At 42.2% G+C, this 139,328-nt stretch overlaps 12 protein-coding genes, 1 long non-coding RNA gene, 1 other non-coding gene and 1 pseudogene across 27 annotated transcripts in view; 6 read left to right on the top strand and 9 right to left on the bottom strand.

The window, feature by feature from the left end:
- The window catches only part of slc7a3a (solute carrier family 7 member 3a), a 14,230-nt gene extending 11,958 nt beyond the window's left edge, over positions 1–2,272 (top strand). For all 3 annotated transcript variants that reach the window (XM_035178094.2, XM_035178096.2, XM_035178095.2), the window contains exon 12: positions 1–2,272. This exon is cut by the window's left edge and continues 127 nt beyond it. In XM_035178094.2, coding sequence (XP_035033985.1) covers positions 1–28 — 28 coding nt within the window. In that variant the 3' untranslated portion in view covers positions 29–2,272.
- Positions 2,273–3,087: 815 nt separating this feature from the next.
- Positions 3,088–8,474, bottom strand: LOC118121879 (ras-related protein Rab-39B). The gene is made up of 4 exons (XM_035178101.2): positions 8,153–8,474; positions 7,032–7,265; positions 6,561–6,831; positions 3,088–6,149 (listed from the first exon to the last, which is right to left on the bottom strand). Exons 2-4 carry the CDS (start codon positions 7,244–7,246, stop codon positions 5,994–5,996), a joined length of 642 nt encoding a protein of 213 aa, XP_035033992.2. The 5' UTR covers positions 7,247–7,265; positions 8,153–8,474; the 3' UTR covers positions 3,088–5,993.
- Positions 8,370–15,376, top strand: LOC118121881 (ras-related protein Rab-38). Its single transcript, XM_047343581.1, has 5 exons — positions 8,370–8,482; positions 9,953–10,155; positions 11,067–11,197; positions 12,875–13,012; positions 14,719–15,376. The coding sequence occupies exons 1-5, from the start codon at positions 8,370–8,372 to the stop codon at positions 14,878–14,880; spliced, it is 747 nt and encodes a 248-aa protein (XP_047199537.1). The 3' UTR covers positions 14,881–15,376.
- Positions 15,377–18,200: 2,824 nt separating this feature from the next.
- LOC118121878 (phosphatidylinositol-binding clathrin assembly protein) lies at positions 18,201–42,103 on the top strand. 2 transcript variants are annotated; one of them, XM_035178098.2, is made up of 19 exons: positions 18,201–19,104; positions 26,208–26,350; positions 27,818–27,893; positions 28,316–28,418; positions 29,273–29,366; positions 29,793–29,904; positions 30,386–30,492; positions 31,848–31,889; positions 33,692–33,777; positions 34,451–34,553; positions 35,016–35,149; positions 35,792–35,889; positions 36,108–36,221; positions 36,349–36,379; positions 36,537–36,678; positions 37,466–37,489; positions 38,072–38,128; positions 38,285–38,404; positions 39,392–42,103. In XM_035178098.2, the coding sequence occupies exons 1-19, from the start codon at positions 18,975–18,977 to the stop codon at positions 39,404–39,406; spliced, it is 1,731 nt and encodes a 576-aa protein (XP_035033989.1). In that variant the 5' UTR covers positions 18,201–18,974; the 3' UTR covers positions 39,407–42,103. The 2 variants fall into 2 exon arrangements, with proteins under 2 accessions (XP_035033989.1, XP_035033991.1); XM_035178100.2 differs by lacking the exon at positions 31,848–31,889 and having other exon boundaries at positions 18,202–19,104.
- A 4,782-nt stretch (positions 42,104–46,885) lies between these two features.
- rbm14a (RNA binding motif protein 14a) lies at positions 46,886–52,170 on the bottom strand. 2 transcript variants are annotated; one of them, XM_035178543.2, is made up of 8 exons: positions 52,099–52,170; positions 51,342–51,518; positions 50,700–50,884; positions 50,243–50,422; positions 50,035–50,144; positions 48,625–48,903; positions 48,302–48,522; positions 46,886–48,150 (listed from the first exon to the last, which is right to left on the bottom strand). In XM_035178543.2, exons 2-8 carry the CDS (start codon positions 51,497–51,499, stop codon positions 47,706–47,708), a joined length of 1,578 nt encoding a protein of 525 aa, XP_035034434.1. In that variant the 5' UTR covers positions 51,500–51,518; positions 52,099–52,170; the 3' UTR covers positions 46,886–47,705. The 2 variants fall into 2 exon arrangements, with proteins under 2 accessions (XP_035034434.1, XP_035034433.1); XM_035178542.2 differs by lacking the exon at positions 52,099–52,170 and adding an exon at positions 51,868–52,092.
- LOC118122087 (ras and Rab interactor 1) lies at positions 52,147–58,093 on the top strand. Its single transcript, XM_035178540.2, has 7 exons — positions 52,147–52,193; positions 52,972–53,256; positions 53,730–53,933; positions 54,543–54,657; positions 55,612–55,684; positions 55,819–55,910; positions 56,542–58,093. The coding sequence occupies exons 3-7, from the start codon at positions 53,730–53,732 to the stop codon at positions 57,774–57,776; spliced, it is 1,719 nt and encodes a 572-aa protein (XP_035034431.1). The 5' UTR covers positions 52,147–52,193; positions 52,972–53,256; the 3' UTR covers positions 57,777–58,093.
- A 164-nt stretch (positions 58,094–58,257) lies between these two features.
- On the bottom strand, positions 58,258–68,690 carry dpp3 (dipeptidyl-peptidase 3). Of its 3 annotated transcripts, none has more exons than XM_035178282.1 (19): positions 68,550–68,690; positions 66,831–66,989; positions 66,554–66,698; positions 66,324–66,413; positions 65,966–66,103; positions 65,523–65,597; positions 65,204–65,294; positions 64,831–64,961; positions 64,502–64,632; positions 63,545–63,603; positions 62,882–63,076; positions 62,644–62,756; positions 62,468–62,560; positions 61,960–62,022; positions 61,712–61,836; positions 60,925–61,045; positions 59,768–59,947; positions 59,180–59,342; positions 58,258–59,050 (listed from the first exon to the last, which is right to left on the bottom strand). In XM_035178282.1, the coding sequence occupies exons 2-19, from the start codon at positions 66,953–66,955 to the stop codon at positions 58,908–58,910; spliced, it is 2,181 nt and encodes a 726-aa protein (XP_035034173.1). In that variant the 5' UTR covers positions 66,956–66,989; positions 68,550–68,690; the 3' UTR covers positions 58,258–58,907. The 3 variants fall into 3 exon arrangements, with proteins under 3 accessions (XP_035034173.1, XP_035034172.1, XP_035034170.1); XM_035178281.1 differs by lacking the exon at positions 68,550–68,690 and adding an exon at positions 68,400–68,540; XM_035178279.1 differs by lacking the exon at positions 68,550–68,690 and adding an exon at positions 68,116–68,265.
- trnas-gcu lies at positions 68,427–68,508 on the top strand. The gene has a single exon. It is a non-coding gene; the product is annotated as a tRNA-Ser (tRNA).
- A 1,283-nt stretch (positions 68,691–69,973) lies between the features above and the next one.
- On the bottom strand, positions 69,974–74,350 carry LOC118121955 (endosialin-like). Its single transcript, XM_035178283.1, has 2 exons — positions 73,314–74,350; positions 69,974–71,960 (listed from the first exon to the last, which is right to left on the bottom strand). The coding sequence occupies exons 1-2, from the start codon at positions 73,741–73,743 to the stop codon at positions 70,219–70,221; spliced, it is 2,172 nt and encodes a 723-aa protein (XP_035034174.1). The 5' UTR covers positions 73,744–74,350; the 3' UTR covers positions 69,974–70,218.
- A 7,273-nt stretch (positions 74,351–81,623) lies between these two features.
- LOC118122234 lies at positions 81,624–89,508 on the bottom strand (annotated as a pseudogene).
- Positions 89,509–90,982: 1,474 nt separating this feature from the next.
- On the bottom strand, positions 90,983–92,118 carry LOC118122236. The gene is made up of 3 exons (XR_004698437.2): positions 91,909–92,118; positions 91,327–91,357; positions 90,983–91,076 (listed from the first exon to the last, which is right to left on the bottom strand). It is a non-coding gene; the product is annotated as an uncharacterized LOC118122236 (long non-coding RNA).
- Positions 92,119–92,993: 875 nt separating this feature from the next.
- On the bottom strand, positions 92,994–121,112 carry LOC118121823 (EH domain-binding protein 1). 6 transcript variants are annotated; one of them, XM_047343385.1, is made up of 26 exons: positions 120,573–121,112; positions 117,152–117,209; positions 116,884–116,979; positions 116,289–116,342; positions 116,007–116,185; positions 115,250–115,368; positions 115,032–115,118; positions 113,266–113,997; positions 112,459–112,524; positions 112,193–112,330; positions 111,700–111,942; positions 111,366–111,528; positions 105,769–106,287; positions 99,687–100,349; positions 98,591–98,753; positions 98,339–98,484; positions 98,139–98,187; positions 97,037–97,361; positions 96,403–96,473; positions 96,215–96,263; positions 96,064–96,116; positions 95,620–95,740; positions 95,158–95,257; positions 94,985–95,058; positions 94,173–94,287; positions 92,994–94,056 (listed from the first exon to the last, which is right to left on the bottom strand). In XM_047343385.1, the coding sequence occupies exons 1-26, from the start codon at positions 120,674–120,676 to the stop codon at positions 93,969–93,971; spliced, it is 4,575 nt and encodes a 1,524-aa protein (XP_047199341.1). In that variant the 5' UTR covers positions 120,677–121,112; the 3' UTR covers positions 92,994–93,968. The 6 variants fall into 6 exon arrangements, with proteins under 6 accessions (XP_047199341.1, XP_047199340.1, XP_047199342.1 ...); XM_047343384.1 differs by having other exon boundaries at positions 98,339–98,487; positions 120,573–121,111; XM_047343386.1 differs by having other exon boundaries at positions 95,620–95,731; positions 98,339–98,487; positions 120,573–121,111.
- A 2,786-nt stretch (positions 121,113–123,898) lies between these two features.
- On the bottom strand, positions 123,899–126,321 carry znrd2 (zinc ribbon domain containing 2). 2 transcript variants are annotated; one of them, XM_035179131.2, is made up of 4 exons: positions 126,219–126,321; positions 125,652–125,803; positions 125,480–125,564; positions 123,899–125,354 (listed from the first exon to the last, which is right to left on the bottom strand). In XM_035179131.2, exons 1-4 carry the CDS (start codon positions 126,232–126,234, stop codon positions 124,918–124,920), a joined length of 690 nt encoding a protein of 229 aa, XP_035035022.1. In that variant the 5' UTR covers positions 126,235–126,321; the 3' UTR covers positions 123,899–124,917. The 2 variants fall into 2 exon arrangements, with proteins under 2 accessions (XP_035035022.1, XP_035035021.1); XM_035179130.2 differs by having other exon boundaries at positions 126,117–126,236.
- Positions 126,322–128,101: 1,780 nt separating this feature from the next.
- LOC118121678 (arrestin-C) lies at positions 128,102–135,926 on the bottom strand. The gene is made up of 17 exons (XM_035177723.2): positions 135,831–135,926; positions 133,759–133,793; positions 132,546–132,576; positions 132,345–132,405; positions 132,120–132,164; positions 131,804–131,994; positions 131,376–131,435; positions 131,188–131,264; positions 130,907–131,042; positions 130,256–130,340; positions 130,093–130,165; positions 129,852–129,989; positions 129,490–129,573; positions 129,379–129,402; positions 129,232–129,281; positions 128,981–129,011; positions 128,102–128,623 (listed from the first exon to the last, which is right to left on the bottom strand). The coding sequence occupies exons 2-16, from the start codon at positions 133,764–133,766 to the stop codon at positions 129,004–129,006; spliced, it is 1,071 nt and encodes a 356-aa protein (XP_035033614.1). The 5' UTR covers positions 133,767–133,793; positions 135,831–135,926; the 3' UTR covers positions 128,102–128,623; positions 128,981–129,003.
- A 2,296-nt stretch (positions 135,927–138,222) lies between these two features.
- Positions 138,223–139,328, top strand: part of LOC118122012 (proto-oncogene DBL) — a 16,816-nt gene continuing 15,710 nt past the window's right edge. Inside the window, exon 1 of one of the 2 annotated variants that reach the window (XM_035178393.2) lies at positions 138,223–138,773. In XM_035178393.2, coding sequence (XP_035034284.2) covers positions 138,723–138,773 — 51 coding nt within the window. In that variant the 5' untranslated portion in view covers positions 138,223–138,722. The remainder of the gene's footprint in view (positions 138,774–139,328) is intronic. The other variant, XM_035178395.2, reaches the window with a different exon arrangement.

Genomic DNA, 139,328 nt, shown 5'->3' with positions numbered 1-139,328 from the left:
TGACATGGAAGCGGGCGACAGCCCCTGATACAGACTGACATAGACCTGGGAAGCGTTGCAGAGCATCTACACTCATTTTGGCAGTGTAGGCAGCCTGGAACACACACCCGGGTTTAAAGGGAGGAGAGGCAAGAAAAACGCCACACACATCTTACCTCTGACTCGGAGGCTGAATAACTTGATGGCTTGACACTGTGATAGAGCCACTTTCTGACCCATGTGTCTGTTCTTAATCTTTTGTTGGTAGTTAGCCTTAGCCCTCTTGAGATATGTACCTGCCTATAACTCATGCTTCGAACGGACCGAACTAACAGAGTACTCGGTACTCCTCGTGTTTTTCATTATTTGTTTCCCCTCCATACGATGGTGCTGTGGCTGTGAGGAGCCACATGGCCACTAGGGGTGAATTAGTACTACTGTGTACATTACTAAAAGAATCCCAGCGGAAACCAGTGAGTTTATGATCGTCATGACTCGTGGCTAAACTTCATACTGTTTAGGAAACCTGATGTCACGTAGACCGCACGCACAAAAAGAGGATGAAAATCGTCTTGTAGTTGTGAAAAGCTTTGAGTAGAGTCGACATATCTGGTTTGTTGCACCAGCCTATTTGTTTGTGTGTTAACAGGGTAGTGCTGAGGCTGTGACGTTTACAGTGTCAGGTCAGGGCCTCGCTAGGTCAAAAACACACGGTCGATGATGTTGATGTTACTTTGTCGAGGCTGAAGTCCACGCTCTACGCGTTGGATGACGTTCTTAAACATACCATTGCTGCTGTGCCCCCTGCTCACAAAGAACAGATATAGTGAATTATCCGTTTTTTTATTATTTTTGTTTCACATGTAGACGTAAAATGGAAGTCGAGGCCTTTGTTTCAGCAGAAACCAGGTAACTTAAATTATTTTAATTCGACTAAACATCCAAAAGGCAACAAACAAACCTTGAAGTACAGAAAAATTGAATCTCTACCATTCGTTCTGGTATTTGCTGTTTTGTAAACCCCATCGATCAGTTGTACATGGAACGATGTGTCCGAAATTTAAATCCTCCATGTTGTCAATTTCCAGACTTCAGCCACGCACTTGCATTTAAACCCCTTGAATGTCTGTACCCAGATATTCTTACATCAACACTAAAGTATCAACCTTTTTTGTTTTTACTTCCTTGTGAAAAGACTTTTTTTCACAAAAGTTCTCGTTTAGTTTCAATTGAAACGTGTTCTTGGCAGCTTTGTCTGTTGAGCTTCAATCACCTTTATTTTATTTTTACTACTGTATTTACTTATTCTTCTTATAGAACTGTTAATATTTAAATGTTAATAATATTGTTTGTTTAGGATAGCTTTCTTTTTATTTTTGTTTCGAGCTTTAATATCAACCTCAGTCGTAGATGTTCACATGATTTTGATTTTCAAATGCAGCTTTTTTTTTTCTAGTCTTTTTTTCACCAAGTGATTTAATTTTAATATTTTTCTTTCCTTTGCGAATAAATCAACATGTTTTGGGATATTAGCTGAGCTGTTCGAAACAAGTAATGACCACTGAAAGTTGGTCTCTAAATTGTGACTTTTATTATGTTTTACTTTTTTCTCCTCATCCTCTGAATATGTTAAGTTATTGTTAATAGTATTTTTTTGTTGTAGTAAAGTGTTTTACTGTAGAATGTACAGTATCTGTTACGCATCTTTATTTGTATTATGCTGTTAATTATACAAACCTCTTTTCTTTAAAATATGGCCTTTAGTGTAAGTTTGTAAAAGTTGGTTATAATAAATTACACAAAGGCCTTTCATTTAACACGATGCTGCTGTTCGAGGCAAAACTAAAGCATTTCTGCAGACTTAAACAGGATTTCTCTTGTGTTCAGTGTTTGCTGACATATCAGAACGTGACAGATTTTTGATTTTGATTCGGACAGTGTTTCTAGATGTTGTGAGTCTATAATCTTGTGCCTAAAGAACCATCTTTCTGCCTGAGAAAGGCACCGGGGCTGAAAGCAAAGGAGTCGTGTGTGTGTGTGTATCAGACACAATGTGAGACAGATGAAGTGTAAACCTCTGTCAGTGATGGACTCCTGTCACGCAGAGCTCTTCACACGCAGCCCTCGTTGCCTTTCAAAAATCCACTCGATCATCTCCCTTCTAGATGCTGTCTTATTAACCGCAATGATCTATCATTGTCTTTCTGTTTTGTATCCTGTACAAATGGCTGTCATGTATAAAGCAAGCTGTATTTTCAACATTTTTTTAAAAATAAAACATGGTTCATGCGTATGTCAGATTGAAAGCGTCTCTTTTTCATTTAAAGAACACATTATGTTGGTATGAGCTGCATTTCACAGTCTGTTGAATCCGGCTTTACCGGTTTTGTAATGAGTCATCGGTGACACACCCCTTAGACTTCATTCACAATGTCAAATATCCAAGTTACAACATGACTCAGACCTCAAGCTCACCAACTGCTCAAGTTCCTACATGAATCTTACAAACACTAAAACCTTGCTTCTATTAATATACAGGAATTGACCACACGTTCTACGCCTAAAACACTACTCCATATAGGTATATTAAGATCTGATACATATACCATGTACACAGAAATGTACATGGTACTACTGCTTACCATTTCACCTGTTCATAGATGTCAACACTCAGCTCTCTGCATTATTTGTTGAGAAATTCCCCAAAATTACGTAATGTTGTGTAATGCAAAACATTAGAAAAGAAACCTGGAAGTAGTTTTGAACATTACACGGTTATTTGTAATTTACGGTATGTTGAGAATCGAGACTTTCATCCGATAAAGCTTAAAAAACCAATTTCTTTAATTAAAAAAAAAAAACTGTGCATTAGGACCCATTCTCTATTTATTCTGTCAATATTTGGGTTCCCACTTTATTCAAAAGTAATGTCTAATTTATTTTCTATATTTTTATTTGTGTTTAGTTGAAAGAATTTTCCCTTTTCCCCTCCCTCCCCTCTTTCACGACACACTGACGCCCTCTAGTGGTTACAAACAGCATTACACCAACAGTTATTGAGTTATCCAACTCAAAGTAAATTTAATGATTAAAAAAAAAGAAGCAAGGTTTGCACAAATTTATATTTATGTTTCCAGACGTTAATTATTGAGGATACTTGATGTCACAACAACATGGAACAGTCGACTTTGTCAGGTTTGGTTTTAGATCAATTATTTACAGTCGTGTGATGTGATCTCCACACGTTTCCTGCCTCCATTCAGTTTATATTCACAAGATTAACACACAGTTGTATGTTTGGATGTGTGGACAGGAAGTTAAGTGTGTGTGCTTTGGCATCGTTCCTCCAAAAGGCACTCGAAAGACTTGTCCACTTCAAAGTGTTTCTCATCCCTAAGCAACAGATGGAGGGACATTGTTCCTTCTGCTCTTTCTGCCTAGAGTGAAATGGTTATTTATATTATATCAAAAATAAAAATTCTTTTGTGTCTTTGGAAAATTTCAGTTAAAACGGAGACATGCACTGATTATAAACATGGACACATTGACTTTATATAAATGGACTGTAGGCATAAGAGAGAAAGTGTTGTGTTCAGACTCATTAAATATAGGTGGGGTCACAGGAATAATATTGTGCAAACTGTATAAATCAAACAAAAACTGTTTTCTTTCTATTGTTAGTTCATTTGTTTATAAAGCCACTTCTTATGTTGTCACAGGATAAAAGTTAAGTCTTAAGTTTTTCTTCATTAGTCCATTAGACATGTTTTGTTATTATTATTGTATTATTCACAATTTATTCTCATGTTTATGAATGTATTTTATGTTCATTTTAACCGAGCACACCGGGCTTCCATACGAAAAGCTTTAAGGTTATTATACCGTACCTGTTCTCACCATAGACTTTATATAAAGACGGACAACATATGTGTGTGCTCCCCAAAAGTGAAGCTAAAGTGTCTCGATCGCTCTCTGGTGTGTGGATGCAGGGTAGGTCATAAATCCCACCTCCTCCATGTTAGCAGATGTGACATGTACCAAATTAATAAGTTAAAGTTCACTTAAAAAAAAATGTTTTTGTGTGATTTTAGGTAGTTCTTATCACACTGATGTTTTGGTCAAGTGTTCAGCATTCCAGTAAATTTGGTTTGAATTTATTTAATGCAATAAAAATGGGGTGAAACATCGTAATTGACAGTTGAGACTGACTCGGCGAAATCTTGACACTGAAGTTCTATCTCTAGATCGTCACTGCTCAGAGTCTGATGGTGGCGTTCGCATCCAGGATATTTTAGCTGCATTTCTGGATAGTGAGAGGAGGTGAACACGCGTCGTCCATCTTTACAAACAGTCTATGGTTCTCACCACCACAGACCAGTCAACATGTATTTGGTATTAACCTCTAAATTCTTCCCCCGTGGTCCAGTAGTTATCAGTATAAGCAGCTACAGTGTCGATTCCTTTTCAGCGAACAGAACAATTCTCACAGTGGAAAACTCGTTCTCCAGCATTCACACAAACAGTCATGACAACATCTCAAACTTTGGTTCGATTTGATTTCACTTTCCTTATCGCATTAAGCCACTTGGATTTGTAGTGCAGCACAATCGGTGAAGATCTCTTCCTGTCTCCTCTGTCCCACTGGACACAGCCTGTACAAGTTCTGAGTGTTCTGTACGAAAGTGGACTTGAAGTGTCGGTAAGAGCTGAGGGTTAAAGCAACACTATGTACGTCTTCTGAGCAACAGCGCCCCCTGCAGCCATGAGTGGTGATTAATTCTGGTGTGTCCGAGCTATGAAGTGGTTTTCAAGATAAAAAAGTCAGTCTGTCAGTCTGTTGAGCGCAGCACTGAATGTGTAGCCCTACTCACTGCACTGAAACACAAGTGAACAGTGTATATTACCCATGATCCCCGTCTTCCTGACCCAGAAGAGCTGCGGCTGTAACAAATCCACCCAACTCTGTTCAGAATTCTTCATATTTTGAGTTTCCTCACTGAATATTGGAGGAACGCTGGTTTTTAATGACGTCCAAAGGCTCCTTTATGCCGCGTGATACAAACGATGTAAACATCATAGCCCATATTCCACATGTGCTTTACGTTGGCATGGTTATTAAGCAATATATCCACTAGAGGGCAGCGCAAAGGCAAGAGAATATCTAACGGAAACACACACGGCGACAGTGGAGGAGGTTGTGATAATGTACCTCTTCAGAAACGGGGAAAAGCGGCTGACTTGTAAAGTTTATCCTTATAACCGGGTGAAGTAACATCAGCCTGTAGTGTCGCAAAGTGTCTCCTCAAAAAGTTGTTGCTGAAATGTCCTCCTTGTGTCCTATAGTCGTCTTGCTTGAGCCATTGGCTGCACTGCCCCCCTGAGGATTCCCGGTGGTACTTCTCTGTCGTCTGTTTCGTACACTTTCAAAAGACGCGCGTAAATACAGACCAAATTAACGCAGATTACGGAGAGAAGGCTCTTTACGTTTCCGTATACGTACCTAACATTGAGCATAAACGAGCCTTATGTCTTTTTAACCAATCTACAGTTCAGGCTCACTGTTGAACTTGCTGTATCTGATTCCTGTAATTAAAGCTGCAGCTATCAGTCAGTTCCACGCTTCTCACAGGAAGTCGTACCCACTCGCCAAAGTTACATAGAGCAGGAACAGACAAGATTAGGAGTGAGAATGAAAGAGGCTCAATTCTCCATATTTAAAAGTCAGTGAACCATCAAACTCATTTTGAAGCTGCTATTTTAAGGTTTAAAAGTGACGTAATGTCCCCCCCACCACACACACACACACACACATATGCACACAGATCAGTGAGGGGGCGGAGGATGTCTCCTGTGCTTCTCCACCTGTTCGGAGGATCAAAAAAAGGTCCCACGTTCGCCACAAACAGGCACTGACAGTCAAAACGATGTCTTGTGTGTAGAAGGAACATGTTGACACCGCCCACATGAAGTATTCACCCCCCCCCCGTCACCCCCTCATGCTGCAGCCAGGTAGATCAGCAGAGGCACTGCCGGCTGCGTTTGGTGACCTCCTCAGAGGAGTGGACGGTGTTGGGAACGATGCCGCTCTTGACGCCCTCCCAGCCGTCCTGGATCTTGATGTCCCCGCTCCGCACCAGGTCAAAGATGTCCCTCGTCAGATCCACGAAGGCCTGAAGTAAAGACCAGAAGCAAAATGACACCTGGATAATTCATCAATACAAACACGTGGAGCTGAGACGAGGAGTCAATTGACAAGACAATGAATTGATAACATTTCCAATATATAAATATGTTTTTAAAGCAGATTTTTGAAATGACTTTTTTCTTTTGATATTTTTTGATATTTCATTAAACTAATAATTAAATGAGAATTTAAATGAGAATAATCAGCAGATTAATTCACTGATGATTAAAATGGTTGATTGTTGCACTACAGAACTATTTGTTTGGCCTTTATCCTTGACTGTTAAAGTTGTTTTAGTTTATGTTGCATTGAATTCAAATAATACAAATCTCCTTCTTTCTTGTGTAGAAAACCTGTGACATCTGATCCAGTGGTGAGTTAGAGGTGCATGTGTCACCTTCTCCACGTTGATGGCGTCCCGCGCTGACGTCTCCACGTAGCACAGCCCGAAGGCTGCTGCCAGCTTCTCCGCCTCCTGCCGGGTGACCTGACGCTGGGCATCCAGGTCACACTTGTGACCCACCAGCAGGAAGACGATGCTGTGAGGCTGCACGTGGCTCTGAGCCTCCTCCAGCCAGCTGTGGACATTTTGGAAGGATCTGCGGTTTGTGATGTCAAAGAGCAAGAGACCACCCACTGAATTGCGGTAGTAGGCTCTGGTGATAGACCTGGAGGAATAAATGAATTAATAGATAGATAGATAGATAGATAGATAGATAGATAGATAGATACTATGGATAGATAGATAGATAGTTTTGTAAGAAAAAAACAACTACCAATAAATAAATAAGGTGAAGAGCAGCAGAGAGCTATGTGAGTTTAGTTTATAGGTCACGATGCAGTTTAGTGTTTAGAGTTTCATCTTTACCTGAACCTCTCCTGTCCGGCAGTGTCCCAGATCTGAAGTTTGATCCGTTTGCCCGGCTCGATCTCCACCAGCCGGGAGAAGAAGTCCACCCCCACAGTGGGGTCTGACACCTGGGCGAAGCGGCCCTCGGTGAACCTACGGATCAGACACGACTTGCCGACTGTGGAGTCTCCGATGACGATCAGGCGAAACTGATAAAGCCATATCGTCTCCATGTCTCATGGGAAATAAGATCTGTAGCAAAATTCAGAAAGAATCACTCAGTTACTATATTTTTCATACTGGGGCATCAAAATGTTGAATAGATGTAAAGTTTACCATAATATAAAGGATCAGATTTTCAGAAAAAAATCACTGCAGAAATGGCCTTGAGGAAATATACAACGTAAACATGGTCTTCACCTTTAACTGCAGTTTTCCCTTTGTCACAATATTAAGCTGTGAAAAAATATACTGTTTTATTTGTAGGTCTTTTTACGTACATGAAACAGCAGGAAACCATGTGTCCATGTCATTGTTAAATATTAAAGTAATGATTGTGACACAGTCAAACATTATTATAAGACCAAAAAGTATAGAAAATTGAAACATATGAATTAAATCAGCTCTGATTTAACTCACTTTAAAGCTTCTACTCAGAGTTAAAGCAACAAGGAAAAAGGGATGTGTTTAATCCCCGTTTTCTTTTTCGGATGACTCACAGATCAATGTGCAGTTAATCCACAGACTGTGTTGACCACATGTTATGATACTGAGATTATCACAGGAAGAGAATAACAGGCTCAGCTCATCTCAGCCGTGTGCATGTGATTCACAGTAGTGATCTAATCTGAGGGGACGGACGGGAGGAGGAGGGAGGCCACTCCTCTACTACTCAGTAAACACACTGCCACAGTCATCCCCCAGGTGGCTCGCAGACAGGTTGCTAAAAAGCAAATGAGGCCCTGAAGGTAGAAAAGTGGTTCGATATGAGATTCACAGAAGGCCTCCAGCTGCAGCCATAACAACATATAAGTTTACAGCAAATCATGGGGCCCTGCCCTGTTAGTCTAATGTCAGTTTATGAGTTTATTATTTACTTGAATAATTCATAATAATAAAAACAGCAGGTGATGACTTACCTTAAAGTTATCGGCTCAGTATGTGTAAAAAACAAAACCCATAGCGATGGTTGTGTTTTCAGGAGATGATGGTCCGGACTGGCTGCTTCATAAATTACATCATATTTATAAACGTCCCTCTCGTCTGTCGTCAGTATTTTAAGGTGGAATCGTCCGGCTGTGTGGTGGTGATGGTTAAAGGAAGCAGAGCGGCTGCTGTGTCCGTGAAGATGTGCTGATGAAATGGCAGCAGGACACAAACAGCAGCATCACACATCTCCCCCTCGCCCTCATCAGCACCATTACCGTAACTGTACACACAGAGGCGCAGCAGCATCAGCAGAGCTCACAGTGAGGCCTTCACTGACTGTGGGAACAAAAACACATGAACATGGGTTTAGTTTTGATGCGTGAGATGACAGACAGTTTTCTTTGTTGCTGTCATTTAAAAAAAATATTTTGTTCTTAGCTTTATTTAACCAGTAGCAGGCAACAACCAAGCTCCTCTAACCTCAAACTTTAAAGAAACAAACAATGAATTCTAGATAAAAGGATAAAAACAAATGTAAATGCAGTAAAAAAAAATACTCATTCTATTTTACATTATTATTTGACAAACAACTTTAGATTTTAATTAAAAAAAATTCTCTTAAGAATATCTACTGTATACTATTGTATTGCTCGACCTTAAAGAACCTTGGTGAACATATGTTGTGATTTGGTCCCATAGAAATAACATTGAATTGAAATGTTTGAAAATGAAAATTAATGTTGATATTAGTGTTAATGTCTTAAAGTTCATCCAACATTCATAAAAGAAAAAACATACAGTGCTGTGCACTAATATAGGCTACAAAAAACTGACACCTTTTGGTGTATTACATTCACTCTGAATTACAGTCAGGGGTCGGTCAAATAAAAGAAATTAAAAGTCACAACTTGACAGCTTTTATGGATCTAAACATACAATTATTTGAAATACGTTTGTGATTAAATGGCAACCCAATGGTGAAAAAAATATTTAAGGCCTAATAGAGCAGTCGAATCAGTGCTGGAAAAGATATGAAGATTACAATATGATATTTTGTTTTAGCCTTAGTATTTAAAGTTTAGACATTAGAGATGACGAATTTCAAATAATTTTATGTGATTTTAATATTTTATTTTCATTGGCCTTTGAATAATTTGTGATTTAATGCTTATTGATATTTCAATGCTTTTCATGTATTTTCCACAGGTTGCAGATCGTAGTGTGTTCTAATTTTATATTTTTTTATTTGTAATAAGAATATGCTTCATCCTTGATCATTAACTGGTAACCAAACTATTATAATCTAATTCCAACCATATTTAAAGTTAATGGTTTGATAAGCGCAGCCTCCAACAAATTTGATAGTTAAATACTGATTACACATCAATGTATATGTAATAATTGTGTCATTGTGTGATATACAACAGGGTAGTAAATTTAACATAAAGAATATTTTTACTTTAGTTCATTTTTGAATACTGGACTGTAACTGTTTGTGGTATAGGTCCTGAGAACATCTTTCTGCCTGAATCTCTTGTTTACGATGAGTACTTGAACGCACCAGCTGCTATGAACAGCTGTATTGAAGTTGCTTGCAGAGTGAACTGCTTCAGACTGAGAAGAGAGGAGGACTTCAGAGATCACTGCATTATATTTTAGAAGAAAGGAAATGTCCTATTTATAATATTTTTCTACTTTCAAGGACTTTACTTTAACTAGTTCAGTCGTGTTTTTTTGGACTCAGTAACTAAGTTTTCTTCATTATACTGAGGAGGCTGTTCTTCCTGCAGGGCTGCAGCCATGCAGCAGGAGCTGTTGTTCAAAGTGTTGGTCATTGGGGACCTGGGGGTCGGGAAGACGTCCATCATCAAGCGGTACGTCCATCAGATCTTCTCCCAGCACTACAGAGCCACCATCGGGGTGGACTTCGCCCTGAAGGTGCTGCAGTGGGACCACGACACAGTGATCCGGCTGCAGCTGTGGGACATAGCAGGTCGGTCACACTTTGTCACAGGTTTATTACACATCAGGTGACTGTTACAACTGTGTGTGTGTGTGTGTGTGTGTGTGTGTGTGTGTGTGTGTACTCATTTCCAGCATAAACACTGACCTCAAGCTTGATCCTAATGAGGCTAAACCTCATTTCTGAGGTCCTGGCTAAAGTTAGGCGTAGGCCTGAATTAGTCATGGTTAAGGTTAGAAATAAGGTTTTGGTTAGGGTGTCCACAATGAATGAAAGTCAATGCAAAGTCATAAAGGACAGCTGTGCAAACACATGTGTGGGTGTGTTTGTGCTTCAGCAGCTTTTAAAACAGGTCAGATGTAAAAGCTACTTCTATATGGGTTTAAGAGCCTTTTTAGGAGAGGAAGCACATGTAACTTAATAACATAAGTACTAACTGGACAGTGCCGGTAGATGTCTCAGTTTATCATGCAATTCCCTGAAAGTTGTGTTGTCTTGAAAGTGATTTCCAGTGCAATCACCTCAGCATCTGGAAACAGTACAGGATAAATGGAATTGAGCCTCTAACACAAGCTAAATGTGAGAAGATGAAGTGAGCGACGTGAACTCCCAGTGAAAGAGTGTGACAGTGGACTCGTGCACTGGTCCCTCCCTGTCATTTTCGTGTCTAGTTGAGGAATGTAGATCTTGTGGCTGGCCGTGACTCAATTGACCCCATGGTCATAATATCACTCACATGACAGCGACTAATGTAGAATATACACACACACACACCTACTCTTATACCTGTCAGTAATGAACGTGTTGTGAGTTGATTCCATTTTCCTGAACTTTAAGGTAGCTTCACATCCAGCATTACTTGTGTGTGTGTGTGTGTGTGTGTGTGTGTGTGTGTGTGTGTGTGTGTGTGTGTGTGTGTGTGTGTGTGTGATGCCTCCCAGGACAGGAGCGGTACGGGAACATGACTCGTGTCTATTACCGGGAGGCGGTGGGAGCACTTGTGGTGTTTGACGTATCGAGGGCCTCTACGTTCGAAGCTGTGCTGAAGTGGAAAGACGACCTGGACTCAAAGGTCAGATCACAGCTCCGTGAGCTCCACAAAGAAGTCGACCCACCGGTGGTCCACATCTGGCAGAGAGACTCAAACTCTCCCTGTCTCTCTGCACCTTTTTTAAAGGTGTAAATAAAAACCATAATGAACATACCTGCACATGCTGGGCCACGACCACACACTACAACAATTCATGTCAAGGTTATGTTCAAAGTAAGCATAATGTTCATGGTTGTATAAGATTTAGTTCTACTGAAAAGGAAAGCACAGTAGAAATGTTTTTCTTCAAGCACTGGCATTGAAAGCAGTTGGTGATGCATCATCCACTTTACAGTTTAGTCCCATTCACGGGCTGCATCCCAAGGACTCAGTCTACAAAGGCCACATCTTCATTTACTCCTCCGTCTTAGTAGACTGCAAATTCAGAACCGAAATGAGACGGCAGATTTGGACGATTTTCTATTTGTGTCACCAGCTTGTCCGCCCCTTGCCGGCTGCACTTTCATACATAGCTTGTTACCTTTGTCATCACAATGAATCCTGGATGGACTGAAAGGGGTTCCACTTGTTGGATCTTTTGTTGCTCTGGAATTGAAGGCCAGATTTCTCTGCCACGTTTGAAGGAGCCTTTGAAAAGGGACAGACTATAGATGTGATGCAATCAATCTTCAAATGCAGCCATCGAAGGATGCAGCCCTTGAATTGGGAAAAGGCTCAAATCTGAGCCTCCCCTCATACAAACCTTGGAAAAATGAAAGAGAATTAGTTTTGCTTAATTCCTGGATTCCAATGTGTTTAAAATCATCATTTCCGTTTGCGATAAACAATACTTTCATAAAGCACAAGTTTAGACGAGCGGTTATTCGACAAATGAAAATCTAGCCACATGCAACACAGACGTAGGATCCATATTTTACTACAGTGATTTGTATATCTCTTAATACTGTCACTAAATGGTGAAAGTATCATATGTCGTCAGAATTTCCGAATTTCTGATTGTATATTGTACAGAGGGAAAAATTTAAGTACAAATATGACAATTATAGTACTTTTGGTAATGCTGAGGGGGATCTGGTACAGATTGATGAACAATTCCTCTGTTTCTGAAAAGAGAGATGTTAATGCTGTGCCAACTAAATCTATTTTTGATTCTTATTTTGTTTATTTATTTATTGGTAATTTGGATGACCTGAAGTTTTTTATTAAGATTGAGAAGTGTTTGCAGAGGAGGTTATAATTTCACTGTGTCTCTTGTGTTGGTTTGTTTGGCCTTGGCAGAGGCATGCACTCTACTGAATGCAACTCTAGTTATTTATGATTCATATTAAGAATTTAGAGGAATATAGTTCACCTCTGTGAATCACTGTAGCTCTCATGGCGGTGTTGCTATAGCTGCAGCGAAAGCAAATAACACGTCAATGTTGATTTCACATCTTGGCTCTGCGTGCTGCCTCCAAGTTACTGAAGGTTTACCTTTCTGAAACTGGAAATTCAGCACAATTAGGGACCAATGTTCCTGTTGAATAAGTCAAACAATTATTTATTTCATTTTCTAAGCGTACAATGACACAAATCCCTTCAAGTAAAGATAGATAAGACAAGGGTCATTTACATACATTTAATGGTTAAACCTTTGGCCTGTAAGGAAGTTGCACTTTTCCACAACCATCACGTAACCCATCTCTCTTCTTTCATAAGGTGACTCTAAACAATGGGAGGCCAGTTCCCGCTGTGCTCCTGGCCAACAAGTCCGACCAGCTGGGTTCCCAGCAGCCCAAACTCGACTCCTTCTGCAGGGAAAATGGCTTCGTCAGCTGGTTCGAGACCTCTGCAAAGGTACAAGAGGGGAGACGTGGGACGTAGGAGGCAGTTACTGAGGGGAGAGGGGAGATGTGTGACCAAGGAGGTAGTTACTGAGGGGAGAGGGGAGACGTAGAAGGTAGTTACTGAAGGGAGAGGGGAGATGTGTGACCAAGGAGGTAGTTACTGAGGGGAGAGGGGAGACATAGAAGGTAGTTACTGAGGGGAGATGTGTGACCAAGGAGGTAGTTACTGAGGGGAGATGTGGGACGTAGGAGGCAGTTACTGAGGGAGAGGGGAGATGTGTGACCAAGGAGGTAGTTACTGAGGGGAGAGGGGAGATGTGTGACCAAGGAGGTAGTTACTGAGGGGAGAGGGAACAGGTGTCAGTTACTGCAGCTGAATTTCTGTCCAGGTGTTTTGACTTGTTCCAAAAAGTCAAATCCCAAGGGAAAGAAATTCAGAGTTAAATCAATGCCATAGTGGTATTTTGCATTGACTTTGATATAATAGATTTGTTGGGTTTCTCTTTAATATTGTACGGGCTCGACCTTATTATGTTAAGTGCCTAAAAGGGATAGTTCACCCAGAAAGGAAAATTCACTCATTATCTACTCACCACTAAGCCCTAAAAGTCCACCAGAAGTGGCTAAGCTGGCGGACGTTAGCATGTCCGATGGTCCCTAAACGCACCTCCTCAGAAGATATCAGTGGACTTTAAGGCTAAAAACACGATGTAAATGACCTCGTTTCGAGTCGGATATGAACGTCGGTGCTTGCGGACACTTGGATGACACCACACGAGCAGTATGGAGGCATGTTATGTTTTTTCTGTTGTTTTATTACGTCTGAAGCTTTGGTCACCATTGACTTCACTTGTATTGGATTCTGCTCTAACACTGTTTACCCCTGAGACTCCTAAAGTGTTTTGTGGACTAAAACACTTGCCTGTGGGGTTTTTCACTGCTGACACTAAAAGCAAGAGAACACTATTTGAGAACTAGAGGAGCTTCTGCAGTCTGGTGTGAATTATTCCTCCGTTTCTTTCCCTCTCGTGTGGGACCTGTCTAATGAGTTACGCACCAGAGTGCAAGTCAGAGACGGCAGCGTTGGTTGGTGAACATGAGAGAGCTCAGCACACAGGTCAGACAGATTAGCATACAGAACAGTGTGTGACATCCCGGCTTCTAATTAGTTTTGTGGGCAGTGTCCAAATGAAAAAAAGAAAGAAGAAATGACCAAAAATAACCACAGAAAAAAAGAACAGTTTTATTATCGGAGCTACAGTACGTGTGAACGTTTTTGGATTCTCATAGAGCAGAGAAATCCTGTAATGCTAAGATAAGAAACTAAGATAAACCATCAATTCTCTGATGTTCTGGTGTTAAAGCTAAAATACTTTTGGAAAAGGAAATAACTCAATGATCCTCTTAGAATATATGATTCTGAAGCAATAAATCATTGGTGCAACAGCTTCACTTGGTCTAAAATGACCAGGAGCTTGTGGATAATGGGACTTTTTTCAGAAGACATGATGTGCTTCTGGTAAATACATTTATAATTGCAAATCCTTTAAATCATTTGGGGTCTGTGTTCCTGAATTAAAGCGAGTGGAGAGTGTAGAGTGTAGAGGCAACAGTTTGGACTAAAACACTGGACTGATGAGCTCAATTTAGTTGCCCACTATAGTAGCAAAAAAGTACATGATCTTTTTACATGTGTTTTTTTTTTTCCTGTCACAGGAAAACACAAACATCGAGGAGGCGGCCCGCTGCTTGATCAAGCACATCCTGGACATTGAGGAGAGTACGATGATAGAGCGAGACCCCGGCTCTCTCGTCCTGTCCGGATACGCCAACGCCACAAAGGATCACCTCAAATGCTCGTCCTGTTCGAAATGGTGACGAGTTTCCGCCCAAACCAAGGAGTTAACAGCTGTGAGGCCACGGCCACAGAGATGGGTTCAGCTCAGGGACTGTGTTCACTCTGCAAGCCAATGTGTTATCTGTCACACAAAAGAATGGGTGTTGAAGAAATTACTGACATTTTTTCCAAAATATTCTAAAAAATGTGTTGTTATTTAATATTGTGTTGGAACTATTGGAAATACTCAACTTTATATTCTTTATATTTTTTGTCATAAACCAAAACATATATTTCACAGCCATGGAAAAAAAAAACAATTTGTTTGCCTTCCTTTTCCACCACAGAATTTTACAGAGTCTTATTTTATTTATATTTATATAATATTATAAATAGGCTATATATCCTAATGTTTAATAAATCACTACATTGGTAGAATAAATTCTAGTACACATTGTGTTTGATATGCTCAGTTTCCGCATCCTTCTTTTCTTGCTTTGACCATATCTGACACTGCAACTCTGACATTTGGCTGAAGTGACAGCTCCCGGTGATGTTGTTTCTGTAGCTCTTACATAACTTGGACAAAAAAGAAAAATCCACATTTTGACATTTTGATCTGTGGTGTGCACACAGAAATATTCAGCCTTCTTGTTTTCTTTGACCTTTACCTCAGCCCACCTTAATGCCATCTTTATCAAGTCAGGGTGAGAGAAATTAAATCTTTAAAATCACGAACAAGGACATAACTACAAGTCTGACCATGTAGAGTGGGGTTTATCTGGACTAAAACACACAGATCAAAGTGTGAGGGTTGTACTCAGCAAACACCTGAGATGTTTTCACCAGTTTAATCATAACTTCAGCAGTGATGATGTCATGAGAAGCTGAATTTGTAAAGACGGACGACACCCGCTATCCAGAAATGAAGCCAAAATATTCTGGATATGAACGCTGCCATCTTGCACTGATTTTATTACCTTTACCTTTTGAACATTCATTACGTTATAGCTTAATTTATAAATTGATAAAACTCAATGCCCCTTTTTTTGCTCATCAGTCTACACAAGTAAGTAAAATGATCCAGAGAGGAGCACATGGCCCAGCGCAGCCCCCAAACATGAAATATCATTGCCTTCTACCTGAGGGAAAAGATGATAGATAACTGTTAATATCAAAACGTCTGTATGAAGTGATTGATTCCCCAACAATTACATAAGATGAATAAGAAATGACAAACAAAGACGCAAAAAACGACAACAGACAGATAAAACGTCCCCCGAAGTGACGCAGCATGATCACAAAGAGACATAATCAGGGCTTCAAATTTGCCTTGACACATTTTTTCCAATCCGTGCTCCCTTCCTCTTCTGAGTCTGTGCCCCAGTTTGCATATTTGCTCCCCTCGTGCTTTGAATTATTTGGCGTGTTCCTAATCTTGGCTTAACCGGTTCCTCTGGGTATTAACCCAGCAGGGTTTGGGCAAAAGTATGTTGTCTAATGACTTGGGGACTATGTGTGGACTCAGAAAGTTAACTAGCCCCCCAGTCTGTCGCCACAAAGGTCATAGTATCGATCTGCTGAAGATCACAGACGTATTGTACCACCTGAGTAAAGAGCATGCATCCTGTGCATTAACAACTGGCCTGTAAATATGTGAAGACATTTTCATTCACGCTGATCATAAACTGATGGGCTGGAAAATCTGTTTTTGCACGCTGCAGAGGAAGAAAACTCACAGGACTCCTTTACAGTCGGAAACAAACATGTGGAGATAACGGAGGAGAAGCAATTTAGCAGATATGTCCATTAAATTAACAACATAATTAGCTGATAAAAGCTAAACGCTATTAGCAAATTGAGAATTCCTTTAATTAGAACAGCCCTGATGAAGTATCAAGCCCTTCACCAAGTCTCTTGGTTCACCCAGCGCTGCTCAGTCCTCTCATGATATAGCATTGTATGGGTTTCACTCAGTGGTCGTCCTCTAAATTCCAAAATGAAAGTAAACATTGTTAAAATGACTTTACAGCAAACCTGATAAACTGTTGAATGTTTTCTCGGTATGAGGCGTCGTCTTCCTTTTTCATTTCCAGTCAAGAACCTGATCTGTGGCGCTCAGAGACCACAGCACAGCCTTTGTGGAGTCGGCCTCGAGTGTCATTTCATATTCCATGTTTTCAAATTAGGCATCTGCTTTATGTTTTATTTCGCTCCCTTTGATGTGTAATAGCCCGGCCTTGTAATGCAACACATTGGAAACGGCGTTCTCTGCGGATCCAGACGCCATGCAATAAAAATGCATGTGTGGTTATATAACACTGCACCATACATATTCAAAGTACATATATCTGTATATTTGTAAAATATGTGGTCATTCACACTCATGGGAATTTTGTGATGCAATCAAATAAATCTTAAGGCCAAGGGGCCCCTATTGTCTCTGGGGCCCTGGGCACATTCCCATTTTGTCTGTGCTATAATCGATCATTGTGAGAATCAAAATGAGTAAAGGTATTTTTTTTTTTACCATTTTACATTTTGAGAATGAAGTAGAAATGCTGAGATAATCATTTTTGACTTTATTCTCGACATTTTGATCTAATTCTTGACATTTCGACTATATTTTTGATATTTAATTAAAAGAATTTGACATTTCAATTTATTTTTCACAACTTTTCGATGTTATTCATGGCATTCTGACTTTAATGTCGACATTTAAAAATAATATTTGAAATGCCAAAAAATATCATCTTCTGATTTAGTTTGACTTTAATCTCAACATTTCAAATATATGTTTGACATTTCGACTTTATTCTCAACGTTTCATTCTTTTTCTCAACATTTCACCTTTATTCTTGAAATTTTGACTTTATGCTCGACATTTGGCTAAATTCTCGACATTTCGACTTTATTTCAAACGTTTCAAACTTCGACCTCAGGACAATTGTCGTCATTTCAAAAAATCTGCATTTCAATATTCTTTAAATGCAAAAGGGAAAAAACAATCCTCCTCCTCTCATTTGTCTCCTGCCTGCATTTCACATACAACCCGGTATATTTCCATTAATAATCAAGGGGCAGATATGAATGCACCTTGCGATGACACGGATTACCCTCAGTGTGTCAACATGTCATTGGCCAGCAGGTACTCAGGGAGAGTTTGCAGCGGGGTGATGAACCAGCTGATGCACCCCCCCCCCTTCGCCTTGAAAACCCGGGGCAGCCTTCTGCTTTAAGATGCCCTCCCCCGGACCCGAGAAGTGGCCCAATCGCCCTCCTTTCCCAGTCACCTGATTCCATGTACTGCCATTTTACGCACAAGTTTGACTGATGAAAAAAAAAAACCCCGCTGTCGGCCTATCGGCAACCTGAACACAGAAATACACCCTTTTGTAAGAAGATGAGAAGGACCGGATAGAAAGAAGAAAAAAATAAAAAAAAAACCCGGCGGAGGTTGTGTGCAACCAGCGCGGGGAGCTGTGAGGATCAGACTTGGGGGGTTTGCGCTGCGATCTGTGCGCACATTCAGAGGAGGAACCGGGTGAAGAAGAAGAGGAAGAAGAAGAAGAAACGAAAGGGGGGGGGGAAGGACAATACTGGCTTTTTTTTTTAATCGTCTGTGAGAAATGACGCTTCACTCGTAGGGGATGCCGCATAGATTTGATGATAGTCACCGGTAGTCGGCTGCGATTATTTCGGATTCAACCCTCGTTCGGGCGCATCCTCCGGCACCTCACCCTCTGCCAGCGGCTATTTCAGGGACTCCACATTGTCTTATATGCAGGATCACCAGATCGGACATTGATTTATTCAGGGGTTACATTTGATTTCTGCAGCCGGACCCTCCTCATGCCTTCGACTGAATTTTAAATCGCTTCCCTGGATGTGACCGTCTCACGTTGAATTTTGGCCGCCGCATGAATTCTCCCACCGGATCCTGGTCTGTGTTCTCTCCGCTGTCCTCCTCCTCCGACACCCCCCCAATCCTCGCAGAGGGCACTACCCTCCTCCCTGCCGCTAAAGACATTTTGATCGTCCTCCCCGCTTCCCCCCCAGCCGGACTCGACCATCATCACTCCTCCTCCTCCTCCTCCTCCTCCTCCTCCTCTTCCTCCTCCACCTCCTCTGGAACATGTCGGGACAGTCTTTGACGGACCGGATCGCCGCCGCGCAGCACAGCATGACCGGGTCTGCCATCAGCAAAGCCGTCTGCAAGGCCACGACGCACGAAGTCAGCGGACCCAAGAAGAAGCACCTTGACTGTAGGTTAAACATGCCATCACTAGCCTTGCATGCATTGCTTTCCCTCACAAAGGGCAGCTTGTATAAACAGCATCTTATTATCCCCCCCTCACCCCCCCCCTCCTCTTTCATCCGGCCCAGTTATGTTTGCAGCCTCTTTAATTAGCCACCGTTAGATTAAAAATGGGTTTTTTTTACGCACGGAAAGCGAAACCCTCCTCAGTGTATCCAAGCAGTAAACGTGAAATCCAGGCGGGGGCACAGGCGGCCACTATCTGTGCATGTCATTCAGGGGAAATAGGCCACTCACTCTGGTACAGGCTAATCATATTGCAACCAGCCGCTTTACAGTGTATAGGCCCATCCATTATTAACGCCACTATCTTCAGCAGCACTATTATCCTCTGGAGACACCTCATGCAGAATGGGCTTTTATTCCTGCAGTAACATTTTTTCCGCTCATTTCCAGAAATCCAAGTTCACTGCCACGTCCTCTGCTGCATTATTATCATTAATGAATGTGTCAGTCCTGAGGTGCAGAGAGTCGGCGTGTCTGTACTGTGTCTGTACTTTGTGTGTACTGTGTGTACTGTAGCCGTGATGGTGGGTGTTACAATGGGGGCTTTTCTGTTTTTCCTCTCGGTGTCACCACAGATTCTCTTATCTTCCCATCCTGCTAATTACCTGCAGCAATTATACACACATGGGAGCGAGAGGATTCCTCACATGTAGATTTTGCCAGTGATTATTAGGTTACGTGGCTTCTCTGCCTCACCATAATTACTTGACATGATCGATAGAGAGCACGGGCAATCGATGGTGCTGCCAGTCAGACTCACATGGCAGGGGGGGTGCAGACAGACAGACAGATGGGCAAAAAGCAAGACGGCTGATCAAGGGGGGGAAAAAATGTGGATGCATCAGTCGGGGAGAAACAACGAGGCAGGTAGCCAGACAGCCTGAGAGTCAGTCATCCAGCTACACACCCAGCTAGTCAGCCGGCAAGTTTGGCACCGGATTAGTCAGTTGTGTCCACAGCAGAGGTGACACTGGGAATTCTGGGCCCCCATACCAGATTTGCCAGCGGGTGCTTCAACGCTATACATTTAAATTAGGGGCTGTATCACTTTGCAGGACTAGAAAGGCCCTAAAAGGTCCAGAGAGCTAAGTTTATATCTGCATTTATGAGAAAATAAGCCATTTAGTGACTAGAATTTCAACACATGGGTAATTACTGCTGCTTTGATGTCACACAAATCTGCTTATCATGACGTTGACCACCACCAAAGGGCTAATTAATGTGGTTTACAGAGGTACGGCTGCCATTTGTGAGGCTCGTGTTCTAGATTTTGTTGCGCCATTCTCAACAGGAGCAGCGTGGAAACCCCCGCTAGCACAGAAACTGGAGGATTTCTACAGAGAGCGCTGACTACTGACCTAATTTCTGCAGAAAATCGAGCCAGTTGATGATTCCAAATGAAGTATTGTGTGTAAAAGGCATATAATCAGATGAAGTGCACGGTTATTGGTTTACTACTGCTTATTACCAAGCCGCAGTTTGAGAAGACCTTGTTACGAGTGCAGATATTAAATGCCAGAAGGTCGTCCACCTTTGTCACCCGCCATGAGTCAGAGATTCTCGGAATCCATAGCGATTGTCTCTCAGATATTCTGAAAATAGCAGAGGGCATTTATGTGACAAATTGTCATCTAACAAAGTGGTGATAAAATGGTTTGTACCACCACTCTGGAGAATGACGGCGTTTCTCTCACAATGAGTCAGGTTGTCCTGGTCGAGGCGGTTACATCAGGCGTGTGTTGTTCTGATCCCAATCTTATTCTGATCATTTGTAGAATAAAACGCTCCGAAGCAGAAACTGCTGGCTTGGCTGCGTTCACCCCTCCTGGAAGCTCGAATTGAGTTTTTAGTTGAATGAGTGTTTTGTTGTATAGCCATTCAAATGCAGCTGTTCTAATATCCACGGCTAGCTTCCACAATGTATATTTCCTGTAAGAGTTCCTCTCCTCTCTACACAGGAAATGATATACAGTTTTCTATCCGTCTTTTATTGAGAGGTGAAACTGCACTTTATGGTTAAAGAAGGGCGCAGGAAGACGGTTTGTTTGTTATCAGGAAGACGCTAATGGCACTAATCCCTCCACTGTCTGGGAGGACCAATTGGAGTCGAAGTGAATAAAGATCGGAAAGAAAAAAAAAGATATAAACTCCACAGCTCCCGGGAGATCCTGGTGAGGCGGCTGTACAACACTGTGGGTCAATGTCAGGTCTGAGAGCTCAGATATGTGTGACCCACATTGTCTCGGTGCAACTCACCCGAACCACCACTGGATTTGAGGATTTTCTTATTGTTGTAAAATAGGATTTAGTATTATTGAGTAAAAGGAAGGGTGGAAGGATCCTCGGCAGGAATTCAAATCAGTTTGGGGTTTTGTCCCAGAAGTGGCAGAAAACATAAAAATCTCACTGACATTTGTAATAACTATTCTAGTAACATTAATAATTTAAAATACAGCTTTGGAAGTAAGCCTTTTATGAGGGAGTGGTTCAGTTCATATATTTAGATCAGGGAGGACATTTTCTTTTAATTGTCTTAGTTTATTTCCTATTTCTGAGATGAGCAACAGTTAATAAACACCATTACCCACAATACCTAGGTTTGACAGAGCCCACAAGTTAAGGGGCCGGGTGAGGTGAACAGGTTTGTAGACAGCAGAGATTACAGATTCCAAAAAATTAAGCATGCCACGCAATTGAAAAGTTTCATACGAGCTGTTTTTGTTTAACATGCTCACAAATTAATTGTTTTACTTTAATCTGTTTAATTCTGTATTCAATGTGTAGTATGATTTTTCCAGGAATGTGAAAAATAAACCCCGGCAACATGCCTCATTTTCTCAGTAGGACATCTATAATGTAACTCCCATGAAAAAGTACTGCAGCTCCTTATGTCATTGCATCCTTGTTTTATATCCAAAACATTTCAGAACAACTCATCTTTTTGAATCTTTCCCCTGCGACCCCTCAACTTGCTCCAGGACTCTCTTCTGTCATTAAACCCACAAACGTATATGGTTTCTGGGCAATGTTACATGTCGATAAAAGCCATAAATATCAAATAAACACTGAAATTAAATACAAACTAGTGTCTTTATGTAAAAACATGAAGTGAGCCATACTCTTCAGAAGAAAGGCTGTGTTCTAGGGCTTTGCTAAACTGTCAAATGCCAACATGACAAACAATAAATGAACGTTTTTTTCTTCCTGCTGGAACAGAACTCAAAGGTTCCACTTTCATAATGATAATGAAACAGATGCTACTGACAGAGTTGCCTGTCAGTAGCATTTAAAGTCTTCCTCCTTTGGTGAAAACCAGAGAAAAAATTATCTTTAGAGAGATTTGTTTTATACATCAAATGCACCTGGGCAGAGATTCTGGACTGGATGACCTCATCGGAGAGGTTTGATGAATACAGACAACATTTCAATTACATTTAAAATTTACTCGACATGTTATCGATCCATTCTTTCTGAGGCACTGTGGGAAGAAAAGATAAATGGCTGTACCACTCCTCCGAATACAAAACATGATAAATCAAAAGCAACGCTGGTCATTGAAGCTAGTCAGAGGGTCGTGACCTTGACAGACTGGTCGGTGACATAAACGGCCAGGGTTGATTATTCACTACCCACAGCAAATGACCAGCACGACACACAGAGTTATGGGATTTCACTCTCACTGGACAATATTCTGCATGGCTGAGATAGTCGAGCGCGGCAATAGAAAACCAGATTTATCTGCCGTGGAATAGTAATCAGGCCAAAAATGACCTCCTTCCCTGAAAGCACAGTCATCTGTGTTATTCGGCATTTGATTTCTGTGGTCGTGTGTCATGGCCGCAGCAGATATGTATTCTACACGTTTGCCAAAGAAAATACAATGTGTTGATAAGAAGTGCGAACCCTCTGCACCGCAACAGGCACATTTATGGCATATTAGTCAAATGAAGAAGCTGAAATGACTCATGTGTGGTCTGCCTTGACGTAAACACACAAAATGAGTGAATGAATAATCCTCCTCATTTACTCCCACATCCATGTGTGTCATTACAACAACCTGTTCTTCTGTTTCAGGTCCCGCAAATTACTCATTCTATCTGACGCCAAGGTCTTAAAGGATATCGAATAGAGTTTTTATTACATTTTACAGGGAGTCTCTTTACGAGGGGGGAAATCTCTCCAGCCACACATACTTTAAAACACTGGTCTTTTATTTTATCCTAACTAGCTTGACAAAAATCCTAAATTTTAATTTGATGATGCTTCATATCATCATCAGTCTTTGCATAAATGTTTACAGCACTGATATCCCAGCGCTTATTTGTAATTGTGTTATTGACGTGGACTGCAGCTTATCAATAATCCCAGCCGGCAATCATACCGTCAATACTTCATTACATCCCTGCACCGAATAAATCCTAGATGATGTATTATCACATCGAGGCGGACACAGCATGGGCAGCTCTATTATTTAGGTGTAATTGTGTTTAAGTAGAGGCATACTTGTTTTGCAGTTATTCGCCTGAAAGTAAACGATATCTTTAAATCTGTAACAAATGATTTTGATTGTGTCCCCAACAGTTGATGCAGCGAACTCGTTGACATTCTCATTTTTTCTTAAGTTCCTGTATCAGACCAGACAGAGAGCGGAGCGGGATCCAGTAAATCCCAGAATTGTTTTAACACTCTGTTGAATTTCTTCTGGTCTAAATAAACGAACAAGAGTAAAACAGTAGAAATCTGTAGGAAATATGCCACAAAATGTAACCATGTCTCCACGGAAACAAACAATATAACAATTTTGTGAGCATTTAAACAGACAATAAATAGCCTCAAATATTGTGAGGCTGCCAATTTACCCGACATGTTTGATCCTAATTAGCTTAACCAAAGCATTCCACTGTTGTTTATAACAATCAAAACGGCAATAACCACTGGAGCAAAAGTTAGAGGACCATTAAAGTCTTTAGGATCCAGACTGGACCAAAGTGGTGGAGCAACACTGTCACTAGCGCGGCGAAAAATAGCGTGCGGCACGTCCAGCTCACTAAAGTGTGTGTTGACTTTTGACAGGAAACATTAATTAGTTGGAATCAATATGGTCCCAGTAATTATTGAGCCAGAAGGAAATTCACAAACAGGCCATTAGCGATGTGTAAAGCATGACTGAACGCCACCATTAGCATGTGCGATTGTGATATTAATGCCCTGAGATCTAATTAGGTGAGGGGACTTTGAAAAACACAAATTCCTCCGAGCAAAAATTAGACACATAATGTGGTGACTCCAGGGTGTGGTCATTTAAATGTACAGTCAAAGATCTACAATGACCAGGTGTAAATATATGCATTGTTTTCTAGGTGTTACAGACACTAACTGAGTGCTGGTCTGACAGCCGATGCAGAGTTCAATCAATATCTCCACAGAACCTGCTGCTTGTGTCGTTGTCACTGAGCTTTTCACACTTAAATACAACAAAGTGAAGATGAACAGTATTCGAAACTTTAGCTGCAGTGAATTGCTGGTGCTTCAGATGCCATTGACATTCATTAAACTTTAACCAACTGGGACTCAGAGTTCTTCTCCACTCCTTCCCTCAGTGGTTTCACTGGCTGCACCACAGCATTTTGCTTTACTTTGTTCGTTTGTCATCTTTTGTCAAATTCAAGTAAAATTGTTTCTCATCTTGAATGTTTCTTTACAATATTCACTTGTTTTTTTATCTGATCTGATCAAATTTAAGATTGATCCTTTTATCCCTTTGTTCCAATGGTCATATATGTGGTTTACAGCAAAATGAGCTGAGTTTTAAATAACCTTAGTTTTGATGTATAACAACATTGCATTTTTTTTTTATAGCAGAATAGTGAGATTAATGTAATTTGTTTATTCAGGAGAAGACCATAAACTCACTGAACCTGACATTTTACAACCACTCACATAAGAAGCTTGTTTGTGCCATTTAAAGTCTGGCCCCTCAGTACTTTTTTGTTTAAGATTAAACAGATGCCAAACATACTTCACATTTTGTTCTCGAGCCAAAATCCTCAAGGAATTTAGGGCATTGTTTTACAATCTGGCCCAGTTTTACATATACTGCTGAAATCTTAATCCCCTCTCATCTGCATTTCACTGTTAAGAGGACATTGTAAAAAACATTATTGGAAACTTTATTCCTCTGCTTTTAAAAGAAATTATCTGTGTTCATTCTTTAATAACACATGGCACAGCCACACACACACACACACACACTCAGCCTGCCATTTGCCGTACCTTTGGATCCGACACGCACAGCAGACCACTGAGCTATTCTCCCTTTAGAAATCTGTTCCACGTTTGCTTTGAAAAGGCAATTTACACTCACGATGTGAATCTCAGAGGGTAAACGCTGGGGTCAAGTCGGTGTTGGTCCATTACCAGTCACAAAGATGCTCTGGATGGAAATTCAGTCTCAATATTCATCATCGGCCTATTCATTTGACATCGGTCTATTCGTTTTGGTTTGTAAATTATGCAGCCTCTCAGTTGATTGTGCTGCAATGGAATTGACCTTGTGATGTAACTTTCCATCTTGCGAGTTGATATTTTGTTGACATGTTGGTGGAGTGGGTAGTTAGCAGCGTTGAATCACAGCCAGGAAATAGATTTTTCGATACAGCAGCTCCGTGTATATAGCGTCTGCCATTAAATGATCATTTGGTCATTGAACGTGCGCTGATATAGAGTGAGTCAAAATTAATGTACCAGTCGATGTGGCTTCATTCATTGATTGATAATTAACTCAACCCGTGAGGTCTCTAAGGTTTTAAATGGTGACTTTTGGCTGCTGCTTTTATTCACAAGGACGCACCATTAGTGAACAGGCAGAGATTGAGTTTGAGGACACTGCGGAAAAAACGGCCACTTTACACATGGTCTCTCCCCTGCTGGTCCCAAATCTTCATCTATATTCCATGCTCTACTAATCAGTTGTTTATTTATGTGCCTCTTGTCCCTACTTGTCCAGATTCGTTCATTCAGGCTGTTTTTTTTTCTGTCCTGCAGACCTGATCCACTGCACCAATGAGATGAACGTCAGCATCCCCCACCTGGCGGACACACTGCTGGAGCGCACAGCCAGTAACAGCTGGATAGTGGTTTTTAAAGCGCTCATCACCACACACCACCTCATGATGTACGGCAACGAGGTGAGTCCAAACCACAGAGGTATGGAAGCCCAGAAAGGATAAAGATGATTTTTCAAAATATATTTTCACAATCGTGAGAAAATAGTTTTCATCTGGTTTCTTTTAATGACTAACACAACAACAATAGTGACATTTCTCTAGTAGTTATTCACAATATAGGAATATTTTTACATATTTGCTCATATTTGTATATGGTTTATTTTGAATATGCATACACACTTATAAAGCCACAAGTACCTTACCCTCCTATTTTAAGTCTTAATGTAGACAGGGATAAACATCTATAACTAGATTACATTGTTTGGTTATGAATTACTATTAAATAGTCACTTGACAGAAAACTTATCAGCAACATTTTAGATTAACTATTAATCAATCAAGGCATTTATCAGGAAAGAAATGCCAAATATTTGACTGAACTCTTAAATTTGCTAAAATAATTGTTAATTTTATATCTTTAGATATTTTTTAATTATTTTATAACCCCAATAATTGTTTTATTCATAGTGACAATAATCCGCACATTGATCCATGACTTATCTGCCTTCCCCAACCCACCCACCCACAAATATGACAGGGAGCGGCGTTTGCCAGTTGTCCAGGGCGAGTTATCAATCTGTCCAGACGCTGACATTTTGCTCACCTGGTCATCGTAATTTCTCTCCAGCTCTTGCAGTGAGTTTCTTTGAAGCCTTATCTTCCACGTGTCCAACAAGGAACGATGAAGTGTCCAGCTGACATTTCAATGGCCACTGAGGCAAATTGCCTGACTCCGCCGCTCGCTCCTACAAGAGCAACAACCAAAACATCAAACGAGTTAAACTATGAGCGTCTCAGTCTGGGAAGAGGAGCGAGTGCAACGATTACTGCGCGGCCATGACAGCCCACCCAAAGTACAGGAACAACAAAGGGTTTAGTGACATGAGTAGTGACATGTTATTCTTTTTTACAATATGTCAGGGATAAACTGACTGTGCCTGATCTGAAAAATGGTTTCGTTTAAAGCAGCATGATTTGGCATCTTTATTTATTTGAGTAAGAAAAGTTACAGAAATAAAGGCTTGATAAACAAAAAAAGGGGCATGTGGTAGTTTATCATTGGTTAGAATAAAACACGTTTTGGTTTTGTGCTTTCAGTAAAGGATTGTTTTTGTTTTGTGCATTTGATTCACTGTAAGCTCCTGGTTTTTGTGGACCATGTGGTTTTCGGTTTTTGCAGCCAACTCCACTTACACTGCCTGTGTCAAGTCCAGTTTTCTCTAAGGTCAAAATGTCAATTTCATTACTTTAAGTCAACAAACTCTGCCTCTGTGAGCTCTTATAAAGCTGCCACTCTTCAAATGAACTCTTCACTCACACACACACACACTGCTGATGTGTCTGCGTGGACATTACCTTGATATTGTCAGGGAGCAGTACCAGATAAAACACTAACTCTTCCCTCTATTCTCCTCTTTTCTCCATCAGAGATTGATGCAGTACCTTGCCTCCAGAAACACGCTCTTCAACCTCAACAACTTTCTAGATAAGGCTGCACTACAAGGTGATTTAATGCCATTTGGCTGTTTGTAAACTCAGCAGTGCTGTTCGTCTCACAAAATGACTTTATGTCACACTCCCCCTGGCTCTGTAACACCATCAATAAGCCTATTTCAGAGGAAAAAACACATCCCGGGATTGCAAAGCTACAAAAGTGCTTTGACTTTGTTAAAATGAGCTGTTTATGGAAAACAAACATGCAGTGTCTTTTTAATTGAATATGTTCAAAAGAGGAAAATGAATAAAGTAGTAAATACATCTCAAGGTGAAATGGTGCCAGAGCAAGTTGAAACATTGGGGGAACAGGTTTTTCATTAGGAAGTTAGCACACTTCAGATGAAAAGGATTATGGTTTTATAATCTGATTTGTCAACCAGGCAAAAAGTAATCAGTCTCTAACTGCAGCGCCCCCTCTCCCCTCCCCAGGTTACAACATGTCAACTTTCATCAGACGGTACAGCCGCTACCTGAATGAAAAAGCCATGTCTTACAGAATAGCAGCGGTGGACTTCACTAAGATGAAGAGAGGGTAACAAACACGCACGACTGACATGTCACTCATACATAAAGACATTATGGATTAGTTTGGTCAAAAAACATGTGAACGTTACTTTACACTCTTCAACTTAAAATGATGGGCTGACTGTATTTTGACTTGGAAGCTCGACTTTGTAAAAAAACTGATTTGATATTTTCCTGCTTTTAAAAAGCATCAGCTATGATGGCGTCAAGTGTTATGGGATAATGGTGAATGCTAAAACATGTAGTTTTACAGTAGCACAAGTAGAAAAAAGTCATTAAGTACGTGAACTGAACCTGTAGTAGCTATAAAGTTGGTTCACATTAGCTAGCATGAGCTACAATAAGCTACTGGTCATACTCATAGACTGTAAATAAAGTCTCCACTTTATCCCGTTGTACCAAAATGAAGCTAAAATATCCTGGTACCATCATTTTACACTTTGACGTTACGTAGTGCAAGAGTCTGGGCAATAGTGATCGCGGTGTAGAGTCAAGGTATTGAGGTCCTGCCGATACACGCGCTAGACCGCTCATGAGTCAGTCTCAGCTGTCAATCATATTGTTTCAGAAAAATCTGACTCTTTAGTTTGGTCCATGTCTTACCTGCTAACATGGAGGAGGTGGGATTTATAACCTATACTGCAGCCAGCCACCAGGGGATGATCAAAAATAATCTCATATCTCTCATCTTTATATACAGATAATGGGTCATACCAAACTAAATAAGGATCCAGTGGCAAAACCATCTGTTTTGAACTGAACATGTTATTATTACCTTCTTCTTTAATTGTGTGCATTTCTTCATCATTAATTCCTGTGTGTTTGCTGTATTTGTTCTCCTGTGCTCTTGTGTGTTACCAGAGCCGAGGGTGTGATGCGCACCATGAACACAGAGAAGCTGATTAAGACTCTGCCTGTCATTCAGAACCAGCTGGATGCACTGCTGGATTTCCAGGTAAACATGTCTCTGCATCTTAACAACTGCAGCCGTGTCTGTTCATACCGGGTATAAACATCCGTCCTGAGCGATGCGATCACAAATGGTCAGCGCTACGTTGCACACACACACCGACACACATGCAAACATTGCCATTGTACACATCTGTAAACTCAGACTGGGTAAAAACATCATATATTGCTCTTAGCGAACACAAATAATGGTGGTTGTGATTATTTGGATATGGAGCAGGAAGTGAGATCTGAGCACAAGTGGTCCCAGGAGACACATTCAGGACATTTAAATGCCAGGTGTGAACACACAGACTTTGCGCTGTCCACTTCTGACGGGATCTGTCGGGACAGATGTCAACACCGGGTGTGAACAGGGCCTGAAATATCTTGATCTGATCTTCTCCTCCTCCTCCTCTTCCTCCTCCTCTAGCCCAACTCCAACGAGCTGACCAACGGAGTCATCAACACAGCTTTCATGTTGCTCTTTAAAGATTCCATACGGTTGTTCGCTGCTTATAACGAAGGGGTCATCAACATGCTGGGTAAAGCACACACGCCACAGTTCACACACATACACTGTATATATGGAGTAATGTCCCTGTAAGAGTCGAGATCACAAGACCGTGACTCCACTCAATCTTTCTTCGGGGGGGGGAATCGATTTGTCCTGCTACTGTCTCTCAAAGTTCAATTAAAGGCGATAAAGATCATCTTCTTATCTCCAATTAATTAAAATCCAGTGAAGGGGAGAAGACCATTGCACGCCTTGCAGCAAAGTTCATTAAATGACTCATTACTTAATTGACCCGATCCTTATAGTAAAATAATTTATTTAATCACTGGATGATCAGGGACATCAGGACAAATCCAAAACAGAAAACACCCAAAATACTTATACCACACACTCATTAACATTATCATGAAACATCTCAGGGACCTAGAATACATAACAAAAAAGTATTTGTTGCATGTTTTCCTGTTTTTTGGGGAATAATGCTATTAATATGGTCTTATTATCCACAGAGAAATACTTTGACATGAAGAAGAATCAATGCAAAGAAGCCCTGGAGATCTACAAGACCTTCCTCAACAGGATGACCAAACTGTCCGAGTTTCTCAAAGTGGCTGAGGTAACGTCTGTTCGTCCTCCTCTGAGGAGGGAACGCAGAGTTAAACACCACAGGAGAGGGCGGGAATATCCGTCTGGAGCAAAAACTCAACGGTCTCCTCTCTTCTCGTTCTCACACTAAATATCCTTCTCTGATTTTTCTGATTCTAACCTGCAGCAAAAAATGCACTTTGACCTGTTGAGATTTGCTCCAGACTTCTGTTTCCCTTTGGGCTCTGATTTACGGTCGATATTTTCCAACCCGAATCGACCGCAGATCAGCGTCCAGGGTCTTCTTCTTCTCCCTTTCTTCTTCTCCCTAACCTTCCAAGTCTTCTTTTTGCATCTAGATTTTCTGTCCTTCTCTTGCCCTGACCTGGGGAGGGGGTTATACTCCGAGACAGCGATTAATGGCTGAGTTTTTAGCCAATCAGAGAGCCACTCATGTAGAGCTTCCAGCTGAGGGACCCCCTCGCGTGCTGCCTTGTTACATGCCTGCACTGCATGCCCAAGCAAGCTCCTCTATCACTCTCTCTGTCTCCTCTTTCTTTATTTTAATTCCTCCCTTTTCTTCAGAATATATATTTCTTCATAATGGCTGTTATTGTTAGCAGTTGCAGTCGTCGCTAGGCTTCACAGTGACTATCAACAGTTTTATCCTCTGCGTAGCATTTATCCCGTGCGCCATCTCCAAAGGCTTTCTCACTGCTTGGTTTGGTTCCCATTTGGAAGAAGGTTTGGGGTGCGGCCGCTCGATCCAAAGAAACTAAAAACAACAGCAGACTAACGTTGACTTTAAGGACCCATTCATTTTACCTGTCTAACAAAATGTGTGTTTGTCTGTTTGTGTGTCATCTGTGTCCCTCCCTCCTCTTTCTGTTCAAAGTCAACATTAGTTGAGTGTCTTCCTTTTGGATGTGTCTTTACCTCACGCAGTCATGTGACCTGTTGTCTGCCCTCTCCGCCCCTGCCTGTTCAGTCAGTCGGTGTGTGCTCGGCATTCATTTCAAACCCGTCTCCAGATCTCAGTGTGCGTACGCGTGTGTGTACTTATAAGTGTGCGTGCGTGCACATGTACTGTATTTATAGGTGTTTGTACGTGTGTGCATGTGCCCTCCTCCCCTCCTCCTCTGTTGTCTTTTGTTTGTTTTCCTTTCCAGCCACTGCATGAAGTAATGAATGCTTGGGTTTGATTCTTCTTTCTCCCTCCTCCTCCTCCTCTTCCTCCTTCACATGCCTCTTCCCTTTTTTTACTCTGTTGGGTTTTTTCTTTTTGGTTTACTCCTTGTTTTATTATTACATTGGGTTTATTTTTATTTTGCCTCCCTCCTCCCTCCCCTATCCCCCCCTCCCTCCTCCTCCTTTTTTGTGACACAGCGAGTTGGGATAGATCAGGGCGACAGCCCCGATCTCACACAGGTCAGTCCACATCTCATCTCAATCAGTCAATCAACCAGTCAGTCAACCAGTATTTAAATCCGTCAAGTCAATCCCATAATGCTTCATTCTAAACGCTCCCGTTCCCTACTCACCCTACAGACCTGCCTACACTGCAGCTGCCCCGTTCTCCTCCTCTCTTCTTCACTCTCCTTAACTCCTTCGCTTTTTTTCTCCTCTTCTGTCTGAACAGTCTAGAATAGAGAGGAAACAATAAATGAAGACCTGCAAACAGCCTTGAAGCACCTTTCACAATATTTAAGCCTAAGTGCAGGAATTTCATTTTTTTCCTCCTATTTGAATCTTTGCAGAACAAATTTGACTCCGAGGTAAGATTTTTTTTATGACTTTAAAAGCAGCGTTTATGCAGCTGCCTCTTTTTTTTCTATTTTAGATGTCCACGACTATGGCTTAGTATCTGTCTGAATTTTTCTCCAGCAGTCATTGTGGCATTTTCCCAGTCTAAATAATCAAGGCTTGTTTCTCATCATGCAAAATAAGTCAGCACAACTTCCTGAAATATAGTCCAACATGAGCAGTGTTCAGACCAATTTCCTGAAAAGATTACATCCCGTTGCATTAGCTGTGGGGAGAGCAGCGAATGGTTTTTTATTAAGTAGGTTTCTGCAAATATGACTTGGATAGGTGTACATAACGCCATCATAAGCACTGCACATCATGCAAAAGGCCTTAAATTCAACCTATTCTTCATAATTGGAATTTCAGCTCAAATCAGGTCAAAACAATGAGAAAGTGTGACTTTATTTAAATTAGCGTCATGTTTGCAGTGCTCATGAAGACCTTATATGCCCTTATTCAACAACATAATGACCCATGCCTATACTGAGCCCTAGATATGTGTCTGTTTTACTTTTAAACTCTTTAGCATATTCTAGATTTCTCTGAAGAAGGATATCAAGAATTCGCATTTTACTCTCTTTTCCCCCTTAAAATAAGTATATGAGAAATCTTTTCTTTGCTTGTTGTGTTTGCACTGTGTTCTCTTGGCGCTGAAATGTGAGACTCTGGGGGTGAAAACCGTGGTATCACATGATGTCAAAATGAACCCATCCATCCCTTTTGTTTATCAATGAAAAGTGGCTGGCCAGCTGCTCAATGTGTATACCTGGTTTTTCACCAGATGTTTACATTTCACCGAGTTAACTTCCTTGGTTTCCAGTCGGAGAAAAATGACGGCCTCTTGGTTACGTTGCTGCCTCATCTCCAAACTGAATCAAAAGAATGCTGCGTTAAATCTGACTCTTAACCTTAAATGGAATCCACGGGTTAACTCCTAATTTTTTGGACTGTGATTTACTTTCTGTGCGTAAGTGTGTTGTTACGAGAGCGTCTGTGCGCTGCTGGCGTCTGCATGGGCTGGTTAAACGGTTCAGAGATGTGTGTTTGTTGTGTTTCTCCTCTGGAGCCCCCGCAGCAACGATGCTCTAATCTGTCCTGACCCGTCAGTCCCGCTGCGGACTCGCTTGCATGATCCAGGGCTGACGTGTGCATGCTGGTCAACCAAACCTGATGAAACCAAATGCAAAAAAAAAAAATCAAAAAGTACGATGAGCTGTCCTAGAATAGCTAACAAATCCCAAGGTGATGTCTTAATTTTGCTGCTGCTTCTGTGTGTCTGCGCGTATCTTTAAGTGTGTGGAATAAAGTGAGGAGGTGACGAGAGGGGAGTGAGAGAAAACAATATGTCCCCCTTTGTCTGCTTGGCTGTGGTTCTAATATGACCTCCTGGCCTCCCCACACCCTTTAACCCCCCCTCCTCGCAGGCTCCCAGCTCTCTCCTGGAGGCTCTGGAGCAGCACCTAGCTTCTCTGGAGGGCAGGAAGCTCAAGGACCTGTCCACGGCCAGCAGGTACGATCAGATCAGAAAGATGCTCCTCAGATCTGTACTTGTGATCAATCTGCTAGTACAGTATACGTGTAATCCCCATAGGCAGATTCTGCTTGTGAATCTGCAGAATGTAGGTGAGGGACAGGATTTTTGGGCATGGCATTTAGATAGATAGATAGATAGATAGATAGATAGATAGATAGATGTACTTTATTGATCCCAATTTGGGAAATTATTAAAATTATTTAACATTTGTCGACACAAATGTTGTGCTAAAAAGAAATGTATCCAGACTGAAATCTGTCAGTAACTATTAAATGGAGTGCCATAAAATTGTACAGGCATTCCTGGCTCCCAGGGGGGGTGCAGTGTCTCAACATCTTTTCGATAAACTTAAATTCACTTTGGTGCAGACACAAATGTTGTGTTTAGTGATCGCTTGACGTTTCATCATCTGCAGCTATACAGTCGAACATTCTCCATAAATTTGATAAATCATTGAGTTGCTTTTTTTTCTTCCCACACCGAGCAGTACAGCCTCAGACAGTTTGGCTTAGTCTAAAAAATAAAGTGAAGGTTACAAAGCACTATAAAGTGCAACTCAATAAATAGAGCAATGAGGAACAAAACAAAGCAATCCATAAACCCTGCAGCCTTTGCAAAAATGTGTGTGTTTGTGTGTCTCCCCGCTAAGATCCAGCAACTTGTCCAGTGCAGTGTCCTCTCTCTCCAGCACTGGGATCTCTCTCAGCCGCATGGACGACAAGACAGAGGACAACAGACTGCAGCAACACAAGGCGAGACATCTGCAAGACATTCTGTAACACCCACCCACGCATAGAGATTAGATAAGCACAGTGAATACTACACATAAACAATACTGTGCTGAATGAAACTACAGTGAATTTTCTACAGTGCACACACCTTTTCACAAATCAACTGTTTGTGTGTGCGGTAAATACAACTGTGCTCAAGTTTATTTCATTTCCACACACTGTTGTTGAAGCTGAATGAACAAGTGCATTAATCCTGCAGCACAGTGAAATACAATGTGTGTCTCAGGCTGTTTGTCCACAGCGCACAGAGCTGCACAGAGCGCAGAAGTGGACTCACAATCTAAATCCCTTCTGCAGTTTATTTGTTTTTGAAGGCACAGGAAATGGACATTTTCAATGGCTACGCTACTCGATGCGACAGAAAAACTGGGATCTTTCTTTGACAACAACTTCAATCATGTTCTCTCGATGCTTTCCATGCAGGAGGACGGCCATAAGGGGCTCGACATTCAGACGCCCAACGTGTCCCCCGGCACCCAGTCAGTGGGAAGTGCCAACAGCAGCGGAGGGGCCACAGATCTCTACTGCAACTCCCCCATCGTACCCATCAACAACCAGTGAGTCCAGCGTACTCATGTCCCCGCACGGTGTCAACACTGAGGACAATGCGACAAATGCAAAGACTGTTTGTTTAGTGAAGAATAAGCAAAGAGTTTGTTTTCTGTATTGTCCGTGAACAAGTAGCCTTCAGTTTGTTGCTTCATTTTCATGCTTCCACACCCGAGACAGCCAGTTGCCAAAGGCATTATGATTTCAGGTTGTCCCTCCCTTTCTTGTGAACACTTTATGAGAAAATCTTTTTCCTTGTGGGGAATTTCTTCAAATTTGGCACGTTCACGTAGACTTAAAGAATAAGTGATTATATTTTGGTGGTCAACGGTCAAGGTCACTTATCTTGAGAACACTTCAAGAAAATCTTTTCAAATTTTGCACAATTTTTCCGTGATACTCAGATGAAGTGATTATATTTCAGTGGTCAAAGGTCCCTCTGACCTCATATGGATCCAGAAAATATTATATAGACTTAAACTGCAGTGGTTGGCGAAGGCATACAACCACAGGACAGTAATTCCAGTTATCCCACTGCGTCAACAAAAGACTGTCACTGTAAATCACATTTTATAAATAATTTTTTCTGGTTACATAAAATAAAAATGATAAACACAACTCTGCTCTCCGTCCCGTTTTCCTCCCTGCAGTGTGCCAAATCTGACCAGTGAGCTGTTCACCCTGCAGCCAAACTTCACCCACATCCAGACCACACACACTGTGCCCAACAATAACAATGCCTGGGGAGGTAGGATGTGCACACACACACACACACACACACACATATAATCATGGAATCATACAATGGAGTGTACACATAGGTGCCCTCTCTCTCTCTCTCTCTCTCTCACACACACACACCCTTCTTAGAGCTGGATAAGCTGTGACAGTGAGTTGTTTCGTGCGTTTGACTCATTTCCCCTCTTTTCTCCTTTACATATCACCACGGCAACCTCTGCGTGTCAGGTGACCTGATGAAGCCAAACCAACACACTCACATACACAGCCCAGGAGCCCAGTTGTACTCTGGGAAAATGCTGCCCAATGATTTGGATTCTTCATTAGCCAACCTCGTTGGTAGTGAGTGTCTCTCCAAATGTCCAGTCATCGCTCCCTGTTCCATTCCTGTTTCACTCTTCCTGCTCTGTGTTGTTTAGTTTTCAGCTGATGTTGTGTTTGTTTCTATTTTTTGTTTTCCCTCTCTCAGACCTGCAGTTTGGGGGGACGCAAGCGAAAAAGTGAGTGGGTTTTCCTCACAACTAAAACAGAGCCCTGAGCGAAACTCTGCTGTCTATTTAGATTGCTCACTGTTTTATCTCCCATATGAGTCACGATTTACAATTAGCTTCCTCGCTGCACCTGTAAACGCTCTGTGTGTGTGTGTGTGTGCATCAGGCCGGAGCTCCAGTGGAGTCAGCTGGTGGAGAAGAAGCCAACAGGAGGAAATGGCTGGCAGTCAAAGACAATGTGCACCAGCACCAACTGGACTCACACCGGCCATCCCATGGCACCTGCACCCATGCAGGTCCCCCAGATGGTAAATTAAAAGCTACGTTCACGTGGTCATGAAGTTCGGACATGCACACTTTACCCCGGGCACATCCTCACACAAGAGTTGTCAGTAATGATCCTGTATACAATCTGATGCCATGAATGGGACAGTTAAATGGGAAATTGTCTGTGTTTATAAATAGAAATGTTCTCATCTCAACGACCAATCAAAGCGCTTTACAGTACACACATTACACAGCTGTCAGGGGCAATTTGGGGATTCAGTGTCTTGCCAAACGACTCTTTGCCGGGGATCGACCCTTCACCTTCTGGTTAGTGGACGACCTCTGCAAGTCTGTAAATGTGTTTTTTGTCGGTGAAGCACTTAAAGTATTCGGTTCAAATTATCATCTTATCAGTGAAGTCGGCTTTAAAAAATGCTGGGTTATCTCATTCTGGATTTTAATTAATCAAATTTATACCTGTTTGCCAAACGTAACTTTGTGCTGCATTCAGGGCTTTTGAAGGAGCTCAGGCATGAGCCTGCGTCCTTTGTGCTCCGCTCTAATTACCCACACGTCTCTTCCATTCAATCTGGATTCATATTTTTAATTTTCAACTGATTGACCTCTCAACTCAAAACGGTCATTTGTCGAGCAAATGGATCGGAAAGCCGGCGGCATGGCTTGAATAGAAAGTAGAAGGGATTGGAACGTGAGGAATAGTTTAAGCTCTGGTTTTTCGTCTCTGCACATTTTGAGATGAATTGTTCTACGCAGACTTGCATTAAAAACCTTTTTTTTTCTCTTGTCCTTTTCCATAACTTTCCACAGAATGGGATGATCTATACTGGCTATGTAAGTACCTTTCATTATTTCAACCTTTTGCTTTACTTTGCTTTTAAAAAAAACTCAAAATGAACTATTTGGCTTATTGTGCTGCATTGGCACTGACTGCAAATTTACCACCTCAATTCAGCTTTACTACATGTTGCATCTATTTTTGTTGCTCACTTGAAGGTGTTGTGTTATGGAGCTGTATTGCTTCCACGCCAGAAACATTTAAACGGATCACATTATATCATGAAAAATGTATCGTAGTAACATGATGTATTTTCACATTATAACTCAATAATTTCATGTTATTACAGAATAGAAATGTATCACATTATGAAGTATTATGCATCACATTATAGCTTAATAAATGTCTTTATTGTAAATATCATGTTACAACGTGATTATTACAATAAACTTTTCATGTTACAACATGACACTGATCCCTTTTCCCTTTTTCTGACATGGCAGCAATATGCTTCCGTACTATAACAGATGGATACTTAAGAAAGTAAAAGGCCGACAGTATCAGGATCATGTTTGTAACTGATTCTTCTGTACAGACTGCAAAGGCTAGAAAGTGATCTGTTGTGTTTTTCTGCACAGGCTCCAGCACCAGTGGCTTTTCCTATGACGTCACCCCAAGTGCCTGTGTATGGAATGGTAAAGAACGGCCTCTCCTAGTCTTATCTCAGTCACGCATTCACAAATCTCTGATTAACATGCCGCAGGCTCTGGTCTAAGCGGCACCCAAATTATCCTGTTTGTTCCCTCGCCCATTATCCCACCTTCATGCTCTCTCACCTGTCGTCTCGCCAGCTCCCTCCTCAGATGAGTCATCAGATGGGGGGCGTTCCCATGATGCCCCCACAGCATGTCATGTACAACCAGCCGGTCCTGAGACCTACCAATCCCTTCGGACCCATCCCGGGGACACAGGTAACACAAACACACACATAAAGACACGCACCTACAGTGGATTCATTTATTCATTTATACACAGCAAGGCAGGGGGCGCTTGACCTGTAAGAGCTAAAAATAGACATAAATTAGACAATGGCGAAGTGTGATATCTCTCATTACGCCTCATTTCAGAGCAGCATTTTATGAAGGATCTGATGTCATCCGTTTCTAACTCACTGTCCACGTGTGGCGACAGACGACTATTGTCTCTATGTCGGATTCTGTAAATCTCTGGGTTGTTAAGAACCATCAGGGAAATGTACGCTGAAAAAAGAAGTTAACAAGCCCAAAAATATTAAAAAAAAAATAAAAAATTAAGTTATCAATTGTGTTGATATATATTGTTACTTTTAATTTGAACAAATTTAATTAGTTTGTGGATTTACCAATTTGAATTTTTTTTTTTCAGGTTAGTCCAACACTTTTCATGCTGAAACAAAAATAGATAAGGTGCAGAGAGACAAACTTCATTTCTTTATCCTCAAAATGACGGGGATGCATTTGAACATCCTGAATTGATATAAAATACAAGGACACAGCAGCGGTTCCTTCGACCACTGCTGCGTCTGTGCCTCGTGTCTATAAGTCTTCTGGAATCATTGATGCATTTATTTGTAGCTACACTTAAAGATTGATAAGTCGCTCTCTAGCTGTGGACCCCCTGGAGAAACAGGATGAATCATGTTGTCAGATAATTTGACCAGCGAGTGTGAAAAGTGTTTTTCACTGCGAATAACCATCAGTTGGTGCAGCTACAAGACTCTCAGTAGAATAAACAAGTGTATTTTGAGCATTTATTCAAAACAGAGCTATATAATTGCTCACTCACTGAGCATGTACGGCCCCTAGAAGCTGTTTTCTTGGCACTGCGGCAGGTAATATGCTTGTCAATAGATGCCTGAGCACTTGATGAGGTGTTTTGTTGAACTAAATTACTCTCTATTCTCACCCGGTCCTCTGCAGATGCACTTCATGTAGGGATGATCTCGTAACCATGGCAGCAAAGCTGAGAAAGAGAAGGCGAGAGGAAAGAGATGGAGGCAAAGAGTCAAAGAAAACAAATCCAGAACCAAATCCCAGTGCAGGAGGAAGGAAGACAAAGACAGAGAGGAAAGAGGGAGCGGAGAGGAAGAAGGAGAGAGGACCAGAGGATGGATAAAGGATGAAATGCTGATCTCTCTTTCTATGTCGCCTGACCCTCTAATCTCCTCTCCTCTCTCCATGTGGCTACTGATCTCTCTGTCTTTGAATCCATAATGCCGGGGCACCAGAGGCTCCTCGTCCGTCCCACTCATCCTCTGTTTGATTTGCCAGTTCAGACGGCGAATACGTCCTGTGATGAGGCTACAAAAACTGACCGCTCAATGGAAGTGCAGACGCTCTACAGGCCACTTCCTGACCTCCTCATCCAGATAATTTCCTGTATTAAAAACTAACCCTCTTCCCTCTCCATCCCCCAACTGAATCAAACCTGGAGGACGCGCGCCTCTTTCTCCGATTGGATCGTTTCCTGGCACTTTACTCAATGTGAACTTTGCCAAGGGTGTGTGTCTGTGTGGGTGATTTTAGCATCTTGTTTAGATTGGTTCCCGGTTGCGTGTCATCCATCACCTGATGTCAGAAGTAATCGATTCAAATGCAAGCGTGCGTGTCCCTTTTTCTACATTTCAGTGTGCTGCATCAACATTTACTGTTTTGAGTCTTTTTATGAGCTCAATTTGTTCTTAATTGCCAACTTCACATTCAGAATCTAGCATGGAAGGATAATTTGCAGGCACGCTTGTGTATGTGTGTGTATTAATGTGTGTGTGTGTGTGGATGGATGGAGCTGTGTAGGGTAAGTACTGTACGTTTCTCTTTTGGTACCTGATGTCATTGCTGTGTTGCCAGGTACCAATGTGTTACTGCACTGGAACTAACTGAGGAAAGCACTGAGCCACAGCCAGGCATCATATTTGGATGTAAACAAACCTCTTACACTAACTTTGCTACTTGGGGATGTGCTGTACACACTGTATTCTGTTCTTTTTGTTCCTCCTCTACAGCTGTGCAATATCATGCAACCCTGTCACGTCTTGTCCACCCATCTGTAGCTTGTCTAGAAGCCGTTTCCTGATGAAGTGTTGTACCTCTTGTGTGTCCACATCAGGTTTCTGTACAGAATGTTGTCTTTTTTTTTGTTCTTTTTCACCATGTTCTGTTAGACCCGTACTGCTCTTAAAGTAGGGAAAAATGCACTGAGAGCCAGATAGAGACGTGACTGGATATTAGTTAGATGATTCCCAGTCTTGCCAATCAGAAAAGGTCTAACTCTCAATTGTAAGATGTCCTCCCTGTTATGAGCATTCGTCCTTTACAAAAATTAGTCTCTTGAGAAGTCCTCTATGCACTCCAGAAAAACTGGGTAGGTGTTATTACAGCAGCAGACGTCTCATCTCTCAACAATTGGAGGAATTAAAAGATTTCGCCAGCACAGAAGAAAGTTGGTTAATGTAGTGTTAACATTTGTGGACAGGATTGTTATAAGGTCAGTTGGAGGAGACAAGTGAAGACCAGACTGTCGGAAAGCCACTGAGGGAATCGTCTGCCGGTCACGACCCGAGTATTGCCTGCAGTGAAAACGCACAGATTAATTCAGACAGCCGGAGGCGGGGAGGCTTTAATGAGACGTTTAATGTTAATGTGGCTTTTCTCGCAGATCCAAGGTCAAGTTAAACCCACAGACGGACGATATATATATATCCTTATATATATATATATAGCACAAACCTCTTAGGAGGGAACAATGCTCTGCTGCACAAAAACCTAAAATCATTGCTGGGATGTACAGTTATAGGGGCAATAATTAACTGGGGTTGAAGTCGTTTTCTATTGATTGTGTCTGTTCTATGTACTGTACGTGTGTTTGTGTGCACATGCCTTCCCATAGAGATAAACAGGGTCATGTTGCTCGGTTAGAGATGAAAGGTCTCTAGCGAGCTGGTAGCGTGTACTAACTTAGCAGTGAGTGCTATTGTGACCGTGTCTCAGTCTGTACTACACCCCATCAATTCAAAGTGGTTCTAGGAACAGTCAAATGACGAAGAGAAATGCAAAACAAAAAGGCCAGAGTCGGCAGACCTGGAATCTCATAAAGTGAATCTGAGGTGAACCTCTCCAGTCGGATCTGCTCAGGGTGGTGATTTCTAACAAAGCCGCCAGAGAAGTGCAACTGCACGGTGCTGTATCGCACATGATTAATCCTTGAAATGTAAGAGCTGGATTTACGAGTCTACTACCAGCAGTGTGTTAGAAATCATCACCAAGCAGGCGGATAGTCTCTGAGGTTTCTAAATAAGCCGCAGCTGACATTTGGAAATGTCCTTTCGGAAAAATTTGTTGATCCAGCCCCCCCCCCCATTACTTGTTGTTCCAGTGGTTTGTCTTTCCCCGTCAGCTGAATGCTCTTTTCATTGTGCACTTCATTCCCACTACGCAGCTTGTTCCATTCTGGGCCAACCTCTGACTGTTACTGTGTCCTCTGTATATAGGTAATGCCGTTCATGTGTTTTTAGACGTGCTCTCTCTGTAAAGTGATCGAAGCCCCATTGGATGACGTTACTGTATGTGGGACAACTTATTGCTGTATCTGTGTTTGAATGGTTGTATTTTGAAGGTGTCATCATCCAGGGATGGGTAGGGGTGGGTGGGGTTGATGTTTGTGATGTTTGTGTCCATCTCGAGGAGGAAGGGGGTGGGGTTTCGGGGTGGGGGGGTGGGGGTCAAGGGTAAATTATCACAACTGGTTTATACCAAGAGTGTCTTCATCAAGGAGGTGGACAGGACAGGGTCTGTCCTCTTCGAAACAGGAACATTTTTTTGCACCAAAGTCATCATCAAAGCGCAGCTTCTTCTTATTCAAGGTCACAATGGATGGATGATATCAGAACTCTAATGGATTTTTTTTGTTGTTTTATTTTTAGACAAGAAAAACCTGTCTTTTTTTGCATGATTAAGTGTCGTCTTTTTATTGGCTTGTGTGCCCGGTAAAAGCATGACCATTGTGTGAACTCTCACTTACCGGTGTGTTTGGAAAAACGAGATTTTTTACTTACCTCTTGACATGAACCTTCATTGACATTCATAATCAACGGTTTTACAATGTAGGGTCTGTAACTCGTTTGAAGGCTGTCTCGCATGCAGAAATGCAACTTGCAAGTAACCCATCAAACTTCAAACCCAGTTACCATAACTGCATCTTTGTAAAACACCATGGATGTCAATGCCAGATATCACCTAGCTAGCCAGACATTGCAGTCTTGTAAAATCGCTCTTTATTAAAGCGTTGCTATTTTCAATACTTATGTTTGAATGCTCGCTCCTTTTTCATACTACGCCAGCAGCATCATGGGAAGTCGTGATTGAAAGTCAAAGTACTGTATCTATGTGTTTGGTCTGGTCCACATTGTGTGGTGTTTCTTAATGTTTGCAAAGTCTTGTCATGTCTGTCTCCATCAACTGGACTTAATAATTCCCAGTCGACTGCTTTACTTGAAATCAGGCTTGGATTCCCCAGAAGCTCCAACTTTATTTTGAGACAATTCCAGCAACCCAGGGCAGAATGTGTACAGAAGTGGACAAGGGGGTTTTCAGATGGGTAAAGTTTCCATCTGTCGTAACATCAGTTATGTCTCTGTACACTATATTTTTGTAGCCATGGCTTATTTATCAATTACATTTACCTGAATGACCTTTTCTTTTGTTTTCCTCTACCCTGCTAAATCAATGTAAGACACACAGCATGATCACTTTGAGGCTAACCAGCATCCACAGTATTTAATGAGGTTGGATTTAGTATTAGTGGTTTGACAAAACCTATTTCAATGGATGAGTAACTGAGAAAGTATTTTTCTCTTAAGTTTATTGAACTAAGATGAAAGGAAGATTTCTAAAACATTTCAGCTCCAGTTTCTTATTTTATAAGAGTCAGCACACACGATACTTCTAGATGCTCTCTAACTTTACAAAAACAACACTGGAGTGGTACTTACAATGGGTTGCTTGTAGTGTCGTGTCCTTCATAATGGAAGACTCCCGAGACCATCATCTAAAGATTCAAGTGGCTGCAGATACTTAACAGAGACACTCACACACCGAACCAGTGTATTCATCACTGAAACTACTTCAATCAACTAATCTGGCAGCTGGAAACCAGATGTTTCCAATGCAGAAAATGCTGATGTCTATTCAGTCTCACAATCCACTGTTTGTCCATTCAGGAGCAGAGACCTACTCCTCGTATTACCTCAGTATACTGTCAGTATTGTGTATACTGTTTTCACCACACATTTAATAGTATAGCATCCATCTGTAAACTGTCATTGTTGAGACCATTTAAAGTCTTTTTAGCAGGGAGTGAGGTTCCATACCTTCTATTTCTTCTCATTTTCCTTTTGTTTGTTTTTTGTGAATCAAAGTGATTGAATTATCAATAGGTTTTGATTGTTATCAAATTATTGGTTTTTATTTGAAAAGCATAGGTTGATGTTTTTGGAAGAAAATGGAATAAAACGTCATCTCAAGCTGAGCTCAGTTAGTTATTTGATGCCTCCTCCACAAACGCATTAGACAAATGATAACAGTGTCTAGACAGGCACTGATTCATGACTGGTTCAGTTCTGCAAGTGAAACTCACAGCTTACATTAATATTCACACAGAAATTCAGATGAAATTCATTTATTGATAATTAAGCATTTCAAAGAACATGGAACAAAATGTAATTTAAAACAAAATGATAATATTTGTGTTCATTGTTATTCATACAAGTTGAATGTGGCATCAAAAATCGTTGATTTGGGGGTGGGGAGAGAATGGGAGTCGTTGAACCAGCAACCGATCCTGAGCCAGGTTATTCAACTCTGAAATTGAGGGCCTACAGACGTGCTCTTAAGCAAGGCACTTAACCCCAAAGTGGCCCCAGGGGTACACGTTTACAAAAACTAGAACAATGCATCCTACCTACATGTCCCACGTTCAGCTCTGGATGTGATTGCCTGGAACTCTTGAATGACAGGCCGTCAGATACAGGACGTACTATCAACAATGTGCCTGCTTCAGATTTAGACTAAACGATGGCGTGCGTGTCCTCAAAAGTTGGTGTTCGAGCAGTCGGCATGTTGGGAGCTGGAATGTATGAGCAGAGAATGCTTGGGGGGGAAAAATGTTGGGATGTGAACTGGAAAATCGAAAGCAGGAAAAAATTTAAAAATAAAAAGAGTATCACCCATTTGAAAAAAGATGGGTGATCCATTCCCAACTTTCTGAAATTCCAAACGTCGGATGAGGAATAGAAAGTGTTGCCAAAGGTGTGTCTGTTTGTGTGTGTGAGTGTGTTTTGTGAGTGTGTACGTGTGTTACAGGGAGGGGCAGGAGTGTGTGATCTGCGTGTTTACCTTAGTGGGGGGACACCCCATCGTCCACAGCAGTTTCAGGCCTAACGCTGCTGTTTTCCCCATCCCACGCTACAGCTGCGTGTGGCGTACGTCCAGGGCAAGGGCTCAGTTTGGCTCCCTCCCACTCTAGCTGCAATAATCAGCAAGAGGAAGAAGGTGGCTGGAGCAGCAGCAACAACAAGGCATGCAACTAACAGTTCACATGGAGAAGGTGGAATAATGTGGAAATGTAGAGAGGCTATCTGTCACTTAAACCTAACGTAGCACTACCAGTTCAGGTGGCGAAACAGAAACAGGAGTAACTAGTGTGTGGTACAATTATGAACAGGACTATTGTCAGTCATAAAAACAAAATTCAGGCGAGATCAGGTGTAGATTATGATCATTGGCCCGTGTAATCTGGTTGACATGAATCAATGAACCCAAATACAATGCATCTAGATATACATGTGGCGTCAAACAACTCTTGAGGTGTGATATGGATGCAGAGACAGCCAGAGATCTTAGCCATGTGTTTCTGTTGAGATCACAAGAGGGGAAAAAGGAAAGGTCACGACCCTTCTCGCTACTGCTCGGGAAAGTCAGCGGCATTTACAAAAACCAAAACAACCCCAGTGTTCACCTACGGCGCCAAGACCGTCACCTCATATCCACTCAGTGAAGAGCCCTACGCTGTGCACATCAGCAACACGCCAAAGCACTGCATTTAGAAGAGACACACTCAGCCACTGATATCATTTCTCACCTTTTTTCTACAATTTCTAGAATCTGCATTTAAACTCGTTTGCGATGTCTTATTTTCCAGCGTGTTTCGTTCATATGCCAGAGGCGCAACCCCACTCAACACATGCTACAAGTATGACAGTCTTCCTTCTCAGCCAATAAAAGGGCTGCCTTGTATATACACAGACCGGTACAACAAATCAGTAGTCCTACATAATCTTGTCTACTAGCTATCTTCAACTGTTTAGGAGGAAACACAATCACTTCATCTTCAAATGAACAGTCAATATTTTTACCAAATGTTGGTTGAAATTACTTTTGCAGCTTAAAATATTTACACAAGTAGCAAATTGTACATTTTCTGGTATGAAAACTAGCTCCACTTTCCCTCTAAATCACTAGTGGTTTACTAATGTGAGCTGAAGCGTGACGGCAGCTGATGAGACCGGAACAAAACAAACGGTAGGAAAAGGTCAAAGAAAAGAGGAAATTCTTAATCTATCAAGGTCTGAATCTTTTGACATCATTGGCCAAACAATATTTGCAACCATTCTTCTGGAGTTTAGAAATTCAAATATGTAACAACAAAACCAACACGTCTCTTTAGGCTGGATTCTTCTACCAAGTTCTACCAAGGATCAAGATTCGAGTAGGATGGAGAGCTTGCTCCTCACACAGGATGCTCCGACAGTTATTCAAGACGAAACTAAAATCTGGAGGAAAAAATGCAAATGACCACAAGATTGCTTCTTCTGATAACCTTTGACCTAAGACTGACAAGATAAACTGTATTTTGTGTTTGCGTCGACTTTGAGATACATGGAGAGGCTGGGCTAAAAATAAAACAAGCGACGTAAATTATGACAACTCAGAGGACAACCAAGTCTAAAAACATCCACTCAGTATTTTTAACCTGTTCTCAAAGTTCTTTCAAAAGCTGCTACTGAGCCAAACTATGAAATCCTGAGCCTGCACAGTCACAGACTGATGACATCCGTCTGAAGTTAAACTAACTCCCACTTCAACAGCATGACCATCACTCCGTGAAAACAGGTTGGCTAAAATAAAAAAAACTAAGTCAGGGCAGGTAACCACAAAATCACTTTCTGATACAGTGAAGTTCGCTGCAGAGTAAACTGATCGACCTGCGACTGAGACAGTTTGAGTTTGAACGGTTTCAGTAGCTTGAAAAACCCGTCTGCTCAGTGAAACCAGCCTTAAACTTACTCGTACCACGACCCGGTCAATTTACACACATTCTCTATGTTAACCAGGTGAAGATTATTTACTAAGAAGGCAACAAATGATGAAATGTCTCCCGTTTAATGTCTGGACAAACAGTCTGGCTTTTACAAACAGGTCAATGTGACAGAATTCAAACCAAGGCCTGTTACATTCTCTACACAGGGCAGTGAGTGTGTGGACACAAATATAAATTTAAAATTGGTCATTATCATGGTGTACAAGCTTGTACAAACCTGAATGTCTGTTACTGCAAGAAAAGTTGTAACAAGTGGAAGAAAATATTTTGTATCCGTTAACAAAAAGTGTAAGATGGATGAGTTCCTGATTTTGACATAGCTCCACTCATCTGTTCAAACAGATGAACAGTTTTTTGCGACTCAGCATCTAAACGTAATTTTTTTTTTTTTAGATGACGCAGTTACAATTTTTATTTTGCACATTATACAATTAATTTAAGTAGAGTATGTAAGAGGCCTTAAACCAGCACTAAACAAAAAGCTTCAATGGAACCCAACCTTTCTGTAACTTAACCAAAGAAACGTTCAGCTGTGCCTCAGTAACATCAAACAAAAACTGATGCTTGAAAATATTCAAATATTAACTGTCCCACTCATCTCCACCTTTGTCCACTTGTTAACGCATATAATCAACCCTCTTAACAACGATAACCGACGGGCTGGCAAGTTACAGACTTGGGTAAAATGTACAAAAGGGGTGGCGCGCTTCATATTTAAAGCACATTCGAATTACAACCTTGCTCCCTCTCGGATTTTCCTCTTTAAACTGTCCCTCATGTAAATACACATGCACACACGCGAGCACACACAAACACACGCTCACACATCTGCAGTGTGGTAGGAGTGTGCTGGGGATGGAACTATCGATAAGGGGGTTCTGGCGTGTGGTAAGGGTAATCATGGCGCTGGGGCATGGGTTGCCCGTGTGCGGGTGTCTGCTCATACGGTGTGGATGCGGAGTAGCCTCCCGCTGCTGTGTAAGCTCCTGATGAATCATATGCTCCGTAGCCTCCAGATGGGTCATAGCCAGCCGAGGCGTCGTAGCTTCCTGACGAGGCGTCGTAGTTCCCCGAAGCGCCATATGTACCGGGCGGCGCGTAGGCTCCCGGTGCGGCATATGATGGGGGTGCCGTGTACGTCCCTGGGGGTGCAGGATTTGTGGTGGCGGCCTGTGTGGCTGGCGGAGGCGGAGGAGGTGGGGGAGGAGGATTGGTGTAGGCATACTGGAGGTACTGGTACTGTTGCTGGTATTGCTGCTGGTACTGTTGGTATTGGTGCATTTGCTGATAGTACTCTGTGTAAGACCTGGAGTGAAGGTTACCGTTGAAAAGGTAAGAGGGAAGTAAAAGAGAGAAAGGTCAGAGAGCAAATGGATGTTTTCAAACACATTTGTGAAGTTTTGCAAGTGCTGTACAAAAACTATTTGTTATGCATTAAATTAAAATGTTTCATGTACCTAGCAACAGGATCTGACCCTTCAGGTGTTGTGGCAGCTGTGTTTTCCTCTGGTACACCTGGTGGCGTCGGCAGCAGGGCACGTCGTTTGGGTCGTATCTGAGCGAAGGAACCCGGAACGGGGTCAGGGAGGAGTGGGGCTCGATTTCCTCTAATTGGACTGCGGTCCCGCTCGTTTTCTGAAGACGCTCCTTTTCTCCCCGCCTGCTGCTCTGCCAGAACCTTGTCAGTAAATACACATTACATGTAGAAAATTGTAACCAATGCACAAAATATAAATGGAAAAGAAAATTATAATTTTACACAAATAAAAAATTAAAAGACCTTCTGTCCTTCCTGAAAGAACTTGGCTCTTGCTGCCTCAAAAAGCGTTGTTGGATCTGGTCCACTCTGTGAGTCCGATTCATCAGCAGCGCTTGTTATGGTATTGTGATTGGCCATATCGGTGTACACCTGGTCAGCTACGGCACCATACACCTGGCTGGCAAGAGCACCGTAAATCACCCCATCTGCACCTTTAGCACTGGTAATGCCCTTCAGAGCTGCATAAGTGGGGTCGAAGGATGTGGTGTTGTAGAATGAGTTATGGACACTTTGCTGAACCTGCAAAGACAAATGAAAGACAACAGCATGTAAAAGTTAGGGAAAATATTCAAACCTGATTTATCTAAACAATACATCACAACATTATTGACTGCAAAGTTTGACGGTAAGTTTTTACACGGATCTAACCTTTTCAGAAATCATTCGTTTTCCCATGATAGTGGGCATCCTGTTCGACAATTTGGCTACATCTATATTAATGGTTTTTTGTTTGAAACACTTTTAACAGCTATAACAATTGCCGCCGTGATAAGCATTTTTACCTCTGTATAAGTAATCTCCATCTATAGTAACAACTGAAAACCAATGTCACATGATCAAGTACAGTGCATTCTAAAGGTTTTCGAGTTTCTCACATTTTGCAGACTTCTTTCTTTCAAATCAATCTACACACAATACTTCACAATGACAAAGCAAAAACAAGTTTTTGGAATGTTGTAAATTTATTAAAAATAAAAGACTGAAATATGCCATTTACATAAGTATTCAGACTGTTCACTAAGTACTTGGTTAAAGCACCTTTGGCAGCAATGACAGTCTCAAGTCTTCTTGAAAATGAGCCTACAAGCTTGGCACACCGTTTCTCCCATTCTTCTTGCTGGTCATTATCTTAAATCCTTCCCCAGATCTGTGTCTCGACAGAATCGTGTGTCTCGCAGGTCTACAGACAATTCTCTCTACCTCATGGCTTGGCTTTCACTCAGACATATATCACCTGTGAGACTTTATATAGACAGGCGTGTGCCATTCCTAATTATGTCCAATGAAATCCATTAGAATCAAGTTGTAGAAGCATCTCAAGGACCATTAATAGAGGTAGGATACACCAGAGCTCAGTTGCGAGTGTCATAACAAAGGGTCTGAATACTTATGTAAATGGTATATTTCTCTTTCATTTTTGATAAATTTACAAAACACTCCAAAAAACCGTTTTGCTTTGTCGTTGTGGATGAGTATTATGTGTAGATTTATGAGAAAAAATGAATTGAATCCATTCTAAGATGAGTCTGAAACATAACAAAACGTGGAAAACTCAAATCTCGTGGACTCGTGTCCAGCAGGCGTAAATATAGCAAACTTGAAGCACTTCAAACCTAAAAAGCTATTGGTGTGGATGTAGCATTAACTTACCTGTATGGGTAGTCCTGCAGCGGCCGCTGCAGCTGCTGCTAGCACAGCTGCTTGACTCTGGTGATGTTCTAATGATGGAGGAGGTCGGGGAAGAAGACCTTCTCTGCCGCCTGGGAGAAGAAAGACATGACGAGAGCTCTTTACAGCATTCAATTAAATACATAACATTGTTCAGGGAATCCTTCATCTCGAGCTTCTGATACAGTACCAGCATGATTGCCTCCATTTCCACCGGCGAGCTGGTTGATCAAAGGTTGTGCTTTGGACAGCTCTACGGCCAACTGACGGCCCTTGAACATGGTCCCGTTAAGTGCCTCGATAGCTACAAGGGCCTCCTCCTTCCTCTCCATATGCACAAAGGCATAGCCGACATTTGAGCATAATCTTGCTGTAGAGTAGAGAGGGAGCAGTGAGATCAGTGTTAGCTCTGAGGTCCATCTTATATTTTCATTCTCACCTTTTGTCCATTATTAACTTGATGGATTTAACACTTTAAACTTTGAAACCCAACTGTCTAGATAAAATTGCACTCACATAAACTTCTAAATAAAACTGCTGTAATTACACAATATTTCCAATATTAACAATAACTAACAATATTAGTTCACAGTATATTCAAAGAAATTGCTCATTTCAATGTATTTAAGATCTGATTAACAACGCACCTTTGACTTTATCACAGTCTAAAACTCTTCCAAATGTTGAGAACAGCCCGTGCAAGTCGTCTGCGGAACATGTTGCACTGAGGTTCCCTACAAACACCTTTGTGGAGTTGGGTGGGCGAGCACGGGATTCCTCTACCACCAGGGGTCTGCCTCTGTACTCTTTGCCATCAAGATGCCGTATGGCCCTGTAGATGCGAGAATTACCTCTGTTATTACCAGGTGAACAGCACAAGGCACAGAGTAACACAGCAGACACATTAGGCAATAATGAACTGTAAAAAACCCTGCATTATTAAATATGTATAATATACTCGGTTAATAGGTATCGTGCTGCTCATCTTTTGAATAAATAAACTTCTGTCTTATCTTAAGGTAAGATAATCCTTTAAGTACCACAGTGGGGAAATTTGCAAAGTTAACTAAGTTAAAGTCGTGTTTGACAGTCGACATTAACAAGCTCTGACAGGTTGGACTGGACAACTCAGCAACAATTTGATAAACTGGCTCAAACCTGATGGAAGTGGTTTGAAACTAAGCTTCCTGAGATGATTAAAGAATATAGAATTTGATATGCCCACTTCCGTTAGTCGTAAAAAATACACGAGAGGAGCGAGTCCTTCATCACATCGCACAGTTGAATACCTGTCCGCTGCCCCTTCTCCCTTCAGAGTCACAAAGGCGTACTGTCGGAGCAGGGAGCAGGTGTTGATCTCCCCATACGGAGCGAAGAGCTTGTTCAGCTCGTCGTGAGTTGCATCTAAAGGAAGGTTCCCCACAAACAACTTCACGTGGTCGGTCATCTCTGAATCAACCAGACATCTGCAAGAGAGTAAACAGGAGGCATCGGTTACGTTCGCCACGTAGGGTAGAGCTAATTAATCCGATAATCCAAGTTGGAAATCTAGATTAAAGCAAAATTCGGCATATACCCTATTTGTTTTTATTAAACTGAGGTTATTATTAATATAATGGAGTGTTTACACTGCCGCTAGCTAGCCGAGTGTTAGCTAAGCGAATAAAATTAACTTTCCCCGGGCGAAAAGCTGATCGCATGAAGTTAAAAGCAGTTTGGGAGCTTGCTGGGTTGTTTAACATCAAAGAAACACCAACATAAAACATCTTGAATGAGACGACGTGACGCCAGTAACATTAGCAGCAGTTAGCTTACAAACTACTGGCCATCTTGTGGAACGGCAGCATCGGCGACGTAGCTAAGCTAGGTAGCTAATGCTAACGTAGTGGGTTTTATCATTGTACACTGGAGTAATTGCTACAGCTAGATGTATATGAATGGCACGCGCTGCCATAACCAATATAAAGTACTTCTGCTGCTTTCAGGTTGAGTCTAAATAAAGCGGAGAAAGACGTTAAATACGGCAGCACGGTGCAGACTTCTTACCCAACGCGGTCCCGTAGCTGTATTTCAAACCTCACTTCCGGTTCCGGTGTGTCGGGGAGGAGAAGAGGCGACGCATCATCATCAGACTCACACAGGTCAAGTTCTTTTATTTTTAAATATACAACGTGAACAACGACAGATTAACTTGACTTCAGCATAGCTTTAGTTTATTGTTTTATCAGTATTTGAACATGAAGGGATTTTTAGGCGATTTTCTGCGAAGTGTGTGTGTGTGTGTGTAATCTGATCGATGTTTACAAGTACAAACACGAACTACTCATGTGAGTAAACATTAGAAGACTTTTGAGCAATGTTTGTGCAATGAGAGAATCAGAATAGGGTTTTATATCTTTTTTAATTATTTTATTTGCTGTGGTGTATTTGTGCACAAGTATAAATATAACAAATATAAAAGTAGGAAACACAAATTAAATATAAAATATACTGTAAGCACCAGGGGAGGGATTTTGCAATATGTTCTAAGTAAACACGAGAGACTAGATTGTGCAATGTATCATTAGTCAGTTGTTTGCCTAGGGAAGTTAAAGAGTTATCCAGTTTGAGTTATTTATTTAAATTATGCAGGTTTTTAATCATTTACATTGTTTACCAACCATCGCATTGCTATAAAACTTTACTTCAAAACCCCTTTTATCTCACTGAAAAGTCAAACCACTCCAAGGCCTGTGCAAAACACTTTGAAGCAGTACTAAAGTTTTACCTCTGGAGGATGCTGTTTCTTTTAATAAACACATACACACACAGAGTTATAATATAAAGTTAGATGTTAGGTGTTGTACCATGTATCTGTCCTGTATCAAACATTGTACATTACTGTTTTATTATCTCATTAACAACTCATTACATCAACAGTTCAGCTGAAGGTGCTGCTGGTCAAGCTACACTCGGACTCATGACTCACAGTCAGTACAGTCCTGTGGTGCAGACATGTTTTCAACAGGTGAGGTCAGGCGGGAGGAGGAGGAAGAGGAGGAGGAGGAGGAGGAGCCAGAAGAAGGAAGCAAGACGACTCCAGACCTGTGGACTCACCGGAGTTAGAGGAGAAGTTGACTTTCCATGTAGTAAACTTGGCTGCTGGAAGAAAAAAAAGGAGTATGGCATCATAAAGGGGATTAAGAGAAGGATCAGGCCAAAGAGGTAAACAACAATCCGGGCTGTGTTACAGTGGGAATCACGCTGTAGCTGATGTTAAAAAGTGTTGTGGTTGTCAGGAAGAGAAGTGTGTGAACAGTTAGAAGAGGAAATGTAGTTTCACAGGAATGCACGCTGCAGATCCAGGCAGATGTTGGCCTGTAGACCACAGCTTTGACAGAATGGAAGCCATTAGATATGTTCACATGTTATTATTATATCACTAATAATAGTAATAGCGCTTTATGTGGTGTTTGGTGTTTGCTGCATGTTTCCTCTTAGCATTGAAGCCCTGTCTGTGCCTGAGCTGCTGCACTTTACCAAGTCTGGACTTGCTGTCTCAATCCAGGCAGATTTACAGCGCAGGTGTGTGTCTGCTGCAGGCCCACCTACCTCCCTGTTAGAAAGACATGCAGCATGTTGAGGGGTGCATGATCAGCTGCAGGACTATTCATAACAATGTGTGTGTTTGTGTGTAGATGGCACAGCAGGAAGAACCCCTGTATGATTTCCCGGAGCCCACCCAGACACCAGAGCGGCCGTTCCAGGGGCATCAAAGAGGACAAGGCTCCTTGAGAAGCGTCAGCGTACTGGACCGCCTCCTGCTCACGGTGCCTGTCTGGCTTCAGCTGTCAATCAACCCTGCTACCGCGCTGCACATACTGCAGAGAGAGCCTCCTGGGGTCAGATACACACGTTTAGTTCTTAAATGGAGAAAATCACAAGAAAGCAAGCACACACACACACTCCGTGACCTTGTTTAGACCTTGTATTAACATCCGTCCTGAGATCCGATCAATCAGACCATGTCTGGGTCACATGTGACCACATTTTTTTCACCGTGTGAACGCAAAACCGCCATGGGCCGCCTACATAGCTGACGACCTCCGAGCTGCTACAGCTTCTTTGTAAATCAAATTAATTGTTATGCTTCTCAGTGATTTATTTGTGGCCACTATATCAACATTGACACTTTTCTTAAATTGGTGAAATCCTTTTTCATAGCAGAGCTGGGCATTCATTCAGTCCCTCCTGACTCTGCTCTCTTTCTCTCTCTCTCACACACACCGACACCTACACACAAACGTCTGTGAACTCAGACTGGGTAAAAACAGCATCATTTGGTCTTCACAAACTCACATACCTATGTGATTATTTGCATATAGAGCGGGGAAGTGAGATCCCATCACAAGTGGTCACTGGGGACACATTCAGGACACATTTTAATGCCAGGTGTACACAGACAATGTGTTTCTATGTCTTCCCAGCTAATCAGTTGTGTTGTCCCGCAGACATTCCTGGTGCGGAAGTCTCGCACATCTCAGAGAAACGTGCTGTGCGTGCGGCTGGTGGATGACAGCGTGCCGTCCTTCGTGCGGCAGTTTGGCATCAGGGAGGACCAGAGCAGTAAGTGCCCAACACTCTTAAACCTTAATGAGCTTTAACATGTGTCTCATCCCAAACACAGAAGATGAAATCTCTGGATCAGAAACATATAATCACAGCAGTTTGATTACACATTTGTGTCATATTAACACTTAAAGACTGATTTGCACTGCTGAGGTCATTTGGATGAACATGTACATCCTGCCATCCTTGTGTGATTACATTGTTTTAGTCCGTTTTCATATACTGTGTATGCAACTGTTTAGATTACTGTGATTTGGTTAATTTGGATAGATTTCAACAGACACAAAGCCGAAACACGGAAAACTTGTTTTTAATTATTTATTTTTATATCCCTGAAACAGCCAGTGGCCTGAGGCATTATGTTTTCAGGTCGTCTATCTGTTGCATTCTTGTGAACATGTTATCTTTAGAACGCTTTGAGGGAATTTTTCAACTTTGGTGCAAATGTTCAGTTGGAGTAATGGATTAATTTATTAGATTTGGGAGGCCAAAGGTCAAGGTCACCTGTCAAAACATGTTTTCGGCCTCTTAAACACGATATCGCAAGTCTGCCTCAGGTCTCAAATTTTGACTAGGTGTCACTCTGACCTAAAGATGAACTGATTAGATATAAGTGGTAGCTTACATACAATAAGAAGTGGCTGAAACTTTATATTGACAATAAATGATCAGAATGGAAACGTATCCAATGGGTGCCAATTAAAAATCTTTGTATGTATTATATACTTTTAAAATGGTTGGTTATTCACTCAGTGTGCTGTTATAATATAGACTTAGCCCGACTGGCATGATCCACACATCTAACTTGTAGATCACAGAAAGGATGAAATTGCCACTGTATCCCTGTTTACAGTAGTTTAATCATAATACAAATAACCACATTATCCCAGTAAAAAGTCAAATAACCCTAGAGGCAGTTTAACCACATCAATCCCATCTCCCTCACCCCAGCTCTGTGTCTGGAGACTTCGGCCATCAGTTTTCCAGATATGCCGAGACTCGTATCTTTCTACTGTGTCAGCAGGTAAAAGTTTATCTTTCTTGTATAACAACATTCCTTCCACTTCTATTGAGTCACCATCTATTTCCACATCGCTTGTCCATATTTATTGATCAACAGGAACCAATATTGTTTGTGTTCGTGTGTGTGTGTTTCAGAGATGTATTACCTTTCCCTCTGGAGCTTCCTGAAGCCATCGCAAAGGCAACATCACACAAAGAGCTGGAGTCCATCTCACATATGGGAATAGGTTGGTGAACACAACTCCTCGTTTCCTTACACATGATTTAGTAAAAAGAACCTTAAAGGGTTTATTTACACAAGGCGCTCACATATTAAACATAAAGTTACAGACTTCCAGCTGCTGGGAAACAAACATAAACTCTTCCATTGATGGATGACATGTTTATCCATTCATGCAAAAACTATACTAAGATTAGAATAAAAACTGAATGCAAAATTAACAAGATAAAGACAAATATTATTTACAATCACAAGATACAAATACAATATAGACTCACTCTATATGTGTAATGTCAGTGAAAAACTGACATTTATGTATTCCTGTGCAATATGTCCTTTTAATCCAGTTTTTTATTGTAAATGTGCAATGTGTCCATGAAATACAGACAGAAATACAGACAGAAATACAGATTTTTTGTGTTTGCTTTTTAACATGTTACAAAATAAAATTTAGAGGATATTTACAATGTTTTCAAGACATATTTTTTACTTCTTGTATTCAATACATTAATTATTGTTTTGTAAATTTGTCCAATTATCCAGATTAAGAATAACAATATTAATCCCTCAAAATTGACCAATTGAGCAAAACATAACAGTTTCACCACACTGAAAAAAACATCTGTATTGTTTTCTAGAGTTCTGGAGTTCACATCTGAACGTCCGAGGGCCGCGGGAGGCTCCCAAGTCCCGGAAGCACAAGGAGAAGAAGCCAGACTCTGTAACGCCAGCGCCACCTGCTGCTTCTCCACAGACCAGATCTGAAGGTACTTCTCAGCCCGACTCAGACCACCGGCCCAAGGCAGCACCTGAACCAGACGCAGCCACCAATCAATCAGCTCCCAACCCCACTCTGTTCCATGAGTTTTGTCCAATCACGACGCGCAGCCCCGGAGAGTTGGACTATGGATCCGGCTTGGGCGCTCTCTGCTTCATCAATCCGCTTTTCCTGCAGTCTCAGAACGTTTTGTCCCGACGGCGACAGCTCAAACACAGCCTCAAAATTCGACTTTCCACAGAGACATCCACCATGCTGCCACCGCCGCTCGCTCCGCCACCTCCACCGCCCCTAATGCCCAAAACTAAGGGGAGGTGTAAAGCAAAGAAAAAGAAACAGGGTGATGGAGGCGCCCAGCTCAGTGAAAGTCTTTCTCAGGGTGGGAACCCAAGTCAAGCCACCACCCAGGGTGATCCCGCAGCTCAGGACACCTCAGAAACTCTGACACAAACACAGGAAGGTCCCACTGGAGCACAAACACAGCTTCCGTCTGCATCTCCTCTCTCCCAGCCTGTGGAGCAGGAGCAGGAGCCGGGTCAAACTAAAGCTCGAGTCGAGGGAGCAGAGGCTGTCCAGCTCCCAACAGTGATGGACCATCTCCAAGAGGACTCAGACTACATGCAGCCCTCTCCAATTATCAGCTTCTCCGATCCTCCCTCACTCTCTCCTTACATCTCCCCTTACATGGCACCTCCTCTTTTCCTGAAATCATCATTGTCCCACTCTCCTTGTGACTCCCCCTGTGCCTCACCCTCCCTTTCACCTTATCAGTCCCCATCACTTTCTCCAAAGGCCGCCTTCCCCCTGTCACCCTTCTCTCAGCTGGCAGAGCAGGTGTATCACATACCCTCTGCCACCGCTTTAAGACCCGATCAGCAAAGATCAGAGCCAGACGCTGAGGAGAAAGGAGCAGCCACCGATGGAAATAAGGAGGCAGAAGATGAAACAAATGAGGAATTGGAGGAAGAGGAGGGTTTGGTTTTACAGATGAATGCTGCTTTTCTTAATGACACGGACAGCTGCAGTTCCTTTAGCAGTCTCGAGGGGGCAGCAGAGACTCACTCACTGCATGATCAGAACAGTGTGAACCTCTAGCAAACAGAAATACAAGACTATTAATTATGTTATGTGATATAATAAAGTATTGTGTAAAATTAGCACAGATATGTTGACAGCATTCAAGGAGCGTAGAATATTTTAGAAGCACAAAACCAAAACTTATCACGCACATACCTGATGTTTTGCATTTATAAAGTCGTGTTAATAGAAATTTTGTACAGTTTCTATCACCCTCTGTTTCCCGAGCATACAATAAAATATTTGACAGATTTTGTACCTGACAGGGTTTCCGTATCTCCTGACAATTAAATTGCAGACTTGAAACTTTCTTGAAAAATCACTGCAGTTCAGCATTAAACATCAGAATGACTTGAGGGTTTCTTGCTGCAACGCGAGTGGTTTGTTTCTTCTTTGAATCCTTCAGTCAATTGTCATTATTACATTACATCTAATTATAACCTAAATAATTTGAATTTCATTTATTTTGTGGCTCTGGTAGAAAAAAAATCCACTAAGATCTTATCAAACAATTTTTATTGTGTAGATCAACACTACATTTCTTCAGTACACTTTTTTTAGGCCTTCCAAACAACAATATTTTGAACAGTCAATTCATCTTTTAATTCTTTAAGCATTAAGTGTTTTTGTGTTACCATAATATCATCTTAAGCTTTCAGATAATCATGAACGCCGATGCTTGACAAACATTTAACTGAGAGGACTAGTTGTAAAGAACCTTTTTAGCCAAAAGTCAACTGTGAGTAGAGACAAAATATTTCTCATGATCATTTTGGGAAGATTTGTGAAGCCAATTTGTGACCAACAGTAATTTAAATAGACTGTTATACCCAGCATTGTAACCGTCAGGCAGCACTGGTTTAATGGAAACTTAACAGTACTTCTTATCAGAAAAAGAACTTTTCTAAACTCATCAAAAGGAATGATGTTGTTGTACTAAACTGAACTGGTGCTTTAAGAATATATGAGCTGGTGTCTTTTGACAAATGTGTTATGGCTTTGTTTGTGGTAATTTAGTCTCTCTATCGAAGTGTCCTCTTAAAGTTTTTTTTTTAAACATTCAATAAGTAGCACCTCTCTAATAACATTTGGCTAAAAAAAAGTGTTGATTTTAGCTGGAACTTTTGAAGCCTATGGATGGGACGTCCATCAACACCAGCAGGGGGCGTCTTTTTTGCTCATCTCCAGAAGGTCGGCCTCCAGCTTCTCTGCATCGTCCTGGAAGCGCTCGGTGAAGGAGCAGATCAATCCTGCCGCGCTGCCTTCATATTCCACCAGCTCAACACTGTCCCCTGGAAACCACACAGTCAGACAAACACTGAATTATCAACCCAAGAGGCTACAGCTGCTCCTGCTTACGTACTATCCATCTATTAACGAGTGTGAGATAATCCCCATAACAACAGGTCAAAAGTACACACCGTTGACTTTGGTGTTGGCCTGGACAAACATCTTTCGTGCTTCCTTCCTCAGCAGCACTGTCTCCCGAAGACGCAAGAAGTTGTGGGTGCCGGTGTCGCTGACAGTGGAGTAGAAAGCGTACAGAGCCCGGCCTCCTTCCACATCCGCGGTCGACTTTAAGACCTGCAAACGGGTGGAATCATGTTAATAAAAGAGGTTGGTAGTTCATTTTTTGTTGACTGATTTATTGATTAATTTGCTGATTGTCTTGATTAAACCACAATTATGTTTAGTTTATAAAAACATCAGAAAATAAGAAAATATCCATCACTGTTTCCCAAAGCCTGAACTGAGAGGTCTAATACATTCAGTCTATTATTATTAAAGACTAAGAAAAATCGACTAATAAGATCAGTGAAATATCAAAAACAGACCAGTTCTATGTCGGTTAACTAATGAACTTATAGTTTCTGCTCTAACTTTGATAATAGGGAATTCTCAGTAGTGTATTAGTGCAATAAGTTTATTTCCACAATATTGCTTTATTTCTTTAAAAAAGCCAACACATTTTTTTCTCTACTGTTCGAACCATTGAAGTAAAGATTTACCTGCAGTTTGCAGAGGAACCTGTGGATGGCGTTCTTGCCCACAGTGTGGATCTTGCTTCGGTCCAGTGTGATCCGAGCGTCGGGCTTGCCGTCCACCCCGGTCACTTCCTCCAGGCCCACCAGGCCCTCCCCGGCCTCCAGCAGAACACCCAGGATCACGAAACGAGCCTGCATGTGAGCCTGAGACAGACGCAGAAAACGCACACATGTGACATACAGTGTGTACACAATCTGACACTCATGTTTAGACTGAGGCAGACATACTATAAGCTGAATTATAAAACAACACAGACACATGAGACTGAGCCAGTCGGGCTGTGAGAAACAGACGGTTAATGGTCTCTACATTGACGTCTCTTGTAAACACTGATCGCCCGACACTATGCGTCTCTGATATTCTACATAACTGAAACTTATGAGTCATTTTATAGGTTGTGAGCCAAGGCCTGTATTATCCAGGCCAATTATCCAAGTATAAACTATTTGACTGATACAACATTATAAATATTTTGCTGTTCCTTTACCATGAGATTTAAAGATTTCACACTAAAACTTTACAAACAACCACCACTGAATAAACTAATGACTTTTTGTGTACAACATAGCAGATGTAGAGTCAAACTACCAAACTATTCTGCATCAATCATGTGATCACTTCAGTTTTCTTAGTAAATTATATACTTTAATGTCAGAAAGTCACTTTATAAATGTGTCTTATTTCTCACCCTCATCCAAGAACTTTTTAAACATGTTTGGCTTTTATATGATAAAAGACATAGATAGATCTATATATATATATATATATATATATGAGCAAAATAAGCAGTCAGCGCCGTGACTGAGTAAACAAATGCCAGTCTGAAAAATTGGATTCCAACAATCAGGCTTTGTGATGTCACAAACCTAAGAAACCAATCCTGTCAACTTGTGGGAGGAGCTCAGTAGCTGTAAAAGGTTCCTTAAGTGCAGGTGATCACTAACTTGTTGATTCCAGTCACAAAATGGAGAAGGAAGAAGTAAATCTAAGCTATTTTAAGGGGAATTCTTTATAGAAAAAACATTTAAATATGTAATTTTGATGAACAAATAGTTTGGAGTGGGCCTGTTAGTGTAATACAGGCCGAGTCCAAGAAAAGAGAGATGGCTATAGAGATTACCTGTCTCCAGCTCTTGCTCTCAGTTGTGTAGAACTCCAGGCCCAACAGTCCAGCTCTGACCATACTGAGCCAGTTGATATACACTACGTCCTCGGCGTCCTCGTCTTCGTGGCCAAAGATACTGGAACACACAAACACACACACAGACACGTCAGTAAATAGGTTGGTCACCCGGATTTATCAGTACTAATAACCTCTCCACTCAGATTATTTGATTGGGCCTAAATGACGCGATGAGATCCATAACTTGTTTTGTCAATAATTGAAAGCTACAGCAAAATCTTTGGATTATATTTTATGAAGATGTTTTTTTATGTCTTTGATGTGTAAAAAACATTTTCTAGTCTACAATTTAAATTTTCTATTGGCTCGCCTTGCTACATAAATCACACCCAATAGCAAATCACACCGACATACTTCATTCATTTTGAGGTAATGCGGCCAAAGTCTCACATCATAAATAACACTCACATCTAAAAAGCCACATATTCAATGCAGCATTAACTTCCCAGATGTGATTAACTGAACGTCACTGAGCAAAACAGCTTCAGTGTCAACAACTCTGTCGGCTGGCAGAAGCTCAAACGTAAACGGGTTGACAATGGCTGGGATAAAAAAAATTTAAAAATCCTCTTTGTCCTCATTCTGTTCCTGAGAGATGGAAGAGGTGTATTCTCTTCTGCCGCCCCTGTCAGCATCCATTGTGCACGCTTCTCTCTGTTACTTATACATTTCAAATGTACAGAGATACAGGTGTAGGAGGGTTTATAAACTATTCAACACATACCTGAGTACTTTCTTGATGAGACACAGGTAGAGTCCGACACACTCGGCGCGGCATTCTTCATAAGAGGAGGCGATGGTGGAGAATTTACTGTCCCACGTCTCGCTGCCCCGATACCAACTGGACACCTGAAAGACAAGCTCACACTTATCAGTCACTTGTTCACCAGCTGGATGCAAAGTGAAACACTGGAATTACGTTCAGTCTGTGCAGTGAGCAGGTAAATGTACACACACAAAAGAAAAACTCACCGGTTCTCCAGTCTCTGGGTTGATCACCTTGTTTTGGTCGAAGTTGAACTTGCCTTCGTCATCCTTCGTAAATAAAAACACACCAATCCCGATTTAGATTTTACAACCCTAGTTGTCCAAGTCCCAGTAAGTGGTAAATGGACTGCATTTAAATGTTGCTGACTGTATACTGTTTAAATTTCTTTCCTTAACATAACATGGAAAGTTAAGGGCAACAGACATTTTCTAACTTAACATTGTGGTTGTTGTTTTCAGCTAATTGCTTGTGTATGTGGTATTTAACATTCATGTGACCACAAATGGTGCAGCCTAATTCTGTGGTGCTGACATCACTTCACTTTAATGGACACGCGACCACAGTCAGTGAACTGTTTTCCATCAGTAGACAGTATCAACTACACAATGTACAGCCACAGAGAACACTTACACAATAAATTAGTATCACAATATTCCCATGTAATGTATCACAATTCCATTTACAGGATATAAAACCATATGTTTGACTAACCTTGACAAACAGTTTGCCGCTTCCATGGCCCAACAGCTCATGAAGTCCAACCTGCACCTCGAACGATGGGCCCTTCCACTTGATAAACAGATCCTAGAGCAACAACACACAAACACAAAGGATTGGAGTGTGTGACAGGCAAGAGCAGTTGTGTAAGAAACAGGCTAGTGTGTTACCTTGTCTTCCTCTTGCAGGAAGGTGAGTTTTTCTTTCTGTGTAGCGTAGGCCACAGCCAGCACGTTGCCTAGCGACACGTTTTTAAAGCCCTCTGACTGTCTGATGTCGTCGTCTGTACAAAAACACACACAAACACTATGTAAGTGTAATACCGCACTGTAATTTCACAATTTAAAACCATGTGAAATGGGTAAATGTGAAGCTTTTCAACAGCGTCTGACATCTCAGTGCACGTACAGTTGGGGATGTTGATGCCAGCTGGTATTCCACTGCCAGCGAAGGTGAGAACATCCAGCGAGGTGAAGTCGGGTTTAAGGAAAATGTCCTTCTCAAACTCCCTGGGCCAAGGCAGCTCAGGAAGCAAGACCTCCGCTGAGCTCACCAGCTTCGCGAAACGCTCACTCATCGCCTTGTTCACCACAGCAACAAAACCTGGAAGTGAAACCACAAGACCGGAATTAAGAAGAATATAAAACCCACAACCCTAACGACGAATCAGAAACTAAAACACAAAACTCAAGAAAAATCATACTCCTTCAAAAAAAGAAAAGACCATGAAATATGAATCCTCCTGCATTATGAATTATGTAGACATTCTGTACAGCATCTTTTATTCATTCACACATGAGCTGCTCTCTTTGAAAGTGAGTAAAGCTACATTTTATATTAAAAACAATTACATATTGACAATGGTTGGCTAGCAGCATTCACTCATTTTCTTTTTTAACACTAAATTGTGATGATTTAAATTTAATTTAAATTAAATTATTTTTGTATATGTGGTGTTTTAGTTGCTAAGTGACAAGGTTAATATTTCCCCAATAGTCTTCAACTTTGTATCACAGCCATAAAACCTGGAGAGGTCCAGAGTCTCACTATCATCAGTCAGTGCAGCGTTACCTTCAAACTCTCCTCTGGAGCCAAATGGGTCTCTGTAGCTCTCTATGAAACCTATGTAACTGAGAGAAGAAGAGAAGGAGGTGTCATAGGGAATAAAGGGCAGAGGGAGAAAGGATCAGGTGATTTACACAATAGAGATTGATTAAACAGCAGATGCAAAGGTCAACAACCAAGAAATATTACGAATGAAGGTTTGGTCTACAAGGAAGTGACAGATTGATAAGACAATAATTCCTCACCGTCTTATGTTTATATATTTGAATGTCTATATTTGGCTTTTTTCTAGTTGACTGGTTTGTTGCATCACTGCTTTCACATGCACCTGGTGATGTGTTTAATATATTTGGACATGTTTTGAATAAACAGGCAACCAGTACTCCGTAGCAGCAGCTGCTGCTGGGACTCATCAACACAAGTGCAGTTGTTGGATCACGACAACAGCAATGACAACTGATTCTCCAGTTCAGGTTCTGTGCACTGAGCCCAGCTTCATTGAACTTTGAATAAACAGGCGAACAGCTCTTTGTGCAGCCTGTCTTCAGTCACTTTTACGGTTTCAGAAAGAAAACTGCAACCATGATAACCACAGGCGAAACAAACAGCCCAGTCCAAACTGGCATGTTTAGAAACCTGCAATGAACTACTAGTTTAAATAAAGAGTCCTCTTGCATCATATAATCAAATAGCAAAGTCCACAGATCTTCCAGCTGCACACTTTGGTTTCAGTTATACACAACAACAGGTTTGTTTTCTGCATTAACTCCATCTTTCATAAATATAATAAAACACAATGTTAAAATGCTTTTTTATCGCATGTAAAGACATCAACGGTTCTTTCAAATTATGAGTTCTGAGGTTTCATTTCCAAGATCCGTTTGGAATTAAGCAGGCACTAAATAATGGAGCCACCTTCACTTCACATGTTCAGTAGATGTTACTTTGGCTCAGTGGACTCACCTCTCAACAATTGGTCCTTTGTCTTTGATCCAAAAGCGAGAGCCTTCTTTGTGGGCTTCAACTGAGCCAAGGGTGAAGCTGCGTTCATACTCTTCCAGCATTTTTCTCTGGTTCTCATTGGCAGCGTAGCCCTGTGTCGAAAATTTGGAAACAGAAAGATAATATGAAAGTGGAAAGGTGGCAGAGGAAACTGTTTCTAGGAAACTTGGATACATTTATATTGTTAAACTTCATATTCTGGTGAATTTGTTCCTGTAGTACTCAACAGAATTTTTGGGAGCACAGACTAAACATGGACTACACACCCCATTTGTTTCCTGATCTCTCACCTGTGCTTGTTGGAGGTAATAGCTGACTTTCTCCATGAGAGGAGCGTAGTCTCCTCTCTTCACAGTGAACTCTTTGTCTTCAAAGCTGAAGCTGCCGCAGGACGACTCGCATTCACCGTCCACAGCACAATCTGAAGCAGCAGAGAAGATTTAGACTGTAAAGCATCGTCAACTTTCTCCAAATTCAATTGTCAGTAATAGTTGTGTATTTGAGATCACAGGGTAGAATGTCTTTGATACAACATGAGGACTAACATGATGTGATACAAGTTCACATATACACATAAACATGGTTAGTGATAGTTGCTGATAGTTATAAATATTATTCTGATTCTCATGTGAAACTCAGTTTACGTCTCTCTACAATTCTTACCTTTCTGCACAGCTGAGGCCAAGCGCACCTCATAGCAGGCTTTCCCTCCATTGTCCCTCTTGAAAAGACGTGTGTTGTATGCCGAAAGTTTCTAGAGTAAACACAGCACAAATCAAATTAGACTGAAATATACATGACAAGAGCAGGAAAAAACACAAAGACAGGACGAGCCATCAAAATGCAAAAGAGATAAAAGGAATATTATAAGTCAGGCTTCAGCCAAAATCAACAACATGAGAGAAAAGCTTACATGTTACAGGAGAAATGGACAAGAATGGTGGCAGCAAGAGCATTGGATGTGGGGGTGAATTCACTTTACCTTTGAGTCAAGGAACTTCTGAGCCAGCTCAGCATCCTCCAAGCAGCAGTTTCCTGAGAAGTAAGTGGTGATTCCCTAAAGAGAAGAAAAAAGCGTTAATGAACCATGTATTTTCTCATGGGGTCAGAGAGGCAGGTCACTTGTTCTGCTCACTGGAAATTTGAGGTGTGGCAATGGTGTGGTCAGCAGCCAATCTGAAAACACCAGCCTGTCGACAGTTGGACCTGTGACTTGAAACGTTCAAAGTCTGACACGGGTAACATTTAATAAATGAAACAGGAAATACCTGCTACAGAGACAAACGCCACTAATGCCAGCCCTAAAGCAGTGTGCAGAATTTAACTAATCAAATATGTCAAGTCTTGAAAACTTAAAACAAACTTTTTTGTTAAACAGGCAAAAATGATTCAGTCCAAGCTGGCTGAACTCTGCACTGAACCCACCTTGTCGCCCAGACCCAGTTGTTTCTGTCTGTCTTCCAGAGAGTAGAGAAGACACGAGCAGCTGTTCCACAGCGCCTCCATCTCAGTGGGCTGGTCCTGAAATGCCTGGCTGGCCTTCACCAGAGCTTTCAGCTTGTCCTGGGTGGACATACCACAGATGAAGAGGGCTTCAAAATATATTGCAGCAGTAAAGAAGCATTATGGATCATACACTGAAACTTATATTGACACATTTAAGGTGTTTAATGGTGTTCTTGTAGTATCAGAAGACTGTACAGATGCTTTTTGTGTCCACCACCTATAAAACTGTTCACAAAGCAGGAGTGGGTTTTACATATGAGACAGCAGGCCTTCTTACCTGAGGCAGATTTGGGATGAACTTTGTGTCACCAAAAGACTTGTAGTTTCCCATGTTGGCATACAGACCTGCTGCATACACCAAGAAGGCCTACATGTGAAAAACAAGAAAAATGTATTTAAGTATTTTAAGTATGTGGCAAAAACTTTCCATGAGTCTGTATTTGGTTGTGGATGAAAGAGTGAGCTAAGACATGAGGAGAAACAGCCACAGATTACTAGACGGTGTACCTGGTACTCCTCAGAGCTGAGTCCAGCTGCTGTGGCGACCTGTGCCAGCTGTGAAGGTGTCTGCTTCCTGAAGATTTTCTGCAGCAGGACAAAGATGTCCGCCGATTCAGGGGACGTCTGCAGCAACACTGCAAGACCACCATACCTAAGACAGGCGACAGTTTTTTGATCAGGTGAGATATTGCTTTTCGCAGTACCCATTCCATTAAAACCTATTGATTTGTTTATGTCAATAGTATTGACTTCAACTTGCAACATATACAGATTAGTAACGTACCAGGCGGAACGCGACAGGTAGTGGGAGTACATCTTCTCCTGGGGTGAAAGCAAGCGGAAGGCCTCCCCACAGTCAAGTGCAGAGATGCCAATGTCATTCGGGAGGTAGTACTGAGAGTCCACCATCTTCAGACAGAGGTTCACCGACGTTGATAAGGAACTGAATTAAGATGGGGGGGGGGGAAGGAGAAAGAGAAGGAAGGAAGTATATGTTTAGTAGAATATGAAAAAAGGAAAAAAAAGTGGCTGTTGGTTTTTTGACACCATGAGCTCTGCCTGTCTGCAGCAGGTTCAGCAGCCTGATTATTGTACAAACACGCATTATCTTTATCTATCATTATGGAAATAGCTCATTAGTTTACTCAGCAGTTGCCAATTTAATAAGTAACGGTAGCTGTAGTAATGCAGTAATACAAAAGTCCCCCCCTTCATGAAAAATGAAGTAATCCTGCTTCCTGGTAACTGTTATAAATAGTTGTTGACTTGTTTTAGATGCTGTTGAACTGTACTGTATTATAGAGTGAGCTGTTATTTAGCATACCCCCATACAAATACATTGAAAATTGGTTAGATACAAGAATAAGTACTAAGTCATAATCAATCATGAAATGACATTAGCTGACAAATAAGTAACTGTCCACTGACTAATCTAACAACAATAATATTTCAATCACTGATACATTAATGGATTCTGATGTTTGTTTTGTTATAGGTGGGCTTTTCTTATGGTTCTTGACAGCTCTGAAGAGACAGACGATGAACTGAAGTGTTGACACTGTCAGGATACAGTTACAGCATCAAGGAGGTAAGTTAACACGCAAAACTGTTGGGACTCAGACAGAAGCGAAACACCTGCCAGCAGACAGTGTCCAATAGAAATAAACGTAACTGAACCGTGAGAGTAGTAAATCACCGAGGCCAGGTTTCTTTTACACTTTTCATTAAAACCCCTCAAAATTAGAAAAAGTTGCAGAGAACGAGCTGCAGACCGAGAGCAACGTGTTTAGAACCACGAGACAACAAACAGCGGGACAACAATAAAACCTCACATTTAAATAAACAGCGTTCAGACGCTCAACGACTGCTCAGCTCAGTGTTAACATTAGCTCCTAGCGTGCATGCTAAGCCGGCTGCTGCGTTTGTAGCGTTTAAACGCACCAACCACGACTTCTGTGAGCAAAGCATCAGGCAGAAAATACAATTTAACCTCTTCCTGTACACGCCCGGCTGCTATTCAGGGCGTTTGAACAGGTATAAATGTTAAAATAAACTCAATAGCTTGTTACCGTGATTTCCTGGAAGAGCTAAAGTCAAATTGCAGTCTCACGCTGCACACTTCCTGCATCCATTCAAAAACCAGCCCGCCCCTCGACCAATCGCAGCTCGGATACTGTGATTGACAGCTGGTTGAACCAGTAGCGTCGCCGGACTGCACGAATATCATCGCAGCAATATATCGACGTTCAAAGTCAAACACACGAGCTCTAAAGTAGATGCTACGGATCACATAACAGCTCCTAATGCGATATCAGCTATAGTTGAAAATGTTCTCTTTGACTGGAATAAATACCGCAGGTTTATCCATGCACGGACACGCGACGAGGTGGCCGAGTGGTTAAGGCGATGGACTGCTAATCCATTGTGCTCTGCACGCGTGGGTTCGAATCCCATCCTCGTCGAACACTTTTTCCATCTTTGGAGCAGTTTTAACATGTTTTACCTCTGAACGAGACACGTTAGCAACAGAGGCCACAAACGTGTTCGTCTGGAAAAGGTCACTTTTATCTTCCTGTGGTCTCAAGTCTCTTCTTCTTCTTATTGTCGGGTTCAAACTGACGTCAAGGCGCATTACCGCCACCTGCTGGATCTACTTCTTCTTACATCCTTGTTTTCTGTCTACCCGAGGTGAGTGACGACCCTCCTCTTTACCTTTGCTTCTAATTGGCGAGTACTCACTGCCTTCGTTGGTTGGTCTCTGGTTTCGGCTTGAAGACCTATGATTGGTTACGGTGAGTGTCAGAAACTCAAGGTGAGCCAATCAGAGGCAGGGTAGGGGGCGGGTCAGCGCTCACCTCCGGTGGGAATAAAGTCGTCTCTTCTTGCTTCTTCCTTGTTGAGGCTTAAAAGGATAGTTCACCCAAAAATGAACATTCACTCATTATCTACTCACCTCTATGGCGATGGAGGAGCGGGTGAAGTGTTTGAGTCCACAAAACACTTTTTGAGTTTCAGGGATAAACAGCGTTGCAGCCAAATCCAAAACAATTGAAGTAAATGGTAAAACAGAAAAAGCCTCCATTCTGCTCCTGTGGTGTCATCCAAGTGTCCGTAAGGCCCGACATTCAAATTTGACTCGAAATGGAATCATTAACACCATGTTTTTAGCCTAAATATCCCCTGTTATCCTCAACCTACTAAGAACTTGTGAGTATCGTTAGATCTCACAGTTTATGTTTTTTTTTCTGTTGTTTTTTACGTTTTAGCAAGTGGTCGCCATTTACTTCAATTGTATTCAGGTTTGTTAGATTTCCCTCATCATTCCTCTTTCTCATATTCAAAGGTGTCCGCTCTGTTCCACCACTTCAGCATGCTCTGTAATCCTGCTCATGTTAGGCTAAAGTCATTTAATGCCTTACATAATTTTCTGTCGCTCCAATTCCTGCCACTAACAAGAACAAACAGTTCCTGCTTCATGAGGATGTTTGCAGACTACTTGGAAGTCCATTGGTTAGGGTTATCCTATCCCTAGGGTTCAGGGATAACCTTAAACCCATGAACCATGAGACCTCAGTGCCTTTTTTTTTATTTTTCATGATTTAATTCATTATGTTAAACTGTCAGTTCTTACAATTCCTGGATGCCCCTGACAGAGGACAACACGAAATGGAATCACTAGAGCCTAGAACATCAGCCACCATAGAGGCGAGTATTCACAATGAAGGAAACTGAAGTGCATTTGTCTGTCTTTCCTTTCCCCCATTTTTTGTTCCTTCTTAAAGAGAAAATTTGGAAAATTCTTCGTTTTCTTTGCACACACGGAGCCATAAAGCCATAACCACACATTCTTTCCACACACTTTCCCCTTGATTTCGAAAAGTGTTTTCTTTCATAAGTTAGATAGGCTTACAAACCACACAGTGTTTCGCCAGTTTCATGGTTTTATTGAATTTTAAAAACATGATGAAAGAGTGAATTATTTACAGAGAGTGTGCAGCAGAAAGAATTAAGTTTTCCTTGATGAGGGCGAAGCCGGTCAGCTGTACTATATCCAAATGGTAGCTTCGATGACCAGTCCTGTACCATAAGAGAAATGTTAACAGACATCTGGACATTCAGCACATCTGTGTGTGTGTGTGTGCATGTGCTTCTTCGTTTGTTTATTTTAGGGTTCATGCTTGGGTTTTGCCATTCCTCCTGTCAGGAGGCGGTGTAGGGAGTACCCAGCGATAGCAGTTTGAGAAGCTCAGGCTCTTGTCCACCGCACAGCTGGTGCAGTAGACAATCCCCAAGGCCAGCATCACTACAAGGAACACACACAGAGGCACCAGCAGGGCAACCAGCAGCCAGCTCTTGTCATGTTTCTGTTTACCCGCAGCGGATTCATCTCCCACCTCCTCCGTGCCGCTGACATCCTCTGCACTGTCCATCTTAGATCTGTCCCCATTCCCAGTGGCGGCCCCATTTTCAGTCTCAGTTCCCACCCCACCATCAGCCTCTCTACCTCCTGTCTTAGCCTCATTATCGATTTCATTGCCCGTGTTGTATTTTTGCGTGGGGGACGGGGCCGTCTGATATTGCTTTGGTGACAGGGCATCCCATTGGTTCAAGTGATTGTCTCCCCCTTGAGCCAGGTCAGGAGAGAGTCCTTCAGGGGCTTCCGTAAACCATAAAACGTCAAAGTTAGTTTCAGCTTCAAAGTTTGGATCCGGGGTGAAAGAAGTGGACCATGGATTATCATGGTCAGGGTCCATATCTGATATGTGAGCCGGGTCGCTTGGGTCAGGGGTCAGAGTGGAATATTCTTCATCATCTGGTGAAGGCAGGCAAGTAAGTCCATCTGTCTGCAGGTCATAGCCATTGTCACAGTAACACTGGTACCCTCCCATATAATTCAGACACTGTTGCTGGCAGGGCGACTCCCCCACACACTCGTCCACATCCACACACTCTCCTCCGCTGACCATTTTATACCCAGGGTTACAAAGGCATGTGAAGGAACCCACAGTGTTTTCACAAGTGCCTTCACAGCTGCCCTCATCGAGGCACTCATCGACGTCCACGCACTCACCCTCATCGTCTTGCTGGTAGCCAGAGTGGCAGGTGCAGTGGAAGGTGCCTGGGATGTTGACACAGTGTTGCGGGCATGGCTGCTGCCGGCATTCATCTACGTCAGTACATTTGCGTCCATCTGGGCCCATTTGGTAACCCGGGGGGCACGTGCAGCGTTTGCCCCGCTGTGTCTCCACACAGTTGTACTCGCACCCCATCTCCAAGCAGGCCTCACTCATGTGGGTTTGGTCGGTGGGACCAGCGGAGTCGGAGGGCAACTCAGGGGGATCAGTTGGGCTGAGAGGGTCGGGCTTGCAGCTGTATCCATCCTCATCTATTGTAAAGCCCTCAGAGCAGTAGCAGTAGTAGTCGTTATCTGTGTTTTGGCAGAAGTGGTCACATCCATGATCCCCGCTACACCAGTCCTGGTTCTTTGGAGCTGCACTGAAAGAGCAGAGCGGGGCATCCCTGGACCAGCCCACTGTCTTGTCATCTCTCTCCATACACAGTATGGTTTGCTCAGCAGGAGCATCCGGGTCCGAACTGTCTGCAGGACACGGCAGAGCAGCTACAGACCCATAGGGCACATGAGTCAGCAGGGTGCTGACAAGGTGAAATGGGGTGGTGTAAACAGCTGGACCGTTACCCTCGTCTTCCAGCGGTGGACACATTCCTCTGTAGTTGTACTGGCAAACGTATCCATCCAGCGGCAGCGCGCAGGAGCCATCGAGCCACCGGAAGTTGTCGCTGCTGTCACGTCCACCCTCTGAAGTGTGGACCGCCATGGCCACACAGCGAGGGGCGGCACAAGTCCCGGGGGTGTCTTCACGGAGCCAGTTGGTGAACTGGCCATCCTGGTCTCCTATTGGAAAATAAAGACAAAGACCAGGTTAGTAAAAGTAAAAAAGCCTTGTTTTTGATCCTCTTATTTTACTTTCAGACTATCTCTAATGTTTTTGATGTTATGTAATATGTTATCTATGTGACGCATTTAAAGTGTTAATCCTCAAGATTATCACAATGGAAGTTGACATGTATAGAATAGAGCATTTGTAGCTCATTGCAGTTCGAATATGAACCCCCCCCCTTAAATGAATGTTTGAATTTTGAATAAAAAGTGACAGCCTTACTATGAGTTTAATTCAGTGGGGGTGGAAGTGTAGCAGAAGGCTATGTGTTGCTCTCAGAGACATTGTCTGTTTTTGATATTGCCACTAGGACTCACCATAACTCTATATATTAAAAAATCCTGCATAAATAGATATTAAAGTAAAATAATTTTTATAGCAATACTATTCTATAGCCTCTCTATTTCTGTCATTGGTGAATATAGGGTTATGCCGCCACCAAAATGAGTAGGTTTTTTTGTATTGTGCTAACAAGTAGGCAGTAATAAATATTTCAGAAACTTGTTTATTCCTTCCTAAAGTGGTGCTAGCGTCTATATAAAGTACTAAAGTTTCATGATGCATTGTGGATTTTATCATATTGTATAGAATTCAATATCAATATTTGGGTTTGGGTTTGGGCATGCTGCCCCATAAAAACTTTACTTTTGCCAGATTGAATTTATCTCATTATTCTCAGTGGTAAAAATAAAATCAAATAAAAATAAAACAAATTAAAAAATATCTGTGAATATGGCTAGTTGCTATAAGGGATGGGTGTGAAACAATTTTTTATAATTTGGGTAAACCAATCCTCATCAGACGTTTGTGTCTTCTCTGACTGAAGACACATTGAGTGATAAAATACCCATCTGGTTTTTAGTGGGAGAGGTTTGTGTGATGACTAAATCAGGTTGAGAGGTAATAGTGAGGTCAAGGGGGGGTTAGAGCCTCCCCTGTCGCGCCAGCTCTGTCTCGGTGAAACAAAAGTAGTTAATGTAATAACCATCTAGTATGGAGCTCTGGAGGCCGGCCCCTCTACCAAAGTCTGACAAAGAGTTTAGAGAGGGGACATTTTGACTGGAAACACTGTCAGAAACAGTTATGTCAAGATGGTAATTCTCTAAGTGGTGAGTTTCTGACCAGATTCAGCCTCAGTTACGCTGAGATTTTCCATTAGATCACTGTCAGAAACTTGAGAAACTGAAATTGTTAATTATTTTTCTCTCTCTGCCCTTACTTTTAAAAACCCAATAAGATGTCAGATATATGGTGATGAGGGTCAATATCACAGTGAGGGGTCAAATGTCAAAAAAGTGAGTCTTTGCCTGTGACCCAGACGAATCCTCTGAGTGGTCGAGTGGTTGAACACTGGCGTGGAGGTCTGTGCAGCCCGATCCAGAGACGAAGCCTTGACCTGGTCCCCTGCAACTCCATAGCCGACAGCAGCTCATGGACCACACCCGCTGCCTCACGGGTATGCATGGTTGCCAGGGTCCCACCTCGCTCCCGGCAGCTCCTCCCAGCCTCCCTGAAGGCCCTCTTCTGGAGGAAGACCGCATAGCATCCCTCCTGGTGGCAGACTGCGTCTTCCTCTGCCAGCTGAGCCCTGGCTCCTTGCTGATCCCCATCCGTCTCCCTAAGCCTCTGGCCTTGGCTTCCAGGAGCCAGATAGATGGTCAGCAGCAGGACACACAGGAGACTCATGCTGCTGCAGCTGCTACTGCTCCTGGTCTTTTGCATCCTCCACCGAGACATGAGTTTTTAACTAGACCAACATTCAAATGAGTGCCGCAGCCTTACTGTCAAAATAAATAACCTAATAAATGTAGGTGACTATCTTTTCTGGCCTCCTGTCCAAACAAATCTGACCAAAATTCAACCGCTTCACTTAAGTTAACTGCAACTTGCCAATGTTGACTTTTCTACCCTGTTTGTGTGTTTAAATAAATAATCTGGTCTAATAGTAATCTGAGACAGATTAGTCCAAAATTGATGCCTGATTACTCAAACCTTTCGGCAGACAGTCCTACGGTGCAGAATCAGTCAAACTCCATTCATCAGCACTGCAGCCAAAGTGAGATCGATTTCCAAACTAATACAAACCAACACAGAACGGTGGCACAGCCTTGATGGTCCAATACAGCCCAATATGGTCAAAATAAAGTCCAGTGAAGTATCAATAGAGTTCCGAGTTCAAAATTGTTGAATGGACAAATCTCCCCAGTTGCATCCAAAAGGTTCTAATTAGAGTCCTGAATGAAACTGATGAGTTTCAATGACCAATCCTCTCCTGTGTCTGATCCTGCCGGGGCTTTTCTTGCCTCTGCAAAGTTGGTTTTCTGACTGAACCTCAGAAAGAGAGAAAGATGGGGGAGGGTGGAAGGGAGGGGGGGCTACGTAGAGGAAAAAGAATTGTGTGTTTTTGGAAGAGGGGGCTGGTAAAGTGTGTGTGAGTGTATTAGAGAGGGCTGGAGGGGTTGACGGGTTGGGGGGTGGGGGAGGGGGAGGGGGTGTGGTGTGTGTCTGTGTGTGTGTCTGTGCGTGTCTGTGTGTCTGAATTGAACACCCTCAGAGAGTTATGAAAACCATACGGCACCATTCTGTCCCCCATCTTGCCTATGGCTTCAGACACACACACACGCACACACACACACACACACACACACACACACACACACACACACACACACACACACACACACACACACACACACACACACACACGCATATTAGTGCACACTGCACAGCATCCACAGGAGTGGAAAGAGTTTGTCAGCTCTGAGATGCAAAGATTGTCTCCCCCTCCTTCTTCTCCCTTCTTCTTTTTTCTCCTTCACCTTCTGTCTCTCCGTCTGTCTCTCTTGTTCTCTGTCAGCCTCTCTATTTTTGTGTCTCATTCTTTCTCCATTTCTTTCTTTACATCATATTTCATTTGGTTTTCTCATCATCTGCTGCCACCCCTCCACTTCATCTGTCTTTGTCTGTCTACAGAGTTGATGGCAGCTGGACGTTTTTACAGGCCAATGGAAACATTAGTAGCAGGAATACCTGTTGAACCATGCATGAATGCATGTGTGTGTGTGTGTGTGCGCGCGTGCACGTGCACGTGCACGTGTGCTAGTTAATTCTGATGCTGTTTACAATAACCCTGTATGGGCCCAGATGCCTAAGTGTATGTGTAAGTGTGGCTATCACTCGGGGGCATGAGGAGAAGAGGAAACAGGAAATGCCAGATGTGCATCAGCCTGACCTCTCAGTAGCTGGGGAGCAGGGGTGTAGACCAGGGGCACCTCCACTGCCGTCACATGATCTGTCCGCCATGAATGGCACGTCTGGCACAAAGTCAAAGGCCGAGTTTGTATTTTCCAAAGAAAAATATAGAAAAATATGATCTGTTTCTTTTCCTTTTTTTCCCTTGTAACTCTGCAGCGGGTGAAGCCAATTACTCTGATTTGAGGATTCAAGGAATGTTAAAAACAACAACCGGGGTGAGAGACTGCAAAATATGGTCCACCGCACAAACAAGCTAAATTGAAAACTTCACAATAATGCACATCACATTTTCTCTTGTTTGTGTGTGTGTGTGTGTGTGTGTGTGTGTGTGACCTGCCACACACAGCAAAGCTGAAGCAGCTTGATATCATTATTACATCTGGCAGCTTTCCTCTATATTCCTGGTGTAAAATGGCTCTTTAATGCAACATAAAAATAACAGTAAAGTTTCACCCTCTGAACGCAGGATGATGGGATGGAAAAGCCATTGTCTACGTGTGTGTGTGAGTCAGTTATCAGTCCCAGTCAGTGTGTGTGTGTGTGTCTGTGTGTCTGTGTGTCTGTGTGTGTGTGTGTGTGTGGAAGCCTGTGTTCTCTGTGTGTACAGCAGATGAGTCGCCTGGCCATGGCATGTTGGTTTTGGCACACACAATATATACAGCCTAACGATTCAGCAGTCTTTTCCAGTTATGTAACGACTATCGGAACTATGAGGGACAACGAACATAAAACCTCAGGAACCCGGAGAACCCGAAGAGCCTTTTGGTCTTGTTCCCCACTGCCTCCTCCTCCTCCTCCTCCTCCTCCTCCTCCTCCCTCTCCTCCTCCTCATCCCTCATCCTCCTCCTGTCTTCCTTTGCTTTTCTTTTGGACTACCCCCATCCTCCTCTCCTCTCTCCCTTTCCTTGTTATTCCTTCGCCCCCTTGTCCCTCCTGTCGTTTCTTGCATCCTTTTGCTCTCCTCCCCTCTCTTATCTTCGTGTTAGTCCTCTCCCCCTCTCCTCTTTTAAGTCTCATTACTTGGGCTCCATGTCAACAATCTTTCCCCTGCATTTACCCCAAACCTCCCACTCTTGGTCTGTTTATTCTATCATTGAGCCCGGTTATACCCTCCTCCGGCTCAGACGGCCACGCCTCCACAGGCGCATTCCAGAAATGTAATTGATAGAACAGACTAAACTTCTCCTTTCCGTAGCCCTGCGCTCCCAATTCCCCGCTTCCACATTAATCAACTTACTGTACCTCCAAGATGCTCTATCTCCCAACCCAATGACCTCTAATGGAACCTACAGATTTCTTGATTTTGTATTCCTGCACCTCCTCGGTCGCACACTTCTTTCTACCTCCTTGAGTCCTAGCCACTCGCCACATATCTTCACTGGCTCTGGTACATAGTCAACCTCCAGCTTCCAAGAGGTGGAACTGTACCTTCCAGCTCTAAAGTCTCCCCATTTCACTTCAACCCACTAATTCTATTTTCTTAAGCAGCCCAGTAGCTGTTATTGATTTGATGTGCTTTGGCAGCTAAACCTCTGGTATCTGGATTTTAGGAACTTTTCCTTCACTCAAAGATCATGTGACATGTATTTAACACTGTAAAGGCTGGGTGGAGCTGAACAGAGCCGGTTTGTACAACATGTTGTTCGGCCATGTTGGAAACCAAGTGTTTACGCATTTTACAAATGGCCACATTTTAACTCATCGTAAAATGGCAGCCATCAGAGCATGGAGGGTGGAGATGCCATAATCATTTAAATATGGGGATAACATATGACGGTAAACATTCGGACAGTTTTCCCTGCAATTTTTTTAAGTGTTTTGTAGAAATGAGGGATGGAAAAAAAACGTGCCTATTTACTCACCTCTGTGCATCTAGCCAATGTTAGCCTGATGTTGGTATGAATGTTGGATTGTGGCTCAGAGGAAGTTGGACACAGACCTTCAAATGTGGAGAGCCAACTTCCAGGTGTGAGTGAGGAGAGCATGAAATTATTGGATGTATTTTTGCACCTATAGCATTTACTTTCTTTCACATTTTTAGACAGGTTGTTGGTATTTTCACCGATTTCCCAGGGATTCATTCATTAATCTATGAGTGTGTGCAATTTGGTGCAGATCAAAATACAAATCTGGATCTAGTGAATTTAAATGTGGTTTGATAAGGGGACTGCTGTTTTCAAAATTTTGTTTGATTTCTCTTCTCTTCTTCTCTTATGTTTTTCCTCATGTTTTCTTTATGTAATACTGGAATAAGATGTATGTGTTTGTGAATTAAGTGTGCATTGTAATCTCAAGAAGAGCATTGGCCATGTATGTATGTATGAAATACGAGTCATCACAATTGCATGTATAGAGAATAAACTTCTGCTCTTTAATTCAAGATTCAACACTTAATTTATTAATTAAGTAATTTACAATTACATACAGCAGTCATTGGCAATTAAATGCTTGGGTGACTATTCTCAGTGGAAGTAATAAGACTAACTCAATAAAGGACAAACAGTCCATAAAGTAATTTATTTTACAAGTGTCCTACTTTTCCCTGTTTTTGCTTTGATAATTAAAAGAAAACCTTATTTCTTTATTGCTGGTCCATAGGTCACCAAACGTCCACACTGATGTCAAGGCAACATTGTTATTTTCTTTTCTTTTCGTCTCGGGTCGGTGGGGGGGTATAGACTCGAAGCATTTGTACCATATGAAATTCAGCAGGACACGTCGATTGTTCATTTTTCCCAACCGCTGGTTTCTTATGTCACGCACACACACGCACAAGTGCACACACACACACGCACACACTGAAGCAATTAGCTGCGGCCTTGTGGTTAAATAATGGAGTGTAGGCATTCCTGCTGATTTCTGTGGAGTGCAGGAAAAAGACGATACTTTTATCCACGTCCTCGACAAGGTCCACATGTTTCATCTTTCACAGCCTCCACGAATGCCCTCCATCCACACCCAGGCTCCTACCATTATCTACTGACCAGCTCCATTGGAACAACTCATGATCTTCATATTTAGGAATGGGAGCCTTAAGTGCATAGAATATGGGGAATGTGATTAGTTTCTGCATTCATGTACTCATAAAACAAGGTGTAAGAGATTCTCATTTACAAGAATACTTGCGTTGCATTCTTTAATCTGTTAAGAATGGAACAGCGGAGAAAAAAAAAATAGCACTGTGTGAACAGCTGCTACTGAATTTCCAGTAAGGAGTCAAATGACAAGTTTAAAACAAACATGGCTGCAGATGGAAACTGCAAATGACGGAGGTCTGTAGCTGCCCAGAACACTGGAGAGAAAATAAAAAGCAGCATGACTGAGGCTCGAGTGACAATAATAGATGATGAGCTGGATCCATTCAAAGAATCAGACAAACAGAAACTCTGATAGTTAAGGGTTTTAAAAAAGTGCTGAGAGGCAGAAAGAGAGATGGGGAGAGAGAGAGAGAGAGAGAGAGAGAGAGAGAGAGAGAGAGAGAGAGAGAGAGAGAGAGAGAGAGCACTGGGAGAGGAGAGGATAAGTCCTCACATATTATTCCTTTACCAGATGATAGGCTCAGCTTTTCCATAGACACAACCATGCACATACACACACAGACGCACAGAGAAACCTTACTCTGCTTTGTAGTGTCTTTCATCATGCACCTCTCCAAAGAGGGAGAAGGAGTGTGTTTATGTGTGTGTGTGTTTGTGTCTGTGTGTGTGTGTGTGTGTGTAATGCTAAAGGCATTAACAGTGAGAAGAAAGGACGATGACTCCCCAGCAGAGGGACGGGACATAATTAAAGCCTCGACAGAGACAGACAGGCGTCTCGTGTGTCGGACGTTTGAGATAACCGACCACACGTCTGGCTTCTCTCCGCACCCATTCCTGCTTTTCTATCTGGTCATTTTCTATACAAACCTCGCAATTTGTGACCACGGTCTTAATAGCTGCTCACAAAACAGCTGTTCTGGGAAAAAGAAGCTGAGAAACTGTAAAGTGCATGACTCAACACCATGCAGCAGAGGAAGGTAAACTACTCCCTGAGCACATTTTTGTGCAGTCCACTCAAATAAGCAGGGAAGTCGAATAAAATTGTTTCTTTCTTTTCGCTCCGTTGTTCTACTGTCTTCATCCAAATCGGAGGTTATTGGATTATATCTCAGCGAAAACACTGGGGAGGTAAAAAGGTGATACTTCTTGCAAAAACTGCAACGTCTCCAAAATCGGATCCGTTGTTATATTGGAAAGAACCCAAGCACGACTTGCTGAGTTGAAATATATGACAGCGAAGCAGAGCGTGAGCATGATAAGTCCATATCCCTGAATAAATAAAGATTTGGGGGGAAAAAAAACAATCCTACATAATCCCCTTAAACCGAACCTTCTCCCGGCACTGGACAGATCATAAATCCGGGATTGTCACCAGTTGTTAGTATTAAGACTAATGTGGGTTTCTGTTACACTCACTGCACAGATACTCACAAAACTCCAGTTCGTACACTGTGAAAATGAGAACTTCTAATTGAATAAACTGAACAGAAAATTCTGAATGGCATTATAAACTGCTAAAACTAACATCTTCAAGTTTCTTTTGTAAAGATGTCCTCAGTACGCGACTTAAGACAGAAAATTTAGTCCAGACCAGTTAAAGCCCAGGTTAGAGAGGGGTCTATGGGACAATTCTACCATTAAGCCATCTTACCTGTTCTCATCACGTGAAATATGATGTCTGAAAGGTGAGTGTTTGGCTTGTTGACTTTATCAGAACATTTTTATGGGAACAATTTTTTGCAGATTCAGCCCATCAAATGTAATCAATACTTTTCTAATCAATATTTTTCAGGTACAAATACAGGGAGTAGCTGTGTGTCAGGGGGTAAACACATACTCAACACGTTAAAGGAACAGTTTGACATTTTGACAAATATGCTCTTTGGATTTCTTGACTGGAAAACCTCGAATGAAGATGTTAAATTATAATATATTTCATAACACAGTAGAGACTTCTCCGAGTCTCTGCTGTTTGGACCAGGTCCCTAAAATGAACAAAATAAATATATATATATATAATTTGACATATTTTGCTCCATTTGAACAGAGTCAGGCTGTTTCCCCTTGTTTTCATGTCTTTATGCTAAGCTAAGCTACGTATTTAACAGACATGAGAGTGCTATCAATCTTCAAGAGACTCATATGACTCACAGCAAGAAAGCTAATAATCTAAATGTATTTCCCAAATGTTGAACTGTTCCATTAATATGTCATGCCAGCCATATAAAGTGAAGATGTATTTTTCTTGGGACAACAGTTTGAAAGCCAAGTTTAGAGCCAAATGCCAAAATAGAAAATGCAAATAAAAAAATTCAAAAGACCAGACATGAACATGTCTTATCAAATGCACTGAAATGGAGTGAAATACATGCTGCAGTCTGGTGCTGTGAGCATCTGCAAAAAGTATGTAAGTGAATTTACTTTGTCCTCAAAGCCTTAAGTTGTAAACAAAGCTTTTATGAATAGCTTGTCAGTCTGTTTCATAAATCTTCACTGACACAACCTCTCACCCCTCACTCTGAACCCTCGTAATTTCCATTGACCCTGGATGACCTCTCTCCTCTCCTCTCATTCTGGATTTCCTCCCCTTCTTCTCTTCTCTTCTCTTCTCTTCTCTTCTCTTCTCTTCTCTTCTCTTCTCTTCTCTTCTCCTCTCCTCTCCTCTCCTCTCCTCTCTTCTCTTCTCTTCTCTTCTCTTCTCTTCTCTTCTCTTCTCGTATGTCGGCTTTGCTCTTGTTGCTTCTGGCTGTGACCATTTTCTGACTTTCATGGCCTTATTTGTCCTCATAATGTGACTTAACTGGACATTAGCTGCTCTCAGTCTCTCTTTCCTCTTTGGTATTTGTGTTTGTTGGCAACAGTGTCCCTGTTTCTGTCCATTTGTCTCTCTCTCTCTTTCTTTGTCTGCATATGCGTCTTTGTCTACTGCTGTCTCCTCTACCGTCGTCCATTTTCAATCATTCGCTTTCACAGTTCATCTGTTTTTCTCTCAGACACGCACGCACACGCACAGATACACACACACACACACACACCCTTCTTTCTTTCTCTCAGCCAGGCAAAGTTGTTCTGGTGTTTAGTTTCAATACAGTAGGAAATATTTTCGACTGTGCAGGAAATGTCTGCTGACTGCTAGAATCGTTACACACACAAACACACACACACACACACACACACACACACACACACACACACACACACACACACACACACACACACACACACACACACACACACACACACACACACACTCACCCTTCTTCTTAACTCGTTATACAAATATATCTTTTATTTGAAAACCTTATACAAAATGAAATGCAGGATAAAATAACAAAGTGTCTTTAATCTAGCACGCAGACTCGGGGGCAGGAGCCAGGCGGCAGACGGGAATGGTGCCGTAGAAGAAGGGGTCTGTCAGCAGGAAGAGCAGCACCACAAACAGCAGGACTCCCGTCAGATATGAGAAGAGGACAGCCGAGCGCTGAGGGTGTTGGAGGGCAGAGCCGATGTCAGGCAGGACCCACAACGTGACCTTCAGAAAGAGACGAGAGATGAAATGAGGTGTGTTCTCTCTGAGTAGCAGGGAAATGTGCTGTTCACTCCACGTCTCACCAGTTCTCATGAATAGAAAGGCAGAGAAGGCACCGAACACAGTGGTGTACAAGAACTGCATTCCTGCAACAGAGCAGTTGGACGCATTTATGGTGTTCCTCTGCAACATGTTAAAATCTATAGCTTGGATATAGGTTGTGTGATACATAAACGGAACATGAACTGCTGCATAATCTAAGCACTATAAAGATGTCTGTGGTGCATGTGTGACATTAGAGGAGGAAAAGTTGATCCTTGCAGTTGCAAAAATAATGCATCAACCATGGAAATTACATGTTTTTTTATCATTTTGCTTGTGTTTGAGCATTCTGCAAAACAAAATGTGTCGTTTTGGACAGTGTGCTTCTGCTTCAGCCCGTGCATGATAAATAGATTTTGTTGGAATCAGAGTTGACTTGACTGTTTAAGCAATCGAGAAAAACTTCATTTCAGTCTGGTTTACTTGAGGAGAGGGTTGTGAGTCGACTGACCTGCCACCAGGAGAATGACACTCATACTCTCTTTGTGGCGGCGCCGTTGCTCTATGACGTGGTGGAAATGAGCTAGAATAAGACAGGACAATAGCCATGATGTTGGAATGTTGGTTAACAAATCTCATTGTAGCACTCGCTGACAGATCTTAAGACAAATATTTAATTAAAAGATCCACTTTCATGTTTTTTTTGTAAAAGATTCAAAAAAATAGATGTTTACAGTTTGAAATCCTGGTTGCCCTACCAACACCGAAGAACAGTGGTGCTGTGAAGATGGGTCCGTGGGTCCTGCACAGGGCACCAGCATGGGCAGCATGGCCCCCCGGAACACCAGCTCCTCCGTCACTGGCGCCACCACCTGGTTCCTGAGCCACACTGCGTCTCCTACACATGACCTCCATGACTGAACGTCTGGGAAAATTTAGTCACACATGAAATACATGCAAGTACACGTGTAAAACTCCTCAACCCCAATTCAATCAAAGGTCAGAGATCACTTTATTTAACTCACCAAACGCTGAATGCAGTTCCAGGGTGAAGCCCCCAGGGTTGTCCATCGCAGAATGAACCAATGGGCCAAGATAAAAAACCTAATGTTTGGAATAAAATCAATTGTTAATAACATTAAGAGCGGATATCTTCAAAAAGATTAAAGATTCAGATTAAGAAACCGCAGCGCATAATTATGACCTCCACAAAGGAGGTTATGTTTCCACCTGTGTCTGTTTGATGGTTTACTTGTCAGCAGGATTATGCAAAAACTACTGAACTGATTTCCAGAAAACGTGGTGGAGGGATTGAGCCTGTGTCTTCGAAGAATTCATAAAATGTTGATGCAGAGGCGGAGGTATTATTTTCCCAGCTACTGTCAAAAGAGAGAGAAAACTTCCAATAATGTGTAGCTGTGATCATGTGGATCCGGGAGGTAAAAATGGCTTCTTAATTTTTACTACAAGAACTAGACAATCATGTGTAGGATTGTATGGCCTTGGCAGACGTGTGCACTCATGCACTGCAAAATGCATAAATCTAATGGAAGTTGTAAAACTGTGCTGTAAATTTGGAGGAAACTGAATCTCTGTTGTGTCAAAACTGTCTTTTACATTTCATAATTGAAACAGGATGCACAGATGCTCAGCAGTGATGTCGTCATTTCGGTCCACTTTAATCCAACTTTACCCTAAAGGTTGACTTTAGGTTGAGAACTTAATCTCAACTTTGGCAGGTTTAAGAAAATAAGGAAGTAAAAGTAAAATCATGTTTTTTTCTATTCTTTTCTATATCACCTGGAAAAAGCAGCTGCTCAATTTGTCATATAATCTAATTAATATTACAAATGTTCAGCAGGAATAGAAACATTATATTTTTCCTGGAGGTGGAGACTTACCACGGTCAGTAGCAGTGGCAGTGTGACTGCAGGGATGAAACCCTCCATACGAACTCCCATCAACTCCCACACAGACACGTTGACCTGGAAGGGCAGAACGCAACTTTAATAACGTAGCTTTTAACCTAAAGTGATTGTAAAGTTAAGCCACTGAGCTCTTAACCTCACAGAACTTCTTCTGTTTAGCTAACGTGCCCCTGGGCGTGAGGACACGGCTCTACTGGACGCGCTCAGGGTTCAATCCCCTCTGTGAAGTGTCCTTGAGAAGGACAATGAAGCACATGGAGGATGTTACTTTTGATACAGATCAGGCATTATAATGGAAATAAATGTGTCTGTTTACACTTCCTTGCCAGTTTATTAGGTACCCCTGGCTAGAATGAATGCAGCCTAATGCAAGAGACATAGGGTAGACATAAGGCTCACTTTTTATGAAAACTATTTTAGAGAAACTCAACGCCTGTGGGATGTACTTCTTGGTGGGATAGCTGCTATTTACCCTATCCACGTTTACATAAATGTTGTGGACAAAATAATAGATACCCCTGTCAGTATAATGCAACTGTCCTTTTCATAGCAGACGCCATTTTTACGTATCGCAGCAGGAAAGGCAGCTCTGTCCCACTAAGTGCCCCATCAGCATAGAATACTTTGTACATGTGCAAGCTTTTGTTAAAGTTGTGTTTCATGTTTGACATAAAAATACTGTATAGTCACGGATGTATATAACCTGCTCTGCTATTTTATTTTAAGGTTCACAAAGCTTTGTCTGCCAAAGACGATTGTGAGAGTGAAATGTTAAACATTAAGTTTATTGATTAACAGTTGACATGAGGCATCTGGATGGAGAAACTAAATGCAGGCAACAGAGGAGCCAGGTGGAATCAGTTGTTTTAGAGGAGATGATGATGATGAAGGTTTTCAGGCAGACAGGCCGACAGAAACACAAACAGGGTTCAAGATGGAACGACAAATGACACAGCAGTGTGACAAACGACTGGGGAAAGATGTATTTGTACTGGGAGCTGATAAGGGAATGGGAGACAGGTGAGGTGGGTGTGTGGAGTCAGGGAGGAAAGTCGGAGGACATCTGGTGGGCAGGAGGAGAGTGGCAGCAGACAGGGGCATGTGTTCATAATATTAGGGTATCAAAATAAAATGGACTCTCCCATACTGCCGTCACAGTTCCACAATCAATTCCAGAAAAGTGTCTTGAACTTTTATTAGGGCCCGAGCACCTCCGGTGGGAGGCCCTATTGTATTTCGAAGGATTTGTATTTCCCTTTTGGGGGGTTTTCAGGGCCTAGACATGCTCAAATTGTTACAAAAGTTTGCAGGGAATTCAAAACCCCAAAAAGTAATTGTATTCTGGAGTAATTTGAAATGGGCGTGGAAAAATGGCTCAACAGCGCCATCTAAGGAACAGCCCCTCAGTTAGCTTTCACCGATCTTCACAAAAATCGTAGCCCAGGTGTATCATGACAAGACAAACAAAAATGGTCAGAGGTGCAATTGGAAAAAAGCAACAGGAAGCCCGCCATTTTGACTTTAGTGGCCATATTGGCCATTTTCCACATTTTTACTTTGACGAACTTGTCGTAGGGCTTTCATCAGATCAACTTCATATTGAGATGAGTGTCATTTAAACAAGATGGAGATAAAAGCTAACTCAAAGATCGATTTTTCGTCACATGGTGTGACCGTGGCGTGGCGTCAAAGTTTGATTACACGCCATCAAAACATGAGGTTCTGTATCTCTGACATATTTGTTCCAATCGAGTTCCAAACTAGACATGTAAGACAAGAGTCCCAGCCTGATGACATCTACACAGAAATCTTGACTTAAAATCACAGCGCCACCTGCTGGCTACAGGAAGTGACATGTTTGTACTTTGATGAACGGCTCCTGGCTGCTTTACAATATACAGCTCAAAAGAGCTCAGTCAAGTCATTGGATCATGGTCAGAATTGTGACATTTCCTCAAACCGTGTAAACATTGAGGTGCGGCCAAGGTTCATCCTTCGCCAAAGGAGACGATGTTGTCATAACTCCAGTGTGCATAGTCCTATCACCGCCAAACTGATGTCTCATGATCAGAGACCAAGCCTGAACAGCTCTATGTGTCAATATTTCCTCAGTGTCATAGCGCCACCTACTGATTCGCCATGAAACAGGAAGTACTTTGTAAATCCACTCTGCATTATCCAACCGGCTCAGAACTACTGACCTATGATCACAATCCTGACCTGAACACATCCATATATTAATATTAGTTCAGGGTCATAGCGCCACCTACGTTACGTTACTTTTCGTTACTTTTAGTTACTTTTCGTTACTTGTTGTTACTTTGTAACTTTTCGTTATTTTAGTTACTTTGTAACTTTTCGTACATCTTTTAGTTACTTTGTTACTTTTAGTTACTTTTAGTTACTTTCGTACTTTTAGTTACTTACTTCGTTACTTTGTAACTTTCGTACTGTTAGTTACTTTTCGTTACTTTTGTTACTTTGTAACTTTTCGTTACTTTTAGTTACTTTGTAACTTTTCGTTACTTTGTTACTTTGTTACTTTTATTACGTTACTTTCGTACTTTTAGTTACTTTTAGTTACTTCGTTCCTTTCGTTACTTTGGACTTTTCGTTACTTTAGTACTTTTAGTTACTTCGGTACTTTTAGTTACTTCGTACTTTTAGTTACTTTAGTACTTTTAGTTACTTTTAGTTACTATCGTACTTTTAGTTACTTTTTAGTTACTTTTGTACTTTTAGTTACTTTTTAGTTACTTTCGTACTTTTAGTTACTTTATTACTTTTAGTTACTTTTAGTTACTTTTTTAGTTACTTTTAGTTACTTTTGTACTTTTGGTTACTTTTGTACTTTTAGTTACTTTTAGTTACTTTGTACTTTTAGTTACTTTTGTACTGTTAGTTACTTTTTAGTTACTTTCGTACTTTTAGTTACTTTTTAGTTACTTTTGTACTTTTAGTTACTTTACTTTAGTTACTTGTTAGTTACTTTTGTACTTATAGTTACTTTTGTACTTTTAGTTACTTTTGTACTTTTAGTACTTTTAGTTACACCTATTTTCGTACTTTTAGTTACTTTTTAGTTACTTTTGTACTTTTAGTTACTTTTGTACTTTTAGTTACTTTTGTACTTTTAGTTACGTCCGTCACGTCACTGTACGTTATCGTTACGTTACGTTACGTTACGTTGCGTTACGTTGCGTATACGTACGTTGCGTTACGTTGCGTCACGCGTCGCGTCACGTCACGTCCGCGTCCGTCCGTCACGTATCGTCACGTCGCGCCGCGCCGCGTCACGTCACGTCACGTCAAGACGCACAAGATGTTTTCATGTAACAAACAAAATATGTCCTATTGTTTCCCCCCAGTCGTTCGGCTTCCCCATGATGGTGTTAAAGAAAATGCTTTATGAGTTGAATGGCAGATCTCTGTAAATGGCTATTTCAGTTGATCAGTTGAGTCGTCCTTGGCTTTGGCCCCAGCTGTTAAAAGGGACGGGCGATTCATTGCATTTCAATTACTGCTTCCAACGATTATGAAAACAAAGTAGTCAACATAAAACAATAATTTATTTCCAGCAGGGGAATATCTTCCAACTCACTCTCCCTTCCCCCTCCTCCTTCTCCTCCTTCTCCTTCTTCTTTCTCTCCATTTGCTCTTTCTTTTCCTGCTTATTCTTCTCTTTCTTCTCCTTCTTCTCCCTCTTCTTCAGTTCTTTGCTCTCCTTCTTCTCCTTCTCTCTCTCCAGTTGCTCTTTCTTTTCCTGCTTCTTCTTCTCTTTCTTCTCCTTTTTCTCCTTTTTGACCTTCACCTTGTCCGAGTCGGTCTCAAAGGTGAGTTCCTGAAAAGACAGAGACAACACAAGTGTCAACACTTTCTTCCTCAAAGTCTAAACATGAAACAAACTTACAATCCATATAATTCAAATCTAAAATGATCTGATTTAACGTACCTGAAGCTCAATGTTCTTCAGTATCAGGGCCTCATGCTCCTTTATAACTACGTTCTCAGCAGCCAGCTTCTTCAGTGCAGTGTTTTCTTTGGCCAGAGCTGAGTTTTCTGCAGTCAGCTGCCTCTCTAGAGCACCTTTCACTGCAGCCAGAGCAGCGTTTTCTGCAGCCACAGCAGTGTTTTCGGCAGCCTGCTTCTTGAGAGCTGTATTCTCTTTGGCCAGAGCTGAGTTTTCCGCAGTCAGCTGCCTCTCTAGATCACCTTTCACTGCAGCCAGAGCAGCGTTTTCTGCAGCCACAGCAGTGTTTTCGGCAGCCTGCTTCTTGAGAGCTGTATTCTCTTTGGCCAGAGCTGAGTTTTCCGCAGTCAGCTGCCTCTCTAGATCACCTTTCACTGCAGCCAGAGCAGCGTTTTCTGCAGCCACAGCAGTGTTTTCGGCAGCCTGCTTCTTGAGAGCTGCATTCTCTTTGGCCAGAGCTGAGTTTTCCGCAGTCAGCTGCCTCTCTAGATCACCTTTCACTGTAGCAGAGCAGCTTCTGCAGCCACAGCAGTGTTTTCGGCAGCCTGCTTCTTCAGGCTCTATTCTCTTTGGCCAGAGCTGAGTTTTCTCAGCTGCCTCTCTAGATCACTTTTCACTGCATCTTTTTCAGAGATGATGTGCTCCATCTTCTTGTCAAAGGAAAGCTCCATCGCCTTGACCTGGTTGCACTTGTCGCTCAGCTCCCTTTTCACCCTCTCGATCTGATCGTTTCTAGGACGAGAACTCAATTTGTAGATGTACTTTTCTTTGTCCTTCAACACCAGCTTCAACTCCTTGAGCTCGTCCTCCAACTCTGTCTGCATGGCTCTTCCAGAGTCAAAGGCCTGCCCCTGTTTGGCGGAATCAATCTGATCCTGCATGGCCTGTTTGTCCCTCTTCCACCTAGCATCATTTGTGGACATCATGCACTTCAGTGCCGCATTTTCCTGAGCTAGCTCCATTCCCTCAAATTCCATTTGCTTGATCTCTCCATGGAGGAACTCAATCGTTTTTGTGGGAGATTCCACATGATGTACAACGGACTGAAAGACACAAACATACATATAACAGGTAAATACACAGTCCCATCATAAGTTTGGATACACAAAAAAGACAAGAGGTCTTTCATCTTCATCTCTAATGATCCACACTGCTGAATGTAACTTTAACAGTTACATCACTTTCATCAATTCAGACGATTTCTCATCCATCCATTCATTATCTCTCTTAAAACATTGATCATCACATGAAATTGTTACGAGTTAATTTAAATGCAGTTTCTGCATTTCTCTTAAGTACAGTATCTCAACACTAAAGTGAAAGTGAATTATCCTAAACAGAAGCTGCATAATATCCACAGAGACTCATTTCATGGAAAGTATTGTAACACACAGACCGCAACTGTCAGTTCAAACTGAATGTCAGGTGACTGATGCGACGGGTTTATTGAAAATTCAAAGACAAAACATGAAATAATGAAATAAAATGTAAGGTGGTCTGAATATGTGTAACACTAAAAGTGTCTCCTGATTAGAAAATCTTACCTCGTTTCCTAAGTTGTGTCCCTTCTTCATCTTGGCTGAACACAGGTACAGGGTAAGTGTTGTAGAGAAAAATGATCCGTTGTCTTCTAATAGTCTTGATGTTTCTTGGAGCTGTTGTCTTCTCCCTGTCTTGGACTGGTAGCAGTGTTGAATATGAAGGGTCAGGTTGGAGCTGTTATCCTGTCGCCGTCTCAAACTCAACTGACAAATTTCTCCTCCAGAGTTCAATAAATAGGGTTTAAAGAGGGTTTCATACGTGACATCAAAGGAACAGTTGGCTATAATACAGGCCCTCATGCCTGTGTTCAATAGGGCCTCCCACTGTCTCCTACTGTTCGGTGCTCGGGCCCTAACTAGAAATAAGGCATGAGGGTTTCAAACGTGACATCAAAGGAACAGTTGGCTACATAAAAACAACATTGAATAAAATATCCGTAGGTCTTGAATTTCCTGCAAAGTTTCATGATCTTTTGAGCATGTCTAGTTAGGGCCCGAGCACCTCCGGTGGGAGGCCCTATTGTATTTCCAAGGATTTGTATTTCCCTTTTGGGGGTTTTTCAGGGCCTAGACATGCTCAAATTGTTACCAAAGTTTGCAGGGAATTCAAAACCCCAAAAAGTAATTGTATGCTGGAGTAATTTGAAATGGGCGTGGAAAAATGGCTCAACAGCGCCATCTAAGGAAAAGCCCCTCAGTTAGCTTTCACCGATCTTCACAAAAATCGTAGCCCAGGTGTATCATGACAAGACAAACAAAAATGGTCAGAGGTGCAATTGGAAAAAAGCAACAGGAAGCCCGCCATTTTGACTTTAGTGGCCATATTGGCCATTTTCCACATTTTTACTTTGACGAACTTGTCGTAGGGCTTTCATCAGATCAACTTCATATTGAGATGAGTGTCATTTAAACAAGATGGAGATAAAAACTAACTCAAAGATCGATGTTGTCATAACTCCAGTGTGCATTGTCCTATCACCGCCAAACTGATGTCTCATGATCAGAGACCAAGCCTGAACAGCTCTATGTGTCAATATTTCCTCAGTGTCATAGCGCCACCTACTGATTCGCCATGAAACAGGAAGTACTTTGTAAATCCACTCTGCATTATCCAACCGGCTCCGAACTACTGACCTATGATCACAATCCTGACCTGAACACATCCATATATTAATATTAGTTCAGGGTCATAGCGCCACCTACGTTACGTTACTTTTCGTTACTTTTAGTTACTTTTCGTTACTTTGTAACTTTTCGTTACTGTTAGTTACTTTTCGTTACTTGTCGTTACTTGTCGTTACTTTGTAACTTTTCGGTACTTTTAGTTACTTTTCGTTACTTTCGTTCCTTTTCGTTACTTTCGTTACTTTTCGTTACTTTCATACTTTTAGTTACTTTTGTACTTTTAGTTACTTTTGTACTTTTAGTTACTTTTTAGTTACTTTTTAGTTACTTTCGTACTTTTAGTTACTTTTTAGTTACTTTTGTACTAAAAGTACGAAAGTAATGTGTCAATGTGGACTTCTGATGTAGTTGTTGGGATGAGACAGAAGATATGATACATAAACATGTATTTATGATATATAGAGTGCTGTACCTGGACTGGCTGTAGACACCGGGCTCAGTAGAAGAGAGCCGTCATGACATACTGCCGAGGGACAGATGCGGCAAAGCACCAAACTGATCCCATACAGAGAGGTCAGCACGAACACCAAGAGGGTCAGCAGGAAACTGCGGTGGTTTGCCTGTCCGACACAGCTGTTTATCCTGCAACACCTCAACACAAACACACAAACACACAAACACACAAACACACAAACACAACACAGACCCACAAGACAAAGATCTGTGAGACCCAAGCTGACCTGGATATGTTGGCTCCATATACCTGCTGTATTTAAAATAACTCAGTAGATGTAGTATTTGAAGTTTACATTTGAAAGACTATTGAATATTTCCTGGTCAGACTATCATGTGGGTTATTCTAGTTTGGTGGTAATAGATTCAGTATACTCACAGTATATCATGGTTGGTTCTGGAGTTTCTATCTATATAGTAAATGTGAATAATAAACAGGAAGATTAACATCATATATACATGTTATTCTTTTGTCTTTGAGGTTGTAAGTCTATTGCAGACAATGAAACAATTCAGAAACTGTGCATGAGGTATAAAGAGATTCATAAAACTGACATCATCATCTTTAATGTTCTTGGTAGTGTGCAGTTCAGGAAAGTGTCTGATAAAGCTCACAAACAAATAGACACCCTGTCTTCCTGGTTGGCCTGAGACAGATCCCAGTTTACCAGTTTTCTAGTTCAAGTTTACATTTCAAGACATTTTTGCTGGGAGCAGTTTCCATTTAAAAATAAATTTTTGGATGCAAAGAGTTTTCACTTGAGCCCCGCTCCCAAAATGTCTGTACGGCCCTGAGGAAACCAGTGGGTACAGTAGGAGTCTTTGCTTAAGACATGAACGTTGTTGTGTAATTACAGGGCAGTTATCTAATCTGTCATAATTCAATATTCACTTTCATGATGTGGTGTGAATGTACAATTCAAAGAAGTATAAAGATGTTATAATATCAAATCCAACCCACCAGACACAGTGGTGGTCCAGACGCTTGACGCAGGATCCACAGGTTCGACAGTGTCCGGCCCGCGGGGGTGGCATTGTTTTGCACGCAGAGCATCTGCTCCACTTTTCTGTCAGGGCAGGAGGAGAGGAGGAGGAGGCCGCTGATTGGATGGATCCATTAAGATGTGTAGAGTCCTTGTTAACCTCCTCACTCTGGCTGTGATAGGAGGTGGTGTGAAAATGCATTTGAAGAAAATGGCTTTCAATTCCATTTTGTATCCATTGTCTCTTGGATCAACATGTACAAATTGTAATTGCTCTATGTATTTTCTTTTTAAATACTACTACTATTACTAATAATAATAATAATAATAAGCAACAGAATATTCTCATTAAGGTTAAAGTTGTGCACCATGTGGATGGTGAAGACACCTTACTGCAAACACCTTAAGTTACCTTGGTCGTTTCAATGAAGAACAAAATTCATGCTGACATTCAAACGCATCAGCTAGAACAGGCCCATTGTGCAGTAGGGAAAAATCTCTTATTCCCTGACCGGGAATCGAACCCGGTCTGAATCCTAACCACTAAACCACCAGGGAGCCACGAGTGACGTCACCGGAAAAGTTTACCTAATGTACTAAAAATGGAGACGAAAGGGATGGTTGCAATTCTCTTTTGGCCGCACATTGTGTATGAATAAAAAGAACAAAGAGAAAAGGCTTGATACTGTTCCCTAAGATTACATAGCCAACATTTTGAAAAACCTTTTTATTTTCTGACTTACGGTTAACCATGCTGCTTTCATGAACCTCCATGATACAGGTTGCGAATATAACTTCCAAGATGTAAATCGAAAAATCTTATTTGGTATTTTTAGCTTCAAGTAACCAGTTGCACCACTAAATATAATAATCCAATACACTAACTTTCAGCGTCAAAACTTTAAACAGATCCATGGAGTGGATTCCATTTCATAATTAAAATATATTCGGCTTCTATACCAATTTCACTAAGTCTGTGTTTGTTGCTGGGACATTATATTAGATTGTATTAAAGTTGTGTCCAAAGCACAGTAAGGGTGTGACAGAAATTCACTGATCACAGTTGTGAGCAACCAATGTTTATTTTTATTTTTCATCATAATTATCAACATCATCATCATAAATATACAGTGTGATGGGCACACAGTGGTGATGTGAAGCCACTTTAAGTACCACTTTATCAGCACACCTCCTAAAAAGCAGGCACACAGTAGTCAAAACGACACAGAAATGAAGGAACGGGATCATTTCTGTGAATAAAGAAGTTCAACCACGCTGGTTTATTCAAGGCACTCAGTGTAAAATAAATACTTTAAACAAGAAACTACGTCACACATCTTTAACGTGTAGAAACACTTTATAAACCTCTCACTTCTAATGAAAAGAATGATTCTATTCTTGCAATAAGTGGAAATGCTTTCAGACTTTATCACAATGTGACGTTGGCATCACACTGCTGTCGTACAAACAACGTTGTGGGTTTGAGTCCAGCTCAGGATTTCTCACTTACAATGTTTGTATCTGAAATGTAATTGGTGTGTCCGCAGATATTTCTCATGCTGGAAAAACAGAAACGGATAATACTAGCAAAAATGGAACAGATTCTTTGAATGTGCATTTATGATAAGAAACTGTAAACTGTTTATCATGAAGGATTTGGCACATTTCTGTTTTAATTTTAACATGTGGCCATGATAACAGAAAAACCCAGTGTTTAAATACTGAATGAACACAGCAGAATATACACACAAACACACAAAAACAACACGTGTGCAACAGATGTACAACAATAAAAATAAAGGCACATCATTTAAATAAATAAAAACAGGTGAATAGAATCAAAATAATATCATTACAATAAGACAGGCTGAAAATAATTAAACTGAATGAACAAAACGTTTTCAGCCCCAATCTGGCAGCTCTTCAGGAAAATCAAGGCACTAAAAAAGGGAGAGTTTTCCATTCTGCTCATATAGATTATGAACAGACTACTTCAGGGGCTCAGTAGTTAAAGCTGGTTGTGATTGTCCTGTTCTTCTCACTGCAGGACACATTTGTCTTTGTTGCTGTATTTTCTCCTCCTCATCTCCAGACCACGCTCCAGCCGCTCATCCTCCTCCATTGCTCTAAATCAAATAATAGGAAATATATTTTGAACAATTGCTATTTATTTATTTTAGGACTTTGCCATCATCCTCCTGTTTTGTCTTCTGCACACAACCCCACACCGACACACACTCACCCTCTCTCCTTGGCGTCGATGTCTCTGATGATCTCGTCCCGCTGGTTGACCAGAGACACCAGCTCCTGGAGGAGCAGCTGCTCCCTCTGCTGCTGAGTGGACGACTTCTGCCACTCTGCAGGACCAACACCAGCAATTCACACAATGGTTCATAATGACAATGTATAATAAGGAAAGGACCCAATAGTTTGTCAAATATTCTCCATCCAGTCTCTCCAGTTCAATGTGTGTCAACATATAGATGCATAAGCTGGGTGTTGTTTTTTTTCCCATGTGAGTGTGCGTTTGTACAAAATAACTCAACAACACATTGATGGTATATCACCACACTTGGCTTGAATATTACTCTGGAGGGTATCTCCAGATGATTAACTTTTGGAACTTATCGGTCAAGGTCTAAGTTGTAGGAAATGTATAACATTTAGATTGATGTTTATGTCAGATGATGTCTGTGTGATACTCTGTGTGTTCATGCTGTGAGGCAGCCAGATGAGAGTCAGCTGACAATCAACTGAAAAGGCCATTGTGTTGAGATAGGCCTGATTAACACGTGGAAGTGTGACTGATATAATCAAACATGTCATGAGTCGGCAACTGTTCTTAAACATATGGTCAAAATAACAGATTTTACATGATGTCTCTGCAAATAATAGAGATGCTTGTATTGATCATAAAATTATTTTGAAGAAGTCACAAATGAGTAAAAAAATTACTTCATGCATAGTTAAAAAATGCATCTTTCGAGGACTATTGACCAACCGAAAGCTTATTTTTTATTTTAAATAGTTCTTCCACCACTGTTGGTTACGAACCTTCTATAGCCATCATGACCCGCAGTTCTCTGTTGAGAAGCTCAAACCTCCGCTCCAGATCCTGCTCCTCTTGCCTGTGGATGCAGTCAATTATCAGGAAAAGGAAACAGAAGCGTGTCATATATATATATATATATATGTATGTACATGTGTATACTGTTGAGGAGGCTCACAGTAGCTCCAGGTTGTCCTGTCTGCGTATCAGAGCGTTCTTCTTGTTCACCAGCATGAACCACTCCTGGATCAGTCTCTCCTCTTCATCACGGTCACTTCCTGTGTAACGGAAAAAGACAGGAAATATAATGTATTGAGATCTAATGTGTTCAATTGTTAGGTCTTGTTTTTTACTGGTACCCGGGCTTCCTCCTACATGCAGTTTATAGGCGACTCTAAATTGACTGTAGGTGTGAATGTGAGTGAGTGTTTGTTGCTGTAGATCCGACTGGTGACCTGTCCAGGGTGTACTCCACCTCTCACCTACTGTTACCTGGGATTGGGTCCAGCCCCCCGTGACCCTCAAAGTAAGTGATATACATACGGGATGGATGTATGTTCGGTTCTCACTCCTGCTCCTTGAGTAGATTCTGTTAAATACTAGTTGGAAATGCCAGTTTGGTCGTGCTTTTGTGACTCACCTGTTTCCATGAGGCTCCGCAGTCGTCGCTCCACCACAGCGGCTCTGCTGTCGATGTGCCTTTGCTCCGTCTCTAACGCTGCCAGCTCACTCAGCACATACTGACTGGTGTCCTGCAGACCCTGACCACAAGCCCCATCATACACACACACACACACACACACCCACACACACACACACACACACACCCACACCCACCCACACACACACACACACACACACATGAACATACCCAACAAGGGAAAAGGAGGTAAAGGGAAATAGAGAGTCGGAAAATGAAGACAGGGGGAAAACAAAGAGAAGAAGAGGTCAAAAGATTAGAGAAGTTTTGTATGAATTTGAAGAAACAAATGTTGAGGATTCATTTGATTTGATCTGGGAGTCAAAGATACAGAAAAGAAGGAGAGGAGGGGGAAACGTGAAGCGGGGCGTTCGCATAACTGACCATTGTTTCAGCGTCTTGTTTTGGAGGCTCTGTCCCTGCAGCTGTTTGCAGCTCTGCACAAACAAGAACAAATTACAGAGTAAAAAAAAAGAGGAAGAGCCAGACAGAAGTTTGTGTTGTGTTGTACTACATTGACATGTTGTGTACCTACCTGATTTCTTCGTGTTTTCTTTTGAAGAATTTGTCATCGTGTCTTCATCCTGAAGACAACAAAGATTTTTTATTAATGAAATGTGTATGACAGCTTTATCCTCTTAGGATTATACATGAAAACCCTTATATTCTGCTTTAGAAGTGGATATTAAGGTTAAAGATTCAGAAACAGCAAAGCAGTGTCACCTGACTGAGTCCAGATGTGACTGTCTTGGTGATCGATCTTGGGGGTGCGACAGGGGATATTGTCTCGTCACCTAAAACAGATGAGAAAAACAATCAGAAGTTGGATTTTTGTAACCTTATTATTCATCTAAAATTCCCATAGCCTCATTTAAAACCTCTAGAAACGTTGACTAACATAGTAGACTGAATAAGCAGCAACCGAAATGTTAAGATTGGAAAAAAATACATAGAACTAATCTGTATAATCACATTCATTGACACACAGACAAAAATAACAAAAAAGTTCTAAATTTTGTATAAAATATTGGTTGAATGTAGGATTCCTTATAGTTTGAGGCTGATTGGAAGGTTTTCACACTTCATGACTATCATACTGGGGCGGCACGGTGGTACAGTGGTTAGCCGGGGTCTATCTGTGTTGAACAAGTTCTCACCATATCAGTGGGGGGTTTTCTACATGTACGCCGGCCTCCTCCCACACTCCAAAGACATATAGCTTGGATTAATTGGAGACTTTAAATCTAAAGTACTGAAGGCCTGTACAATTTGTTATGATGAACCCACTAAAGGCTCCAAAAGGTTGAAGCAGATAAAATGAGACTTGAAGATGGCAGAAATGACGACGGGTTGATACCTTTAACCGGTCGTTTGGTCCTCGGAGGCGGGACGACCAGTGTGCTGCTTCCCCCTTCCTCTAGACTCACTCCTTCGTTCAGTCTGGCCATACAGAAAGCGGCAGCGTCGACGTTGGTGGGGGCAGGGCCGGAGGGGGCGAGGCCGTAGCTGGACTGGCTGCTGTTGTGCTCGATCTGCAGCACGCTCAGCTCCTGGTTGGTGAAGTGCGAGCGGATCTGGCTGAGGTAGGTCATGACTATGAGCCTGTCGGGGACGGCCAGGAGAACCATGTCGGACGGCTCCAACAGCCGAGAGATGCCCAGCGCCTCGAAACCGTCAAACGCCTGAAGAAGCACATGATCAGCAAAGAATAGACGTTATAATAATGACTCCTCGGAAAACCACCAGGGCATGTCGCTCTGTATTTGATAGTTTCAGTGTGATGACCTCACAAAGATCTCTGTAAACACTGTCCTCTGACAGAACAATTCAGACGAGAGAAGAGACAAAACATTGAGTCACTCGTCTGAACCATTTTCAAAAACAGAAATACACTGTGCTCAGAACAATGAGCTTATTGAGCTGCAGAGTGTTGCAGCCAATGCTCTGCAGACGTCTTACCCTCTGTTTTGCCTCTCGGGAAGCATAAAGTCTGGAGCTTGTTAGGATCTTATGCAACGTAAGAGGAGGACTGCAGGCACTTCTACGAAATGAGCATGTACACTTTTTTTGTGTGAAAAAAATAATGAGAATCGAGTCCCTATCAAGGAAATCTAATCTGTGTAGGTTTATGTCCTTAAACGACAAAAACCTAGACTCTTGCAGACAAGAGCTGACGCCCATCCAAACACTGTCCTAACAGTACAATACCATGTGGTTCAGATTATTGGAAAATACACTGTTTTAAGGATCCAATATTATTTTACCAGCGTCAATGAGAGATAACTTAAATATTTTAAAACAAGAAGAGAAACATCATTATAAGGAGAGACCATGTGACAGGATGATTGAAACACTAGAAAATCGAATAAATGAGGCTATAGCATATATATATTAAACTCATATAACACTAATGATGGAATTGTTGCTGTGAAAAGTCAATATATATGTCTCATCCTCACCTTTTTGTTGTTGAGCTTGATGTCATGTGGGTTTAACTGGTCAAAATCTCTAGTGGGACAAAAGCAAATAATGAAAGCATTAAAATGTAGGTTTTAAACTATAGAGCTGAAATTCACAACAATCCTTTAATTATTAAAAAATACGGAATGCATTCAAAAATATATACAATCAGCTTTAAAGGAGATTGGTTACGATGTACATTTTGTCTGGGTGGAAGTGATGCAGGAGGGCACAGAAGGCCAGGCCGTTTCTCCAGGACGTGCTGAAGTTTGTGACCTTTACCCTCCGGTACTGGCTGGTGATGTCCTGACACCACTGCAGCAGCGACTGGCTGGAGTTCACCAGCTCCTTAAAAAAACAAGCTCAGTCTCAGGTGTGTGCATGTGAGCGTTTATCTGTGATTTCAAAATAACTGAGTTTTTAGGCCGACATCGGCATTCTGGGTATTTACCTCAGCGGAGTCGTCCTTCCCATCGGCCTCCTCTCTGACTATTGAAACTGGATCAGGTGTTTTGATATCAGCGGTTTCCTCTTCTAGTAATGTAGGAAGCCAAGATGTCTTCATCTCACAGTAATGGGGAGGAGGGATGTGTTTGTCTGTGCTGGACGTGTCTCTGAGGCATAAAAATATAGACAAGAGGGGCGATGAAGAGAAATAGTTTGATCAAAGCAGCTTGGTATCAGCGATATGTAGATGTGAGCAGGAGACATGCAAGCTTTGCCGACATGGCGGATCAGAGAGCAGATCTCAGCACTGACATGATGTTAGCAGGCATGATAGTGAGCATACACCATTTAAGACAATGGGTACATATGAATATGAAGCATAATTAAACATTGATCTGTGCTGTTGGGAAAAAAACAGAAACAAGCGAATACACTGAAGTATCTCATTCTTTGTATTGTCGGATGAAAAACAATCACTTCTTTGTGGTCCTGTTTTCCCTTTTTCTGCTATGGATTGAAAACAGAAAAACAACAACGCCATTTATTCATTTTTCCTGGTTTTTATGTTATGTTCAAGTCTCATGGCCGTTTTGAATCAGAAAAACTAAAGAACCAAAGTTACACGGAACGAAACAGCTGCATTGGCAGTAATTTCGCCAAGTCTCTTAAGTGTTGCTTTTTCATGAAGCTGGCGGACTTGCAAAAGACTCACAACTGACACAAGAGAAAACAACAAATTCTGACATTGACGCCCTCTTCTGGAAGTTTTAAGCTCTAAAATCTCTGGATCTTACACATCACATGATGCAACTCCTTGCCCATGTTGTTCAAACACCAAACACCAAGAGAGTACAGCACTGATGTTATTGTCTCAGACTTCAAAGCAATGTGAGACGTTATACATGTGTTTTCAGACGCTGAGTAGTACTCCACATGATCAATAAGATGATATTGAAATGTAAAACTGGCAAAATGCCTTTCCACATTTGACTCAAGTTCAAGTCTGAAGCTGCATTTCTGCACATCACACACACAAATCACACACAAGGCTCAGTGTCCTTGCAAAAAGCAGCACAGGTTGACGCCTCATGCTGACTTACACACGCTTCCCTCTCAGTGGCTCCTCTGTCTCAGTTAGTGATATTTCCTGCAGGCCGTCACAGCAGCGGGTAAATGAGATCTGATTCTGATCAATAAGTTCAGGAGGGTTTTCTGTGGCGTCACACTCGATATCCCCGGGGGCGGGAATGAGGCGTTTCATACTGCGAGCGCCGGAGAGGGGTGACGTGTCGCCACCGGTCAGCAGACGGATTTTGGCTAACAGGAACTCCTCCTCCTCCTGGAGCTGTTTTGCTTTGATGGGGTCGTTATGATCAGGGCTTGAAGTGTGTCGGTCGTCCATCCGTGTGCTGTCGTTCTCTGTTGGTTGCTTATTTAAGCTCTTGGAATGATTCACGTGTTTAACATCTCTCATTTCAAGACTCATGAGTGAATCTGTGGGTTTTCTTGGGTCATCATGTGTCTTGTTGATGTGTGTGTCAACATTTATCTTGGTGTGTTTCAAGTCAGAGTGTTTGCTGGTTGCGTTTGCGCTTGGATGAAGGGGCTCGTTTTGTTGGGAAGAAGGTTTAGGCCTCATCTCAATAGGATGGTCAGCCTGACCGGTCACCGAGTGACTGGCAGCATAGGTCTGGTGACGGGTTTGTTCGCTGAAGGGCAGAGGGGAGGGCTTCTGGGTTACAGCAGAGGATGGCTGTCCTGGGCTGAAGACAGAAAAGAAGATTTCAGAGCTGAAGTGCTTTTGACAAAACTGACGGCAGTGTCGTTGTCATGCCAATCATCTGTCGTCAATCATCGCAGCCAGAGCTCCATCCCTTTTAGGTCAAAGAACGTCAAAAACTCGCTTTGCAGAAATGTTTTTCTTAATCCAAACCATAAAGTTCAATGTCACGGCTGTGGCTGTCTCAACCTTTCCAGAGGTCTTGACGTGCCCATAGATTTCCCCCAGAGTTCTACAAGTATGATGAGACAGAGGTCTGACTGTGTGAAAGCAACCAAAGCAAAACACCAGATTTCAACATGCTTCAGCCTTCAACATCCAATGACCAAACCAATCCATGCTACTAAGCTGCATCAAGTAGGAGACTGAACAAATGCAATGAGCCTTTTGATATTCAACCACAAACACAGTGATAATCATGCAACATATACAGAAGAGATGTGCCATCGCACAGCTCACACTTTTTCTCACACATTATGCACTGTGGATCTAATCCTTTTCCCTCAAAGTACAACAATACATGACAGATACCAAAGTTGTGAGCCCAGTTTGTGGATTTCTACAAAATTGTGGAAGGATGGAGCATGGGTCAGGAAAGAACCCATTAAAGATCTGGATCTTGGGCGGATCCTGGATTTTTTTTAAGGGAAAAACTCGGATGCATTTAACGTTATCCGTTAACAGTTCCGGTTTGCAATTTTCCCACGGAGATATACTTTAATAATGAAGAAAACTTAAAAAAAACGTGATGATTCTCAGGCAAGTTCTAAAGTTTGAAGGAGAGAGTCTGAAGGTAATGATATTCTCATTAGGTAAGTCAAAGTAAATTATGTGTAATATTGAATTAGTCAGGACAAGGAGTGACTAATTACTGCAAACAGCCGCTCAGGGTTTACAGATACTTTAAGATTGTGGGTAAGGCGTGCCTCATGGTTTTTGAACCTCCGCTATGAAGCCATTCATCCCTGAGGCAGGATGTAAAGAGGAAATTCCAGGTTCCTTCACAAACAACACGATAATGATTTAGTTTGGTGGAGACGTGCATGACTCACATGCCCACATACAAGTCTGACTTGAGGAAGATCTAAAGGATAACAACCACAGGCAAAGTCCTCTATAATCCACATGCAGCAACAAGCAGATCTCTCTCATGTACCCAATTCCTTCCTGGTTACTCACGCCTCTCTCCCTGCTGCTATAAACCCCTCTCACCCACTTTACTCACCCCGCTTCCCCCTCCATGTACAGCTCAGCCAGCCAGATGGAGCCGAGATCCTCGTGTCCTCTCTCATACTCCACCTCCTCGTTCTCCTCCTCCCTCATCCACTCCGGGATGGCAGCTAGCTGAATGTTGTCTTTGACTCGTTTAACTGATCTCACACGAGAATCACTCAGGAGCTTCTTGACAGCAGTATCACGTTCCTCAGGTTTGCCTGATGTGAGGTCAGATTTATTTGTTGGTCTGGCTGCAGGGGCAGAGTCAGCTGGTCTGGTGGAGAGCAGTTTGATTTCAGCTTTGGGATCAGATTTGTTTTCTGACTCCTCTTCATCATCATATGCGATATCATCCAGCTCTGCTTCTCTCAGTGGAGGCCACTCAGCTGATTGGATGCTCACAACTTCCTGTCTGCTTTGCACTGAATCAAAAGCTATCTCTTGTCTCTGTTGTGGTTTCATTCCTTTGCTATTATCACCCCTTTCCACCATCTTCTCTTGCTCTTTCTTTCTGCTCTTCTCCTCTTCCATCTTCTTTTTTGCCATTTCTTTTTTCTTTTCTTCCTCATCTGCCCTCCGCTGCTCCCTTTCTTTCTCTGCCTTTTCCCTATCTTCCCTTTGCCGCTTCTCCAGCTCCTCCCTCTCTTTTTCTATCCTCTTTCTCTCTTCTGCCTTTTCCCTCTCCATCTGTTCCCTCTCCTTCCTCTCCATCTCTTCTTTCTCCTTTGCCAGCCTCTCTCTTTCCTCCTTTTCCCTCTCAACCCTTTCTTTCTCTTCCCTCTCTGCTTTTTCCCTCACTTCTCTCTCCACCTTCTCCCTCTCTTTTTCCAACCTCTGTTTCTCTTCTGCCTTTTCCCTCTCCATCCGTTCCCTCTCCTTCCTCTCCATATCTTCTTTTTCCTTTGCCAGCCTCTCTCTTTCCTCCTTTTCCCTCTCAACCCTTTCTTTCTCTTCCCTCTCCAGCTTCTCCCTCTCTTTTTCCAACCTCTTTCTCTCTTCTGCCTTTTCCCTCTCCATCCTTTCCCTCTCCTTCTCCTCTTTCTCCTTTGCCAGCCTCTCTCTTTCCTCCTTTTCCCTCTCAACCCTTTCTTTCTCTTCCCTCTCCAGCTTCTCCCTCTCTTTTTCCAACCTCTTTCTCTCTTCTGCCTTTTCCCTCTCCATCCTTTCCCTCTCCTTCCTCTCCATCTCCTCTTTCTCCTTTGCCAGCCTCTCTCTTTCCTCCTTTTCCCTCTCAACCCTTTCTTTCTCTTCCCTCACTTCTCTCTCCACCTTCTCCCTCTCTTTTTCCAACCTCTGTTTCTCTTCTGCCTTTTCCCTCTCCATCCTTTCCCTCTCCTTCCTCTCCATCTCCTCTTTCTCCTTTGCCAGCCTCTGTCTTTCCTCCTTTTCCCTCTCAGCCCTCACTTTCATTTCCCTCTCAACCCTTTCTTTCTCTTCCTCTCCAGCTTCTCCCTCTTTTTCCAACCTCTTTCTCTCTTCTGCCTTTTCCCTCTCCATCCTTTCCCTCTCCTTCCTCTCCATCTCCTCTTTCTCCTTTGCCAGCCTCTCTCTTTCCTCCTTTTCCATCTCAACCCTTTCATTCTCTTCCCTTTCCAGCTTCTCCCTCTCTTTTTCCAACCTCTGTTTCTCTTCTGCCTTTTCCCTCTCCTTCCTCTCCATCTCCACTTTCTCCTTTGCCAGCCTCTCTCTTTCCTCCTTTTCCCTCTCAACCCTTTCTTTCTCTTCCCTCTCAGTTTCTCCTCTCTTTTTCCAACCTCTTTCTCTCTTCTGCCTTTTCCCTATCCATCCTTTCCCTCTCCTTCCTCTCCATCTCTTTTCTCCTTTGTCAGCCTCTGTTTTTCCTCCTTTTCCCTCTCAGCCCTCACTTTCATTTCCCTCTAACCCTTTCTTTCTCTTCCCTCTCCAGCTTCTCCCTCTCTTTTTCCAACCTCTTTCTCTCTTCTGCCTTTTCCCTCTCCTTCCTCTCCATCTCCTCTTTCTCCTTTGCCAGCCTCTGTTTTCCTCCTTTTCCCTATCAACCCTTTCTTTCTCTTCTCTCTCCAGCTTCTCCCTCTCTTTTTCCAACCTCTGTTTCTCTTCTGCCTTTTCCCTCTCCTTCCTCTCCATCTCCTCTTTCTCCTTTGCCAGCCTCTCTCTTTCCTCCTTTTCCCTCTCAACCCTTTCTTTCTCTTCCCTCTCCAGCTTCTCCCTCTCTTTTTCCAACCTCTTTCTCTCTTCTGCCTTTTCCCTCTCCATCCTTTCCCTCTCCTTCCTCTCCATCTCCTTTTTCTCCTTTGCCAGCCTCTGTTTTTCCTCCTTTTCCCTCTCAGCCCTCACTTTCATTTCCCTCTCAACCCTTTCTTTCTCTTCCCTCTCCAGTTTCTCCCTCTCTTTTTCCAACCTCTTTCTTTCTTCTGCCTTTTCCCTCTTCATCTTTTCCCTCTCCTTCCTCTCCATCTCTTCTTTCTCCTTTCTCCGCCTCTCTCTTTCCTCCTTTTCCCTGTCTGCCTTTTCTCTCTCCTTCCTGGCCCTCTCCTCCCTCTCCATGTTCTCTATCCTTTCTTTCTCCCTCCTCTCCTTCTCCTGCTCTCTGTTTTTCTCCTGCTCGCTGGCTGCCAGTCGCAGACTTGCCACCAGACTCAGCCCACGTGGCTCCGCTGAAGTCAAGCACAGTTTCTGAGCCGATTCCTTCTCTTCACTAATAGTCTGATTTTCAGCTATGTCAGAGAAGGCTGTGGGTGGTGAAATGCCCACTCCAACGGCAACCAGTGGATCCTCATCTGGCTCAGAGGAAGACTTCATCCCTGCATGACCTGCATCAGCGGATCCAGTCGTGTGCAGAAGGGAGGTCACTGTCTCGTAGCTGAAGGGACAGACACGAGGGACAGAAATACTCTGAGACAGAGCTCACCCTGAAATGACCTGCACAGTGATCACAGCCGGCTCCGGACAGCGTCACAGACAGACTGCATGCTTGATTAAATGGTTCCTTCTCAGACTTTGTTTTGGGGCTGGTCCAAAGTGCCGTGCAAAAGCAAACAGCAGAGACATTTCTTGTTTGTTATACGCTGAGAACCATCCTGCAGTTTTTTCCCCCACCCAGTGCAATAGAGCCCACGGAGATTTGCATCACCACTGATATAAAAACTGTACCAAGATGTAAAACTAACTAAAGCTGATTCTTCATGATACGATAAAACTATGATCCCTTTGTTTGGGGCAGTTCACTGAGTGGACCAAACACATCAACCCCTGACAACACAAAGAAGTACTGCTAAATGAAGGAAGGATGGTTCAGTGTTTCAAACTCTCATACAAATAACATAAAAACCTTGTGTATCAGCTGCAAAAGAATACCTCTCTGACTAAGGTGACAGCGTATTAAAATGAATGATAAATAATTTGAATAATGGAAATAAATATTGCTCGTTCTATTCTCTATTCAATATATTTAGAAGTAACTTTTTAACTTTACCTTATTCAAAAACATCTGACGCAACAATGATTTTAACTTTAATATATGTGTAAATCTTTTAATGCATAATATGTCAACTCCAAAGAATAATAGCAAAAATTATTCATACCACATATCATACCATACCAAACATATCATACCACGTTTTACGTGATATCTGATTTAGCAATAAAGCCTTGTTTTGTTGGGTTTACTGTGTCACTTTTGGTGTATTTTATGTATTACACATAATTCAACTATTCAAAAGTTACACTGGCAACATGTACCTGCTGGATCTATAGGCTTAGTGTAATGTTTTTGCATTCTGCATCACTCCTTCACAAATCATTTACCACACATGCAGGCAGAGAGACTCACCCTCTGTACAACACCCCGACGACTGCTGACATGAAGCCAGCAGACGCCTCCTTCTCCTCTTCTGCAACACACATACCTGCCTCTGTGTGTGCACTGTCACGCACAGACACACACACATACAGATTTTAATCTTTTGAAAACTTCTCATCATATCGACTCTGTTCAAATATTCAGGTTAACAGCGTAGAAATAGGTTAAGATAAAGAGAACAGATGGGGTTAATAGCAGCTGCAGTTGAAGCAGTGGTTAGGCTGCAGGAACATCAGTTAGTGTGTGTCCATGTGTGTGTGAATGTGTGCTTATATGTGATGGTTTATGGAGAATAGAAATGTCACGCCATGCAGCAAAAGGCTCCGAGGAATCATTACTGACTCACCCCCCTGTTACACCTTCCTCCCTCTTCTCCTGCTCATCCTTCTCTTCAGCGCTCTCACTGCTTTCCATCACTTTGTCTCCTCCTGTCTCTGCTGTGGTCTCCTCCACAGCTGCCCACAGCTGCTTCTCCGCAGCGCACACTGGCTCCTTATTGTCGACCAAACTCTCCTCACCACCAGCAGAGCTGCCTGCTGGCTTCACCTCATCTGCTGCCTCCTCTTGTGGTTTACCCGACGGCTGGAGGACCGGTTCCGGCCGCAATCCTGGTTCTGGCTTTGAGGGCAGCAGTGGCTCCAGCGCCAAAGCCGTGCGCTCGCCTCCTGGTTTGGGGGAAACCTCGAGAGAGGTTGTCGGTTCTATGCAGGGTCCCTCTGGCTCTTTGGGCTCCTCTGTAACTGATGGTGCTCCAGGTCGAGCAGGAGGTGGTTCTACGTGAGGTGGTTCTGAGTCTTTGGCTGTGATTGGCTGGGCCTCCTGAGTGACAGGGGCTTCCACCTCAGCAGCATCTTCTCTGTGTGAGCTAGGAAAGAAGAAAAATATATGAAATTACAGTTTTTACTAAAGTACATTTCCTGCATGCTATCATACAAAGCTTGACTTTTAGCAAGGCCACCACAGACAGACATGGAGATAAGGCTGAGAAAGCAGACAGACAGGCAGAGAGACAGAGAGACAGAGACAGACAGACAGACAGACAGACAGACAGACAGACAGACCCTCATCCATTCTTACCCTCTGCACAAAGGTTTAGTACCGTCCTTGGCAGAGATTTTTTCAGGTGAATCTTTCCCACTTCTACTTTCTAGCACGTTCCACAGAGGAATCTCTGCATCACACAGCCCCTCTTGTGGAGGCACCAGGGTCAAGTCCTCTGATGTGACTGGTTTATCCTGAGCAGTGGGGCCTGAATGGATGGCAGTTGGAGCACATGCAGAAGATATTTTGTTTTCTGGGACAACAGTGTTCGACAGTGAACCTTCCTCGACGAGGGATAGTTGCCCCAGACTGGAGTAAGACGAAAGAGGAAAAATGAAGAAGTGAAGAAAAGAGGAAGAACATGAAGAAGAGTTCAGTAGCATTAAGAAAGTCACAATGAAGGAAGAGAAAAATCAAAGAGTAGGGTTGGGTGATACCACCAAAAATGGTTTCTAAGTAATAGCAGAGCCACACACCAGTATCAATACCAGTATCAATACTTTTTATCAGTCCAAGTTGCTTTGAGGTGCATGCACCAATAATTGATATATCACTACTGTGTAACTGGCAATTGAACTTTTCTTTAGACTAGTATGTGTCTACATGTTAACACAAAATAAACAGTGTCAATTCTAATAATAATCAATAACCAATAATCAATAGACAATGTGTGAATGCATGCACATACAAGAGCAGCAGAGACACAAGTGATGCAGCAGAGTGTATCAACATTCTGCTGCAGATACTCAAAATGAGAAATATCGGTAGTATCAATACTTTTGGGTTTGATCTGCCCACCCCTACAACACAGATAATCAATCAATCCAAATTTAACATGAGCAGAGACTTATAAAGACAATTACCACAGAAGAACAAGGAAATAAAATGTTAAAAAAAATGCACAACCTGATTTTGATTTACCTTTACTGCGGAAAATACAAAACAGAGCCAAGGCTGATGCTTAAATCAGTAGATTTAGATCAGAGAGAATTCAAAGCAACACTCTGTAACTTTTTTAACTTAGAATAGCGGCTTGTAGATCGTTTAAAAAAGACGTAAAAGTCATTAAAAACCAGCGTTCACCTCCGATATTCAGCAAGGCAACTTAAAATATGAAGAATTCTGAACAGAGCTAGGTGTATTTGTTACAGTGGCAGCTTCTCTGGTTCAGGAAGCCAGGGATCATGGGTAATATCCACCATTCAATTTTGGGACGAGACTTTTCTCCACATGAAAACCGCTAAATCGCTCTGACACTTATAGTCCAACAGAATCAATCCCCACACGTGGCTGCAGAGGGCGCCGCTGCTCAGTAAAAGTTACACAGTGTTGCTTTAAAGGGATTTGTGAAGTTTTTAAATTGATGGTCACAGATTAATTGATTGATTTTATTTGAAGTTTAAGAAAGCAGGCGACACCCACAGTGACGTGATTACACGTCGTTTCATCAACTCACCGATCTGTGCTGGAGTTAATGGAGGCAGAGCCCTGGATGAGAATTTGTGACGGCAGCTTCTCAGATGTAACAGTGGTTTTGTTCTGAGGGGGGAGGGGGGGAGCAGGAAGAGGGAGACCAGGAGGAGGTGTGGGTGTGAGGTGTGTGTTTAACTGAGAGACTGATGAAGGAGGAGATGAAGAGGAAACCAGAGTTCTCATCTTCTGCTTGTCCTCGTCTGATCTGTTGGCGTCTGGACTGAAGATTAGAGCCTTTCCAAGAAGTCTCTCCTTTTCTTCGACTTCCCTCTTTCTGCTCTCCTCTGCTTCTTTGACTTTCTTCTCCTCCTCTGCCATCCTCCTCATCTCCTCTTCCTCTTTTTGCATCCTTTCTCTCTGCTCTTTTAAGAGGCTTTCTTTCCTCCTCTCCTCCTCCTCTTCATGCCTTTTCTGCCTTTCCTCCTCTTCTTTTTTCTTCCTCTCCATCCTTTCTTTCTCATCCTTTAAGAGTGTCTCCTTTTCTTCCAATTCCCTCTTTCGTCTCTCCTCTGCTTCTTTGACTTTCTTCTCCTCCTCTTCCTTCCTCCTCCTCTCCTCTTCCTCTTTTTGCATCCTTTCCTTTTCTCTCTGCTCCTTCGACAGTCTTTCTTTCCTCCTCTTCAACTCCTCCTCTTCATGTCTTTTCTCTTCTTCTCTTTTCTGCCTTTCCTCCTCTTCTTTTTTCTTTGTATCCCTAATCTTTTTCTCCTCCTGAAGGTGTTTCTCTTTCTCTTTCTCCTCCTTGAGAAGTCTCTCCTTTTCTTCCATTTCACTCCTTCCTCTCTCCTCTGTTTCTCTGACTTTCTCCTCCTCCTCCTTTATTTTCTGTTGCTCCGCCTTCAGACGTTTCTCCTCCAGTTTCCTCCTCTCCTCTTCCTCCAGGAGCTTCTTTTTCTCTTCCTCCCTCTTCCTCCTTTGCTCCTCAAGCACTCTCCTCTCTTCCATCCTCTTCTCCTCCTCCTCCTTCATCTTCCTCTGGAATCTCTCTCTCTCACTTCTCCTCTCCTCCTCCCTTTGAAGTTTTTCCTTTTCCTCCTCCGCCTTCAGGAGTCTCCTCTCCTGCTCTCTTTTCTTCCTCTCCTCTTCCTCCCGCTTTCTTTTCTCCTCTTCTTCTCTCAGCTGATTTTCCTGTTTATCTCTCTTCCCCTTCAGGAGTCTCTCCTCCTCGCGTTTCCTCCTTTCCCTCTCTTTTTTCACCTCATCCTCCTCTTGCAACAGCCACTTCTTCTCCTCCTCTAACAGTCTCTTTCTCTCTTCCTCATGTTTTTTCCTCTCCTCCTGCCCCTGTTTCAGGAGCACTGCTCTTTCCTTTTCCTCCTTCCTCCTCCGTTCCTCCTCTTGTTTTGCTTTTTCGCTCTGTTCGGCCCTCATCTTCTCCTCCCTCTGCGTCGCTGCTCCCTCTAACTGCTCTGTCTTTTCTCCACAGGTCTTTTCTTTTGCTTTTTGTTCGAAACTGCAGAACAGATAAACAATATTTCTTAAGCCCAATTCTCTCTGTGTTTTTAACCATAATCATCACCACCTATTCACACTTTCTATCTTGACATAAATACTCACCCTGGAGGACACCTTTTGATAGTATCCCGCTTAGAATCATCCTCTTCCAGAAACAAGCCCCCTGATTCATGTCTCTGGACAAACGGCTCAAAAATGAGGTTGCCAAAGTCAAGCTCAGGCTCGGGCTGCGCCAATGGCGGCTTTCTGGCCTTACTGGCGCTGATTATTTTCTGCGTTTCATCGATTGGCTTTTTCAAATCAATAACCCTCTGAGCGTTTGGCTGCTTGTGAGTGATAAAAGCAGCCACAACGTTGGTGGAGGGCTGCTGATTGGTGGAGCTCTCACTGCACGAGAAGGGCCATGGAGGGGGCGGGGCTATGATCAGCTCAGAGTGGGATTGGGCAGAACTGGGGGACAGAAATACTGGTGGTCAGGCTTGAGAGACAAGTGTGTGAGAGGGTTCGCAAGACTGAAGCGTGCAGGAGGTGGAGGGGGTGCAGGCCACACTACACACCTGGTAACTATTCCACTGCGGTGACACCGAGGTGAGTGCAACACGATGCAGGGTACAAACCACTCTGCAGCTGTTAGCACGAGTTAGCATCAAGCAAGCACGAGTACAGAGAACAAAGCAGCCGTGAGGGGCAACAAGTCGATAAAGTCTCATAAAACTTTGATGAGAAACACGGATTAACTGTTATTCAATAACATGCCTCTGCACTAAAGTGGTCATTTAGATCATAATGATTCCGATTAAGTCTTGATCAATACAAAACAAAGCAGTCCTTATGATAATACTGTAAAGAGTTGCAGGCTTGAAATAAATATCCTCTAAGTTTTCCTCTATGATGCACTCTGAAGAGCCATATCATCAAAGCATTGGGAAAGCTGAATTAGCTGGGGGAATTTTTTTAATGTGTGATCAAAAGGAATAATATAGTTTAATGTATAATATTAAATAATAACGTTATAGCCAGCTCTATAAATAAGAAATCAAAAAGAACAACCCTAACTTTCCTTTACATTCTGTTTAAATGAGATTGTGCTAAGCTAAGCTAACCTGGGTTCTGGTTGACATTTCTTATAACGGATATGAGAGTAGTATCAACCCTCTCATCTAAGTCCCTTATACATTTTGAACAAATTCTTTAAGAAATCCTGCAGTGTCACGCAGGCAGCCCCTCTCAAGAGGAATCCGTTGTAAAGCCGAATCCGACCTGACATGTTTTGCCTTTCACATATGAAAAACACAGCAGGAGATTGTCCGGGTCAGACACGTTCACAACAACAGTGATATGTCCAGAACATTCAGACGGGACATGACATGACATGAATTCCACTGCGGGAATCACATTTACACATATGGCGTTGGCCCTTATTGCCAAACATCGAATCTCGTTGTATGTCGATATCTTTGTCTGCGTCTTTCACGTGTATGGCACCCCTTTTTCATCCTGAGATCTTTGTATTCTTTTTGTTTTTTTCTTAGTTTTGTCGCGTGTCACAAATATCCTAAACACACCCACTCGGTCACTATGAATTTTTTCGGACATTTTCCAGCTGTATTCTCACACAGTCTCACTGGAAGGAAAGGTTCCAGTAAATGTGCAGAGCAACTGACTCAGACATTTGTGTTCTCACATACAGCCCCTCCAGGAAATGTTCAGTGCGTCTCTGAAAATAGTTTAAGGTTCATGAGCCGATTCTTCTTGAGACAAATTGAGAAGAACAGCAAGGAGAATCCAAGCCCTCTGGAAGTTTATCATCTATGTTGTGTCTCCTACACTCTGCTTCAAAACGTCTCTTTGGCTCTGTCCTCTATTGACACATTTTGGCCTCACACAGCAGTTTGAGGCACAACACATCTTTAAGGAGTCAAACTAAGCAATAAAAGTTCACACGCTCATGTCGTCATCATCCCATGACCTCACCTGATCCTTCCTGGCTCAGCTTTGTTTTCTGTGACGGCCGCCTTTGAGTCCTGGTCTGGTCTGATTTGCTGGTTGGATATCCTGATGTTAGCCGCCTTTCCCCCTCGGCTTAGAGGGCTCTGAGTCGTTTCCTTGTCTGCTTGAGCGAGGGGGAACGTTAAGCCTGCAAAGAGAAAAAGCAACATCAGATAATAAATAACACAGGGGAAGACATATTTGAAAGAATGGAGGGAAAATGTGGTTATTTTGGACAGGACAAAGAAATGTTCATTGTTGAATAGCAAGGGGCAAAAAACACTGACAGGTGAAACGTTTGATTGGTCGGCTGGTGTACCTGAACCGATCTGAGCAGGAGGAGCAGAAGGAGACACAGCGGACGGAGGGTGAGGAGAGGAGAGTAAAACAGAGGTGGAAAGAGAAGAAGAGCGAGGGGGTGAGGAGCGAGGAAGGGAGGCAGGGAGTGCTGGAGCCACGGGGTCGCAGAGAGCATCAAGATCAGGGCTGCTCTGCAGAGGGACTGGGGCGATGTCGCCTTTGATCGGGGCAGAGTCAGATGCCAGCCACGTCCCCTGAGCACCTGAGGAAAGAAAGTGTGCAGAAGAACAGAATAAACATAGTAACGGAGAGCAGAGAAGGAGGACAGAGAGAATCAAGTGGGGTGGAAATAGGAGGATTTTGAGAAAGATTGGAAAATGAAAGCAGCACAAAGAAATAGAAAAGTCCAGAAGTGAGAGGGAGTTTAAAAGAAGGTGGTAAGATGCTTATAAATATGGAGGAAATATTAGAAGGGGAAGAACATTGGCTGTAAAGTGCACTCAGTCGGTTACCTGACGCTGAGCCAGAGGGGTGAGGTTTGGGGATGGGAGGTGTTGAAGCCAGGGGAGGTGCATCAGCAGAAAAGGGTGAGGGAGAAGAAGGGCGGGCGATTGACTTGACAAGCTGAGGTTTAAAAATATGGGAACGAACTAGAAGAGAGGAAATACATGAGAAAAAAGAGAAAAGGACAAGAGAAGAGAGGAAAAGAAACAAATATTTTATAGATTTGAAAAGAATATCAGCAGCTGATTAACATTTCTCAAAGCAAGAGACGGACCAGTCGCTGAAGTAGAATCATCTACAGCTTGAGCCTCTGGGGGGCGCCGTTGATATGAAGCAGGAACTGAGGAGAGGGGAGCAGAGGAGGCAAAGAGAGGAGTCATGGACATGAAAGTCACATTCACCCATTCATACAGCACTTCTATACACAGTGCTTTTTCTATCACACACCATTCATACACTGATGGCACAGCCGTCAGCCATCCTGCCCAAGAACACTATGGAATGCAGCCTGGAGGTGCCGGGGATCGAACGGCCGACCTTCTGGTTAGTGGACGTGTAAATGACGGCACCTCAATTTGGCTCAGTTTGACTTAGGAGTCAGATAATTACTCTTGTCAAAATAATATCATTGCAAAGGCTGAAACCAATATTGAATTTTCTTCATGTTGAATAATTCACAAAAGTTGGTATTATGATTTGAAACTGCAGATGAAGAAAAAGCCAAGGACATATTTGTACTGAATAAATGTGATAATCTTATCAAATACTTCCCAAAACCAAAGAAAACATGCAGAAAGCCAATTAGTTCATCCAAACTTTACAGCTTTCATTTGTTCTTGTTGCGTGAGGTCCTGCAGAATTTATGTTCAACTTTAAAACGATCAACAGATTCTGATATCATAACAACCCAACCATGCATAGACCTTCCTGATGACACAAAATACTGTACATGAGCAGTAAACTAAAATCTGCATCCTGGGCATGAAGCTAAGACACGAGGTCAAACCAGACCTTCACTCACAAGGAATCGGTTAGTACGAAAGCGTGCAGCATGCTTGTCAGCCAGCCAGCCTGTCAATACCTTTCGCTGAGCCTGACTGGAAGATTCTGGGCAGAGAAGGCGGATGAGAGAGGGTCCGGGCGAGCGGAGGGCGAGTGGATGTGGACTCAGAGGACAGGGTGGAGTTTGAGGGTGAGGCGGATTTGAAAGGGAGAGGCTGAGAGGCAGCAGAGATTGGCTTATGTGTCAAAGAGATGAGAGAGGACTTTACGGGAGTGGATGAAGATGATGTTATGGTAATGTCAGTGGGTGACGTTGCAGTGGAGGGAGGTTTGGGGGTTAAAGTAGTAATGCCAGTTGCAGGTATGCTGATTGGATGAAGATTTGGGGGAGGCTCCACTGAGGCTGTAGTGGACACAGATGTGGAGCATGTGGGAGATGGAGGAAGGGGGGAAGAGGTATGAGTGGTTATGGAGGTGGACTTGGGTGATGGAGGAGTTGCAGGAGACACATCAGAGAGAGGCTGAACGGGGGATGGACTCTGGGTTGAGGGAGCAGCTGCTGGGACCTGGGGACCTGGAGGTTCTGGGTGAGCTAAAGCAGGAGGCTCAGGAGCAACGGGATTGGTCAGTTTCTTATGCTTGGACCTGGGGGAGGGCTGAGGGGAGGGGCCAGGGGAAGGCGGGATCTCTGATTGGACAGGGGTGTTGGAGAGGGGGTGTCGGGAGCGGCGGGGTGAGGGGCGAGGTGTGATCGGTAGGGGAGGGCGAGAGTGGATGGCAGGACTGGGAGGACCGCCATCTCGTCCACAGACTGATGATGGAGTGATGGAGGGATGGATGGATGGATGGAGGGAGGGAGAAACATTGAAAAACACAATGAAAAACTTGACTTGAGAATGAAAATGAAATGAAAACTGGATCACTGTTGGCGTCACATGTCAGGATCCTCTGTTAATCACACGACTGACTTGTTTGGTGTGTCACCACAAACAAAATATGAAACTGTGATGAACAGTTTCATATTCGAAAGCCCATTTGTCATCGTCTGCTTTTCCTTTCACTTCATCATCTTACTCCTCACCAACACGTTTGCAACAGAGAAGCAACCTGAACTGAAACTTAAGAGATTAACTGTCGCTGAGTTTAATTTACAACATGCTGTTTGGTGTCAGTATACGAGTGGATCCACGCATTGAACTTTTAATGGTAATGAACTAATTCCAAAATATTCCAACAAACCTCCAGCTTTGAATAATTATAGTGCAAGCTGCAATGGTTCGTCTTGTTTCCAGATGCAGATAGTCTTTCAGTTTTTTTCAATTTTTAACTAAAAACCGGTTGAACAGTTGTTTTGGGGACTTTTAGACTGAAATGCTTGACTAAGATTGGATTATTTTAATGACGCAGTGAAACCTACATGAGACAGTTACTTTACTATTCAAGTGCAATTAGCTTTTTTGGCCATTGAGCTGCTGTCACCGTTTATCTCTGCTTCTACATGTTGTTCACCCTGGGCACAATAACTCAGTTGAAACTATTCATGCCTCCAAACAAGCTTCGATAGAGTTTAAATGCAAGGTGGCACCAGCATATCATCCCATGATTCCTAATTGCATTTAATGTCCAGATGAGAAATATGTGGTATGCAAAGGACGTAGTTAGAAGAAGCTGTCCAGTCATGTGAAGAGGACCGCAGAACAAATGGCATGTGTGTGTGAAATAGTGTGATATAAAGTAGGCTGCCCAATAATACACAGAGAGAGAGAAAGAGGGACTGAGCTCCTGTCCTCCTTCTCCCTGGGAAGAGAAACAAATGACATGACAGTGAGAGGGAGGGGGAGCTACCTGAGGCAGGAAGAGAGGCTCCTGTGGAGTGTCGCTTGTCAGGCGGAGGGGGAGCAGGGCGATTTGGGCGGGTAAGAGTGTGTGGAACTACAGCAGCAGCCAGAAAAAGAGACGGGAATAAGAGAGGACAAAGATGGTGGAGGAGGAAGAAATGTCAAAAGTGTGATGCTGGGAAGTAGGTCAGAGAGGAGAAACAGTGTCGATGTGAGTCTGCCAACCTGACGCAGTGACGGACTTCTTGTCCTCGTCTTCATCGCTCTCATTGAAGTCGTCCAGGTTTCCGATGTCTGAGGGTTTGACGCTCATCAGGCTGGCCAGACTCTGCATGTCTTCATCACTGAGGAGCAAAGACACAACATCCATCATCACTTTCAGATACTCACACAGATACGAAAAACTCCTTATAAGAGATAATATGATCAGCGTTGTGGTATGCTTCATTTATAAGTAATAAAGATGGACCACACGTCTCCCCTTCTATCCGTTGTACAAAAATTAAGCTAAATATCACAGATACAGGTGCCGCCATCTTGCTTTTTTGACATCATCTAGAGTCACAGTCTGCACCATAATGATTGCGGATGGAGCTGCGGTATCAAGGTCCCACCCATACAGACTCTCGACCAATTGTGAGTCAGTCTCAGCTGTCAATCATGACGTTTCACCTCGTTTTTATAGCATCAAATAACTAATCAAAACCAAAATCACAGGAAAGCTAAGCACCTGAACAAACATCAGTGTGATATGAACAACCTAAAATGACAGAAACTATCTTTGAGAACATTTATTCAACGTTTTTAACTTTTTTTGATTGGTACAAGTCCCATCTACGAACATGAGGAGGTGGGGTTTAAGACCTATAATACAGCTAAGTGCATCAGTTATCCTTTCAAATATTGACTTCATCAAAACACGCTGTCATAAAACCATCATGGCACTGATGCATCAAGTAGAATAACTACAACCACTACTCACGTGGCTTTTCCCTCGCGAACAAAGACACACGACAGCGAGAGCTTGAGCGTGGCCTCCACCACTTTGACGGACAGCGGCTTCAGCTTCAGCGTCAGGTCAGTCTGCGTCGGCGTGGGACTGGCAAACCGCTTCAGGTTGATGTCAGCCGACGCCAGCACCTTACGATGCCCCTTGCTCTCCTGGACATGACCAAGAAAAACACCCATGATGAGAAATGTATTTTAAATCAATTTAAAATCTGATTCGTCTCATTTAAATGTCGAACCTTAGTGTTTTACTTACACCTTCAATGACAAAGGTCCACTCTTTGTCCTCAAACTCATCAGCGTTGGCCTCCTGAGGACGAAAATCCAATTTGTTTAGTGCAACATTTTCTCCTTTATATAGTAATTGTAAAAGTACAGTATATCCTAATAGTTTACAAATGCATGAATTTGCTCATGTGGTTGTATAACTTAACTTCTCTATGTCCCTGTATATATGCTCACTCATAAAATAAAACTGTGGGAACTTTTAACAAGCGAGGTTCTGGTTTCAGCTCGATGCTCTCTACAAATAGGATGAATATTTATTACTACCAGGGAGGTTACTTTTCCATCTTTTTCATTCAGAAATCAACAGAAATGTAGAAAAATGCTTTATCTCGCAACGTTAAAAAAAAAGTGAAAATCAAATCCTGGATCTGCTTCCCGATCTCAGTTTGCACAATAATTGAACAGTTTCTTCCTTGTGTAATCCACCAGCCAGCTGAGTAGTTTTGCGTAATCCTACTAACAAAACACACAACTAAACAAACACAGATGAAAGCCTACTTTGTGGAGGTCTGTGTATGAGTTTTTGCTGTAAGTGCAAACATTGAGTGTTTTGGTTTTTGTACCTTGAAGAGTGTCACAGAGATGTCGATGTTCTCTGGGACCGGCCACACCACCATGCCCCTGTAGGGGTTCTTGATTCCAGGCTGCCAGCTGTGGAGCTGCACAACAAACAACACGTTAACAAGAGGCAGTGTGTGTGTGTGTGTGTGTGTGTGTGTGTGTGTGTGTGTGTGTGTGTGTGTGTGTGTGTGTGTGTGTGTGTGTGTGTGTGTGTGTGTGTGTGTGTGTGTGTGTGTGTGTGTGTGTGTGTGTGTGTGTGTGTAAGTTTACCTTGGAACACATGCGTCTGTTCCTCCTGGTCCACACCACCCTCAGCTTGTCCGGTTGCCTACAGAGACACAACAAACACAAAGCAAAACACACAAATAAATGATGCCCTTCCTCTTGACGTCCCATGACAGTTACAGTTATTACACAGAGGAGAACATGACGAGAAAGAGACGTTGAACATTTTCATTATTTGATCAAATAATGTCTCCAAACAAAGTGGACATTGTTAAATGAGACAACACAGGGGCAAACAGAAGGCCTTATGACTTCCACCGCTGGATGATAAAGCCTCGGAGTCAAAGACAACGCCATGATTTATGTGTGTGTGTACTTGTAGTTATTTACATGGGAGGACCATGTTGAGCATAAATAACCTTAGAGAGTGAGGTCATTTCGGGAAAGTGAGGACATTTTGGCCGGTCCCCACTATCTGACCGACCTTTAATGGACTGTTTGAGGGTTAAAACTTGGATTTAGGGTTATAATTAGGTTAGTGATAGAAGAACCAACGTGTGTGTGTGTGTGTGTGTGTGTGTGTGTGTGTGTGTGTGTGTGTGTGTGTGTGTGTGCGTGCGTGCGTTCAAATACTTGGTGGCTTTAGGGTTAGGGTTAGACTGGGTGTATTTTTAAAAATGTAATAATTTAATGGTGCAAGAATGTCAACCAGTTCATGTCTATAAATTGTGTTTACATATTGAGCGTGTGTGTTCACGACGTGCATGAATATGCTTCTATTGTATTTTCTCAGACATCTGCAGCACAGGACGTGAGACAGGAAGCCGCTGAGTCATGTGACCTGAGTCGATTTGAATGTGAGGCGTGCCTCATGACAGGAAGAAGGAACCCCCTTTACCACCACACACACACACACACAAAAGAATACGTCTTTAGTTTTAATGTGTTGGATATTGTCTCTGGTTTCAGTGCATCAGTTAAGAACAGACAACTGTGTGTGTACGTGTGTTAATGTGTGTTAGGGGGGTCAGGAGTGGCATCAGAAATAGACTGACAGCAGCAGAGTGGGGGTAATAGAGGTAAGAGAGTGTGTGTGTGTGTGGGCAATACAAAATAGGAAACATCAAAGACTAAGTTGAACATAAACTATAATGTGAAACACAAAGTCACAAACATGTTGTGAGCACAGTAACAATGGGCAGTGGTGGAGGGTTGTAATTGGTTCAACACGGGCAAACATGAGTAGCACAACACAGTTTAGCAACATGTGATTACTTTACATTGTGGTTCCACAGACAGTAGTTTTGTTTTCCTGCAGCAGACAGACGACTGGATGAGACCAGATGAACGTTACCCTCCTCCGAGCTGGAGCGTTCCAGTTTGAAAAAGATCTGGGTGAATTATTAGTGATTCCCTGATACACATTTACAGGAAGTAAAATGAATAAAAGTCCTCACTAACCTCTGTCATGCTTGAGTCACATGAAAACCTCCTATTGTTGCATAAAAACAAACCCATTGTGTCACACGGACTCCTGGGACTTCTCATCTTCACCACCCGCTGTGTTTTAATTTCCAATATCCCAAAAACCTTGTGATGCAGATTAGAAAGCCTCGCTCCTCTAATCGAGCAATCATGTAAATATTACATTACTGACCAAATGTCATTGATGAATCTTAATGTCATATATATACACAACTGCCTGACTAATTCCCAGATAAAATTGTTATTGCAATCTATGTTTGCTGAGATTTACAGAATAAACAACGTGTATTTATGTTTTTACGTAAAAAAACAAAGTTGTACAATTAAGTTTATGGTTAAACTGTATAATATCAAGACTCAAATACATGTCTTTGTTGTAAGGATTTGGCAATGACATCCTGGGAATCATTGCAACTTATGAATATAAATTTCGTTATCTGAAATTGTTTACTCCCTAATATCGTTATCGGCATTGGCCTCCGAAAATCAATAGTTAATTGGGCTTTAGTATATTTCCTTTTCAAAGGTCTGATTTCAGAAAAACCACAGTCTGAAGTAATATAACCCCAGGAAGAGAAGCCATTGTTACAATAAAGTGACTAATGAGGATCTAAATAAAGTTGAACTTAACCTTACACTTGATAAACTTTGGGTGAATCTACAGACTTCCTCTCTCCTCTGTCTCTCTGTGCTTCCTGACCTCTGCCTCCATGTTTAAACAGCACCCCGGTATAAACTCTGATTTCATCACACTGTTAACATGCAGATTAAACTCTTTCTAAATCATTGTGGCTCCTCCCGTCACTGTGTCCACACAACACAAGCTTCTCTGCCACTGATCAAACTCTGAAACTTCATTGAACCCAGCCTTCAGTCATAGAGGAAAAAAACTAATCTGTCTCTTATCATGCTTTTGACGAGCCTCTTGCACAATTAGTCCATGCTTTAATGTAATCTGGGCAGATAAGAAGACGCTGTAAGGGCCACGCTGGCATGTGGGTAAAAGTTTAAAGACACTAAGAAACTTTTTTATAGTGTATCACTGAAGAATATTGAGCAGAGAGACAACAGCAAGATTTTAAAGTAAGCAAGTAGCACAAGTAGGATCAAATGGAAATGTGTCAGTAAAGCTTGACCTTTGAACCCTACAAGTGTCTTTTTGGATTTGTTTTGTTAGTGTGATGCTGTTTCAGTGGATGTCAGAGCTGAATAAAGGCCTGAGCTGCATCACCCGGACCTCTCCCAACTGTGTTGTACAACAGGAAATTGCACAAGTGAGGTAAAGCCCTACAGGGCCTGAGCTATGAAGTGACTTAACTGCACCTGTGAAATGAAACAACAGCAAAACACGCGGGTCTATTGTCGTGCTAATAATGAAAACATTATTATATGTTGATGCTGAATGTTAAGCTGTAAATCTTGCAAAGGGAATACATACTTTTTAAAATATATTTTACATTTTGTTTTGTCTTTTTCTACTATATACATTGCTCTCTCTGTCTATATATCTAGTTTTGTTGTGTTGTTTTATTCCCATGTATTTTGGAAATCCCTTTGTGATTTAGTTTTTTTGTCTAGTTATAATATTACCATTATATATTTATGTTATTATTATTATTATTATTATAATAATATAACATGGAGCACTTAGAGATTTGTGTATGTGCCAATAATGTCCGTGCACAAATGTGACCATGATATCCCTTTCCTCAATGTATTCTGACAGTAATTTGTATTATTTAGTTGCTATAGTGATCAGTGACCCTAATGATTAACTATTAACTCAGTCACTCCGGATCAGTTGCGCACATGTCCGCACATGAGGGACGTCCTCATCCTCCTCAACAGACTGAACATGGGCGTAATAATGGAGCCCTGTTGTCGGTAATAACAATAATAACACACAGAACATGGCCTCAGAGACATATTTACATATCACACACAGTCGGGAGGGGAAACAGTGCGTCTCCACTGCACTCACCATTTCTTGTTGCACTCCAACACCAGTTCCTGGTAAGAAGCGACGAACTGAAACTTTGACGCCTTCTTACCTACGCGCTGAAGTCTCTTCCAAACCGAAGTCATGACCTCCTCTAAACTTAATAAAACACGAGGAGAGCGAAAAGAAGGAAATCACACTCTCCTGTGCGCAACAGCCACTTTATCCCACTTTCTCCTGCGCTGCTGCTGCTCCTTAAAAGGTCCTCTCTTTCTCCTGCTGCTCCTGGTGATGATGAACCTCGCACAAGCTGAGACGTGCGCTCATTTGCAGTGTGAGCTGAATCACGCACGGGGCGGAAAAGAGAATAGGAGATGTCTTTACACAGAAGTGACTATCAGGCCATGCGCAAAGAGGAACCGAATCCGCGGCGCGCACAGATACGCTCCTGATATGAGGCTGAAGTTTGGAGCTGTCATTGAAAACTGCCCTCTCTCTCTCTGGCACTAATCCACATGGAGACAGCGCAGCTCGGTCCCGCCTGCATGGGTCTGTAATGTGGGTCTGCTGCCTCTAGAGTGAGTCCCCCCTCCCTCCCCCTGTGCTCCAGTGGCAGAGAGTGAGACAGGATATGCAAGGGAGTCTACTGGTGATGCAGCAGTATGCAAAGGGTCTTTATCTTGTCCTCCCTGAGCACAGTGTGTGAAGGCACTGAGGTAACAGTCTTCAGTGTACATGCAGACTTTGATCCTGACTGTCTGTGTCACAGTAAAGGGCCTTATCTGCTGCAGGGTGATTGTTTCACTTTATCAGCTCTGCATACTCCCATCGGCCTATACAGGGCTGCAGGGCAACACACTGAATGTTTGTGAAAAATAGTTTTTCAGCTCAAGTCACTTCCCAAAGTTCCAGCTGCGTCATCCAGAGCTTTCCAGAGACGTGCTTCATCCAGTTAATTACAGAGGAATAGTTTCCAGGGAGAGGAGGCCAACTGACTCAGTGTGTGTGTGTGTGTGTCTTTCTAGAGTTAAGAGAGCCAATTTTGGTTCCCTACCATAGTTGTGAGGATATTTTGATGCTGTTAGGACATTTAGGCACGTCCTCAAAGGGGTTGGGTTAGAATTAGGTTAAGGTTAGGCATTTAGTTCTGATGGTTAAGGTTAGGGTAAGGGGCTAGGGATTATGGGGCATTATGTGAATGAGTGTCCTCACAGCTACAGAGAGACAGGTGTGTTTGTGTGTTGAAGCCAGGGATTTTCCTCGGTGAGAGCAGCAGGGTATTTTTAGGTGGGCTAACGGGGATGGATGGACGGACAGAGGCAGCTGGAGGAGTGTGCGGGGAAGGCAGAACAACTCTCTCATGACTCAGAGTTGGTCTAATATTACACTGTGGGTCCAGTGTTCAGACGTGCATCACACGCTCCCTCCCAAAACACACACACACACACACAGAGCAACATATGAGACCCTCCACTTTATCCCGACATATCTGCAGCTTCCTGTCTGCCCTGTGAACAGAGCTGACCACAAGCTTTTAATTCAACACCGACCCATAGATACTAAACATAAAGGTAACAGCAGTGTCCTGTTTGTGTGGTTTTTTGCCTTGATGGATATGTGCTTGAACATTTTCTTATTTTCGGGAAATTTTAGTAAGGTATTGTGACTTATGTAGTGTGCTGCATTATGTTTGCGTGCCATACACCAGTAAAAGATCAAATTTATTTTCATTATTGTACAATTAAGTTTTGAATCGTTAAAAACTAATGTCAACATAATTTGAATTTGAGAGGAAGCTCTCACATCCAGTTAATGTCAATAGAAAGAACAGTAGTTCCCTTATGAAACCAAATTTACATACACAGATCTGGTGTATTTTTGGAGTCCACACCCTATAGCACGCACACATAAATATCAATATATGATGAAAATGTCCAAAAATCTCCAGAGTTAATCACCCACTGCAGTACACTTACACTTACTGTATCTTTGGGGTAAGACATTAACAACATTAACCCGGCTCAGTGACAAATGCACAAACTCCATAAAACAACAAGAGGCAGAGACAGAGAGATGTGAAAGTAAACACAGGTGAGAGAGAAGTGGCAGGCTGGTAAAAACCACATTTGCATTTCCTTGTTGATAATCAAATCATGCGTTGTAATGGGTGAGATGGAGATCAACAGTTGACTGCCAGCCGGTCTAAGAGACAGTTCTAAGTTTATCTGCGACACATGATGGTTATAAATAGAGAACAGCATGAGATTTTCTTCTCAACGCCCCCCCCCGCCCTCCATTCCTGCTCCCTTCACACCTAATGGTTTTCTCCAAGCTGTTGCTTTCAACATGACCTCTGGAGGAGGAGGCCTGAAGGAGTGAACACAGACACAGTGCGCCCCCTGCTGGTAGGTTTTTGTAACATCATCCCCTGGTTGCCTTTTATTCCAATGCAGGAACACACACTGTGCATGTTAAGAAAGATTTATTTTAAAGGGTTAGTTGACCGAAAAAATTAAAATTCACTCATTATCTACTAACCACTATGCTGATGGAGGGGTGGGAGAAGTGTTTGAGTCCACAAAACACTTCAGGAGTTTCAGGGGTAAACAGCATAGCAGCCAAATCCAAAACAATTGAAGTCAATGGTGACTTCTTCTTCAGACGTAATAAAACAGAAAAAAAAACACGTAAAATGCCTCTATACTGCTCGTGTGGTGTCATCCAAGTGTCCACAAGCCCCGACATTAAAATTCAACTCAAAACGGCATCATTTACACCGTGTTTTAAGCCTAATTTAAACGTTATTCTGCCTCACCATCACCCATAGGTGCTATTCTCCTCCCTCCCTGCAGCAGAACACCGGGGTGCTTATCTGAGGGAAAAGCCAGTCAAATCCCTCCTGTGCTCTGGATGTGATGGAGCCACAGTGGGAGCAGGATTCCAGGTTAATGCAGGTTTCCTCTCCTTTGTGTGGGAGAGCCCTCGACCCCACCCAGCAGGAGACTGACAGCAGTTTGACTGATTCCACTGAATATCTTATGAGCTAAGTTTGTACAGCAGAGAGAAAAACTCAGGCTGTTAAACAGTCACAGAAAACCCAAGCCCATTAACAGGGGGACTAGAAGTGGAGGGTTAACTTACCTATTTGGCATAAACAATTAATACTTTTTAACTTGTAACCTCAATAAGACCAGAGCAACTTGTATGCACAAACAAAGCTTTATATGAACTTCAATTCGCATATTATAAAACAGAAATGCAGTTTATAATTGTTTTTTAATAATAAAGTACTTTTTTTAACTCATGCATTTAGGGCAATGCTCTCTGCATGGCACCCTCTTGTGGAAATAAACATACTGCGCGCCTCCTGAACTGGCAAAGCTTTATTCAGGTACGTAATTAGAAAACAGTCAGGCTCGAACAACACTGAAACTTGCTTCTTCGAATATGAAGTGCTGTCTACTGATGAACAGTGCACACCTCATTTACTCCACATGTATTTTAATGAATGAGGAACAATGAGTCCGACTCCTAAATGTTGCCCGTCTCATCTGAGCATCACCGAACAAACTGACCATCATGCATCAAAGATATTTACAATAAAAACCTAAAAAGTGCCAGCACACAGTGACAAGTTTTTTTACCCCAGAGGACATGAGAAATCTATCTGAGCATCAGACTGAGCAGTAAATAAAAAATGTTGTCTCGTGTCTGTGAGGAAAAGCAGGGTCGGATTAGAGGACTGGTACCAACAGGCCATACATTTTAACCTATGTTCTTGTACCACAGAGACTCTTGTGTGTACACACAATTACAAAAGCATGTATACACAGGGATTTTAGCTTTTGTTCAAAATGTGATTTGCAAACCTACATCTTTTTTTGTGGAACTAGAAAACGATCAATCGAGAAGAAAAATGTCTGTCTGCTAAATGTGGCCATTTTGAATCTATGAGAGCCGAACCACTGTGGATATATCTTAACATTGATTTGTTCTGAAAATATACAGATATTTAAGCCTTATTTCGATTTTTCATGATCAGATGGGTTAAAATGAATACTAACAATATGTTTTGACGTATGTTCTATTGTTTACAATTAAATCTTAATTTACAAGTTGACAAAAACAATAAAAATGAACATATTATGAAACCATGTAATATGGTATTTCTGCCAGTGGTACATTAACTCAAGAGTGACCTGTGCACTTTTGACACTTTAATCCCATTTCGAATGCATTTTGCAGACTAATTTTGAATTCAGCTGTATGCAAGGATTCAGTCAAAGGGTGATTCTGCAAAGCAGCAAACCAGAATCAGTATTCCAAGACAAGAGGGCAATTAAAACAGCGTTCCCATTACTCCACAGCTTCAACCAGTCAAAGATGGTTACTGGTCAAGTTCCTTGAGACTGCGCAGTGAGTTGGCACAGCTGGAGATGAGGCTGCAGAGCTGGATACTTGCCTCTAGAGAGGCTGAGCTCTGTAGCTGGGTGGTGGCCCAGCGAAGTTTGGTAAGAACCGCTTCCTCAGCTTCTTGCAACACAGGTCGAATGGCAGCGACCGGTGGACAAACCGGGGGACGAGGTGGTGCCAGGGCTACGGGGGCGGCAGGAGCTGACGGAGGAGGCACAGCAGGTGGAAGCAGGGAGGCTCTTCCTCCTGCGGCAGCCCCCTCGCAGTGCTCTGGTCTGGGCTGAGGAACCAACCCACTGGCCAGGCTGTTGTTGGGGACACCGTTGAGCTCAGGGGCCTCGGGCAGTGCAGGGGGCTGGGCTGCGAGCTGCCGTTCTCTCACCTGGGACAACGCTGCTTGTGCATTTAGAGCTGAGGAATGGGGGAGGAAGAGAGGAAGACAAGCACAAATGCAGTTTACAAGAAGCGACGGGTAGGAGGGGCAATGATGGAGGAGTGACAGCTGGTTCTGGCATTTAATGTGCACGTGTGTATACCGGGGTTGTCCTTGTCAACATCAGAGTCCAGCTCCTGACATGAAACACAGTAGTATTTCTGCTGTTTGTCCTGGAGAAGAATTGTCTGCACAACACAAATCAAATGTTATCCCACTTCACTTGTCTTGTCATTATCGTAGATTAAACCTACATGCAGGTTCGCTCCACTCACCCCACACACTTCACAGCACTCTCCCAGCATCCTGTATCCTTTGAGCAGGTAGTCTCCCATCAGCTTGCTGATCTTGTCTTGTCGCTCCCTGCGAGCGTGGATCACCTTCAGCTCGGCCTCGGTCGGAGGCTCCCAGTCGAAGTCCTTGTCATCTGGAAGCAATAACAAACTGATGATTTCATTTAACTGACCTACATTTACAGACACTGCATGTTTATGACTCGTGATTAGCTGTTAGCATCACTCGTACATGTGCGTCTACATCCCTGTTGCCACTTTGTCCATTTTAACCCGCACATTTTATAAAAGTACATCATTATTAAAAGATTCACAGGTTTAAAAGTAGTTGTCATACGCAGCGTAGCCGCAGTGCGCTAAAGATAGCTAGCAAAGCAGCCGGGCTAACGTCTAGCTAACTTCATGTAGATTATACCGACGATAAATCATAGTAAAAATCAGAAGTACACTCAGGAATCGATCCCTGTGCGTGCGCCATGTTGTGTCTTTATCTGCACGACAAGTGAAGGACGGAAATGTCAAAGTTCGCTCAGTTATTAGCTCACAAACCTCCATTCAGAGCCATGTTGCTTCGGCTGCTGCTACACGTTGTGCGCGATGACGTCTGCTGTGTCGTCTTCGTTGCTGGTCGGAGAGAGACTTTTCAGCGGAGTCGTTGGGGCCCCCTGCTGGCTGAGCACAGAACAGCTCCTGCAGTGTGGACTGGACTGGACTGGACTAGATAGTAGTAGGTAGGTAGATAGATAGATAGATAGATAGATAGATAGATAGATAGATAGATGAATAGATAGATAGGTAGGAGGTAGGTAGGTAGATAGATAGATAGATAGATAGATAGATAGATAGATAGATAGATAGTAGATAGATAGGTAGGTAGGTAGGTAGGTAGGTAGATAGATAGATAGATAGATAGATAGATAGATAGATAGATAGATAGATGGTAGGTAGGTAGGTAGATAGATAGATAGATAGATAGATAGATGGATGAATAGATAGATAGATGAATAGATAGATGTAGGTAGGTAGGTAGGTAGGTAGGTAGGTAGGTAGATAGATAGGTAGATAGATGGATGGATAGATAGATAGATAGATAGATAGATAGATGGTAGGTAGGTGGGTAGATATATAGATAAGTAGGTAGATAGATAGATAGATAGATAGAGTAGGTAGGTAGGTAGGTAGGTAGGTAGGTGGTGACAGGCAGGCAGGCAGATAGATAGATAGGTAGGTAGGTAGGTAGGTAGATAGATAGATAGATAGATAGATAGATAGATAGATAGATAGATGCGTTAATCACTCTCATTTCGCCATATCTGAGAGGAGTTGTACAGTCATAAATTAGCATAAATAAGTAAATGAACTCTGAATAATACATGTGTTGATTAATCCTAATTATCTCAGATGGTTTATTAAAGCGTAGCTGAAGATTTATTCTATACTGGACTCTAACAATCCCTCACATAAAAATAATACACAGCCTAAAGTACTGACTCCTCACTTTGTCAATGCTCGTGCTCTGTTTATCTATTAGATAGGTAGTGCTGTTTATTTCTGCCCCATGTTCCCCAGTGTTCCTCTTTTTTCTTCCTACTGATCACTCCTCTTTCTGAGTTACATAAAATGTCGCCCAGTCATGTTACCAGTCTCAAATGCTACACCTTTTGTTTCTCCTTTGCTAAATAACATTTCCATGGCACCTTCTTGCTCCACTCTCTCCTTTGCTTCTTTCTAATATAACTGCAATTTAATTACATCATGAGCAGCAATCCACATAAATAATATATATGCTCATATTTTGCAGAATGAATAATGGGTCACATGTTTAATTCATGATGTTCTGTCCGGTCTGGGATGGGAACGACTGTGGTGAACCCCAAAAGACCTTTTTACTTCTTTACCTGTTACTGTAAAAACAACAAGATGTTTTATTTTTTAAAGCTGCGATGGTCAATGAAAGTCATGTTCTTCTTGTATTTGGATCTTTATATTTAAATGTATAAACTGCAACATTATCTATATACAGTGTTTGAAGCTGTTCTGCAACCATTGCTGACACATTTCAAAAACCTTTATGTATCCGACTGGTCTACAGTAGATATAGAATTTAAAACATATGAAGGGGTTAACCACGCTGGTTTGTATAAACCTCATATTGCTTTCTCTTTATCTCACAGGGAAAAAAGGCGAGTAATAGTATAGTATACTGTAAATCCATAATAACTTTCTCTCAATGGTTCAAACTTGTTTTTCCAAACAGGATGAGTACATTTTCCATTAGAACAAGTGAGGAAGTAGCCTTTTAGGAATAAATCACAAATATTAGGCCTAAGGGATGAAAACATAAAAAATACTTTCCAGGGTTTTTAGGGCCCCTGTCACATGTCACCAGCAACATATTCACGTGACAGAAAAAAAAAACTTGCACCAAAACATTCTGTTTTTAAAATAACTTTATTGTATTTTGGGTCATTTGACTTAGCCAGTCAAAAAACAGAAACTGGTACATTTCACAGAAAGTGAAAGTAACATTCAAAACAAGAGAGGTGTTTACCACTTTAATCCAAAGCACACTGATGTTTATTATTGGCTTCAATCTGATTTCCCACCTTCCTTCACTCATATTCTACAGTGAGGCAAAAAGGACATTTATTCTGAACATGTAGGTGTGTGTTTCTATACACAGAAACACATTCTTTGGTCACAAAGTGTGGGATACTAATTTGATATCCAAGTACTTTCTATACAGCTAAATTACTTCAATTAAACATCAAAAACAATCTGTGAGGAGGCAGATGTCACATCTGTACGAGTATCCTTAAGGTCATTGTCTTCAGTTTCTTGGTTTCTGTTATTTGGTTGTTTATGTCAGAGTCCTCGGCTTCTTTCTGTCTTGTTGCTTGCCCTAGTTGTCTTCCTGTCTGTATGTGGCTTCCTTCTCAACCTCCGGGGAAACTCTGAAAAGAAGTAAACACACAGAGAGGTTTTCTGCACATGTTGAAAATCAACAATTATCTGAAATTTCCAAATTGATGCTATGTTACAAACACACTAAAACACACTATAACATATTAAATTGTTACATGAATGATCCCTGAACTTTATTTACCATTGCCTTCTATAAAATGAAAAACCTCTTTAAATAGTATAAACTTGTATTCTTTTCTTAAAGCCCTGATAGTTAAGGCATGAACTAGAAATACTCAAGTCAAGTAAAAGTACCTCAAAATCATACTACAGTATTTATCTTGAGTAAGTTACTTTTTACTACTGATACATTTTGAATAAAACATCAGAAAGGGCTTTACTCTCACCTTGACTATGGGGGAGTTTTCTTTCAAGACTCTGTAGAAGGAAGAAAATAAAGAATTAATAAAAAAAAAAGCTGAATATTGTTTTTTTTAACTGAGTAACATCTACAATGAATCTCATAAATGTGATTTGTAGGTGATCGTGTTAACAGAGAAAGTGATGTGATGTGAGGGATGAGAAAGCGAAATCTTTAGAAACTGTGAGACACACTGGAGGCAGTAATACACTGTCCAGTTATTTATATTAAAAATACCTTCAGGCATAGGGTGCATGAGCAGCAGTGGCAGCTCTGCTGTGACATCACTGCGGGAGAAACAAATCAACCAATCAGAATCACTGAGTTCCTTGGTAAAATCAGTGTCAAATGGCTGTGACATAATTGTTAATGGAGAGTACCCACCTGGAAGTGAGGCCACCCAGCAGGCTACACGAAGACAAGAGGGACAAAAGTTTGTTTAGGTTAATTTCACACCATTAAATCAATGATTGAGTTTCCATGTGTTAAACGTACCCTCCTCCAGCCACCATGAGGTTAACTTTGATCTTGTAGGAAACCAGGATTCCCAGCACATCTTTTTCGACAGTCTTTGTCAGCCTGTGGTAAAGACCAATTAAAAGGATTTGAGGGATTACAAGGTTTAATATAGTTGCGTGTACCAAAGACGACAAAACATCACGGACACTGAGCAACATGCTATAAAAAAAGATTCTAAATCTAAAACTGAAAAGTGAGATCGTGTGTGTACAGTTGTTGGTCACAGAGGAGATAATTGCTTTGGTCAACGTCCATGAATTCCCACACTGTCCAGCATTAATTGAGCGAGTTACACATAAATCCTGCTCCAGTCGTCCCTGCTGTGTTTGTGCACCTACATGGTGGAGGAGGCCAAGTTAGTGTCCTCGTCCTTCAGTCGTCCGTCCAGCGCCAGACCTCGTTTCTCCTTGTTCTCAGTCAGCAGGGGGGTGATGGTCAGCGTGTTCTCGTAGGTGCTGCTGGGCTCCACGGTCTCTCTGAAGAAACATAAGCAAACCCACACATGAACACTTCTCCTCTCAGTGCCCCTGTGATACGAGCTGTTTGATGCATGCTGTGAATTCAGTTCTGTCCACGCACCCAAAATCGTTGGTGAGAACAGCCTTGGTGTATTTGTCTGCTGAGTAGAGGACGATGTCTGTGGTTTGGTCCACTGGACGAAGACAGGAGGACAGAGTGAGACAAAATATTAGCTTTGTTTCTCTTGGTATCAGCCATGTTATTTCTACAAACAGGTACCCACCAATAATTTTGATATTCTTGACCGTTTTGTTGCTCTCGTTGTTGATTTTGATTTTGATTGGGATCGCTTCGCCGTGGAAGTAGAGCTGTGGTCAAAACAAGACGACAACCCGTTAATAATGGAGAAGGGCGATAAGGTTAGCATAACCTGCTCCCTGTCTATTCTAGGGGCTGCACAGCCAAGCTACATGTATGTGTGTCTGTATGTGGGTGTGTACAAAATAATTCCACAATTCCTGGATGGATTTTCATCAAACTTGGTGGGAATATTACTTGGGAGGGAATCTCCAGAGGATTGACTTTTTGGAGCTTATCTGTCAAATGTCAAAGGTCAAGGTCAACAAAAATATGGTCAAAACACCTATTTTCAAGGTATCTCAGCGAATGACAGGGCTACATTGACAATCAATAGCTATTACAATATTTAAAAAAGGGTATTTATTGCCTGATTTTTGTTGTTACTACTTATATAATTGTCAATTGTTGAAAAGCATTCGCTCCTCCTGTGGATTTGTTAATGACCTCATCAGCAATTAGTTGACATTGACTTGGTGTTCATCACATAGCTGGTGACTTTAAAAAATACAAAGGTGTGCAACCCCTATTTAGAAGTGTTCAGTTTTTTTTTCAACGTGAAGTTTTGCTACTGTACATCTTTCTCCAAGGAAATCTCTAGATAAACAGGCTTGTCGGACATCATGAAGCTTTTGCAGATCTCGGCTTTGGGCCCGTCGCCCACCTGAGAGGGAGCAAACTGGACTTTACGAATGATGAGGCGAGCAGTGTCCCTGTCAGAAAAAGTGGGGCACAGAGGGGGGGAAGAGAGGATAGAGTAGAGATCATGTTAGTTTTTCTGAAAAATAACACTGACGCTGAAAAGATGAATGAACACAAAGACATCGTGAAAATGACAGGGAACGACAGTGCACTCACTTCTTTTCAATCTTCTCGTCAGGGTTGGTCCTGTCCTTGGCGAGGTAAGTTTTCACCTCAAAGTCGACGCCACAAGCCTGGAGAGCAAAACTTATCCGTTAATAAACCTGCCTATGCACTAACATTATGGGATGCTAATTATTTTATTGTAAAGGGGAATGGTGGTCAAAAATCAACGAGAAATATACCTTCCCCTTGTCATCAGGTCCGGGCTGCAGAGAGACTGAGCACGGCAGGTTGTTGGGAATCTGGAGAGAAAGATGAACATTTATTACTCAACATGAGAGTTATTATATTTGAATGGAAATAAAGATATACGAGATCAGATTAGTTTATCAACCTTTTTTTTTTACAATTTTTAGACCCTTGAATTCATGTTATCATGTGAATTTTATAGGATTATGTAGAATATATGATCTCTCTCTAATTTAATCAATTCATTATTAATTAACAATATACCTATATTTAAACAAGTGGTTCAAGAAATATGCCATGGTGGCATTGTCACAACCTCAAGTTTGAATTATTATTTTAAGCTCTTTAACAGTTGATAGTGTTGTGGCCATGAAAAGAGGTGATCGGACAGGCTGTGGACTCTTTGTAGCCTGAGACGTACCTCAAACGAGAAGGGGGCCGCGTCGTCCCCGGCCTTCTTCAGCAGCGTCTCGTGCATGGCGCTCAGAGTGGGCTTGTGGTTCTCCGGGTGGATCTGGACGTGCTGGATCCAGATGTCTTTCCTGAAGCACAGGCCCAGCACATCCAGATCGTCGCTGCCATAACGGAAGGCACACGCCAGCTGCACGTACACTGTCAACACATGTTTATAGATTTAATCTCTTATTATTTTATACTGCATCGCCAATCGAGTTGACTTGGGAAGATATTTGTAGTTTTTTTTAAGGCGTTAAAAGTTAAATCTTTGCTGATGTTACCTTTTCTATCTTTAAAATCTGCTGGGTTCAGCTTCACAACACCATCTGTTTGGGTAATAATATAACAGATGAAGTGAAATGTATCACCCTCAAGCTGCTGCACACACGCACACACACACACACACACACACACACACACACACACACACACACACACACACACACACACACACACACACACACACACACACACACACACACACACACATTGTAGAAGGAACGTACCAACTATGTCCACTTTGTCAAAATGGTCCACATAGTCTCTCTTCCCCAGGTAGAGGGTCAGCTGTGAGACAGGAGGAAGGAAAACCGGCTCACTGAGTCTGAACCCTGATGATGTTTTCACTCATTTTCCAGTTATGGCAAATCAAACACAGAATGAAAACAAGGGAAAAATTCAGTACAAATAATGAAATGTAGACTTACTCCTCCGTTTCCACTCGTCTTCTTGAAAACTCTGCAAGGAAAGAAACACGATAATAGTATTTGTGATAATCTATCAACATTTAGGATTACATATTATCTCATATGTTTTCACCCCTGTCCATTCGTTTGTACTTTCAGCAAGATTACACAAAAACTACCAAACTCCATGAATCTTAGTTAGATTAAGGCACAGATCCGGACGAATGGGCCGATCCAGGAATTATTTTATCACTTTGTTCAACATTGTGAAATTTTCACTTATATCCCACAGAATGATTCACATCACAAAAACATCTGACATATTTAAACGACTGATATATATGAGTGTGTGCAATTTGGTGCAGCTTGATTGTCTCAAAGAGGAGATGAGACTTGAAAAGACTAAAATATAAATACACAGTTTCTCTCCACTGGCTTTACTCTGCTAGTTGATCTGTTTATGATATGTATCTTTCAATGTGTGATGATGATGATGATGATTATGTCTATACTTTAGCTATCAGGAGTGATCGCTGTAATATTTATGAATAAGAAGTTGAATTTAGTTGCACAACTTCTTGTTTAACTAAAGCAAAGGCAGTAGATGGCCTGTGAGTGAATCACTGCCTGGATTAACCAGATGAAATAATGATTTGTTCTCCTGAAGGCAAAGAAGGTTGGTGAGCAACAGAAGGGCCTCTAATCCCTTATTCCCTTTTATCCAGTTAGGAAAACCTAAGTGTGGAGCAGCTTTAGCTCATCATGCCCGGATTGAGAGGCTGCCCCAGGTGACACAGCCACAAATGGAGTAACAGGGTTCCTAAATAGCTCATTACCTGTTCTACTGTCTGAGACCACATTTATCGGGACAAATCGGTTGACTAAGCCTTTACAAAACCTGAAATAAACACTTTATAACTGCTTGTCACTTTCAGTGGAGTTGGCTGACCCCGAAATCGAAATCTGTGACACTCAACTACAAGGTGTAGATCAGGTTTTCGTGTCAGTGTTTCAACTCTTTTTCATCACAACAGAGCAATCTCCCAGTCAGCGTACACTTGGATGCTATATGAGGGAAGTTGCTATGACAATGGCGGCACAATAACAACAAAAACGGGCCGACATCGCCTCAACTTTTCTCAAACTTGAGTTTTTCAGGTGACGGTTGAGGCACTACTCCTGGAAAACTGCTTTTGGGACAGAAACAATCCAAGAAGAGGATTTCAACACTTACTTCGCCATCTCTGGAGGATCTCTGGAAGTGTTTTGCTGTGGGATGAGAAAAACAGGTGATGAACTTTCGGTCAGCATCAATCAAACGTTGTGATTAAGTCATTGATCCCTCACTAGCTGTCAGCTCGCTGGCAGCCGGAGCGATGTTTTGTTTAGGAGGGTATGGTAGGTTAATCCGTTGGGATAAGATTACAACATCAGTGTAAAGGCTCCTTAGCCAAAGCCGTTATCCGTTACCCTGTGTTTGCTACCTGCCCCCCCCCCACCTTTCAACAGACCGGGCCTCACTCCAAACTCTTGGGCTAGATTTACATGGCACTCATGATTATGTCACAGAGTGTTTTCCTCAGCGCTGCCAAAGCTGGTGCCTGAGTGGACTATTCAAGGACAGTTAAATAGATAGGAGACATTAAGTCCTGACAGCAGCCCCACAATACAGTGACTGTGTAATGTGGATTATACCTGGAAGGTTTAAAGAGCTGCAAGCATTTGATTCTTCAGTTGTTCATTACAGATTAAAAAATTAACTGACGTGCCATTGATCGTGTTAATGTGCTTCTTTATTTACAACATCGACTGTCCAGCGACCGTTTGGTCTCATTTATGTGTGAATCTGCACAATATTTACCTGGATAACTTCATACATCAATTAAAAACTTTTTTTATTTGATTTACACACACTAACAGTCTTCAGCCTCAACTTGAGGCGTAACACACCCAGGTTCAACACTGATGTTGATCACTTATTGGTGATTACTTAATGAAAGAGTCACTCGATTTTCTATATGCTGGAAAAAGATTAAGAGGGTAAATAAAGAGATATATCCAGCATTTTCCTTTGTTTTTTCTACTGCATTCTCCTGTTTTTAAACTTAAAAGTTCCGGTGTTATGCACAGAGACTAGTGTGGTGTGTAACTGCATGTGGAGGAGAAAGGTGACTTGTTTGGAGAAGCAGGAACCTGCAGTTCAAACAGCAACGTGGGCATTTTGTAGCTTCGGTTGTTTTCCATGGCTTCAGAGTTTGGTTAAGTCAGAGAATACATCATGTCTTCTGTTGTTTTTAAATGTGACGGCATTCTAATCTGTGCAGTACGGCATTTTGTATTTTGTGTACTGCACCTGACAAATAAAGCTAAATCTGAATCTGAATGATTAAACCTATATCCTGTTTTAATATCATGGCTGAATATTAAAAAACTAAATGAAAAATATAAAAAATATCAAATAAATTTTAACATTTATATCATAGGTTTAGCAGCAACAAAAATGGCTGTTGGAACTTTAGAAACGTAATTTCGATTCTCTCCTTAAACCAGTGTATCTTCAAACAAACCACCTATAAGTGTTGGTTTGTGTATCTTACTGATCTATTCTCTGTCTGCACTTAGACTTCTGACTCAGGGTTTCACTTGATCAGAGCAGCAAAAACATTTAACTGTCAAACCGCCATGAATATTTAATGCGGCTTTAATCTACGGTCGAACATCAAAGGCCTATTAACTCTTGTTGCCTGGCTGGTATAACGATTTACCCATAATGTGCATCTCATTTCTTTCTCCGATACATTTATCTGGAGCAGAATGTGACTGTAGAAGCCCTTTGAAAGACTCTAAATAAATACAAAATATATAATTAGGGTGACTGCCGACATACCCATTTAAGGTGAAGGTGTAAAATAACTCAGTGATTTCAGCTCAGTTATTAAAATCTATGAATCTGACCCATCATCATCTTTAATCTAATCTAATGAATATCATCCTATAGTTTTTCCTAATCTGCGTAATCTGATGAAAAAGTCAAATCATGCATTTCAGACGCCAAGTGAAAAGTTAGGCAGCAGCTTTCCTCTGTTTTGGCACCGTCCATCTATCCATCTTTCCATCTATCCATCTATCCGTCTATCCGTCTATCCATCTATCCGTCTACTCATCCATCCATCTATCCATCTATCCATCTATCCATCTATCCATCTATCCATCCATCTATCCATCTTTCCATCTATCCGTTTATCCATCTATCCATCTATCCATCCATCCATCCATCCATCCATCCATCCATCCATCCATCCTTACCTCTCCTCAGTGGTCTGGGATCTTGGTGGAGTGCAGGGTGAGTTGAGAGTGCTCTCCGCAACAGTTGATCTCCCTTTTTATACGTGCAGCCTCACTCATTGTGCATCATTCGGATTTAACCCGGTTGTTACTGCCTCATAATCTAGTTAAGGAATCAGCTGGTGTCCTTTTTGGACTACAAAGGGTTTAAAAATACCAGCCAGCTAAATCACAGAGACAGACTATACAACCGCATGGTGACATGTGGCCGCTGTAGTAGAAGGCTGATAATCCCCATCCGCATCTCCTCAAGCCAAACAATCCAAAGAAGTTACCTTTAAGTAACTAGTCTGAGTGGAAAATATATCTGGGTCTTTGTATGTTAACATCATTTCTTCGAGAGGGATTGTTGTGATTTTGTTTGGACGTGTCGTGACACAGGGGTTATTGTGTTGTTTAATATTAGCCTTTGGAATTGTTATTATTAGCCTGATCTATCTGTGAGCTCGTACTTAATTGAGAACAATCTCTTATTCTCACTTCCCTGACTCCAACTGGTGAGGAACACTGGTGCCCCGGTGTTAACACATCCTTGCCAAATTCTTTGCATCATTTTTAAAACAATAAATAGCCTCACTACAAACTATATTAAGGACTTATTAAGCCTCCATATGTGCCGGGTGTTCAATAGGCTTTGGATAGAGCTCTGATGGCGGCCGGGGGCTGAGGGGTAACAGGGCCCAAACTGTGGAGCGGTTAAGATGAGACAGGCAACATCTTTATTTCCTCTTCTTAAAACATATATTTTATCAGAAAGCTTTTATTAATGTTTGACACATGTGTTTAGTCTTACTTTGTGTTACTTACTTGTATCCCCCTTCTGTTTTATGATCGTTTTATTTCTCTTGTGTAAATAACTGTTCTTCGAAATCCCATTTTTTATTAAGCACATTGTAACTTGTAACTTTTTAAAAAGTTATGTAAATAGTCTGTTGTTATTATTATTATTATTATTATTGTTGTTGTTGTTGTTGTTGTTGTTGTTATTATTATTATTGATCATTCATCAATACATAAATCACATTTCCCCTGCCAGCAAATGAGAGAATTCTTTGCTATTGTATAAATGATCCACAAAAGCCATTATTATTATTATTATTATTGGGTGATGGAGTGTAAATCAACAGCTGCATCTTCTCAGCTCTTCGTGATGCAATGTTGGACCTTCTCAGCTTGTCTGATCTGGGCAGATTAGGATTCCCCGTCTTCTTACGGTGCGGATGATGGGAGCACCGCCGGCAACGTCAAAGTAAGCTGACTTATCCAACTGTTTTTCAGTAGCATGCTGGAGATTAGGCAGAACGCCCTTTGACCTTTAAGATCTCTTTTGCAGAAAGTTGATTATTTTTATATCAGAGGTGGTGTTGGTTACAGAGACTGGATCCATATTTGGTACAGTGATGGTAAAAGGACCAGGTAAATGTGGCTTAAACTGAATTATTTAATACTATACAGGAAGTGACCACTGAGGGCAACTAGATTTAATATTATTATTAATTTAATTTAATTTAATTCAACAGTTAACGTGATGTGACTAAAGGCCCCAGCTGGAATCAAGGTCAGCAGATGGACCTCTTGGACGCAGGGATGCTGCACATGGCAAAGATCACTGAGTTGTAATGACCTCGGCTTAACTGAGGTATTAGTTAACTCAAATCAAAATATAGAAGCTGTGCATGAAGCATTGTGTAACAACTGATTCCATAAGGGGAAGAAACGTCTAATCACGTCTATTTGTGTTCCGGGGAAGTTAAAATAAAACATTAAAAGTCAGTTCCTGTTTTGTGGAAACACCTGATGTTGCCTCCATTCTAATCACTGTTTTGTCTGCAGCACAGTTTGTTTCCAAGAAGTTGTGCGTCTTCTCCGGCTCTTGGCGAGTGAGAAAAGGTCATGTTTATTTGTGCATGAATAATAAGGGAGGGAGAGAGGAAAAGACTGTGAACACTGGTCTGATCAAGCTTTATCCGAAAGTCTTAGTGGGGTGTTCATCTCAATCAAAGTATTTGATACAAACATACAGAATCAAATCTAAATAACAATCTCAATATAAAATATGCAATGGTATTATTCATTTGATTTCACTGAAACTGAGGCTGACAAAAACACTGAGAGACGTCCTGCTTATAAGGGTGAAGCCAATTCGAGTCGTTTTTATCTGTTGTTTTTTTTAAAGAATCTATCCACAGTTACTTCAATTGTATTGCATTTGACTGCAACAAAGTTTATCCCTGAAACTCCAAAAGTGACACTTCACCCACCCCTCCATCAGCATAGTGGTGAGTAGAGAATGAGTGAATTTTCATTTTTTCGGTGAACCATCCCTTTAATCTGCCCCCTTCTCAAGGTGAAGCCGGAGTCGGCTCCTCAGCAGCTCCTGAGTTCCGAGCGCCATCTAGCGGATCCACTGAACGCTTCAGTCTATCTCTCAGTTTAAAGTGAAGCGTGGTGCAGTCTCAATCTTTAAATGAATCAAGAAGAGGCAGAAACACAAGTTCAAATCCACAGAGGCTAGGACAAGTCACTTCACATCAGATCTTAGTTCTTAATTCTTCTGTGGACAGATTGGATTTAAGAATGGATTCATAGTTTATTCTGGTAACTTCACTAATCACAACACGGGGATTGGGTGCTTCGGAGCGGAGGACTCAGTTTGTCTTTGACGTCAGGTGAGAGGAACACACCCCATCATCCTGCTCCGGAGGAGAAGAGGCTCAGCGCGCAGCCAGCGCGCCGCTCGGCCCGCCCGGACACTGCAGTGGAGGGGACCGTGCCACCGCTGCTCGCTCCCGACACGCACCGCGTCCCGCCGCAGACTCCCAAGGAACCGGAGGGAGAACAGCCGAGGAAGCCATGGCCGAGTCCAACCCGCTGCGGGGGTTCCCCCGTCTGCGCCGGGCCGCGGTAAGCTCCGCTGGGAGGAGGGGAGGTGGGAGGAGGGAGGCTCCAAACAGCGCAGCGAGGATACTGCAGCAGAGAGAGAGGAGGAGAGAGGAGGAGAGAGGAGGAGAGAGCTGGTTCTGTCAGTGCTGCGACACACACACACACACACACACACACACACACACACACACAGACAGAGGCTGGGCTGTGATCTCAGTGCTGCAGATATTTAACATGGCTGCAAGAGTCTGGTCCGGTTCAGATTCAGTGTTAAAAGTCTGGGAAGGGGACCAGGACGGGCCAATGACAAGTGTGTGTGTGTGTGTGTGTGTGTGTGTGTGTGTGTGTGTGTGTGTGTGTGTGTGTGTGTGTGTGTGTGTGTGTGTGTGTGTGTGTGTGTACTGTAGCTGCAGGTGCACAGCAGCATTAGTCTGTACCAGCTCTAGCACTGCAGTCTGTAACTATGTGTTCAAATTGTGCAGTTTTATGTAACTGCTTTGGGAATATGTGTCTAATACTCACACATCCAATGCGGATCTGACCTGAACAGACTGCAATCACCTAACTGCATCCATC

The sequence above is a fragment of the Hippoglossus stenolepis genome, chromosome 15 (genome assembly GCF_022539355.2).
Source record: "Hippoglossus stenolepis isolate QCI-W04-F060 chromosome 15, HSTE1.2, whole genome shotgun sequence".
Classification (NCBI taxonomy): Eukaryota; Metazoa; Chordata; class Actinopteri; order Pleuronectiformes; family Pleuronectidae; genus Hippoglossus; species Hippoglossus stenolepis.
This window is presented reverse-complemented; position numbering and strand designations above follow the sequence as displayed.

Bases quoted from the DNA above. Each gene is read 5' to 3' on its own strand.
- LOC118121879 (XM_035178101.2), bottom strand. From the start codon at position 7,246: ATGGAGACGATATGGCTTTATCAGTTTCGCCTGATCGTCATCGGAGAC. The intron at 6,832-7,031 runs GTAAAGATGAAA...TTATTCCTCCAG, and splicing joins GCCGGACAGGAGAGGTTCAG to GTCTATCACCAGAGCCTACT. The intron at 6,150-6,560 runs GTGACACATGCA...TCTTTACTTCAG, and splicing joins ACGCCATCAACGTGGAGAAG to GCCTTCGTGGATCTGACGAG.
- LOC118121881 (XM_047343581.1), top strand. From the start codon at position 8,370: ATGAAATGGCAGCAGGACACAAACAGCAGCATCACACATCTCCCCCTC. The intron at 8,483-9,952 runs GTGAGGCCTTCA...TTCTTCCTGCAG, and splicing joins CAGCATCAGCAGAGCTCACA to GGCTGCAGCCATGCAGCAGG. The intron at 10,156-11,066 runs GTCGGTCACACT...GATGCCTCCCAG, and splicing joins GCAGCTGTGGGACATAGCAG to GACAGGAGCGGTACGGGAAC.
- LOC118121878 (XM_035178098.2), top strand. From the start codon at position 18,975: ATGTCGGGACAGTCTTTGACGGACCGGATCGCCGCCGCGCAGCACAGC. The intron at 35,890-36,107 runs GTAGGATGTGCA...TCTGCGTGTCAG, and splicing joins CAATAACAATGCCTGGGGAG to GTGACCTGATGAAGCCAAAC. The intron at 36,380-36,536 runs GTGAGTGGGTTT...TGTGTGCATCAG, and splicing joins GGGGGGACGCAAGCGAAAAA to GCCGGAGCTCCAGTGGAGTC.
- rbm14a (XM_035178542.2), bottom strand. From the start codon at position 51,899: ATGCTGCCGTTCCACAAGATGGCCAGTAGTTT. The intron at 50,423-50,699 runs GTGCGTTGTTAA...TCTACTCTACAG, and splicing joins AGACTGTGATAAAGTCAAAG to CAAGATTATGCTCAAATGTC. The intron at 50,145-50,242 runs GTACTGTATCAG...TTCTTCTCCCAG, and splicing joins AAATGGAGGCAATCATGCTG to GCGGCAGAGAAGGTCTTCTT.
- LOC118122087 (XM_035178540.2), top strand. From the start codon at position 53,730: ATGGCACAGCAGGAAGAACCCCTGTATGATTTCCCGGAGCCCACCCAG. The intron at 54,658-55,611 runs GTAAGTGCCCAA...CCCTCACCCCAG, and splicing joins CATCAGGGAGGACCAGAGCA to CTCTGTGTCTGGAGACTTCG. The intron at 55,685-55,818 runs GTAAAAGTTTAT...TGTGTGTTTCAG, and splicing joins TCTTTCTACTGTGTCAGCAG to AGATGTATTACCTTTCCCTC.
- dpp3 (XM_035178281.1), bottom strand. From the start codon at position 68,500: ATGGGATTCGAACCCACGCGTGCAGAGCACAATGGATTAGCAGTCCAT. The intron at 65,295-65,522 runs GTAAAGTGAATT...TGTTTACTCTAG, and splicing joins AGAAGTTCCTTGACTCAAAG to AAACTTTCGGCATACAACAC. The intron at 62,561-62,643 runs GTAACACACTAG...TTGTTGCTCTAG, and splicing joins TCCTGCAAGAGGAAGACAAG to GATCTGTTTATCAAGTGGAA.
- LOC118121955 (XM_035178283.1), bottom strand. From the start codon at position 73,743: ATGTCTCGGTGGAGGATGCAAAAGACCAGGAGCAGTAGCAGCTGCAGC. The intron at 71,961-73,313 runs GCAAAGACTCAC...ATTTTCCAATAG, and splicing joins AGGATTCGTCTGGGTCACAG to GAGACCAGGATGGCCAGTTC.
- LOC118121823 (XM_047343384.1), bottom strand. From the start codon at position 120,676: ATGACTTCGGTTTGGAAGAGACTTCAGCGCGTAGGTAAGAAGGCGTCA. The intron at 117,210-120,572 runs GTGAGTGCAGTG...GTGTCTCTGTAG, and splicing joins TTGGAGTGCAACAAGAAATG to GCAACCGGACAAGCTGAGGG. The intron at 97,362-98,138 runs GTGAGGATGAGA...GTGCTTCTTCAG, and splicing joins TCAAGCTCAACAACAAAAAG to GCGTTTGACGGTTTCGAGGC.
- znrd2 (XM_035179130.2), bottom strand. From the start codon at position 126,147: ATGGCGCACGCACAGGGATCGATTCCTGAGT. The intron at 125,804-126,116 runs GTACTTCTGATT...TATTGCTTCCAG, and splicing joins ACAGGGATCGATTCCTGAGT to ATGACAAGGACTTCGACTGG. The intron at 125,565-125,651 runs GTGAGTGGAGCG...TGTGTTGTGCAG, and splicing joins AGTGCTGTGAAGTGTGTGGG to ACAATTCTTCTCCAGGACAA.
- LOC118121678 (XM_035177723.2), bottom strand. The intron at 131,265-131,375 runs GTATATTTCTCG...TTTGCTCTCCAG, and splicing joins GACCTGATGACAAGGGGAAG to GCTTGTGGCGTCGACTTTGA. The intron at 130,166-130,255 runs GTGGGTACCTGT...GTCTTCGTCCAG, and splicing joins CAAGAATATCAAAATTATTG to TGGACCAAACCACAGACATC.